Here is a 144,179-nt window from a genome sequence, read left to right on the forward strand (position 1 = left end):
ACTGGGGAGAGGGAGAAAAATGTGTTGGGTCAATATTCATCTCTCCATGCTTTTAGTGAAAACATGTGAGTTAAAGATAGTGTAATGCTGAGAGAAATTCCAGAAAAATTGTTCAGCCACATTTAACAGTGCTCTAAAGATTGCTAATCTCCCACAAAAATGGGTAATAAATGTCCATTGAACTGTGAAAGAAAAAAAGGTGATATTTTAACATTTATTTTGTTAAAGTCATCAATTATGAACAAATATAGCACTTTGCACTTTAAAGTAAAATTGAAAAACAAGGATTTTACTTTAACTACAATCAAGTACTAGTTACCCTTCCTCACCAGTGGTTGTTGCCTCACATTCCTCCTGTAGTGTGTATTGGTGCTGAAGCTTGCTTCAAGTCAAATGGTTGATGTTCAGGTGGATTGTGCTCTTTCAGCGCACCTGATTGACCATTGAGTTGATCTTGTTCTGTGTAAAGAGCAAAGTAAGCATGTGTATCCATTTGGGTACTGTACTGTGCAGCAGATCAGGTCTCCAGTTGTCAGTTGTCTTGGGTAATCCTTGCCACTGGACCAAGCCTGTGTGGTGGCTGGTGTGAAACGGCCACCACATGTTAAAAAAAATCCACGCACAGGTAGCTTCCACATTTGAGGATGTAGTTCGGGCTCTTCATTTGAAACACCTGTGAATTCATCCTTTTTTTGGTGTGGAAGCAAGTCATCCTTGTTTCGGGGGACTGCCTATGATGATGATGATGATGGTTGCCGTTACATGCACTATTATATCCTTGTGCACAATTAGCATGAATGCATATGTTAGTGTCACAAATCCTTCAAGACACAGATTGGCTCAGTTGGTAGCACTTTTGCCTCTCAGTCAGATGGCTGTGAGTTAACTGTCACTTCAGGACTTGCATAGATAATGTTGACTGAGGGAGCATTGAGGGAGCACTAAACTGGTGGAGGCACTGAGGATCATTTTCAACTTTGCCATCTGCACGGTTATCTGACGGACCAATTGCCCACCTTTTGTAGAACCCATCCAATTTTCATAAAAACATAGAAAATAGGTGCAGGAGTAGGCCATTCGGCCCTTCGAGCCTGCACCGCCATTCAATGAGTTCATGGCTGAACATGCAACTTCAGTACCCCATTCCTGCTTTCTCGCCATACCCCTTGATCCCCCTAGTAGTAAGAACTTCATCTAACTCCTTTTTGAATATATTTAGTGAATTGGCCTCAACTACTTTCTGTGGTAGAGAATTCCACAGGTTCACCACTCTCTGGGTGAAGAAGTTTCTCTTCATCTCAGTCCTAAATGGCTTACCCCTTATCCTTAGACTGTGACCCCTGGTTCTGGACTTCCCCAACATTGGGAACATTCTTCCTGCATCTAACCTGTCTAAACCCATCAGAATTTTAAACGTTTCGATGAGATCCCCTCTCATTCTTCTAAACTCCAGTGAATACAAGCCCAGTTGATCCAGTCTTTCTTGATATGTCAGTCCCGCCATCCCGGGAATCAGTCTGGGTGAACCTTCGCTGCACTCCCTCAATAGCAAGAATGTCCTTCCTCAAGTTCGGAGACCAAAACTGTACACAATACTCCAGGTGTGGCCTCACCAAGGCCCTGTACAACTGTAGTAACACCTCCCTGCCCCTGTACTCAAATCCTCTCGCTATGAAAGCCAACATGCCATTTGCTTTCTTAACCGCCTGCTGTACCTGCATGCCAACCTTCAATGACTGATGTACCATGACACCCAGGTCTCGTTGCACCTCCCCTTTTCCTAATCTGTCACCATTCAAATAATAGTCTGTCTCTCTGTTTTTACCACCAAAGTGGATAACCTCACATTTATCCACATTATACTTCATCTGCCATGCATTTGCCCACTCACCTAACCTATCCAAATCACTCTGCAGCCTCATAGCATCCTCCTCGCAGCTCACACTGCCACCCAACTTAATGTCATCCGCAAATTTGGAGATATTACATTTAATCCCCTCGTCTAAATCATTAATGTACAATGTAAACAGCTGGGGCCCCAGCACAGAACCTTACGGTACCACACTAGTCATTCTCAAATTGACTGTCTTACAGATGGGACGTTAATTTGAGGCCCCTTCTCCCTGTTTAGGTGGATATAAACAATCCCATACTAGTCAAAAAAGAGCAGGGAGTTCTCTTGGTGTCTTGGTGAACATTTCTTCTTCAACCAATATGACCAACAAAAACAGGTCCTTCATCTCATTTACTGTTTGCGGGACTTTGCTATCTCATTTATTGTTTATGGGATCTTCCTCTGTGCAAATTGGCTGCCATGTTTGCAGACATAAAAACAGTGACTGCACTTCAACAGTAATTCAGATTTGTAGACACTTCCAATCACAAAAGTCCCAATACCTTCCAGAGCTTTCCTCCTGCATAAATCAACTGATGGCTTCTGGTATGGAGGGAGTTGTTTCAGATGTTTTACATTCATCTTTAATAATTATTTTCCTTCTTGCCCTGCACTGCATTTTTAAATCTCTCTAAGTCTCGCCCCTACTTTATCTGAATGGGCTTCTCGGGCTCGATTCCCAGCTCACGTCCCCTGCTCCTCTGACACTGGATTACTGTCCATTCCCAATTCCCTGCACTCCACCTTGGAAGCTAATCTATCAGCCACAACACAACTTCTCTTTAGAACTCTGCCTTTCTTGAAAAGCTTCAACAAAAATGTATCTCTTTGATCAAGCTTCCGGTTTCCCCTTAATCTTCTTTCCGTGGGCTAGAACCTCTATTTTTTTTGCTGTTTAATGCCCACTTAACACCCATTTTACTGTTAAAATGACATATAACGCCCAGATAGCCCCCATTTTGGCACAAAATGGACACTGATGAGCTTTTTTAGGAGATTTATCGGCGAACGTTATTTTCCCAATGGGCTTTATGGCGAGAAAAAATATTACTGCCCGCTCACTTTTTTGGGGCGGAATCAGCAGGACGGGCGAATTCAATGTCCATAATATCGCCCAGCGTTACTTTCCACACGGAATTAACGGCAAGATTCAATATTAGCGCCCACCAACTGTTTTTTGTCGGAAAGAGCAGCTTTACCCAAACTAACAGCCATGGAGATCGCCCATCATCAATTTCACCACCTCGCACACATATCGGCCACAATATCGCTCGCTCAAAAAACCGCCCACAAAAGTGGAACTAACGTGAACAAATCACAGCGTTATGGACGCCATGTTGTAGATCACATGTCGCGTCCTTTAAAAGGCTGCTGTGCTTCAACCTCGGCGGAGTTCGGATGTACTCTGCAGGTCGTTGGAGTTGATGTGAACATCTCTGAAAACATCTTGACCACATTGGAATTGAAGAGGTGTGCTCTTCGGGACACTCCTTGTTTGTGTGCAATCGGTGGCAAACAGAGAGCTACTGCAATGGGACGTGTTCGTTCTCACCCTCTCTTGGTGACCAAATACATGCAGCAGAGTCAACATCGCCGAAAGAATGCTGCACTCCATTATGTGCCCAATGATCAATGAGCAGGACCAGACATTACACCTCCTGCAAGTACAAGGAGAAGCATTCTTACCTCGACTTGCCTGATACCACCTGCCTTCGGAGACTGCGTTTCCACAAAGAGGTTCTCACTGTGGTATGCCAGCTGATAAGGGCAGATCTGCAGCCTGCCAGCACCTTCAGAACTGCACTCTCCGTCGAGGTTAAAGTCACTGTGGCACTGTCGATCTATGCCTCGGGATCTTTTCAGGCCACAGCTGGAGACATTTGCAGACTTTCTCAGCATGCCACACATCGTTGCATTAGACAGGTCACTGAAACCCTGTACGTACGCAGGAGAGACTTGATCAACTTCCCTATGACCAGGGAGGCATAGAGTGAGAGGGCTTTAGGTTTCTCCAGAATTGCAAACCTCCCCAAGGTGCAGGGAGCAATAGACTGTACTCACATTGCAATACGGGCACCTTTTCAGGATGCTAAGGTTTTCAGGAACCGCAAGGGATTTCACTCCCTGAATGTCCAGCTGGATGTCGATCACCAGCAAATTATACTGGCAGTGAATGCTCAATTTCCTGGCAGCATCCTGCGTGAGAGCACTGTATCTGACTTGCTTAACAGTGAGCCACAAGGTCAATGCTTTGTGACAAAGGATATGGCCATCTGGCTGATGATCCCCCTGCGTAACACCCACACCGAGGCAGAGAGGCAATAAACGAGGGCCACAGAGCAACTCGCAATATTGTGGAGAAAACCATTGGAGTGCTGAAGCAGCACTTCAGATGCCTGGACCACTCAGGAGGCAAGCTCCAATACCAACCTGAGCAGGTAGCTCAATTCGTGGTGGTGTGCTCCATGCTACATAACTTGGCTATCAGGAGGGGACAAGAATTACCTGATGCGTCTGACAGTCCACCTCACCAGAGAGAGGAAGAGAAGAACATCGGCCCAGGCAATCAGGCTGATGCTGAAGCCATGCCCCCGCCCCGCTGTAGACCACATGAAAAGGCCCATGGTGGCATGATAGCTGCAAAAGCCTTACGTCAGGAGCTCATCAATGATCGCTTTGCCTGAAAGAACGTTGGTGTTATTTCCATGGCTGACACACTGCTCGGTGTGCAGGTCATATATCAATGGTGGGCATCACTTTAGTGACAGTGAAAGTTTATGTTGATTGAAGTTAAGTGTGATTATACCCTTTGATGTTAAGGAATCACCAGCGTGTAATGGTGCAGCTATCTCAGTCAATGTGCTCCAAGGTTTTGTTAAGTAAAAAACATTTAAAGTGAACATTAGTCCAAAATCATGTATTTCTGTACAAGCCAACCCTTCCCCCTCCCCCTGCTTCTCCTCCCCACTTCTACCCCTTCCCCTCCTGACTCCAAGCCGCCTGGCCGGGAAAGTCCTCAGGCGATGCTTCATTGGGGGTTGGGGAGGTGGATGACGGCCGAAGCGCTGCTTGGGCGGATACGGGAGAGGATGGTCCCAAGTTGGGAACGTGCTGCGAGTCATAAGCAAGATGTTGCTGCTGGCTCTCATGGTTGGCAATGGGTGTGCAGCACCTTGGGGTGCAGTGCGGTACTCCGGGACCACTGGGAGCCCTCTGCCACCAGTGTTCCTGGCTACCAGCTCCAGGCCCTCCTACATCCCTTCCATTTTATATGTTATTTGTTGGACAAAACCTCGGTGCCAACTAGGTTCTTGGTGTTTAGTGGGCTTTTTGCTGCTGGGGATTCTCCGTCGTTCCTCCCACAACAGCCAGACAAGCACACACCACAGCCACACACGCTTTCAGTGTCTCTGAGCTCCCTCTCTCTCTGTCCCCACTTCTGCGCATGTCATAGTGACCCTTGACCTCCTGAATCACGGGAATCGAGCGTCGCCATGCTGTTGCTAAGGACGGCCACACTTTACGGCAGAAGGTCAGGAAAATTTAACATTACCACCCATTTCATATCGCTCACGGTAACGCTCATTTTCAAAAATGTAAACTAGGTGTTTTGAGAATGGGCGAGAAGCCTGCGTTCTGAAAACCCTTTTTATTACCACCCACGCTGGAAATAATGCCCATTTTTGGGCGATAAGCACAAAAGTGGGGCTTCTAGCCCCATGTCTCCTGCTTGGCATCCTCCTCTCCCCTAGTAAAGCTCTCCAAGACTCCCCTAACTCTCAGAGTGCTATACTATAGTAATCCTCAATTGTGTTTCTCTTTCAGTCGTGCAATTTCTTTTAGACCCCTAGCCAGTTCTGCTCAGTAGCTGACATTGCACTTACTCTTTGGGAGTAATTTTAATTTTGAGTGTTAGTGTAAAACGAGTGATATCAAAGTAACCGCCCATTAAACACCATGCTCTATTTTCCTTGCCATTGAAGTCAATCGGATGGGGTGTATAATGGGCAGCCAATTTGATATCAACCAATTTACACTATCGCCTATAGTTAAAATTAACTCCACTGAGTGACATATTGCACTGCTTAGCACTTCCTTTGCATATTTGAAGATTGTCCTTCCATTCTTGCCAACTGCTTGTGTTTTTCTGCAGTGGAAGTTAACAGCAGTGCAGCATTTGGTTGTTAGACTAATTAAAATTGCATTCTTAATTCTTTTAAGGAATATTGATCCAAATTTTTTTTTGAAATTTACAAACTAAAATTTTGCCCAATTGCATTGGTTCATGGCAGATTTTATCATTTGGCGAGGTCTCACCATGGCAGCTGGAGAATTTAAATTTAGTTAATTAAATAAATCTGGAATTAAAAGCTAATGTCAGTCATGGTGACCAAGAAACTACCGGATTGTCGTAAAAAACTATCTGGTTCACTAATGTCCTTTAGGGAAGGAAATCTGTGGTCCTTTCTTGGTCTGACCTATATGTGACTCCAGACCCACAGCAATGTGATTGATGCTTAACTGCCCTCCGAAATGGCCTCACAAGTCACTCAGTTGTACCAAACCGCTCCAAAGACTATAGTGGTTCAAGAAGGTGGCTCACCACCACCTTCTCAAGGAGAATTAGGGAAGGGCCCTAAATGTTGACCTTGCCAGCGACACCCACATCCTGTGACGTGTGAGCTGCGAGGCAGATGCTATGAGGCTGCAGAGTGACTTGGATAGGTTAGGTGAGTGGGCAAATGCATGGCAGATGAAATATAATGTGGATAAATGTGAGGTTATCCACTTTGGTGGTAAAAACAGAGAGACAGACTATTATTTGAATGGTGACAGATTAGGAAAAGGGGAGGTGCAACGAGACCTGGGTGTCATGGTACATCAGTCATTGAAGGTTGGCATGCAGGTACAGCAGGCGGTTAAGAAAGCAAATGGCATGTTGGCCTTCATAGCGAGGGGATTTGAGTATAGGGACAGGGAGGTGTTACTACAGTTGTACAGGGCCTTAGTGAGGCCACACCTGGAGTATTGTATACAGTTTTGGTCTCCGAACTTGAGGAAGGACATTCTTGCTATTGAGGAAGTGCAGCGAAGGTTCACCAGACTGATTCCCGGGATGGCGGGACTGACATATCAAGAAAGGCTGGATCAACTGGGCTTGTATTCACTGGAGTTCAGAAGAATGAGAGGGGATCTCATAGAAACGTTTAAAATTCTGATGGGTTTGGACAAGTTCAATACAGGAAGAATGTTCCCAATGTTGGGGAAGTCCAGAACCAGGGGTCACAGTCTAAGGATAAGGGGTAAGCCATTTAGGATCGAGATGAGGAGAAACTTCTTCACCCAGAGAGTGGTGAACCTGTGGAATTCTCTACCACAGAAAGTAGTTGAGGCTAATTCACTAAATATATTCAAAAAGGAATTAAATGAAGTCCTTACTACTAGGGGGATCAAGGGGTATGGCGAGAAAGCAGGAATGGGGTACTGAAGTTGCATGTTCAGCCATGAACTCATTGAATGGTGGTGCAGGCTCGGAGGGCCGAATGGCCTACTCCTGCACCTATTTTCTATGTTTCTATGTTTCTATGTGAACAAATTTTTTAAAATATGGAAATGAGTTTGAGCGGAAACTTGAATAATAAAAACTAGCGCAAGTTATGCTTGGATCGCCAATTGCGCCCAAAGCGGAAACTCTTGGCTCCCATGTTTTGCTTTAAGAGGAAAATCTGACCTTTGACTGCTCCATTGCCCGCTGGTTCAACTCGACCAGAGTGAACTGATAGCAAAGTCCCAGTTAAAGCATGCTCCAAATTAGGCTTACGGCCAAAACTAATCACAGAGGGCAACCCAAAATATATTTCCATTTCTCACAGTTGGTTTGTAGACATAATCTCATCTGTAGAAAACACAAATGATAAGGCCCATTAAGTAATCCATTTCATGAAGGGCATACTCAGTCATTGAGCTGTCCACAAGATAAACCTGGTGCCCATTTGTATAACTATAGATGTTGGATAAATGTTGATTTCAAAATTTTCATTCTTGTGTTCAAATCCCTCCATGGCCTCACCCATCCTTATCTCTGTAATCTCCTTCAGCCCCACAAGCCCCCGAGATATCTGTGTTCCTCAAATTCAGCCCTCTTGGACACAACCATCGGTGCCGTGCCTTCAGCTGCCTAGGTCCTAAGCATTGGAATTCGCTCCCTAAACCTCTGCACCTCTGTACCTCTCTTTCCTCCTTTAAGACATTTCTTAAAACCTACCTCTTTGACCAAGCTTTTGGTCAACTGCCCTAATTTCTTCTTATGTGTCTCGATGTAAAATTTTTGTCTTTTAACACTCCTGTTAAACACCTAGGTATGTTTTACTACATTAAAGACGCTATAAAAATACAAATTGTTGTTGTTTGCTTGTTGTTGTAATGTTAGAGTCTCCAAACTCTTAACATTGGAAAAATAACGAGGAAATACACAACAGGTTTGTCAGTATCTGAAAGAGAAATAGTTTAATGTTTCTCTTTCAGATCACAGTTAAACAACAACAACTTTCATTTACCATGTGCTTTTAACATCGTAAAACGTCCCAAAGCGCTTTACAGGAACATAATCAGACAAAATGAATGACACCGAACCAAAGGAGACATAGGACAGGTGATAAAAAGCTTGGTCATAGAGCTAGGTTGTAAACAACGTCTTAAATGAGGAGAGAGGTGAATATCCTGAGGTCATGAAAGGCACAAAATAAATTAAAGTTCTTTCTTTCTTTCTCTTGGGTGCTATGTGCTGTTCTCTGATCTCCCACCTTGTTTTATAAAGGGTGCTCTCCATTCTGACCATGTCAATTTTGATGAGGAGGTTATGTTATAAAATATGAAACTGTCTTTCTCTCTTTCAGGTGCTGATTGACACCTGTTTTTATATCAGATTTAGAGCACCTGTGGGTTGTTTTCCCCTTATAGCTTCAAATTGTGCCTATGTGCAGCTCATCAATCTATTCCCATGACAGGAAGCATTCTTTCGGAACTGTCAGCATATTGAGATGGAGATTTGTCAGCAACATAAGTGACACAAAGTGCAAATGCATTTAAAGAGCCATTTTCAGAATTAGATAGAATAAAGCAGGTTAGATTTTCTCAATGAACGACTGCCTTTTCCCTTTTCCTTTCCTGAAGATGCTAACACTTGCTGGGGTAGTGTTTGTGAGGGCCTCCAGTAACCCAGTCAAGTTACCACTCTTCGTGTGATACCATTCCAGTACTCACTATTTTACTGTGGACGGTAACACAGCTATATCCAATCCTGTCCTCGCCAGTGGAGGTGATGTCCTTGCTGTCTGTGGTAACATTGTTGTTGGATTTTTCCTTCTTTATCCTTTTTTATAACATATTCTAAAAGCTAGAAACCGTAGTATGTCTGACAATTAATTTCAGTTATTATTTCAAAACATTGATCTATTGGGCTGGATTTGGGGCTTTTTGAATTTTGGGGTGTTAATCTCGGCGGGATGTTAAAGTTCGCGTCTCCGGCTGCAAGTTTTGGTGAAAATGTAAATTGGAGGAGTGTTGGCGTTAAGTCAGGTGATACACAATGGACTTTATGCTCCCGAGCCAAAACTTGCAGTGGTAAAGAAGTTTAATTCTTGTTTATTGCCCTGCAACATAACGCTGTATATTGTATGGTTTTATTTTGGTTGGGGTGTTTTTGTGACCTTGTTGCAGTAGAATTTATGACATCATTTGCCATTGGTGTCTTGTGCATCATTCCAACGTTCACCGGAGATGTGCCTTTATGGGGCCACATAGCGTGTCCAGTTTTAGCTCCATCCCTCAGTTTCCTCCATTCAGGAGAGCTGGTCCATTACGAGTTGGTGATGTGCAATCTCCATGCTGCCTTCGCCGTGCATGGGGTGGCTATCCAATGGGGGTCTCGCCAGGCTCCTCTTTGTCATCCTCCCCTTCCTGAGGTCGGCATGCAACAACCACTGGCAATGCCTGGCTCCTCATGATGGCCAAGCTGTGCAATATAAAGCGCAACACAATGAATTCAGATACCTGTTGAGTGGAGTATTGAAGGCTGCCTCCAGAGTGGTGCAGGTATCGGTCTGCTTGTAGGCGATGGCATATCTTTGTCAGCACTTCCTTTTTGAAGCACAGCCTTCTCACCAACTGCTCCTCAGAGAGCTGGAGGTCTGAGCTTTGTTGCCTGTAAACCCGTGGGGGTAAGCCCTCCTCCCTGGATGTCTTCGACCTCTCATCATCCGTGGGCCGACATGACCAAGAGTCCTTCCTCTAGCTTGACACTGCCTGGCAATAGCATGGAGCATGATATGCTGGCGAACGAGTAATGCCCCCATTAAATTCTCTCCCTGAAGTTGTAAGAGCACTGTAATGGCAGATAAAAGTGAAGTTTGCAAGTTGGAGCTTCACACATGGTTATGCGCACAACCGTTGTAGTCAATATGACCTGCGATGTAGGATCCTCATCCCTCCATTTAAAAATGCTGCCAATACTGTTGTGTATGTATAACATACTCCCTGTGCACTCAATGTACAGTTACATAAGACTACTGGATGTACCTTCACACTGTACACACTATGCTTGTACCACCAGAGGGTGCAACTGGTGGAGACCGAGTCCCGCAATCCTGAGTTCGCCACATGGGGCCAACCGGCTAACCCCATGCTGGCGCTGTGGAGGAAATCACAGGACCCACCAGTGCCGCTATAAAGACTATACATGCAAAGGCTGTAACATGAAGGGCCACCTCCAGCGAATAGGCAAGAGAAATCGTACTCGCCGAGTCGATGAAGAATTGACCGATCATCCGGACTCCAGCGACGATGAAGAGAGAATCCATGAGACAGCTCTGCCCCACGATGAGGTGTACGGAATGTTTGCCTGCACTACCATGAGTTCCCCGTTGAAAATGGAAATCGAAATCAATGGTGTTCCAGTCATGATGGAGGTGGACACAGGAGCGAGCCAGTCACTGATGAATCAGGAGGCTGTTGAGAAACTCTGGGACAATCCAGTCGAATGACCTAAAATGATCCCGATCCAAGTGAAGCTACTCACCTATACAAATGACACCATCCCAGTCATTGGCAGCGTGGATGTCCAGATGGCCCATGATGACATGATGCACAAGTTACCTTTGTGGATCGTTGGTCCAACGCTATTAGGAAGAAGATGGATAAAAAAGATTCGTTGGAGCTGGGAAAACCTCCAACATCCAGCGATCGATGTCCTCCGTGGCCCCGAAGTTGGATCCAGCACAGCACCTGAGAAACCAGCCGCACAACTCGACTGCGTGGAGATGACCCAGACAGCTCAACCCGACTGCGCGACGATCCAGCCAAGGTGACCCGACCGCACCTTCCAGGCTCCAGTGGCAGGACTCCGGAGGAAGAAAATCGGCACAGAAGGCAACTGCCCTGCTTCCGTGGCAGAACCTGGAGAGAAAAGGATCACTGCAGCCTACCTTGTGGAGAGAAAGAAGATGGTGCCCGAACCACGAGGTGAAGTGCCTGAAGTAAAGATGGCAGCGACCAGACCACGAGGGGCAGCGTTGATGGAGCAACACGTGATGCCGAGCAGCGAACCGGATTGGGGTAAAGATTGCAAGGCCCTCTTAAGGAGACCGGCAACCCATCACAATTAAAGGAACAGTTGCACTCTTTATACAGCGATGCCGGTGATACATATAGAAACATAGAAACATAGAAAAAGATATGTAAAAGATGTAATTGACAATTTCAAGTTTGTAAATCTAACTAACCATGATAAGTGGGACTGTTGCGGTCGGACCCAATGCATTGTGAGAGTAAACGAAGTGATGATGTGCGATGCCGGGCTCTACATGTATGCCGACAAAATCAAGGTCAACCTCCCGTCGGAAGCACCCAGGTCCAGCGGGCTACCCGACCATGTAGCCTGCGCCTCCGGGACTAATGTTATGCCCCAGGGAGCGTGGCCACATACAGAGAGAGCATACCAGCTGCAGGGCCAGCGATCAGCGGACGGCAAAGGCATCACTACCGGTACCCTGCCCCTGATCGGCCCTATCTCTCTGGCCATCAGGGCCAGTACCGGGAGCAAGAGGCTAGCACCCTCCAGCTTTCCCAATGGGACCTGGGATAACCAGGCTCCCACTATCGCTGAAGGGCAGCAAAGAGACACCGCAGCCCTCAAAGGAGGACAGTGAGGCCACACACTCCTGTGACTCTGCCCACCACTAGGCAACGGCAAAGGCCCTGAGACTCAGCCAGGTGAGCGATCCGAGCCCACCCAGCGGGCAGGGGACGCAACGCTGCCATCAGACAACCTGGACACAGTCCGGCCATTCTGAAACTAGCGTTCTCACCCACCTGCACCCATACAACCCAGGGGCAAGACTGTGATACCACATATGTACCTTATCTGTAAAATGTATTTGTTCCACTACTGCAGAACCCAAATAGTGATGTAATTAATCCGATGTTTTTTTTTGTTCTATCTTTCTGTACATGTATGCACAGGCAGGTGTTGAGCCACACACATCGTCTATGTATGCAGGGCGGGGAATGGATGTATGTAGCCATGGACACAAATGGATCACACCCAGAACCCACTCAATCCCCACTGCAACCTCAAACCGTCCACTGCTGACCATTTCCCAATGTTGTGGCAATAAGGACTTGGGGGTCAACAGGGAGAGAGCCAAGCCAAAGCATAGACAAGGTGCAAGGGCTTTGGGCATTCAAGTCGAGGGCCAGAGCACATAATGCAAAGGCCAGTGGCACAAGACTTAGGGGAGAGTGATGTTGTGTATGTGTAACATAAGTATACTCTCTGTACACTCAATGTACAGTTACATAAGACTACTGGATGTACCTTCACACTGTATACACTATGCCTGTGCCACCAGAGGGTGTAACTGGTGGAGACCTAGGGGTCACCTGTACACGACAGGTAACCAGGTATAAAAGGGAGCTCACCATGCTGTACCCTCACTTAGGTGTTGCAATAAATGGACTAAGGTCACCACAGTTCAAGTACAACACCCTGCCTCGTGCAGTCATTACTAGAGTGCTTATAGACATAATAAATGCCACCTGCTGCACCCTGGGACCGCCTGTTTCTCACAGATGTTTCCAGGGGCGGGCATTAAATGAGGTGTTAAGGCCGAATGTTTCATCTGAGGTGCTAGCGCAGCATTGCATGGCGATTGACGTCATCATCATGCTAAAAAAGGAAGGCGGGGCGGCAAGTTTTATGGCCGGCGCAAACCAAGAGCCAAATCTTCCTCCTCAGGCGGTAAATCCTGGACACCCAGCATAACGCTCAAAAACAGCATTTAACGCCCCACCTGGGCGCTAACGAAGCGCAAGTGAGCCAAAAATCCAACCCCAAGACTATCCAGGGCAGTGCTCACTAGCCCTACATCTAAAACTTGCCGATAAATAACTTAATCAAAGTTCCTACTCAGTAAATCCCTGGTCCGTATTTTGCGATAGAAATATTGATAAGTCTATCAGCGCTCACCGTTATGATGGAGTAAATTGGACAGCAACTTCTGAACATGCTCAATTACATGCCGACATCCGGAAGTTGCTGTCTGAGATACGACGCTCCTCCACAGGATGCATTGTAACAGTCTTCGCCGATAGAATGGCACTGAAATCAATGCAATAGTGTGAATTTGGGGTACTTGCCCACTGGATCCCCACTAAAGATGCCCAAAAAAGTGAATTTCTAACAGCATACTAAGTGATAATTACTTGCCATCATCAAATCTCCCACCATCAACGAGGAGCAGGAGGAAGACACCTGCTTTGACTTCATGCAGGACGCTGAGCCATCGGAGAGCGGGGCCAGCAGTACTGCTGACCAAGGGGTGTTGGGGGAGGCGGAGGTGGGTGACCCAGTGGCCTCCAGCAATGCCATGGGGGAGGGGAAGTCCGGGGGATAGCTCCCTGGAGGGTAAGTGCACACCTGAGTGATGTTCAGCAGCCCGAATTGAGGTTGTCGCTTGACAATCCCTGCAATTGTACAGCGATCTGTTGGGTGCAATCGCTAGGGTGCCACATAGTCTTGATGCACTAGCTGTGAGGATCGAGGAGTCCAGTTCAACTGTTGCTCATGCCTCTCAGCAGTCCATTGAACCCATCCTTGGTAGCTACCAATGGATGCTGGATGCAAATAGTGATCACGGGGTCCCAGGCATGGTGACACAGGCTATGCCTGATGTTGCAGTGGCCATTGAGCACCAGGCTGATGCTATTGTAGGCCTCCATACTCAAATATCATCAGTGCTTGGTGTCCTGAGTCAGCTCAGATATTCTTGCAGTTGCAGACACTCTTGATGCAGAGGCAAATCAATTCAACGGACGCACTGACCGCTGCCATCCGGTCTGAGACCTCATCAGTTCAACGGGGACCTAACTTTGCCGAACCAGTGCAGGATTCTGATCTCACCCAGATTTCTGATGATGACAATGCTCTGCCCCAGGGGAATATCAGCCTGTTGGGCCAATTGGACCGTGATGTCCTTTCTCAGTACGACATCATTCCGCCTTCGCAGCTGCCGCTCTCCGCACCTCATCCACTACAGAGTGCTTCCAGCCATGCTGAGGTAATGCAGTCCGCAGCCGGGTCTTTCAGGGCTCAAGCAGGTCATGGACGTCCTGCTAGGCCATCATGTGAGGCTGAAGATCGAAATCAGCAACCGACTACCAGCCTTGCTGAAGGCCCTGAGACCCCATTGCGGAGGAGCAGTAGGCGTGGGAGGGGGAGAAGGGAAGGGGGCATAAAGCCCTCTTTAATCCAAGGTAAAGACCCTTGACAGGTGGCCACACATATGCTGGCCTTGTGAAGATATGAGCTTTTAACATTAGTTGCACTTGTATGACGCTTGGTTCACAGTCAACAGTTGCGGCTAGCCGGTTGCACTGTGAGCTCATGTAAATTGTTGCACTTCGATGAGCAATCTGACAATTGTTTGGTACTCGCCAGAGATAACTACCTTGTTACAAAATGAACTGGTGTCAGTATGTCCATTTGGATGTCTATGAGAATGTTTGAAGGGGTTTTGTGCATATGTGGATGTGTTGGGGATGAAATTGTTGTCTTGTGGATGTTTCAGATCCATCTGAGTAGTTTTCCACTTGTCAGCATCTCATAAGTCCCGCCAGACTCCTCATGGCAGTTAAAGCTGCTGAAACACCTTTTAGCGGCAGCGCGCACTGGCGTGATTTAGAGTGGGTGGCAGTGGGAGTAGCAAACTCCAAAAATAGATGAGCTGACGTCAACTATGGGGATCAAGGGGTATGGAGAGAAAGCAGGAAAGGGGTGCTGAAGGAATGATCAGCCATGATCTTATTGAATGGCGGTGCAGGCTCGAAGGGCCAAATGGCCTACTCCTGCACCTATTTTCTATGTTTCTATGTTTCTAACTAAGTGTTGCACGCCGATTGATGTCATGCTCCAAATCATTAAAATACTTTTGCCGATCGCAAGCAACGACAGCGCTGCCGGCCAACTGAAAATGGCGGCCGCCACAGGACCCACCACTAGCTGGCGGAAGAGCGCCTGCCACTGTTTGTTCGCCATTTCATGACAGTAACGGATGGTGCAAACCACTCAAATTTCTAGACCATCGTCCTTTAATGTACCAAAGCATCTCTCGTCAGGATCCAACAATCCAAGGGATCAGATTGAGAAAGCCTTGAGATGGGGCTTCCTAGACCTCAATGCTGTCCAGCTGTCTGCTGTTGCAGAGCTTACTGGACATGTTGAGCGTTTTTCCATGGCACGGTACAGATCAGCAAGGCTCCGTAGTTGCTTTCTTGCCTCTGAGCCAAAACCTGTGGTTCACTGCCTGGTCCAGAACTTAATCTAGTCAATGCATTAGTGCTGCATTCTCAGAGATGTCTTCCAGATGAAGTTGGACTGTTTCAGTGACTGTAAAAATTATGTTTTGTTTAGCTAGTTACATGCATTCTTGTGTAATTTAATTGTGTATTTGTTGCAATGTATTCAAGTTTCCAGGAAATACACAGATGAAAGTTCTGACTGGAAAACAGTGCAAAAAATGGGCATATTTAACAGACACAGAGGAATTTTACCCCTTGTTATGGTATGGCGTCTTTCATGATCTCAGCATGTCCCAAAGCGTTTTACAGCCAATGCAGAATTTTGAACTGTAGTCACTGTTGTAATGTAGGAAACGTGGCATCAAAATTACACACAGCAAGGTTCCACACATAACAATTTGAGAGTGAAGGAACCCCTATCACGGCTCAACAAGTTAAGACCCGGACCAGCCAGGACCAGATTTTATCGGTGATGAAGAGTTGCATCCTCAAAGGTGATTGGTCTGCCATACCCAAGCAAATGTGCGAGGAGACCAAACCTTACATTCGTCACAAAGACAAACTGTCTATTCAGTTGGATTGTATACTGTGGGGCAATTGTGTTGTTATGCCCAAGAAAGGGAGAGAGAAATTTGTACATGAGCTACATAGCACACATCCCGGCATTGTAATGATGAAAGCCATCACCAGGTCTCATATATGGTGGCCGGGAATTGACTCTGAGCTGGAATTATGTGTGCATCAGTGCAACACTTGCATGCAGCTCAGCAAAGCACCAGCGGAATCGCCGCTGAGTCTGTGGTCCAGAATCCACATAGACTTTGCAGGTCCCTTCCTGGGAAAGATGATCTTAGTTGTGGTGGATACTTATTCCAAGTGGATAGGGTGTACAATCATGTCATCCAGCACATCCATAGCTACCATTGAGAATCTCAGTGTCATGTTCGCGACACGTGGTCTGCCTGACATCGTCGTTAGCGACAACGGATTGTGCTTCACCAGTCAGGAGTTTCAAGAGTTCATGAAACTCAATGGTATCAAACATGTATGGTCAACACTGTTCAAACCTGCATCCAATGGGCAAGCAGAACATGGGCAAGCAGAACATGCAAATCATAAAGCAGAGTATGAAGCGAGTAACCCAAGGGTCACTGCAGACCCACCTGGCATGCATAGTGCTTAGTTGCAGGAGAAGACCACACACGCTTACCGGAGTCTCGCCTGCTGAACTAATGATGAAGAGAGGTCTTAAGATCAAGTTATCTATTGCACACCTGACTTGAATAATCATGTTGAATAGAGAAGAGAAAGTTAGCAAGGGTATCACGATCGCGCAGCTGTGTCATGCGATATTTCTGTAAATTATCCTGTATATGTTCTGAATTATGGTCAGGGTCCCAAGTGGATCGCTGGTACTGTCATGGCCAAGAGGGCAACAGAGTATTTATTGTCAAGCTCAAAAATGGGCAAACATGCAGGAAACATATGGATCAGACAAAGCTGCGACACACAGACGAACTGGAACAGTCAGAGGAAGAGACAGTCGATGATCTACCAACCTACCCCCAGTCATCAGAGGACTCAGTGGTCATCAGTGAATCGGGACTTTCAATCACTGACATGCTCAATGAAAATGGACTTTCAATCCCTGACATGGCCATTGCCACTCCCATCAGGTCAGTCACTCAGCCACCAGTCACAACAGACTCTGAACACTCACCCAAGGCTGGAATTGAACTGAGATGGTCAACCTGGGAGTGTAAAACACCGGACCGTCTCAATTTGTAAAAGACTGTGTTAATATCTCGAGGAGGGTATTGTCATGTATGTACTTTTGGGATCACTAGCCACTAGATGATGTCACTGTTGGAGGCTATTGGGCTGCACGCACGTGTGTGCAGCCCAAATCTAAAAGGCCAGCCATTTTGTATATTAGTCACTTTGGGCCTTAATAAAACAGAGCCCAGGTCATACCTCTTGGAGTTAAACAGTACTCAGTCTAACAGTTATTGCATACACAACAAGGCCAGATAGATAAGGTGGTTAAGAAAGCATACGGAACACTTGCCTTTATTAGCCGAGGCATAGAATACAAGAGCAAGGAGTTTATGCTTGAACTGTATAAAACACCAGTTAGGCCACAGCTAGAGTACTGCATGCAGTTCTGGTCACCACATTACAGGAAAGATGTGATAGCACTGGAGAGGGTACAGAGGAGATTTATGAGGCTGTTGCCTGGACTGGAGAATTTTAGCTATCAGGAACGATCGGATAGGCTGGGTTTGTTTTCTTTGGAACAGAGGAGGTTGAGGGGAAACCTTATTGAAGTGTATAAAATTATGAAGGGCCTAGATATAATGGATAGGAAAGAGCTATTTCCTTTAGCAGATGGGGTCAACAACCAGGGGGCATAGATTTAAAGTAAAGAGAAATGTTTTCACCCAGACGGTGGTGGGAGTCTGGAACTCACTGCATGAAAGGGTGGTAGAGGCAGAAACCCTCACCACTTTTAATAAGTCCTTGGATATGCAATTGAACTGACGTAACCTGCAAGGCTACGGACCAAGAGCTGGAAAGTGGGATTAGGCTGGATAGCTCTTTGTCGGTCGGCGCGAACACGATGGGCCGAAATGGTCTCCTTCCGTGCTGTAAATTTCTATGATTCTGTGATAACCCAATGGGATTGCAACAGTCTTGTTAAGATTACTTCAGTGATATAATTTTAAAAAATAAGCATTTTGAGTGTATACATGCCTGTCAAGATGATGAATGACAGTACTGGGAAACTAGGCATTTTCTCTATACTGTGCTGCACCAAGCACTCCAAGGTTAGACAGTAGGGCAGTGGTCAGGTGCAATCTACAGATCTGCTTTTGCAGCCTTAACCAAGCACCTCTAAAGAATACACTACTCCACAGCACTGTGCTGCTTCTGCTCTTGTGGACCATCTGACCCAGATAAGTGAATGAATGTAATTTCTTAAAGTTAAACATCTCCTAGAATAATTTGGTTTTTAAGATTCTAATGGTACTGATCTGAACTAAAGTTTGAATTTGTGGACGGTGGGGGTGTGGGGTGTGGGGTGGGGCTGTGGAAGTGAGGCAGGGGGAGAGTGATAATGGTGTGGGAGTAGATGCTATTTTCAGCCTTCTCACCATATCCCTCGCTCTACTTTCCAGAAGTACATCTAATTATCTCTTGAACCAACTTGTACTGTCCCCTTCTTTGGGAAATTATTGAACAATCCTTGGGGTGAAAAAACACCACCTGACTTCCCTTAACTCTAATTTTCCCAATTGTACCTTGGATCCCAGTTTGCCAGAGTGAATGATTTATCTGGATCGATTTGTCAACTCACTTTATCATTTTAAAGACCTCAATTAGGCTATCTTAAAGTCATTACTTATCAAAGGTAAACAGGTTAACTTCCTTAATCCCTCATTTTAACTTACATTTTTAATAGCTGGAATTACCCTGTTGCCAGCTCTCTCTGTATTCGCTCACAAACAATAATATTCTTGCTATAATGAGCTGCTAGGAACTACATACAGTACTCCAGATGGAGTCTTATCATTGCCAACAACAAAGCCCTTTTGATTTATATTTTATCCCTTGCTAATACAAGCCAGTACATTAGTTGCATTTTTACTGCTACTGCTTTTGTGCAAATAGTTTCATCAACTTATCCTGTATGGCCTTGGATTTAAAAACATAAGAACATAAGAAATAGGAGCAGGAGTAGGCCATACGACCCCCCGATCCTGCTCCCCCATTCAATAAGATCATGGCTGATCATCGACCTCAACAATTTCTTTCCTGATCAGCATAGTGATACATTTAATGGTAGGTTTGTTAATTCTGGTTGGATGTATTCCTGGAGGTTTGATAAAGTGACATTTTGTAAGGGGTTCTGGGGAGAAACATAGAAACATAGAAAATAGGTGCAGGAGCAGGCCATTCAGCCCTTCTAGCCTGCACCGCCATTCAATGAGTTCATGGCTGAACATGAAACTTCAGTACCCCCTTCCTGCTTTCAAGCCATACCCCTTGATCCCCCGAGTAGTAAGGACTTCATCTAACTCCCTTTTGAATATATTTAGTGAATTGGCCTCAACTACTTTCTGTGGTAGAGAATTCCACAGGTTCACCACTCTCTGGGTGAAGAAGTTTCTCCTCATCTCGGTCCTAAATGGCTTACCCCTTATCCTTCGACTGTGACCCCTGGTTCTGGACTTCCCCAACATTGGGAACATTCTTCCTGCAACTAACCTGTCTAAACCCATCAGAATTTTAAACGTTTCTATGAGGTCCCCTCTCATTCTTCTGAACTCCAGTGAATACAAGCCCAGTTGATCCAGTCTTTCTTGATAGGTCAGTCCCACCATCCCGGGAATCAGTCTGGTGAATCTTCGCTGCACTCCCTCAATAGCAAGAATGTCCTTCCTCAAGTTAGGAGACCAAAACTGTACACAATACTCCAGGTGTGGCCTCACCAAGGCCCTGTACAACTGTAGCAACACCTCCCTGCCCCTGTACTCAAATCCCCTCGCTATGAAGGCCAACATGCCATTTGCTTTCTTAACCGCCTGCTGTACCTGCATGCCAACCTTCAATGACTGATGTACCATGACACCCAGGTCTCGTTGCACCTTCCCTTTTCCTAATCTGTCACCATTCAGATAATAGTCTGTCTCTCTGTTTTTACCACCAAAGTGGATAACCTCACATTTATCCACATTATACTTCATCTGCCATTCATTTGCCCACTCACCTAACCTATCCAAGTCACTCTGCAGCCTCATAGCATCCTCCTCGCAGCTCACACTGCCACCCAACTTAGTGTCATCCGCAAATTTGGAGATACTACATTTAATCCCCTCGTCTAAATCATTAATGTACAATGTAAACAGCTGGGGCCCCAGCACAGAACCTTGCGGTACCCCACTAGTCACTGCCTGCCATTCTGAAAAGTACCCATTTACTCCTACTCTTTGCTTCCTGTCTGACAACCAGTTCTTAATCCACGTCAGCACACTACCCCCAATCACATGTGCTTTAACTTTGCACATTAATCTCTTGTGTGGGACCTTGTCGAAAGCCTTCTGAAAGTCCAAATATACCACATCAACTGGTTCTCCTTTGTCCACTTTACTGGAAACATCCTCAAAAAATTCCAGAAGATTTGTCAAGCATGATTTCCCTTTCACAAATCCATGCTGACTTGGACCTATCATGTCACCATTTTCCAAATGCGCTGCTATGACATCCTTAATAATTGAGTTGTGCCCTGGGTGTCTCTCTCTGGGCTTCTGCCCTTACAGCTTATGCCTGGCCTATGAGGTACCCTGAGTGCTGCAAGAGCACTCCTGGAGGGATTGTGTCCACAGCTTATGAAGGGGGTTTTAAGACTCGTGCATCCCCACAGCTTATGACTAGCCTGTGAGGCACCTGTGAGTGTCAAACACTCCTAACCCCTTTCTTCCCTAGCCTGTGGTACACAGTTGAGCGTTTTTGAGGCGCTCCTGCCTTCCCTTACACTGTTCTGACCCAAGACTCATGATCAGGAGATGCAATACAACAGAACTGAGATGAGGCGATTCCAAGAGGAACGTTAAGCTTCCAATTTATTTGACAAGGTGTAATTCAACAAACAGCAATACACCAACAAAACAATCCCCCTAAATCCCACTAAACGGACACAACGAATATTTTTACACAAGTTTGACAGCAGTGCAATGCCCAACCTCCCACCTTCCTGACTTAACTGAGTTGGGAGTTCTGGGGACCAGAGATTATACTCACCACAGCCTTTACAGTCTTTCCAGGTCAAAACGCAGTTTGAGGGTTCTCTTTTTGCTATCTTCAGGATCTTGAAGTTACTTTTTCGGTTGTGATTTTCTTGGAAACTTGGTTGTTGTTGCGTCTTCTTGTTGCTGTGGATCTACCTGAGTCCAGCTCTCAGGGGAAGATCCTTGTGGAAAAAGAAAAGGTTCAGTCTCCAGTAGCGAAAGGAGGCTGAACTGATGCCGTCTCAGGGTGGTGGTTTGCTTCTTCTGTCTTCGGTGTCTTCGGACACTGGTCTTCCTTCTGTGTCGAAAGGCTGACTGCTTGCTGTAACACGAGAACGGAACAACTTGTCGGGGCAGAAACCCCTTCTTAGATCCAGTTTTCCAGCCAGACTTTCGTACTGAAATAAATCCTTCCCATTGGTGGGCTTGTGATTTTTGAAAAATGCAGCAGTGTTGGATTTCGCGGAGGGTTTTTCCACTGGCCATCCCTGATGTTAACCTAATCAAGGGTTGAGTAGGTGTTAATTGTGTTGGCAGGACGTGGGCCTCCTGTAGCCATTGTGTCGGCCCTTGGTTTGTTTTTGGTTCCCTAGTTTTCTTAAGGCCTACATAATATCCCTCCATAGTGTAAACGTGGGGGAGACAATAGCCCGATATCGGTGATGAGTCAGTCCCGAGTTTTCGAGCAAGGGCACTTCCATTGGCTTGGAGTCCCTTGCTTCGGGCTGACTCTGTCTCACCATTGGCCCTCCGGTGTCCTCCCCCATCCAATCACTGCCCTGCCATGGCCACACCATCTCGGTTTCAATCTACATCTGGTTCTGGGTTCCATGTTCCTTCCAGGACACTGGCCTGCTGTTTTATTGCAGCACGGACAGATCCCACAGCTCTTTTACGTCTGGGTAAAATGAGGGGCTTTCGTCCTCCCCTACAATTTTGATATGTGACATTTTATCACATATATTATGAAATCGATCAATTCATCAGAGTGTAAGAATACTGGTCGGCCGAGAATGCAGGACACAGGGAACAATCCCAATGCCGGAACAGGTAAGGGCCTATCCGATATTGGGCCTCAGGCTTCATTTAAATGAGGCTGGTGAGCTGTGGGCAACTACTGGGTGTCCTGAAGCAGATCACCAGCGAATCGCCATTGGATTTCTGAGCATTACATTGCCGTCAGTGGCCCTCTGGTGGGTCCTAGCGGGGGGGATATGGGGTGGGGAGGGGAGGGGAGAAGCGATTGGGAGTGAGGGAGCAACTGAGAGCAATGAGTAATTAGGAAGGAGTGGTTGGGAGGGGTGCATTCAGGAGGGAGGAATGAGATCGGTAGGAGGGGGGGATTGAAGAAAGGGGAGTGAGCAGTTCCTCCCAGCACCACATTCAGGTCAGTATTTTTTAATAAACTTACCCTTTTGGTGGTCTTTTTAATGATGGCTGGGTAGGCCGCATGTAAACCATGTTTTCCTGAATGCAGCTGGCTGGGCACCGTCTGTGTTCAGGGCAGAGTAATTTTGCAAATAGGGCCTCAATCTGGCGTTATTTCCCCTTATTCGCATATGCAAAGGGCCTAGCACCTGTTTCAGATATGGGCCTAGGATGACTATTTTTCTTCCTTTATCAACGTGGCGGGCTGTGCACTTAGAGCATGGAATGTGCGCTCGCAGCCAGTCCTCTATATTAGATGCTTTTGCACCTGTTTAACACCTGTAAAACGAGTATGGTGTCAACCAATTTTAGGCCCTCATTTCAGAGTGAGGAGCACTTTGGAAAAAAAACACAATGGTGTTGTTTTTTGGGTGTTGACAAATTGTTACTCCTTTGGGGATGGAGAACAACATTTTCCAACATCTGCCACGTGATCACTTTTTGCAAGTGTTATTGCATTTACCTTTGCTGGGTGTCTCAGTATCACCAAGGGCAAATAAAATATTTCTTTCTTTTTGTTTCGTACAATGTAAATAGCCCAGTGAGATGAATTACAGCATAATTTATAAATCAAAGCAAAAATGCAAAAGAATAGAAAGATTTAAGGGTATATAATGTTTAAATAAAAATGACTCCTGTCATGTTTCTACATGACAATGAAAAACACCGAGTAAATTCCACTGTTCTACCATAAACATTGTAAGTAAGTAACTTCTAATTTACAATACACAGCAACTTATACAACTAATAATTAAAACTGAAACCAAAACTAATTCAATTCACTGACTCTCATTCCTCACCGTGGAATCCCAGCTTCAGGTCGCTGAAGCTCAGTCCTCCAGGAAAAGCACCAAAGCTGCTTGATTCCGATAAGGGAACACATTAGGCCAGATTTTGCAGTTGTAATGATACTGAAACTGTCGGCATTCGCTGTCATTGCTCTGTGAAACTGACAGCAACTTCTGGTGTCCTGACGCGAGTTAAACGGGGAAATCCAGAAGTTGCTGCTAGTGATTCCCTACTCCTCCACATTTATCTTGTAGTTGTCGCGCCGTGAAGATCATGTCCGTTGTCCCCGTAGCAGACGGAATCTGTACTGTGACTCCGGAAGGAGCTCCTCAACCACAGGGAAAAGACGGTTGAGGAAGATTCTAGCGATGACTTTCCCAGTGGCCGACAACAGGGAGATCCCTCTGTAGTTGCCGCAGTCGGACTTGTCCCCTTTTTTAAGATGGTCATGATTATGGCACCTCTGCGATCTCCAGGCATGCTCTCCTCCTTCCAGATGAGAGAGATGAGGTCATGCATTTGAGCCAATAGTGTCTCTCCATTATAATTTAGTGCCTCAGTGGGGATTCCATCTGCACCTGATGCCTTGTTGTTCATAAGCTGATGGATGGCCTTTTCTACCTCGTGTTGGGTTGGGGTTTTGTTAGAGAAATGCAGGGAACAGCACTAACCCTTGTACATGTTTTTTTTTGACCTCACAAAGGCCATTGACACTGTTAACCGCGAGGGTCTATGGAGCGTCCTCCCCCGTTTCGGCTGCCCCCAAATGTTCGTCGCCATCCTCCGCCTGCTCCACAACAACATGCAAGCTGTGATCCTGACCAATGGATCCACCACAGACCCAATTCACGTCTGGACCGGGGTCAAGCAGAGCTGTGTCTTCGTGCCAACCCTTTTCTCGATCTTCCTCGCTGCAATGCTCCAGCTCACGGTCAACAAGCTCCCCACTGAAGTAGAACTAAACTATAGAACCAGTGGGAACCTGTTCAACCGTTGAGAGCATGCAGAAACCAAGCGCAGGTAGTGGAAGGAGCAGTCAACAAACCAGACTCCTCACCCACCCTTTCCTTCAACCTGTGACCCACCTGTGACAGAGACTGTAATTCCCGTATTGGACTGTACAGTCACCTGAGAACTCACTTTTAGAGTAGAATGCTTATGATGATGACTCCTCCACAGGATTCGATGTTGAGGTCCCACAGATGGAAATTTGATGTAAACTTCCATGCTGTAACCTCATTTCCTACATTACAACAGTGACTACATTTCCACTTCATTGGCTGTAAAGTGCTATGAGACGTCCTGAGGTTGAGAAAAGCACTATATAAATGCAAGTCTTTACTCTGTCTTCGTTCTAAAACCCCAGAAAAAGTTAAGCGTTGTTGAATGAGGTGTAACTGGGTTTTTGACAATGTACTAAGTCATAGCTACTACTGAACAACCACTCTGTCCCTGAAAACAAATTTTATGTTTAAGGAATGTCAAATTTCTCCATCATGATAAAATTCCATAGGTTTTTAATACAATAAACATTAATATTTTTGAAAGTTTGTTTATGATATTTCAGCTTCTACCTTAATCCCATATGTATTTCCCAAGCTTTATTTTGCTCTCTGCAAAATGATTAAAAAGCAGTTTACTTCATAGTTTGCTGTTTATGAGAGTTCGTCAATGTGATTGGCTGCTTGTAACTGTTGCTGGATGCTAGAGATCCCCTATAGGTGACGCCAGAATGTAATTAACATCGGAAAGGAGAAATCCATGCAACAGAGATAGCTAGATCTTTGTGGACAGCTTTAGCGCAGGCCGACATGAACTGTATCTCTGCTGGTGGCTCCTCTCCCTCCTTCAGTCACTGGAGACAGGATCATATTGAAGAACATAACACAATAAGAACATAAGAAATAGGAGCAGGAATAGGCCATTTGGCCCCTCGAGCCTGTTCCACCACTTAATAAGATCATGGTTGCTCCCCATAACCCTTCACTCCTTTCTCACTGAAAATTCTGTCTATCTCCTTCTTAAATATATTCAATGACCCAGCCTCCACAGCTCTCTGGGGCAGAGAATTACAACCTTCTGAGAGAAGAAATTCCTCCTCATCTCAGTTTAAGCAGTATCGTCCACTTCCCCTCATTCCGCGCTCACAGAATCCAATGTCGATCCCGATCCTAATCCAAATCTAGCAGGCTGGTTAGTAAACAGAGTGCAGAGTTGAAATTCTCAGTATTGAAATCAGGCAGGTTATTTTCTTTGTGGCTTTTCCCACTTCACAATCTGGAGAGGCAGATGGTAGCCATAAATGGAAAAGTATCAGGCTGGAAAGAGGTATGGGTTGGAAATGCGCTTTGAGATGGGGATACTGCCAAGGCGTTACCTTTAGTGCTGGGCGCTGTCTACCATCTCAAAGTGCGATATTCAGTTGTATCACCCCAAGAGGAGAGTGGAGGCTAAAAGAAGCGTTCTGCACTCCTCTTAGGGCACCATCGGAATGATAGCGCAGGAGGCCTACTCAAGCTGAAAGAAAATCCTTGTGAAAATGTCAATAAACTTCACCCACAGTTCCCCACTACTATAACAAATAAATAGAAGTTGAAAAACTGAAATTTCACCACTCACTTTGCACTCCGGACGATATCGCCCTGGGATCGAATGCTGTACCGACTGCTTTCCCCTGCCAGTGTCAGCGCCAGGCGCCACCACAGGCAAAAAAGTTGCATTTGTAAACGCGTGACTACAGAGGCGTTGCACACTCGGTGATGTCACCGAGTAGGCGGCGCTAGCGAGCGCAGCGTAAACCATCAGCGCTGCTGCTCAACCTTCAATTTGCGGTAGGAGCTGACAGCACGGCACTCGGGCGATAGGTGTTTAGCGGTGCTTGAGCGCCACTCTCTGACGCTAATGGTGGCGCTAAACAACTGAATTTCTAGCCCGAGGAGTTTATCTTTGGCGGAAGTTACAGTGACAGGGGTTACGGGGTGGGACCAGCTACGAAGAAATTCCTGTTTTTTGAAATGGGATGTGTAGCATGTCTGAGAGAGAAGACAGACAGTCCTCTTGAGAGCTGGTATGATAGTAGGGGAGGGAGTTGTGTGTCGAGGCGTCTGAGGCATGAAAGAATGATATGTTGACGGTATTTGATGAAGTAGGGTGGGAGGAGTCTTTTGTGGAGCATAAACACCTGCATTGAACCGAATGGCTTAATCCTGTGCTGTAAATACTCTGTAATACTATGTAATCTATTGGTCCAGTTACTGGAAACAACTAAATCCGTCTGAATCGGTTTGTATTGTTCTTTTTTATTTTCTCTGCCTCCATTTTTGGACAATTTGCATATTTTGCTCTGCTGCCCTGATCCAAGTCATTAATAGATAATCAAAATAGAAAGGTTCTGCTTATAATCTCTATCCAGCCTGCGAACATTTCTATTTATGGCTACACTCTGCTTCTCCAGATTGCCAGAGATAGCTCATTTGCATAAACTGCTCGCGAGATCAAAGACACACATTCTATTAAAATTCCTTCCAAAATGTCTTGATCCTAGCTGAAGTCCATCATTTTGAATCTAGTCCAAATCCAGAAACTAGTTGACATGTACCTTGTTAAATGCCATTTATTATTACATAGCTCGGCAAACTTTAATATAGAGCAAATGGTCAACAGAGAGGAATTGCCGTCCTTTTAAAGTGTTTCTTTTCGAGAGAGGAATTGATTAAATTAATCATTTGTATAACTGAAGCTTTAATTGTGAAGAATTCTGAATTGGGATCTGAAATGTACATAACCTGCAATGAAGGGATTTATCAAAATAGAAACACTGGGGCCGATTTAAACTTGGCAAAAATCGGCATCAATGGCCTCAGAATGGGGTCTATAGACTTAGCGCCTGTTTAATGCCAACCCTCCAACATCTCCATTATTAAAGGGCCCTACTATTGGGTGACTGAAGCATTGGCCTGTTTCAGCCAGTAGGAGTGGGATAAAAGCAACTCCCGAGACCAGCGCGATGGCAGCAGTGGATAGAAGCAGCGTCCGAGATCAGCCTGAGAGCAATGTGGGATAAAAGCAGCTACCTCGGAGCAGCGCAAACGGAGCTGTGAGGGAAAAATAAATCAAAGTGTGATGTCACAGGAAAGCAGGTGAGAATTTCTCTATTTTTCTCTTTTTTTCTAAACTTGGGCATTGGTTTAAATTAAGAGCCATGCTACAGATTAAAAACTATACATAGATAATTTGATATTTCAAAACTTAATAATCCAATTAGTTAAATAAAATACAATAGTGATGGCAGGGCAGGCGATGTGTTGCAGCTGCAGCATGTGGGAGCTGGTGGATACCAGTGTGATCCATGGTGACCACATCTGCAGTAAGTGTTGGCGGCTCGAGGAACTTTGGCTCAGAGTTTATGAACTGGAGTCTGAGCTTCAGACACTGCGATACGTCAGGGAGGGGGCGAGTTACCTGAGCACTGTGTTCCAGGAAGCATCCCTTAGGTTAAATACTTCAAATTTGCTCCGTGGTCAGGGACAGGAGGGTGGGACTATGAGTGAGGCAGATATGGGGATCCAGAAGGTAGCAGTGAAGGAGCGTCAGCCCTTGCTCTTGTCCAACAGGTATGAGGTTCTTATTCCCTGTGTGGACGAGAGCAGGGACAGCAGGGAAGATGAGCAAACTGACCACAAACTGTGCATGAAACTTAAAAAGTGAGTATGCAGGTACAGCAAGTAATCAGGAAGGCTTTTAGTGCAAGGAGATTGAGTAAAAAAGCAGGGAAGTCCTGCTACAACTGTACAGGGTATTGGTGAGACCACACTGAGAGTACTGCATACAGTTTTGGTCTCCTTATTGTAGATGGAATATACGTGCATTGGAGGCAGTTCAGAGAAGATTCACTAGGTTGATTCCTGAGATGAATGGGTTGACTTAGGAAAAAAAGTTCAGCAGGTTGGGCCTATACACATTGGAGTTCAGAAGAATGAGAGATGATCTTATTGAAACATATAAGATAATGAGGGGGCTCGACAAGGTGGATGCAGAGAGGATGTTTCCACTTGTGGGGGAATCTAGAACTAGGGGGCATAGTTTCAGAATAAGGGGTCGCCCATTTAGAACTGAGATGAGGAGGAATTTCTTCTCTCAGAGGGTCATAAATCTCTGGAATTCTCTACCTCAGAGAATTGTGGAGGCTGGGTCATTGAATATCTTTAAGGTGGGGACAGACAAATTTTTGAATGATAAGAGAGTGACGGGTTATGGGGAATGGGCGGGGAAGTAGAACTGAGCCCAAGATCAGATCAGCCATGATCTTATTAAATGGTGGAGCAGGCTCAAGGGCCTAAATGGCTTGCTCCTGCTCCTATTTCTTATGTTCTAATGACCACAGCACCATGGTACAGGGGGGCCATTCAATTTGGGGAGTAAAGAGAAATGTAGTAGTGGTAGGGGACAGTATAGTTAGGGGGATAGATACTGTTCTCTGCAGCCGAGAGCATGAGTCCCGAAGGCTGTTTTGCCTGCCTGGTGCTAGGGTTAAGGACATCTCCTCTGGGCTGGAGAGGAACTTGGGGGGGGAGGGGAAAGATCCAGTTCTCGTGGTCCTCGTAGATACCACGACATAGGTAGGACAAAGAAAGAGGTTCTGCTGAGGGAGTATGAGCAGCTAGGGACTAAATTAAAAAGCAGAACCACAAAGGTAATGATCTCTGGATTACTACCTGAGCCAAGAGCCAATTGGCATCGGGTAAATACAATCAGAGACATGAATGCGTGGCTCAAATATTGGTGTGGGAGAAATGGGTTTCGATTCATGGGGCCCTGGCACCAGTACTGGGGAAAGAGGGGGCTATTCTGAGGGGATGGGCTTCACTTGAACCATCCAGGGACCAGTGTCCTGGCGAATCGAATAACTAGGGCTGTAGCTAGGGATTTAAACTAAATAGTGGGGGAAGGGTTCAGGTAAGGGGAAATTATAAATGTCAAATAGAAAGGAGAAGGCAATATTCAGGTGTATTTGATATTTTGAAAGGATAGGCAGAAAGGAAAAGGAGATGGGGTAGCTCTGTTAATAAAGGATAAGGTCAGTGCAGTAGTGAGAAATGATATTGGCTCAGAAGATCAAGATGGAGAATCAGTTTGGGTGGAGAAAATAAATAATAAGGGAATTAAGTGGATCTATCCCCTCCCACTGGTGGGAGTAGTCTATCGGGCCCCTAACACGAGCTACACTGTATGACAGAGTATAAACCAAGAAATAATGGAGGCTTATAAGAAAGCAATAATCATAGGCGATTTTATTTTCATATAGATTAAACAAATCAAATTGGCAAAGGTAGCCTTGAGGACGAGTTCATAGAGTACATTCGGGATGATTTCTTGAACAATATGTTTGGAACCAAACAGGGAGCAGGCTATTTTAGATCTGGTAATGTGTAATGAGGTAGATTAATTAATGATCTAATAGTAAAGGATCCTCTAGGGATGAGTGATCATGGCATGTTAGAATTTAAAATTCAGTTTGAGGTTGAGAAACTTGGGTCTCAAACTAGTGTCCTGAACTTAAATAAAGGCAATTACAAAGGTATGAAAACAGAGTTGGCTAAAGTGGACTGAGAAAATAAATTAAAGGGTAAAATAGTAGAAAAGCAGTGACAGATATTTCAGGAGATAGTTCATAGCTCTCAGCAAAGATATATTCCAGTGAGAAACAAAGACTCTAAGAGAAGGTTGAAACATATGTGGCTAACTAAGGAAGTTGAGGATGGTACCAAATTGAAAATAAAGGCAGACAAAGGCATAATAAAGGCAAAGAATAGTGGTAGGCCAGAGGATTGGTAATTTATTAGAAACCAGCAAAAGATGACAAAAAAATAATAAAAGTGCGTGAAGATAGATTATGAGAGGAAACTAGCAAGACGTAAAAAAAACAGACAGTAAGAGCTTAAAAAGGAAGAGCGTAGCTAAAGTAAACATTGACCCCTTAGAGGTTGAGACTCGGGAAGTAATAATGGGAAACAGGGAAATGGCAGAGATTTTGAACAAATATTTTGTATCGGTCTTCACAGTAGAAGACACTAAAAGCATCCCAATAATAGATAGGGAGGGGGGAACTTAAAACATTCACTAACACGAGAGAAAACGTATTAGGTAAACTAATGGGACTAAAGAATATTTGACAAATTTGCTGGAATTCTTTGAGGATGTAACGAACAGCGTGGATAAAGGGGAACCAGTGGATGTGATGTATTTGGACTTCCAGAAGGCATTTGACAAGGTGCCACATAAAAGGTTACTGCATAAGATAAAAGTTCACGGGGTTGGAGGCAATATATTAGCATGGATAGAGGATTGGCTAACTAACAGAAAACAGAGAGTCGGGATAAATGGTTCATTCTCGGGTTGGCAACCAGTAACGAGTGGGTTGCCACAGGGATCAGTGCTGGGACCCCATATATTTACAATCTATATTAATGACTTGGAAGAAGGGACTGAGTGTAACGTAGCTAAGTTTGCTGACGATACAAAGATGGGAGGAAAAGCAATGTGTGAGGAGGACACCAAAAATCTGCAAAAGGACATGGACAGGTTAAGTGAGTGACAAAAATTTGGCAGATGGAGTATAATGTTGGAAAGTGTGAGGTCATGCGCTTTGACAGAAAAATTCAAAGAGCAAGTTATTATTTAAATGGAGAAAGATTGCAAAGTGCTGCAGTACAGTGGGATCTGGGGGTACTTGTGCATGAAACGCAAAAGGATAGTATGCAGCACAGCATGTGATCAGGACCGTCAATGGTATCTTGGCCTTTATAGCAAAGGGGATGGAGTATAAAAGCAGGGAAGTCTTGCTACAGCTGTACAGGATATTGGTGAGGCCACACCTGGAATACTGCATGCAGTTTTGGTTTTCATATTTACAAAAGGATATACCTGCTTTGGAGACAGTTCAGAGAAGGTTCACTAGGTTGATTCCGGAGTTGAGGGGGTTGACTTATGAAGAAAGGTTGAGTTAATTGAATAAATTTAAGACACAAATAGACAGTTTCTTAAATGTTATGGGGAGCAGGCGGGGAAGTGGAGCTGAGTCCATGATCAGATCAGCCACGATCTTATTGAATGGCGGAGCAGGCTTGAGGGGCCATATAGTCTACTCCTGTTACTATTTCTTATGTTCTTATGACCTTATGTTCTTATGTAAAGGGAGGAGAGTGACCATAACATGATAGAATACTTTATTAAGATGGAGAGTGACACAGTTAATTCAGAAACTAGGGTCCTGAACTTAAGGAAAGGTAACTTCGATGGTTTGAGGCATGAATTGGCTAGAATAGACTGGCAAATGATACTTAAAGGGTTGATGGTGGATAGGCAATGGCAAACATTTAAAGATCACATGGATGAACTTCAACAATTGTACATCCCTGTCTGGAGTGAAAATAAAACGGGGAAGGTGGCTCAACCGTGGATAACAAGGGAAATTAAGGATAGTGTTAAATCCAAGGAAGAGGCATATAAATTGGCTAGAAAAAGCAACAAACCTGAGGATTGGGAGAAATTTAGAATCCAGCAGAGGAGGACAAAGGGTTTAATTAAGAAGGGGAAAATAGAGTATGAGAAGAAGCTTGCCGGGAACATAAAAACTGACTGCAAAAGCTTCTATAGATATGTGAAGAGAAAAAGATTAGTGAAGACAAATGTAGGTCCCTTGCAGTCGGATTCAGGTCAATTTATAATGGGGAACAAAGAAATGGCAGACCAATTGAACAAATACTTTGGTTCCATCTTCATGAAGGAAGACACAAATAACCTTCCGGATGTACTAGGGGACCGAGGGTCTAGTGAGAAGGAGGAACTGAAGGATATCCTTATTAGGTGGGAAATTGTGTTCGGGAAATTGATGGGATTGAAGGCCGATAAATCCCCGGGGCCTGATAACCTGCATCCCAGAGTACTTAAGGAAGTGGCCCTAGAAATAGTGGATGTATTGGTGATCATTTTCCAACAGTCTATCGACTCTGGATCAGTTCCTATGGACTGGAGGGTAGCTAATGTAACACCACTTTTTCAAAAGGGAGGGAGAGAGAAAGCGGGTTATTGTAGACTGGTTAGCCTGACATCAGTCGTGGGGAAAATGTTGGAATCAATTATTAAGGATGAAATAGCAGCGCATTTGGAAAGCAGTCACAGGATCAGTCCAAGTCAACGTGGATTTATGAAGGGGAAATCATGCTTGACAAATCTTCTGGAATTGTTTGAGGATATAACTAGTAGAGTGGACAAGGGAGAACAAGTGGATGTGGTGTATTTGGACTTTCAAAAGGCTTTTGACAAGGTCCCAAACAAGAGATTGGTGTGCAAAATCAAAGCACATGGTATTGGGGGCAATATACTGACATGGATAGAGAACTGGTTGGCAGACAGGAAGCAGAGAGTCGGGATAAACGGGTCCTTTTCAGAATGGCAGGCAGTGACTAGTGGAGTACCGCAGGGTTCAGTGCTGGGACCCCAGCTCATTACAATATACAGCAATGATTTGGATGAAGGAATTGAGTGTAATATCTCCAAGTTTGCAGATGACACTAAACTGGGTGGTGGTGTGAGCTGTGAGGTGGACACTAGGAGGCTGCAGGCTGATTTGGACAGGTTAGGTGAGTGGGCAAAAGCATGGCAGATGCAGTATAATGTGGATAAATGTGAGGTTATCCACTTCGGGGGCAAAAACACAAAGACAGAATATTATCTGAATGGCGGCAGATTAGGAAAAGGGGAAGTGCAACGAGACTTGGTTATCATGGTTCATCAGTCATTGAAAGTTGGCAGACAGGTACAGCAGGCGGTGAAGGAGGCAAATGGTGTATTGGCCTTCATAGCTAGGGGATTTGAGTATAGGAGTAGGGAGGTCTTACTGCAGCTGTACAGGGCCTTGATGAGGCCTCACCTGGAATATTGTGTTCAGTTTTGGTCTCCTAATCTGAGGAAGGACGTTCTTGCTATTGAGGGAGTGCAGCAAAGGTTCACCAGACTGATTCCCGGGATGGCAGGACTGACATATGAGGAGAGAGTGGATCAACTGGGCCTTTATACATTGGAGTTTCGAAGAATAAGAGGGGATCTCAAAGAAACATATAAAATTCTGACGGGACGGGACAGGTTAGATGCGGGAAAAATATTCCCGATGTTGGGGAAGTCCAGAACCAGGGGCACAGTCTTAGGATAAGGGGTAGGCCATTTAGGACTGAGATGAGGAGAAACTTCTTCACTCAGAGAGTTGTTAACCTGTGGAATTCCCTGCCGCAGAGAGTTGTTGATGGCAGTTCATTGGATATAATCAAGAGGGAGTTAGATATGGCCCTTACAGCTAAGGTGATCAAGGGGTATGGAGAGAAAGCTGGAAAGGGGTACTGAGGGAATGATCAGCTATGATCTTATTGAATGGTGGTGCAGGCTCCAAGGGCCGAATGGCCTACTCCTGCAACTATTTTCTATGTTTCTATGTTTCTATGGGACACGTCCCCTGGACCCAATGGCCTGCATCCTAGGGTCTTAAAATAAGTCGTTATAGCGACAGTGGATGCATTGGTTGTAATCTACCAAAATTCCCAGAGTTCTCGAGAGTTTCCAGGTGTTTGGAAAACCACAAATGTAAAGCTCTTATTCAGGAAAGGAGGGAAACAGAAAGCAGAAAGCTATAGACCAGTTAGCCTAACATCTATCATTGGGAAAATGCTGGAGTCCATTATTAAGGAAGAAGTAGCAGGACATTTAGAAAATCATAATATAATCAAGCAGAGTCAGCATGGTTTTATGAAAGGGCAATTATGTTTGACAAATTTGCTTGTGATCTTTGAGGATGTGTAGAGTTGAAAAATTAATGGGAGAACCCCCCCAGTGTTTGGACTCATTGGAAAGGAAATTTAATTATGAACTATCTACCAAAAGTTTGGGATCCTAAAATGCTTATGGAAGAAATCTACGAGTTTTAACCAAGTTTGGGATTCTTAAAAGGTGAATGTTGGATCTGCAAGAAAAGGGGTGGGGTCAATCTCTAAAAGGCCAGTTTGCACATTGGAGCTTATCAAATTGTCTGGGAACTGTTTACGCCCAAAACCTGCCCCTAGAAAACATTAGCATTTAAACAATCAACCACGGAAGAAACATTATCACCCCACCCAGAGGACCCAAATGTCACATACATATTCCAACACCTTTTCAACAGGCATAGAAATATCTGGCTCAGGCCAGACTTCCGGAAGCAAAAAAACAGCGCGATCACAATAGACAAGAGCTCATCAACTCAGAAAAGTCTATCATTGCCAGATTAAAACTTAATCAAGTTTCAGTTAGCTGGGCTGCAAAACCTAAACAAAGAACCATGGTTGATTTGGGGACAGATAAGGAAGTCTCTCAAAGCATAATTAAGGCCTGTTTTTACAGCCAGGACTGCACTTGGCTTCTACACCAGCTTCGTATGCTTCAGACCTGGCAGACTTCAAGACCAGCACACCAGCTTCGTTAACCTGGTTCTTCAGAACATCAACCAAGGTAGCATCACAAACGACCAGGACACCAAACATGCCACGGCAGCAAAAGGTTCACAAAGTAACCACCAGGATATTACTAGCGACCAAATTGGTAATATTGAACCACCGCGACCAATGATTTCCAAACCAAAGTCAACTCGACGAAAATCCGAAGATTCGCAAGATGTTTCCATTCTACAAGCTATCCCTGAGCTACCAACGGTAAAACATTACCTAAAAGAACTTTAAAACCTACTGCTGAAGGAAGAAAGTGGGTACTTGCCCCATAAATCCAATATGCGTCCTACTGCATCAGCAGACACCACCCAACTGAGGAACACGCAGCAAGAAGTCTTCTACGACATTTGGGGTACGGCTAGCAGAATAGACACAATCCAACGCATCCCGAAACCGTGAATCATTACCGACTGTCAAGGAAGGACTGGTGAGCATGGTCCCTGAAGCCCCAGAGCATACCCTAGTTATATAGGGGGAATTGGGAGGTAGGAGGTGTTGTACTGCTGTGTATTCTCTTGTGTTTGAGTAAAGGATTCCCCATTAGAGTGATAAGTTTTCACTCATTTAAAGTGATAAGTTTTCTCTCATCTAAAGTGATAAGTTTTCTCAGTTTTAATAAAAGGTGTATTCATTCTTCTTGAATAAAATCCATACATTTCTTTGAACAAAACAGTTGTCTGCTGCACATTATCACATCCTGATTAATAAATCCAGGCTTGAGAACCAGGGAGTGGGAGCGACTCACAACCGCTCTGGGTCAGCGAAGGCAAGCTGACCCCACTGACACCACCCCCTACAGAATGGCGAGCCAGGTAGGAGCTTAGTCAAAAGGGTCTGATGCAATAGACACTGTTTTTGAGCAAAGAACCAAAATGGAAGAGAGGATTTCCTCCTATGTGTAAAAGAAAGTGAATGTAACTAAGGAATGGGTGCTTAGTCTATTGCGCGCTGAGCGTCCGGCTGACGCTGCAGCCCAGTGGACAGCAAGTAAAGATCACAAAGAAGCAGTAGAGAAAGCAATTTGGTTGGTCTGCCTAAAGCGACAGGTCCAACTGCTAGACAGAATGAATGAATCATTACAGGCAGAGTTATGGGAATGCGCAGAGAACTATCAGGAAAGGGTTAGACCAGAAGAAAGATTATCAGGAGAACTCTGTAAGCTAAAACAGGAAAGGACCCAAATAATGGAAAAGTTTAAAAACAGTCAGGACTATTTTCAATGTCAGGTTACCGAGGCCAAAAGTAATGAAAAGTCACTGAGGGAGGAAAGCACTCGCCTCACCCTACAAGTAAAAGAGCTCCAGGAAAGATTAAAAGATGTGCAAGCAGCGTATAAAGTAGTGAGCACTAATGGGTTTGAATCGGGTGACCAGGGTCCCTGCCAGCAACAAATTAAAAGTTTAAACCTTGTTCTGTCCAAGGCAAAAGGCATGGTATGTCTAATAAGCCCGGGTATGCACCAGGTAAACCTGGAAGAGAAGGAAGAAACTACCTGGCCACTACCTGTGGCACCGGTGACTACACCGGTTCAGCAGCAGGAGGGGCAAATCAGTTGCGGGGCGGACAGAGATAGTGAAACACCACCACCTGTAGCACCAAGTTTCAGCTCGGCTTGGCCGCAGGGAAGAGAGGGAGGCAAGCCAGAATAGGGAGAGCCAGAACCAGGGCCAATGTGACCGGTCCGGCAACAGATGTTTGGCCCGCCCACCCTGAACGGGGGTCCAGGGCCACTGGAAAGTCAGTTTGTGTTCCCCCACACTCCCCACCAGCTTAGGGCTATGATAAGCCACCTGGGAAAGCTAACTCCAAAAGGAGACCCCTCGGTTCACTTTGTGGAAGTGGAACAGGCAGGGGATATTAATGGGTGCGATGATGCAGAAATGGCAAAGATGCTTCGCCTATCTCTCGACAGCAAACTGTACCAGTCCCTCTCCACTGAGAGCAAAAGAGGACAGAAAACACTTGCTGCCATCCAGAAAGACATTTTAGAAGCTATGGGCTTCAATGACGGGAGTCCCTTCTCGAGAGTAGAGAAAACGGTGCAGCTCACAGGAGAAACCCCACAGGCTTTCGCAGACCGACTGTGGCCGGTGTACAAAAGCGCTTGTAGTGTGGACATAGATAGAGATCACTTAAACCCGGATGAATTAGCACACTGGCTCCGAAGCCTAGTAGCTAATAGTTTACCCAGAATAAGCTGAGGCCTGGTTCGACCCCAGAGATCCCCAAGCCACAGTACAGGGAGTGCTTAGACAGCTGACCCTAGCTTACAGAAACGGCAGAGGGACAGAAGAGCACCCACAAAAGGGAAGGATTCACGAAATCCGACCAAACCAAGGCAAGAGGAAATGGCGCCACGAGGGGGGCAACTCCTCCGATACAAAACGTACCTGCTTTGGGTGCGGAAAGAGTGGGCACTGAAGAAAGTATTGTAAAAATCCGTGCAAGAATAATGCAGGAAAGAATTCTCCAGCCCCTGCCCAAAAGACCGAGACAGATAAGCTAGTCCCTCCCCACTCATTTGAGACCTTTTTAACTGCACTCCGAGCCATGTTAGATGGCCCAGGGAAGGTAGCCACTGCCACCGATACCGAAATCCAATCTGCCCCCTCCCAACCAAAACCGTGACTAGAACAGGCACATCCTGTCCACCTGTGTGCCCTCGAGTATGATGTGTGGGGGAGACCGACCGTACAGATGAAAGTAGAAAAGGTGAAAGGGACTTACCTGCTGGACACCGGTGCCTCAAGCACCCTTGTCTATGTAGCTAACCCCGCCGTCTAACCTCTGTCTAACGGGGTCCCCTACAGCTTGGTGGGTTTCACAGGCGCGGAACAGACTGGCTCATTCTCCGTTCCGCTCTCCATTCATTTAGGTACACTCCACACTAAGTGGACTTGTGTCCTGATGAAGTGGGAGCAGGAAGGGAGAGGGATCCTGGAGGCTGACTACATCCTAGGCCACGGGATTCTAGTGGATTCAAGAAACCACTGTCTTTGGAGGTCAGTCTGTACGGGACAGGAGAGTGAGGTGCTGGTTATCCCAGGAAATCAGGGACAAGGGACGGTGTGCACCATGAAACCAAAGGAGAATCACTGGTCAGTAACACCCCTGTAGAATATCAAGAATATGTGAGGAAAAACCTTGCAGCTTTTGCCACTCACAAACACAACTGTGGGAGAATAAACAGGGTTGAGGTTAGCATAGATGGGGACCCCATGACCCGACCACAGAAACAGGGAGGCGGAGGCAGACATGGAAACAGCCTTGGGTTCGCTGGTTAAACAGGGGGTATTGAGACCAATAGCTACCCATGTGAACTCTCCATTGTGTCCGGTTAAGAAACCGGACAACTCCTGGAGAGCCACGCTGGACTAGCGAGTACTCAACTGTAACATCCCCGCCTGTGCAACCACTGTTGCTGCTGTCGCCAACCTCATTGGAAGTATCCCAGCCTCCGCGATCACCTTCACGGTGCTGGATATTTCCAACGGGTTCTGGTCCATACCTTTAAGAAGGGAAGATCAGTACAAGTTTGCTTTTATCTTTAAAAGACAGCAATATACTTGGAACTGCCTCCCTCAAGGCTTCCACAACAGCCCCAGTATTTTCCATCAGTGTATGGCCAACTGTTTAAAGAGTTTCAGCAGACCCCAGCAATTAGTACAGTATGTAGATGACCTGCTACTGTTCACCGATAAGTGGGAGGAGCATGGCCCACTGCTGGCTGAGCTGCTGGAGCTGCTGAAAGAAGAAGGATTTAAAGTAAACCCCAAGAAGGCACAGATCGGCCTGAAGGGAGTAAAATTCCTGGGACTGGCTGTGCGCGCTGGGGAAAGAGCCATAGAAAAAGCTAGAAGGGAAACAGTGCAGAAGTTACCCGCCCCCAACACAGTGACAGGAGTAAGATCTTTTCTAGGGCTAACCGGGTACTGCAGAGACTTCATTGAGGATTATGCAGCCACAGCAGCCCCTCTGCTTCGACTCCTACACAAGGGAGCGGAGTGGGAATGGGACAAAGGTTGCGAGGCAGCATTTATCCAACTCAAGAAAGACCTGCAGACCGCGCCAGCTCTAGGGGCCATAGAGGGTGGTGAAGAGTTTTTCCTGGAGGTAGCAGCCAGTGGGGACAGCCTGAGCGCAGTACTGCTCCAAGAGCGGCACGGCTGGCTGAGACTAGTGGTCTACTCTTCCAGGATACTCACGGACATGGAGAAGAGATACTCCAACTGTGAGCGGCACCTCCTTGCCACTCACTGGGCTGTGAAAAGATCACTGATCTCCACAGTGGGGTCCCCTATCACACTCTTTACCCACCATATGCCCACCCAAATGCTCCTGGATGGGAGAATCAAGGACGGGACAGTGAGCAGTGCCCGCATTGCTCGCTGGACCCTACTCCTCTCTCAAATGGACCTAAGGGTAAAGGGTCTCTGCAAGCCTAGACTCGCAGCCAACATGATTTATCAGGGACAGCCCACCGGTGTTCCGTAGAAGGGGGTATGGGAAATTAACATAGGCTTTCGGGCTGGGTTACAATCCACAGGCCGAGAGATCTATGTGGACAGTACAAGCACAGTATCTGCAGGTGAACGACTCACAGGCTGCGGAGTTTATGTCCCCGAGACAGGCATTGCCCTGGCGATTAAACTCCCCAGCACAATGAGCGCCCAGCACGCTGAACTGTCTGCGGTGGTGTATGTAGTCACACACCCCGAAGAATTCCCTACTCCATACATGATTTGCTCGGACAGTATGTGTCATGTATTCAACCAGCATTGTAACCCATGTGTAATCTGACCTAAGTTGTACACTGTGAGAACACTGACCACTAGGTGGTGAACTTGTGGGAGACACTCCTAACCTAGACCTTCAGATATAAAAGGGGAAGCTCCACCCACTTCCATCACTTGAGTGCTATGGAATAAAGGACAGGTCACAGACTGACCTTCTCTCAAGCATGGGCCTCGTGTGCATTTATACTGTATAGTAAGGACGTATCAGTATGTTCTCATGCAATTCGTGTATGGATACACATCCGCAGACGGGAGACCCCTGGCAATTAAGCCCCTACTGGAAAAGATCATGAAAGCGATAGGGAAGGAAGGAAATATCTATATACATAAGGTGAAGGCACATTCCACAACAGAACCCCATAGCGAGGGAAACCAGCAGGCTGACATGTTAGCCAAGCAAGGTGCCCGCACGGGCAAGCTCTGGGATCTGTACAACCCAGGACCCATCACAGCAGTCAGGGGCAGGATAGGGATGGCAGGCAAGGCAGCGATAGCTTTATCCCCGGACATAAAAATGGTCCAGAACCAAGACCCTGTCCTCAAAACTGTCCTGAACATGCTAGCAAAAGGGGAAAGGGTAGACGGTCCGTACAGCACCGCAGCAATTGCCATTAAAGAAGGCATGCTGTTCAGGGGGGAGCAATGGGTAGTACCGCAACAACACCGGAGAGAATTCCTCCAGCTGGCCCACGAGGGTCCAGGAACAGGACACCCTGGACCTGAGACCATTTGGCAACAAGTGAAACAGTAGGGTGGTGGCCAGGACTCAGGAAAGATGTCCGCGAGTTCTGCGCTAGCTGTCTGGTGTGCGCGGCCAACAACCCCGACCCACAGAAAAGAAAGGTGTCTATGGGACATATCAGGAGGGTAGAGGGACTCTGGCAGTCGATCCAACTCGATTACTTTGGGCCCTTACCCACTGCCCAGGGAGGTTACAAGTACTGCCTAGTATTAGTGGATGTATTCACCAAATGGGTGGAAGCCTTCCCATGCCGAACAGCCACTGCCCTGGGAACAGCCAGGATCCTGGTCAGAGAAGCGTTCCCTCGATGGGACTACCACAATACGTGGAGTCCGACCAAGGCAGTCATTTCACCGGGCAAGTGATGCAGGAGACCCTTAAGGTACTCGGCATCAAAGGGAAATGGCATGTCGCCCACAACCCGCAGTCATCCGATCCTGTGGAGCGTTTAAACCGCACCACCAAAGAAAGGTTGCGCAAAGAGACAGGGGACTCAACCAAAGGGTGGGTAGAGGTCCTATCACTAGTCCTCATGGGGATCCGGGCCAGCCAGTCCATACGAGCTCATGACTGGCAGAACCATGCAAACCCCCACCCATGTGTTAGCCCCAGGACTCATGGCAGGTCAGCTTAGGGAAGCGAACCGGGACAGCTTTGTCAGGAATCTGTTTGAACACCTTAAACAGATTCACTGGCAGGCTGCTAATAGCATGGGAAAACAGCATCGGAGCAACCGACTGCTGCTAGAACCCCGCAAGCATCACGAGTGGGAGATAGGGGACCAGTATATGGTAAAGAACTACGCTAGAGTAGGGGTCTTTGAGGCACTGTACATGGGACCGTACCACATTGTCGACAAGGCAAGCCCCATGGTCTATGCCATAAAATTGCCCCGCCGTACAAAGTGGTTTCACATAAATCAGTGCAAACTTTACAACCCAGGGGCAGCCGCAAAACGTAAGGGACAGCCAAAAACTGTAAACCGCACAAAAGTCTGGGAGCCCCCAGCCAATAGACCTGACTGTGGAAATCCCACAGGGGACCTGGCAGACCCACAGACTGTACCTAGAGGAGCGTGAACTGTGTTCCTGGAGGAGCTGTCCCCGCAATCATTTGGAACTCGGACACACCCCCAGCAGCCGGAGCCTTAAGAAGGACTCCCTGCATGCCACAGCCACAGACACCGTGGTCACCAGTGCTCCAATTTGAATGGTTCAGCTCCGGGAGAGGGACCAGCCGCAAAAGTGCACCTAAGGTCAGAAACCAGCCCGTGAGCAGGGACACCCAGCCGGTAGCCTCAGGCAACAAGGGACCCCCAGAAGAGATAGCGGTGGAACAGCCACCAATTGCGAGTCCGCAGCTCATAGCTCTCAGCCAGGCAGAACCCCCAGGTGAAGAAACGAACCAGGCAGTCACCCCCAAAGGAGTGGTGTGCTGCAGCACCGGAGGGGATGTTCCCCCGATAGTGTGGGACTCAAACCCACGTCCGGTCAGGGTGCTTAGGGTTAGACGGTGCAGTCTGACCTATCACCTACCTCGCTGGACACCCAGCGGAAGAAGAAGAAAGTGAGAAGGCAGGAATTAACTTGGCCCGGAGACGGGTGGCAGATGTACATATATAGCGATGTGAATTTAAGTATGTTTAGTGAATAAATTTAGAATAGTGTAAGATTTATCTGTGTAATGATAAGTATATATGTATTAGTTAACAGGGGTAAGTAAAAGAATCTACCTGTGCAGCTGGTAAAAGAAGCACAGGCCAGGTAACACCCGGGAGTAAGAAGAATCTACCGGTATGGCTATTAAGGAAGCACCGGTATGATAACAAGCAGAACGACTGTGAGATAAAAGTAAAAGCAGACATCAGTCCACAAGGATCTGAATAAGACAGCCAGTCAATTAAAGACTATGAGCCCAATTTGGAACTCGGTCACCTTTGTCAAGCCAGAGAACTTTCTCAGGACTAGACAATCTGTTTTATGTGCCCCTACAGGAAAGAGGATGGCATGAGAAGGATCCAGTTCCTGCTTGCCCTGATAAGGATGAGCAGCAGCGAACGAGAAGACGTGGAAGAATCCCTCATTTACGGGTGTTCAGGAGAAAGAGCACCGATTGTAACCGCCGGGCTGGTCCCAGAGACGTGGAAGAACTCGTCGTTTATGCCCACGAGAGAAGATGGCCAGGGTGGCTGGGATCTCATTCTACCCGCTACTCCAGCCAGGAAAGCTTTACCTATGGGGAGGCCTCAGTTCCATGCCCCCAGATACGGATCATCGCTGCCCGAGTCAGTGTTACAGAGGGAAAACGTGTGTGTTTGACTTGCAAAGGGAACATTCCCCTGTGAAGATGGTGGTGGCTCAGAAAACTCAGCAAGGATGCATGGGACCAGGAATCGGACTGGGAAAGACTCGGTAATGATACATACCGCACCATCACGGGGACACGGGGAGGAGTAACAGTGTGTTGGGACAAATGGTGGGAATCCGAACAAGGAATTTATGTTTGCATGTGGGGATCAGAGAGTATTTGTCCTGCAGGCATATCGATCGTCTTCGCCAGGCAATGGCAAGATGAAGGGGAAGGGACAGGGTGGGATTCTAGCCTACACGGGTGCGCGGTCCCACACTCCCCACTCCCAATTAACACCACCGAACTGAGAGCACACATTAAGAAACCCCTACCCACAACCCCGCCAATACGCACAGTAATAGAAAGGTGTCCTACCACCACCAAGGTTAGTATTGGTACCGACCGAAAAGGTGTTATATCAGGGGGTACATTATGCAGTAGCTTCAGTAATATTAAACCTTACCGAGGTACACCTGCCTGCATGATGTCTGAAGGAAACAGAGCTGCTATACCAGGTCCTACTTAGAGACATGTTCAAGAAATTTTATGAGTTAGACTTTGGAAATGTAGACAAATGTATACACCCTAAACGCTAGGGACACCATTGGCTCAGGGAGACCTAGAAGGGGAATCATAAATGACGTTTTCACTACCTACAATACAGCGTCCTCTGCAATAAATAGCCTAGATGACATAGAGCTGCAAACACAGATAAACAGTTTAAAGACCCAATTGAGAAAAATCCTGAAACAGGAGAATACCATAGTAGGATCAGAACTACACGAGGACCAGGCTATGACTGTCCATTTAAAAGAAATAGTGGCTGAGCTGGAAAAACATGCACAGACAGTGAATGCACTTTTACGGGAGGATAGAAACGCTTCTGACCAGGCTGCACAGAACGAGGTGTGCATAATATAAGGGGCATGGTTGTTGGGCGAGGGGCGCAACAACCTGGAAGATTTAAAACAAGGTGTAGTCCTCTCTTGGATCAGGAACAAGCACCTCGCAGCCCTCCACCCCTACAGCAATTCACTAAGCCCGTGCTAGCTCCGCCTAGCCTCTGAAGCCTACCCTGTCCCAGTAGACTGTGGGAAATCTAACCACACCATTATGGGGATAGTATTAAGGATGCCGGTCTTGGGTGGGTCAGCCCGACCCACACCGGTATACCAGGTGGAGAACATTGGAGTTATTCAGGGAGGTGCACACATTCGTTTCGCAGCAGTCCCACCCTATGTCATAAAGTGGGAACACGCTGTAACGGGTACTGACCTCTCCGGGTGCCGGAGCCGGGGTGCACACGTAATACTGTGTCCCCAGTACTTAAGTGCCCATTCAAAATCACAGTGTGGGTTTAAAGCTGCTGGTGCACAGCCTATTAACTGCACCATGGAGTTAATGGCACAGGACCATGTCCCTCCACAGGTAACATACATAGCGGGTGGGACATATTGTGTCACCACCAGTGCACCCCACTACCAACATGGACACTTCTGGTGCCTGGTGGGTGACAGCAGTTTTTGCTTCAAACTTGAGGCATCAGTTCAAGTGGCCCAGGAACGGATTGTCCCCATTCCTGAACCCTCCACTGTCCATCTCACTGTGAAGGAAAACATTACAAACCTGCAGGATTATGTTGTACATTTTGGCTATGCAATTCCCCCTCTACCCGAACATCTTACTGCTAAAAGCTGTAATTATCTCACAAAAACACTTCTATACTCTGGAACAGAAAACCATTGAGATAGGGAAAAAGATTCTTGAGATCACCATTCCGCCTTGGTGGGACTTTTTCAGAAATATAGAGGTCCCAGTCTGGATCCAAATCGCTTCCCGCACTTTAGTTATTTGTCAACTCGCGATTATACTTTACTTATGGTGTCTCACTTGCCGAGTGAAACGCAGAGGCCATCAGGTCAGGCACCAAAGGGTGCTGTACGCTCCTTGACCGAACTTGGGAATCGCGCAGGGAGGGGTGACACCATACTACCATGTTTAATTTGTGTTTGATTTTACCTGCTGTAAATCGCAACATCGTGAATGTTGTAAGAGTGTTACTTAAATGTTTTGACTATGTACCTTTATTTTACTGAACTTAAAACGTGTTTGACTATGGACCTTTTATGCGATTTGAGAATGTATTACTATGTGGTTTTTATTTTACTTTACTTAAAGTTGTGTATGACTGTATACCATCATTTTATTGTGAAGACCGAGTAAAAGCGGGACATCATACCCCCTCTATGCTATAACTGAATTGTAATGACTGCAGTCACCTGTATATTGTATTGCATTTCAACGGGGGATGCAGGGTAATGTTTAGCTAGTATAAATGCAGGGAAGGTTGACTCTTGGGAGCAGGAATTTTGCTTACCTTGACTGACATTCAAGGAGTATAGTGTGTCAACAGGGGGGACTGCAGAGAGCAAAATTCACCAGAGCACCCCCCCCTCTGTTTGGGCTCATTCGGAAGGAAATTTAATTTGGGACTATCTACCAAAAAGTTTCGAACTCTAAAGTGCTTATGGAAGAAACTACGAACTTTAATAGAATTATGAACTTTTACAAGACAAATTCAAGCCTGTGGGCAGACCTCGGGAACAAAAGAAGCCCACTTGATCTTTGGAACTGTCTGGGTATCAGGACTGAGTTAACCTGTCTGGAAGAATGAGTATTCGGAAATCTTCCTCCACAAGAGTATCACCCAAAGATGGCTCCCCATCAACATGGGTCTGGACAAACCATTTCAGCATATACAGCACAAAGAGGCCCAATGCAGCCTGTATGCGAAAGACTAAGCACCAAAGGACATTGCAATTACCAAACTAATATTTCCATCAGGAAACAGTTTTGAACATCAACCCACCCAAGACATATCAACTTTAACGAGCCCGACAAAATATTACAAAAAAGAACCAAGCCCGCCAAAATTATACAAAGGATTGTGAACAGATTGAGCGGCAAGATTAGAACACTGACATCGTATAACTGGCCACTGGTTTCAACAGAGGTTAGACGAGAAGAGGGGGAGGACAAAGAGAGTGAGAGAGGGGAGAGAGATGGTTGCTTTTACCTCATAAAGACAAGGAGAGAAACCAACACGACAGTTGTAAAACTAACTTCTCCAGCCTCGAAGTCTTGAAGTCCTGAAAGAAGGAAGAACATCACCATCTACCATTAACTATCAAAAGGATTGGTAAGCATCAGTCCCTGCCTGCCCAGGAGTCTAACCTAGCTAGAATTATGTATTGGGAGATGGGAGTTATAATTTTACTGCAACCCCTTTTGTAGTGTACGGTACTTTATTAGAGTGATTATAAGTTTGACCTTGTACCTTTCCTTGTATTGTTCTTTATTAGAGTGATTGTAAGTCTGGCCGTGTATTTTCTTACTGGAGTAATAAGCCTGTATTACCTTGACTGTAATAAAACCAAAGTTCTTTGCATCAAACCAGTGTCCTCTGCACTTTTGTCACACCCCTCAAATAAAATCCAGAGTACAGAACCCAAGGGAGAGGGAGCGATTCGAAACCGCTCAAGTTGGTCAGAAGGGAACCTGACCAACTAGAGGCCACACAACACAGCCTCCCCCCCGCCCCCCACTTACAGATGAAACAAGCAGGGTGAATAAAGGGGAACCAGTAGATGTAGTGTATTTGGATTTCCAGAAGGCATTCGATAAGTTGCCACATAAAAGGTTACTGCACAAGATAAGAGCTCACGGGGTTGGGGGTAATATATTAGCATGGATAGAGGAAAACAGAGTCGGGATAATTGGGTTAATTTCAGGTTGGCAAACGGTAACGAGTGGGGTGCCATGAGGATTTGTGCTGGGGCCTGAACTATTTACAATCTATATTAATGAATTGGATGAAGAGACCGAGTGTATTGGAGTCAAATTTGCTGATGATACAAAGATAGATGAGGAAATAAGTTGTGAAGAGGACACAAAAAATCTGCAAAGGGATATAGATAGGTTAAGCGAGTGGGCAAAAATGTTGCAGATGGAGCATAATGTGGAAAAATGTAAGTTTATCCACTTTGGTAGAAAGGATAAAAAAGCAAATTATTATTTAAATAGAGAGAGGCTACAAAATGCTGCGGTACAGAGGGATCTCGGGATCTTATGGAACGCAAAAAGTTAGCATGCAGGTACAGCAAGTAATTAGGAAGGCAAATGGAATGTTGGCCTTTATTGCAAGGAGATGGAGTATAAAAGTAGGGAAGTCTTGCTATAACTGTACTGTATAATTGGCCAGACCACACCTGGAGTATTGCGTACAGTTTTGGTCTCCTTCTTTAAAGAGGGATATACATGCATTGGAGGCAGTTCAGAGAAGGTTTAATAGGTTGGATGAAGGGGTTGACTTATGAAGAAAGGTTGAGCAGGTTGGGCCTATACCCATTGGAGTTTAAAAGAATGAGAGGTGAACTTATTGAAACATATAATATTCTGAGATGAATCTAGAACTAAGGGGTACATAGTTTCAGAATAAATGGTCGCACATTTAAAACGAAGATGAGGAGGAATTTCTTATCTCAGAGGGTCTTGAATCTTTGGCATGCTCTACTTCAGAGAGCGGTAGAGGCTGGGTCATTGAATATATTTAAGGCCGTGATAGACAGATTTTTGAATGATAGTGGAGTCAAGCATTATGGAGAGCGGGCATGAAAGTGGAGTTGAGGCCAAGATCAGATCAGCAGTGATCTTACTGAATGGCAGAGCAGGCTCAGGGGGCCAAATGACCTACTCCTTATTTCTCCTATTTCTTACGATCTTATGTTCTGAATATACTAATCGGGGTCCTATGACATACAAAGGATCCCAATTGCCATTTGTAGGAATGCTTCACCATGCCCCACAAAAATAATTTGGACAACTACTGCCCAGGCTCCACCGTCACCACCCCCTCCCCCATGATGGTGAATTCCCCCCCCCACCGCCCTCCCCACCACTGCCCTCCCCACCGCTGCACTGCCCGATATTGTGCTGACTTGAATCTGGCAAGCTGCATTGGGAGGTTCATTTGGGGCGGGCAACTCACCAATTTTATTTAAAGGAGGCCAAAGTCTCGAAATGGCTCTGGCCCCTTCGCTCACTTTGCTGGCCATCACCTGAAAGTTAAAACCTGCCGCGCTATTTATTATTTTTAGTTTTTTTCTGCAGATCAAAGTAAAGGGTATGGCTATTCACCCCATTGAACAATCCAAGCATCAGCATCGAGCAGTCCAAGTCAATAGAGAATAACATTTTGTTTACTCTGCTACATCAGTGGGCCTCAACTCCAATCTCAAATATTATTAGTAGATAATGAAAATAGCAAGGGTCTAACTCATAACCTTTTTCTAACCTGAAAGATTTCTGTTCACGGCTACACTCTGCTGCTTCACATCGTCAGAGACAGCAAATGCACATATCTATCTGGACTGTCGCTATCCCGCACCAGTCAAGATCTAGCTTCTTTGAGTGAGACTGCCAATTTGGTGACAAATAGGAATATTAGAGTGCTCTTGCAACTTCCTCTGCTCAAACATATTTTATGTCGAAGTTCCAGGATAACGTCAACAGATTGAAATTCCCGGGACCTGCTCCTTATTATCCTCCACCAGTTCTGTGAATTTTCCACTGGAACTGACAGAGGACACACAATGCGACTATTCAAATGTGGACATGCAGTAATGAGATTCGAGTGATGGAAATGCATCATGAAGGTCATGGGGTCATCTGAGGGAGCACGTAGGACGATGTGGATGCAGTCAATGAAGACCTGGACTTTGGGAAATCCTGTGCAAACCCCAGAGCCTTATCCTGCTGCTTCTGGATGTCCATGGGAAATGTGATGGAAATTGTTTTAGCAAATGTGGCATCAGTCACCTGCATAATGCAGAAGTGGACTGCAGGCACTGATATTACTAATATCCCATGTAGCAGCCTGGAAAGAGCCAGAGGCAAAAAAGCCAAGAACTGAAGTGACCATTTGACTACTTCAGTTGAGCTAACTGTTGCAGTTGGTTGCAGTTCTTGTTACAGGAGGTGGTACAACTCTGTGACAACTTCTAGAGAAGCGCAGTCCCTTTGAGCACTGCTCCGCATTGAAGGAAAAGCATATTGTTCTCTGTTGGAAGGGACAGGATTCCTGTGACCACACCTCCTTCTATTTGCTCTCCCTCCAGCTGCTGCTGTTTGCTCTTTCCTCCGGCTCCTCCTCCCCCTCCTACCAAAGTGGAATTGCTGGAAGGATCCCCGATGGTGTAAAGCGTGCATTGCCAGAAGCCCCATAAGGGCTCAGAATGTTCTACAGCACTAACATTTCTCCCAAAACTTGACATTATTTTAGCTAAGAGCAGCCCTTTAAATACAGCTGGAAAGAGCCACGTCCCAACTTGTATGGCCCTTGGTTTGTGGGCGGATTGTGGAACTGGCAGGTACAAGAACAATACAGGTACAGACCAAGATGGTGTTGGGATTCTAACAACATCATTTAACCCTGATTTACATATCAGACTACATCTTCTTCTTCCGTATGGTAGTAGCAAAGCAAATCAAATGTCAATATCTAAGTCAGATATCCAGACCAAAGCTTCCGGTGTAACAGCATGGATTTCTTGCAGGCTGCCTGCGAATTTCCTCTGAGGGCAGTGCTCAATGACGTGCTCCAGGGTCTGATAAGGAGCTCCACAGTCGCATGATGGGGATGCTTTAATCTTCCATCTATGGAGAAGGTGGCAGCATCTACCAACCGGTTCTGAGGTGGTTGATGATTGTCCACTGTTTGCGAGGAAGGTTTGATCCTTCAGGTTGTACTGTGGGGTCCTTTAGAAGGAATCCATTTCGTATGTCACAGTTTTTCAAAACATTAAGCCATCGGTTATCAAGGCTGAGAGGAGATCTCATTGAGGTGTATAAAAGTTTGAGGGGCCTGGATATAGTGGATAGCAAGGGCCTATTTCCCTTGGTGGAGGGTCAATTACGAGGGGGCATATATTTAAAGTGATAGGTGGAAGGTTTAGTGTTGATTTGAGGGGAAGCATCTTCATGCAGAAAGTTGTGGGGGTCTGGAACTCACTGCCTGGAAGAGTGGTAGAGGCAGAAACCCTCACCACATTTAAAAGGTGCTTGGATGGACACTTGAAGTGCCGTAACCTGTAGGGTTATGGACCTAGAGTTGGTAAGTGGGATCAGACTGGATAACATCTTGTTGGCTGGCGCAAATGCGATAGTAAATACTTCAGAGAATCGAATACGGCCAGAGTGATCTCCTGGCCTAGGATTGATCACCAGGATGGGTCGAAGAGGAATTTCCCCAGATTTTTTTTCCCAATTGGCCTGGGATTTTACCTGTTTTTTTGCCTCTCCCAGGAGGTTGCATGGCTCCAGTTGAGGTGGAGTGTAAAATGTTGCAGTGCAAGAGGTGTCACAGTTGTGTGAGGCGGACTAGTTGGGCTGAGTGTTCTTTACCTGTCCGCCGTTGTTCATTGTTCATAGGTTTATATGTAACCTTCAGGGCTGCTGACCGAGGGCCATGTAGCTCTTTTTCGGCCAGCACGGACACGATGGACTGAAATGGTCTCCTTCTGTAGATTTTCTATGATTCTATGTTTCTGTCGCTGAAGGGTTTCAGTGACAGTCTAAAATGGTGTTCTGGATTTGAGACGGGTTGGTGGTAAGGTTGTTCAAGTGGGTGGATGATGACAGCCTTCTCGCGGCCACCCTGTTACGTGATCTTAGATCACAACTAATGTCATCATCATCATAGGCAGTCCCTCAAAATCGAGGAAGGCTTGCTTCCACTCTGAAAATGAGTCCTTAGGTGCCTGAACAGTCCAATACGAGAACCACAGTCCCTGTCACAGGTGGGACAGATAGTCGTTGAGGGAAAGGGTGGGTGGGACTAGTTTGCCGTACGCTCTTTCCACTGCATGCGCTTGTTTTCTGCATGCTTTCGGCGTTGAGGTGCTCAGTGCCCTCCCAGATGCACTTCCTCCACTTAGGGCGGTCTTTGGTCAGGTTCTCCCAGGTGTCAGTGGGGATGTTGCACTTTTTCAGGGAGGCTTTGAGGGTGTCCCTGTAACATTTCCTCTGTCCACCTTTGGTTCATTTGCCGAGAAGGAGCTCCAAGTAGAGCGCTTGCTTTGGGAGTCTCGTGTCTGGCATGTGAACAATGTGGCCTGCCCAGCGGAGCTGGTCGAGTGTGGTCAGTGCTTCGATACTGGGGATGTTGGCCTGGTTGAGGACGCTAATGTTGGTGCGTCTGTCCTCCCAGGGGATTTGTAGGATCTTGCAGAGGCATCGTTGGTGGTATTTCTCCAGTGGTGGTATATCGTCTCAAAGGGCACCTAACTTGTCGTTAAATTGACCTCCCGGTGACAGTTGCAAACCAAGCAAATCAGACCCTTGCTTGTTTCTGTCTGGAGCATTGACCACCTAAATTTGAAGAATGCCCACAAATTTAAATGGGAGGAGTCAGCAACGTTTTAACAAAAAAACATATTGTTTTTTTTACATTTGACCTGAATAAGCCAAATCCTGTTTTTATCACAAGGGATTCTAAGAGTTATATGGGTGATTTGGTGCTCGTGATCCATCTAATTTTATTTACATCATCAAGGTCTTTTTACTTGTTGGCAGAGAGGAAGGCAGATTTTATACATTTGCATTCCTGCTGCGGCACATGGCCTGTTAGAACCACAAATTTGTTAAGTTTCTCAGCTATATTAGCTATCTGGTCCCAAGAAATCAGGACAATAGGGATAGCAAAGGGAAAAATGGAATAACAACCTACCCTTGAATTTACAATAATGGGTGAAGTATAAAGCTGTAATTACAACCAATGATGCACATAATTTAACTTGTCAAATGCACACAACTACATGTATTTTTTTTATTGATGTCATAGAAAGTAATGGCTTCCCCTTTATAATTGGCCTGTTCTCCTCTCACAAACTAGCATCCCAGACTAGCAACATCTAATTATTTTTCTTGCAGGGTAAATGATCCACGAATGATCTTTTGTTTATTGATAATGGTGCCCTAATGACAACAACGGCTGCAAATGTGTAGAGAAATCTCACACAGTAATGACAATGTCCTCGACTGTAATTAACTTTTATTGGCATTAGAGAACCACCATTCTTAGGGGGAAGGGCACATTTGCTTCATCTACAGTGGGTAACAGATAACTAATGATCTCTTCTCAATGTGCTTCATTCTACCCCTCCATGTTCATCAGTTTTAGTGCCCTCCTGAGAGGGGCCTATTGTCCTTAACTGCATAGAAGGAATGAAAATAATCGTTTCGATAGAAAGAAGGCTTGAATATTCCAATACTTGCATAACTACTGCAGGCACAAAGTCAGGACCACTGTTGGGGGTTGGACCCTTTTCAAATGACACTCCCTTGATCCTCTCAATGTTTAAATAAACTGTGTATTGTGTACAGTGCATCAAGAAGAAAGCTGCGGACTGCAGGAAGATATCAATCAACTGGTCAGGTGGGCAGAACAGTGGCAAATGGAATTTAATCCAGAGAAGTATGAGGTAATGCATTTTGGGAGGGCTAACAAAGAAAGGGAATGCACATTAAATGGTAAGATATTGAGAAGTGTAGGGGAACAAAGAGACCTGGGAGTGCATGTTCACAGATCTCTGAAAGTAGCAGTTGAGGTAGATAAGGTGGTTAAGAAGGCATACGGAATGCTCGCCTTTATTAGCCAATGCATAGAATACAAGAGCAGGGGGTTATGCTTGAACTGTATAAAACACTGGTTAGGCCACAGCTGGAGTACTGCATGCAGTTCTGGTCACCACATTACAGGAATGACATGATTGCACTGGAGAGGGTACAGAGGAGACTTACGAGGATGTTGCCGGGATTGGAGAATCTAAGCTATGAGGCCAGATTAGATACGGTGGATTTGTTTTCATTGGAACAGAGGAGGTTGAGGGGAGACCTCATTGAGGTGTATAAAATTATGAGGGGCCTAGATATAGTGGATAGAAAGGGCCTATTTTCCTTAGCAGAGGGGTCAACAATCAGGGGGCATAAATTTAAAGTAATTGGTAGACGATTTAGAGGGGATGTGACGGGAAATTAGTTCACGCAGATAGTTGTGGTGTCTGGAACTCACTGCTTGAAAGGTTGGTAGAGACAGAAACTCTCACCACATTTTAAAAGTACTTGGATGTACACTTGAAGTGCTGTAACCTGCAGGGTTATGGACCTAGAGCTCAATGTTGCCTGGTTATTTGCGCCATTTTTTGGCGCACGCCGTTTTTTTCTGGCGCATTTATTTTTTTTCAAGTTTCCCCCTGCGATCTGCACCGGCGTAACTGACCCAGTTACGATTTTTCTAGGCCAGTTTTATTTCACCTCAAAGGGGGGGTTCCCTCATGTCTGCGCCATTTTTTTCAATTGTTCGCAGTTTGGCCAACATTTTTTTCTCTTAGGTCGGCGTATCTGGCCACTCCCGAAAAACCTTCTGGTGCATTAAGAAAACCAGTGCACATTCACAAATCTGCGCTGAAAGACGCCATTGTTTTTAAATCGAAGATTTTGGAGGGAGTCAAGAACACTGTCAAAATCAATAATAAAGTTCAACGTTTTTTAACCTGTCAAAGTAGAAATGTAAATTTGTTGGTTTTCAGAAATTTTCTCATTTTTTTACTCACTCACATGCCACCAGTGAACCTCTTGAAGCAGGGCTGGAGGGTCGTAGGTTTGGCCGGCAGAATTGGCCCCATGCCCGGACACAGGGGCTCGGGGTTCGGCTACAAAACAAGCCGTGGGGGGGCGGGGGGGGAGGGGAGAGCGAGGTGCCGATTGGAAGGCTTGGAGCCCGGGGAGGGAGAGGGAGAGAGAGAAGTCACAAGACTACGAATAGTAAAGGCTGGGGAGATGGTGGGGTGAGGGGGTGCGTAAGAGGAGAGGAGAGCGTGAAAGAGAGAGGCTCGGAGCTCGGGGAGGGGGAGAGAGAGAAGTCACAAGACTTAAGGGGGGACGGTGGGGGGTGGAGAGAGGAGAAATCACAAGACCTTTGGGTGTGGTCCATCCATATGGACCTGCAAAGATACAACTGCGAACCTGTGCTGCCTGCTTTCCTGCCATTTTGAGCTTCTTTCAAAGATTAAATTTAAGTATTGGGGCAATACTGACAATGCCATACCTTGTGCGAGCCTTCTGCGTCATGGTGCTACTTAGGAGACAATTGATTCGACTTCATCGCATCAGGAATATCAGAGCCCGTAGGGTGCTGAGCAGGAGGCCTTACCCACCTCGGGTATATCGAGACAGGCATTCGTACCTCCACTTGAGTGATGCAGACTGTGTCAGAGGCTGCGTTTCTGCTAAAAAAAGTTGTAAGTGAGATCTGTGAGTTGGTCTGATACGTCCTTACTATACAGTATAAATGCACACGAAGCCCATGCTTGAGAGAAGGTCAGTCTGTGACCTGTCCTTTATTCCTTAGCACTCAAGTGATGAAGGTGGGTGGAGCTTCCCCTTTTATACCTGAAGGTCCAGGTTAGGAGTGTCTCCCACCTAGTGGTCAGTGTTCTCACGGTGTGCAACTTAGTTTATACATGGGTTACAATGCTGGTTGAATACATGACATCACCTCCCCCCCGCAAAGTCTTATTGGGATCACAGGTTAAGTCTCTCTGGTGGTTTACGCTCCCTTGTAGAGCGCCTTAGTTGGGGCTCCGGTTGTTGGGCGTTGGCCTGAGTGTCTGCTGTTTGCGGTGCCTCAGGCCTGTCCAGACTGCCCACAGTGACTGGGCTCTCCTCCCTTTGGTTCCAGTGTTCGGTCACCTGTGGTGGAGTGAACTCTATATTGTGTTCTTCCTCTGCTTCTTCTATGGGGTTGCTGAACCTCCTTTTTGTTTGATCCACATGTTTGCGGCAGATTTGTCCATTGGTAAGTTTAACTACCAGAATCCTATTTCCTTCTTTGGCAACCACAGTGCCTACGAGCCATTTGGGCCCTGCAGCGTAGTTAAGGACAAAAACAGGAACATTTACATCAATACATCGCGCCCTCGCATTCCTGTCATGGTAGTCATATTGTGACTGGCGCCTGCTCTCGACAATTTCTTTCATGTTGGGGTGTATAAGGGATAACCGTTTTTTGAGCATCCTTTTCATTAGTAGCTCTGCGGGTGGAACCCCTGTGAGCGAGTGTGGTTGGGATCTATAGGCCAACAGGAGGCATGATAAGCGCGTTTGTAGGGAACCCCCTTGGATTCTGAGCATCCCCTGTTTGATTATCTGCACTGCTCGTTCTGCCTGGCCGTTTAAGGCCGGCTTGAACGGTGCCGTTCTAACATGGTTAATTCCATTGCCTGCCATGAAGTCCTGGAATTCAGTGCTTGTGAAGCACGGGCCATTGTCGCTGACCAAGATGTCTGGTAGACCGTGGGTGGCGAACATTGCCCGTAGACTTTCGACCGTGGCAGAGGATGTGCTTGAATTTGAAATGTCACACTTGATCCATTTGGAGTAGGCGTCTACGACAACCAAAAGCATTTTCCCCATGAAAGGACCTGCATAGTCCACATGGATGCGTGACCAAGGCTTGGCAGGCCATAGCCAGGGGCTAAGGGGGGCTTCCCTGGGCGCATTGCCCAGCTGGGCACACGTGTTGCACCTGCGAACACAAAGTTCCAGATCTGCGTCTATCCCTGGCCACGAAACGTGTGACCTGGCAATTGCCTTCATCGTGATAATGCCCGGGTGCCCATTGTGGAGTTCTCTGATGAACACCTCTCTGCCCATCTGGGGCATGACTACGCGGTTTCCCCACAGTAGGCAATCGGCCTGAATCGAGAGTTCATCCTTGCGCCTGTGAAATGGTTTAAATTTCTCAGGGTATGTCCTGTACGTGGCTGCCCAGTCCCCATTCAGGACACATTTCTTGACTAGAGACAATAGCGGGTCTCTATTTGTCCAGACTTTAATCTGACGGGCTGTCACGGGTGAGCCTTCGCTTCCGAAAGCTTCAACAGCCATGACCATCTCAGCAGCATGCTCGGTAGCCCCCTCAGTGGTGACTAGTGGGAGCCTGCTGAGTGCATCGGCGCAGTTTTCGGTGTCCGGTCTGTGCCGAATTGTGTAGTCATAAGCGGCTAACGTGAGTGCCCACCTCTGTATGCGGGCCGATGCATTTGAATTTATGGCCTTGTTGTCGGCCAAAAGGGACGTTAGGGGTTTGTGATCTGTCTCCAGCTCAAATTTCCTGCCAAACAGGTACTGGTGCATTTTCTTTACAGCAAATACACATGCGAGCGCCTCCTTTTCTACCATCCCGTAGCCCCTTTCTGCCTGGGACAGACTTCTGGAGGCATAAGCTACCGGCTGTAACTGACCCTTGGCATTGACATGCTGCAACACACACCCGACACCATAGGACGACGCATCGCACGTTAACACAAGTTTCTTACATGGGTCATATAGTGTTAACAGATTGTTGGAACATAACAAATTGCGTGCTCTATTAAAAGCCCTTTCCTGGCTGTCCCCCAGACCCATTCGCGACCTTTGCGTAGGAGCACGTGTAGCAGCTCTAGCAGCGTGATCAATTTGGGAAGAAAGTTACCAAAATAGTTCAGGAGCCCCAGGAATGAACGCAGCTCTGTCGTGTTACGGGGTCTGGGTGCTCTCTGGATCGCTTCCGTTTTGGACGCAGTAGGGCTGATCCCGTCTGCTGCTACCCTCATCCCCAGGAATTCTACCTCTGGAGCTAGGAAGATGCACTTCGCCTTTTTCAGTCGCAGACCTACCCGGTCCAGTCTGCGTAGCACCTACTCCAGGTTGTGGAGGTGTTCTTCAGTATCGTAACCTGTAATGAGGATGTCGTCCTGAAAAACCACTGTCCCTGGAATCGACTTGAGGAGGCTTTCCATATTTCGTTGGAAGATCGCGGCGGCCGAGCGAATCCCGAACGGACATCTGTTGTACTCAAACAACCCCTTGTGTGTCGTGATGGTGGTCAGCTTCTTCGACTCACTTGCCAGCTCCTGGGTCATGTAAGCTGAGGTCAGGTCCAATTTTGAAAAAAGTTTGCCACCTGATAGCGTCGCAAAGAGATCCTCCGCTCTCAGTAGTGGGTACTGGTCTTGGAGTGACACCTGATTGATGGTGGCCTTGTAATCGCCACATATCCTGACCGACCCATCCGCCTTGAGCACCGGCACAATCGGGCTCGCCCAGTCACTGAATTCGACTGGCGAGATGATGCCTTCCCTCAGCAGGCGGTCCAATTCGCCTTCTATCTTTTCCCGCATCACGTAAGCACCGCTCTGGCCTTGTGGTGTACTGGCCTGGTGTCCGGGTTTATGTGAATCACTACCTTGGCCCCCATGAAAGTGCCAATGCCGGGTTGAAATAATGAGTCAAATTTGTCCAGGATCTGTGAGCATGATACTCGCTCCACAGAGGAAATTGCATTGACATCGCCCCATTTCCAGTTCATGACAGCAAGCCAACTCCTCCCCAGTAGTGCGGGACCATCCCCTGGGACAACCCAGAGTGGCAGTCTGTTCTCCGAATCTTTGTGGGTCACGACTACCGTGGCGCTGCCTAGCACCGGAATGATCTGCTTTGTGTAAGTCCGTAGCTGTGCGTCAATCGGCGATAATTTTGGCCTCCTGGCCTTGGATGCGCACAACTTTTCGAACTGTTTGATACCCATCAGGGACTGGCTAGCACCCGTGTCTAACTCCATTGATACTGGGATGCCATTGAGGAGCACTTTCATCATTATCGGTGGTGTCCTGGTGAATGAACTGTATACGTGCTCCACACGAACTCGCTGAACTTCAGCTTCCAGCGATTTCCCCCAGTATCCATTTCTACAATTTCTGCAGGTATTTTGCTCATCTCTGCAAACTCCGGCTGAATGTGTGCCTCCACACCTCCAGCATGAGTTGCGGTTTGAAACAAAAGGTCCCTTGCCAGTCGATCGTCCCTGACTGCCCCTGTTATTGTCCTTGAGTGCACCATTAACAGGTGTTGATGGCCCCATTACTGGCCGCATTGTCCCTTGCAATGGCGTGAATCGCTGTTCAGCTTGCCATTGTCTCTGTCGAACTCCCCCTCTGGGTTCGACTACATGTTGGGGCATGCCCGACTGACCTTGTCTGCCTGGAGAACTGTGTGCTGCTTTAACAATGTTGAATCTCTGTCCCAACCATTCCTTAACACAGTACCTCTTGTCTGTTCTGCTAGTGGCCATGCTCACGTGGTTTAAATCCCAGTTTCTTGTCGCCATTGATACGTCCTTACTATACATTATAAATGCACACGAGGCCCATGCTTGAGAGAAGGTCAGTCTGTGACCTGTCCTTTATTCCTTAGCACTCAAGTGATGAAGGTGGGTGGAGCTTCCCCTTTTATACCTGAAGGTCCAGGTTAGGAGTGTCTCCCACCTCGTGGTCAGTATTCTCACGGTGTACAACTTAGGTCAGTTTATACATGGGTTACAATGCTGGTTGAATACATGACATGGTCAAAGCAGACCTGCAACCTAGAAGCATCAGGAGGACTGCTTTGTCAGTTGAAGTGAAAGTTACAGCTGTACTTTCATTCTATGCTTCTGGATCATTTCAAGCTATAACTCAGGATATGTGCATCATCTCTCAACATGAAACACATGTCTGCATTCGCCAGGTGACGGCTGCACTGTACGCGTGTAACTTCATAAAGTTCCCCATGACCGCCCAAGCAATCCGTGACAGGGTTGTGCGTTTCTCCAGGATTGCTGGCTTCCCAAAGGTACAGGGCTGCATTGACTGTACCCACATCGCCTTACGAGCATATTTGAAGGATTCCGAGATGTACAGGAACAGAAAAGGCTTCCACTCCATTAATGTACAGCTCCTGTGTGACGACATGCATCATATAATGTCAGTCGATGCAAGATACCCTGGCAGCACCCATGATGTGTTCATCCTATGTGACAGCGTTATAGCTGCCATGTTTCATCAGCAGCAGCCAGAAGGGCACAGCTGCCTACTGGGGGACAAAGGGTACGGCCTCACCACCTGGCACATGACGCCCTTACGCGTAACCCAGACAGAAGCTGACCGTCAATACAACATGTCGCACATTGCGACATGCAGCATCATTGAGAGGACCATTGGCATCTTGAAACAACGTTTCGATGCCTGGACTATTCCGGAAGCTACTTGCTATACTCCCCTGAGATTGTCGGTCAGTTCACTGTTGTGTGCTGCATGCTGCAAAACTTAGCCATCATGAGGCAGCAGCACCTGGTAATGGAAGACGCACTTGCGGTGAAAGTGGCTGATGATAATGATATGGAAGCTGTAGGTGACGAGCAGGAGGAGGAGGAGGAGGATGATGAGGATGAGGAAGCCATGCAAGTGCCTGAGGCCGAAGCAGGGCGGTGGAGGAGGGCGGGCCATCGTGCTCCTTTAACGATTGCTGGAGCCTTGCGCCAGCAGCTCATCCATGAATACTTACCTGATGCCTGAGGGCTCAGCAACAACTGTTCCACATGGACATGTTTACTGTTTGAAGTTGTTCTGCAATTTTGTGTTGTGTTAATGGAACATGATTCAATTTTAATGTAAAATATATTTTATTCAAAAGTTTACAATGTACTTGACTTAACTTTAATAAAATTATTCTTGTATCAAACTTTACTTTAATATCACTCTTTAAGGTCACTTAAAAGCTTTAAGATCATTTATAAACTTTTAATTTACATAACTTACAAAAAACTTTTAATTTGAGAACAGTTACAACAGTAACAATAATAATAACAACAGCAGTAAATAAAGTCTGCACCCATTTCTCATTCCCCTTATTCTAAGACCGCCTGCTGCGCTTGGTCTTGGCGGTGGCGCAGTGTTTCTGGGCTTGATACCAAGCTTATTCTTTCTCACATCTCGGGTACTGCGCAACTCTTGAGGGTGAGGGGCGTCAGCGTCAGGCGGCAAGTTGGAGGGCCCTGGCGGCAAGTTGGAGGGCCCGGCTTTGGGCACTTCAGAGGCTGGTGTGGGGATTGGAGTGGGAGTGACAGTTGATTCTGTCAATGGACGCAGTCTGGGCGTGTTCCCTTATTGCAGCAACTAACTCCAACATGCCGACCCTCATGCGCCCTGACAGTGTCTCAACTACCTGCAACATTCCTTCCCTCATGGTCAGTGACGCGGTTTGCACAAACTCTGACATTCCCCCCCTCACGGCCACTATTCCCTCACTGATGGTCCTGGATATCATTCCCATTTCTCGTGTCATTGCTGTTACTTCTCCCGAAAGTCCCGCTATCTCATCACTCACCCCACTGATGGCATCCAGGAGTGATCGGGTAAGGTCAATGCTCTCTGCACTCAATGACATCATCTGAACCACATCTGTTAGATCCTGCACCTCGGGAGAGCATGGTCGAACTCTCCTTCCCCTCCTCCCAATGGGTGTGGCTCACACCCCAACACTGGGACCCACAGCCTGAGACAGTGAGGCCCTGGTTGTGCCTCGCTGCACCACACCACTGGGACCCGCAGCCTCGGAACCATGGAATGGCTCATCAACACTCAAACCACTAGTCACGGAAGGGGCTGTCATCTCCATGAGCGGCACCTCCTCCAAAGTCAGTACAACAGTGGGAGCTTCATCCAGCTCCATCCCCTCCCCCTCACCCCTATGGATGGATTGGAAGATGTTCTCCTCTTCAGGCTCGCCGCGTCTGAATCTTCTTCTGCATCGTCAGGGTTGGCCTCAAGTTCTGCAAAATGTAACAGAATAGTCAAATGGTTAGCAGCAGAGGAGGGGGCAGGATGGGTGGCATGAGTAGGCTCACACATCGCAAGCCAGGCAGCAGTATGATTTGAAGAGTCATGCTGAATTTGCAGGACTTACCCTCTCCCTCTAGTGTGGGCCCAGCTTGTGCAGTACTGATTGCTTTTTTTCCAGGCAGGACCCATCAAAGCAACGACCCTCTCTTACAAGGGTGTCGGTGGGTGTAGATTTGCCATGCCTCCTCCTGTTCGAGTTCTTTCCCTTTTATTATCTGACACCTTCCTCTGCAAATGCAACCTTTTAAAGAGGTGTCTTTCTGTTGGGTGGTACATATACAGATGGTCACATTTACAGTTACATTGAATAAATAAAAATATAACTTACACTATCTACTTGACCAAGGTCCTGCCATTTCTTTTTACTCTGGCCTCCAGATCTCATGGTGGTCACCACTGCGCAGTAATCTTCTGCAACTTGGTTCCAACATTTCTTCATTTCTTTTGGTGGAACTTTTATGTGACCTCTGCTGGTGTCCAGCTCCTGCCATCTGTTCTCAATCACAGTAACTAGTGCCTCCACTTCCTGTAAGAAATTCTTTGTCCTTGCACCGTGTTGCATCTTGTATTGCTATAGCTGTGATTTTTCCAATGCTCTCGCAGCATTCCTTCTCTCATACACAACTGGCTCTTTAAAAATGGCTGATTGCCAAATCCGAGTTGTACTGAGCATGCGCGTCCATTGGAACAATGTCAAAAACGTAACTTTTTTTCCCTACACATGCGCAGAAGGCGCGGCTTCATTTTTTGGCGCAGACAGCAGACTCCACCCCCCTGAGGCAACTGGACACGCTGCACTGCGTCAAATTCAAATTATACATCAGGGAAACTTTGGCAAAATATTTCTGTCGCATTTCTGGCCTAGAAAAATGGGCGTAACTCTGGCAATACACCTAGCCCTTAGAGCTGGAAAGTAGGATTACGCTGGATAGTCTCTTGTTGGCCAGCATGGACACGATGGACTGGAATGACCTCCTTCCGTGCTGTAAACCTCTATGATTTGATGATTCTATGATTCAGGTTCGGTCCATTAGTTAACTAATCACAGCTACTAGAGTTGCTAGAACTAGCCTCAGTGCTCGCAAAAGAACAAAAATAGCCAGGGTTTATCGTCCCTATAGCAATCCAATGATGCTAGCTGCAAAACATATGCGGTGGTTATTGCGAGAGAACCAGCTTGGGCTTGACCAAAATGTTCCCTCCTCATTGAACTGCCTGCCTTCACTCACGTTCACTTTGGTACTGCATTTGTGGAACTGTACCCCAGCATGTCAGTGCTTACAGGAGAGGGGCTGTGTGAGAGAGACGCATTATTGTGTTCAATATATCCATTGCGCAATAACAAGGACATAGAAACATAGAAACATAGAAAATAGGTGCAGGAGTAGGCCATTCGGCCCTTCTAGCCTGCACCGCCATTCAATGAGTTCATGGCTGAACATTCAACTTCAGTACCCCATTCCTGCTTTCTCGCCATACCCCCTTGATCCCCCTAGCAGTAAGGACCTCATCTAACTCCTTTTTGAATATATTTAGTGAATTGGCCTCAACAACTTTCTGTGGTAGAGAATTCCACAGGTTCACCACTCTCTGGGTGAAGAAGTTCCTCCGCATCTCGGTCCTAAATGGCTTACCCCTTATCCTTAGACTGTGACCCCTGGTTCTGGACTTCCCCAACATTGGGAACATTCTTCCTGCATCTAACCTGTCTAACCCCGTCAGAATTTTATATGTTTCTATGAGGTCCCCTCTCATTCTTCTGAACTCCAGTGAATACAAGCCCAGTTGATCCAGTCTTTCTTGATAGGTCAGTCCCGCCATCCGGGAATCAGTCTGGTGAACCTTCGCTGCACTCCCTCAATAGCAAGAATGTCCTTCCTCAGGTTAGGAGACCAAAACTGTACACAATACTCCAGGTGTGGCCTCACCAATGCCCTGTACAACTGTAGCAACACCTCCCTGCCCCTGTACTCAAATCCCCTTGCTATGAAGGCCAACATGCCATTTGCTTTCTTAACCGCCTGCTGCACCTGCACGCCAACCTTCAATGACTGATGTACCATGACACCCAGGTCTCTTTGCACCTCCCCTTTTCCTGATCTGTCACCATTAAGATAATAGTCTGTCTCTCTGTTTTTACCACCAAAGTGGATAACCTCACATTTATCCACATTATACTTCATCTGCCATGCATTTGCCCACTCACCTAACCTATCCAAGTCGCTCTGCAGCCTCACAGCATCCTCCTCGCAGCTCACACTGCCACCCAACATAGTGTCATCCGCAAATTTGGAGATACTACATTTAATCCCCTCATCTAAATCATTAATGTACAGTGTAAACAGCTGGGGCCCCAGCACAGAACCTTGCGGTACCCCACTAGTCACTGCCTGCCATTCTGAAAAGTACCCATTTACTCCTACTCTTTGCTTCCTGTCTGACAACCAGTTCTCAATCCATGTCAGTACACTACCCCCACTCCCATGTGCTCTAACTTTGCACATCAATCTCTTGTGTGGGACCTTGTCGAACGCCTTCTGAAAGTCCAAATATACCACATCAACTGGTTCTCCCTTATCCACTCTTCTTTCTTCCTTCTTCGTTTGTAGATATGAATCCATCCATTTTACAAAAGTGTATGAACTGGAACAGCACAGAGATATCCTTCACAGCATTTGTGTGATGTAGTTACAGCACTGAGACTAAAAGTAGCTTTGGGATCAGAGACTTGGTGCAAATAACATAGTTTTACATAGTATTTAAAGCACAGAAACAGACCATTCAGCCCGACAGGACCATGCTAGTGTTTATGTTCCACACAAGCCTCTACTCACCCTTCTTCATCTAACCCCATCAACATATCCTCCTATTCCTTTCAGCATCATGTGTTTATCTAGCTTCCCATTAAATGCATCTATGCTAGCCATTCAATTACTTCTTGTGGAAGTGAGTCCATGTTCGAACCAATCTCTACTTTTAGCTGTGGCTCATTGGGTAGCACACTTTCCTCTGAGTCAGAAAATTGTGGGTTCAAGCCCCACTCCAGGGACTTGAGTGCAGCAATCTAGGCTGACACTACAGTGCAGTACTGAGGGAGTGGACTGTTGCAGGTGCTGTCTTTCGGATGCGACATTAAACTGAGGCCCCATCTGTTCCCTCAGGTGGATGTAAAAGATCCCATGGCATTATTACAAAGAAGAGCTGGGGAGTTTTCGCCAGTGTCCTGATCAATATTTATCCCTCACTCAACATAACAAAAAAAGATTATTTGGTCATTATCACATTGCTGTTTGTGGGAGCTTGCTTGTGCTTAAATTGGCTGCTGCGTTTCCCACATATTAAAACAGTAACTATACTTCAAAAGTACTTCATTGGCTGTAAAGCACTTTGAGACATCCACTGGCCGTGAAAGGCACGATATAAATGCATGTCTTTCTTTGTTTTTCTTTTCTTTTAATGATTTGTGTATCTGTACCTCCAGTTTCCTGTGCTCCTCTACTCTTTTAAGACACTTATTTTCCAAGGTGTATGTGGCCTCCCTGTTCTTCCGACCAAAATGTATCACCTCATGCTTATAGAAGTTCATTTGCCAATTACACGCCCATTCTGCAAGTTTATCAATGTCTTCCTGTATTTTGTTGCAGTCTTCCTCTGTATTAACGATACCCCACAATTTGGTGTAATTGTAAGATATTCCCTAACCTCTCACCAACAGTTCTTGACTTCAGGATTTATAAGAATAAAATACACACAGAACAGGGTTTTAGTTCAACCTTCAACTTTTATGTTTATTGAACTTGCGCTATTCCCCTGTACACAACTTCCTTGAGATTCGACCGGAATAAAGCAGAACCCACAATAAACTTAACGGAAATATCTCAGTTTAAAACCTTTCCGTGATTCGACTGTGATTACAAAACTACTCAACCAAATTCCTCTATGATTTGACTGAAACTTACAATCACCCACACAGCTGGTTGTTACAAAAAAACATAAGAAATAGGAACTGGATTAGGCCATAAAGCCCCTCGAGCCTGCTCCGCCATTCAATAAGATCATAGCTCATCTGATCATGGACTCAGTTCCACTTCCCCGCCCATCCCCATAACCCCTTATCCCCTTATCATTTAAGAAATTGTCTATTTCTGTCTTAAATGTATTCAATGTCCCAGCTTCCACAGCTCTCTGAGGCAGCGAATTCCACAGATTTACAACCCTCAGAGAAGAAATTTCTCATCTCTGTTTTAAATGGGTGGCCCCTTATTATAAGATCATGCCCTCTAGTTCTAGTCTCCCCATCAGTGGAAACATCCTCTCTGCATCCGCCTTGTCAAACCCCCTCACAATCTTGTATATTTCGATAAGATCACCTCTCACTCTTCTGAACTCCAATGAGTAGAGGCCCAATCTACTTAACCTTTCCTCATAAGTCAACTCCCTCATCCCCGGAATCAACCGAGTGAACCTTCTCTGAACTGCCTCCTTTCGTAAATATTGAAACCAAAACTGCACACAGTATTCCAAGTGTGGCCTCAACAATATCCTATACAACTGTAGCAAGACTTCCCTGCTTTTATACTCCATCCCCTTTGCAATAAAGGCCAAGATACCATTGGCCTTCCTGATCACTTGCTGTACCTGCATACTAACCTTTTGTGTTTCATGCACATGTACCCCCAGGTCCCACTGTACTGCAGCATTTTGCAATCTTTCTCCATTTAAATAATAACTTGCTCTCTGATTTTTGCTGGCAAAGTGCATGACCTCACACTTTCCAACATTGAACTCCATCTGCCAAATTTTTGCCCACTCACTTAGTCTGTCTATGTCCTTTTGCAGATTTTGTGTGACCTCCTCACACATTGCTTTTCCTCCCATCTTTGTATCATCAGCAAACTTGGCTACGTTACACTCAGTCCCTTCCTCCAAGTCGTTAATATAGATTGTAAATATTTGGGTTCCCAGCACTGATCCCTGCGGCACCCCACTAGTTACTGATTGCCAATCCGAGAATGAACCATTTATACCTACTCTGTTTTCTGTTCATTAGCCAATCCTGTATCCATGCTAATAAATTACCCCCAACCCCGTGAACTTTTATCTTGTGCAGTAACCTTTTATGTGGCACCTTGTCAAATGCATTCTGGAAGTCCAAATACACCACAGCCACGGGTTCCCCTTTATCCACCCTGTTCATTACATCCTCAAAGAATTCTAGCAACTTTGTCAAACATGACTTCCCCTTCACAAATCCATTCTGACTCTGCCTGACCGAATTTTGTTTTTCCAAATATCCTGCTACTGCTTCTTTAATAATGGACTCCAACATCTTCCCAACCACAGATGTTAGGCTAACTGGTCTATAGTTTCCTGCTTTTTGTCTGCCTCCTTTTTTAAATAGACGTGTTACATTTTGCAATTTTTCAATCTGCTGAGACCTCTCCAGAATCCAGAGAATTCTGATAAATTACAACTAATACATCCACTATCCCTGCCGTTATTTCGCTTAAGACCCGAGGATGCAAGTCATCAGGTCCAGGGGATTTATCCACCTTTAGTCCCATTATCTTACTGAGTACCACCTTAGTGATTGTGATTGTGTTAAGTTCCTCCTCTCGCTCGCTCTCCTGTTTACTCGTCCGACGGTTAACACCTTTTGATTATCAGTTTTTTCCATGCCCTGGTCCAGACAAGACTGAGCGGACATGATCAGTTCTCCTGCTGTGTAGCAAAATGCAAACCTTCCATGGTAACAACATGATCAGTTCTCCTGCTGTGTTCTCCTCCTGGTAACAGATAGCTGGCTCCAAAGTTGCTGAATGTGTGAATGTCCCTCTTCCTTCTTGACATGGAACATTGAAGGTGTGAATGTCGCTCTTCTGGTGCAATTGTCTGTGTTGATTAGATCGATGGCAGGTATCCTGTATCACTGTTGTTATGTATCTGGATTTGTATATACTCTGTACAGCCACCAGAGGGCTCATTCCCCAGAGTCCCAAGGGATTTCTCCATACACTACAACTGGCGATGAGATACAGATAGCGAACCCAAAGATGCAGAGAACTGGGCATCCTGGAGAAATTCTCGGAGGGAGATGATTGGGAATCTTTTGTGGAGCGACTCGACCAATACTTTGTGGCCAACAAGCTAGATGGGGAAGAGAGTGCTGCCAAACATAGAGCGATCCTCCTCACTGTCTGTGGGGCACCAATGTATGACCTCATGAAGAATCTGCTCACTCCAGCGAAACCCACGGAGAAATCGTACAATGATTTGTGCACACTGGTCCGAGAGCATTTGAACCCTAAGGAAAGCGTTCTGATGGCGAGGAACCGGTTCTACACCTACAAAAGATCTGAAGGCCAGGAAGTAGCGAGTTATGTCACCGACATTGCGAATTTGAAGGACATTTGGAGCACATACTCAGAGACTTTTTTGTACTTGGCATTGGCCACGAAACCATACTTCACAAACTTTTGACTGTAGAGACCCCAACCTTGAGTAAGGCCATAGCGATAGCCCAGGCGTTCATTGCCACCAGTGACAATACTAAGCAAATCTCTCAGCACACAAGTGCTGCTGCAAGTACTGTGAACAAAGTGATGTTGTTTTTGAATTGTAACGGACAGGGCAGGTCACACATACCTGCAGCAACACGCCCGCAGATGTCTCAGAGTCCACCATCAAGGGTGATGAATGCAAGGCCATTGACATCTTGTTGGCATTGCAGGGGTGATCATCGTTTCCATTCATGCCTATTCAAAGGATACATTTGCAAGGGCTGTGGAACAATGGAACACCTCCAACGAGTGTGCAGGTAAGCTGCAAAGCATGCTAAACCTGCAAACCACCACGTTGCAGAGGAGGACAGATCCATGGAGTATCACGACAAAATAGTACTTCTGATAGAGGAGGCAGAAGTACGTGGGGTGCACACGTTCACCATGAATTGTCCCCCGATAATACTGAAGGTTGAACTAAATGGACTCCTGGTGTCAATGGAGCTGGACACGGATGTGAGCCAGTCCATCATGGGGAAAAAGACTTTCGAAAGGTTATGGTGCAACAAGGCCTCAAGGCCAGTCTTAACTCCAATTCGCACAAAACTAAGAACTTACACTAAAGAACTGATTCCTGTAATTGGCAGTGCTACCGTAAAGGTCTCTTATGATGGAGCGGTGCACAAGCTACCACTCTGGGTGGTACCGGGCGATGGTCCCACGCTGTTCAGCAGGAGCTGGCTAGGAAAGATACGCTAGAACTGGGACAATATCCGAACGCTATCGCCCGCTGACGACACTTCGCGTGCACAGATCTTAAATAAATTTCCTTCGCTGTTCGAACCAGGCATCAGGAAATTCCAAGGAGCAAAAGTGCAGATCCACCTAATTCAGGGGGCGCGACGCATCCATCACAAGGCGAGAGCAGTACCGTACATGATGAGAGAAAGGGTAGAAATCGAGCTCGACCGGCTACAAAGAGAGGGCATCATCTCACCGATCGAGTTCAACGAGTGGGTCAGCCCTATTGTCTCAGTCCTCAAGGGAGATGGCACCGTCAGAATCTGTGGCGATTATAAAGTAACTATCAATCGTTTCTCCCTGCAGGACCAATACCCACTTCCAAAAGCCGACAACCTCTTTGCAACGCTGGTGGGAGGAAAGACGTTCACGAAGCTGGATCTGACCTTAGCCTACAGGAACTGGAGGAATCATCGAAGGCCCTTATCTGCATCAACATGCAGCGATATTCCAGAGAAACATGAAAAGTTTACTGAAGTCGGTCCCGCACACCGTGGTCTTCCAGGACGACATCTTGGTCACAGGTTGGAACACAGTCGAGCATCTGCAGAACATGGAGGAGGTTCTTAATCAGCTCAACCGCATGAGGCTCAGGTTAAAATGCTCGAAGTGCGTTTTCCTGGCGCCTGAAGTGGAGTTCCTGGGAAGGAGGATTGTGGCGGACAGCAGCAGGACCACAAACGCGAAGACGGAGGCAATCGAGAACGCACCTAGGCCACAGAACGTGACGGAACTGCAGGTCGTTCCTGGGACTCTTGAACTACTTTGGTAACACCTTACTGGGTCTCAGCACCCTGCTAGTACCATTACATGTCTTGCTACGAAAAGGGGGCGAATGGGTTTTGTAAAAGCGAGAAAATTGTTATGCTCAAACAAATTGCTTGTGTTGTATGATCCATGTAAGCGTTTGGTACTAGTATGTGATGCGTCGTCATATGGGGCCGGGTGTGTATTGCAACAAGCTAATGATTTCGGGAAATTGCATCCAGTTGCTTATGCATCCAGGAGTCTGTCTAAGGCCGAGAGAGCATACAGCATGATTGAGAAAGAAGCGTTAGCGTGTGTCTATTGGGTAAAAAAATGCATCAATACCTGCTTGGGCTAAAATTTGAATTGGAAACTGACCATAAGCCACTTATATCCCTGTTTTCTGAGAGCAAAGGGATAAATACCAACGCACCGGCCCGCATCCAGAGATGGGCGCTCACATTGTCCGCATACAACTACGCCATCCGCTACAGGCCAGGCACAGAAAGCTACGCCAATGATCTCAGTAGGCTGCCATTGCCCACCACGGGGTGGAAATGGCGCACACCGCAGATCTAGCCATGGTTATGGAAGCATTTGAGAGTGAGCAATCACCCGTCACTGCCCGGCAGATCAAAACCTGGACAAGCCAGGATGCCTTATTATCTCTAGTCAAAAGCTGTGTGCTTCACGGGAGCTGGTCCAGTGTCCAAGTGGAAATGCAGGAAGAGATAAAGCCGTTCTAGCGGCACAAAGATGAAATGTCTATACAGGCATTCTGCCTTCTGTGGGGCAATTGAGTAGTGGTCCCCAAGAAGGGCAGAGACACCTTCATCAATGACCTCCACAATACCCACCCAGGCATCGCAATGATGAAAGCGATAGCCAGATCCCATGTGTGATGGCCCGGCATTGATGCGGACTTAGAGTCCTGCGTTGACAGATGTAATACATGCTCGCAGTTAAGCAATGTACCCAGGGAGGCGCAACTAAGTTTATGGTCTTGGCCCTCCAAACCATAGTCGAGGGTACACATCGACTATACAGGCCCGTTCTTGGGTAAAATGTTCCTTGTGGTTGTAGACGCGTACTCCAAGTGGACTGAATGTGAGATAATGTCGGCTAGCACGTCCGCTACCACCACTGAAAGCTTGCGGGCCATGTTTGCCACGCATGGCTTACCCGATGTCCTGGTGAGCGATAACGGGCCATGTTTTACCAGTGCTGAGATCAAAGAATTTATGACCCGTAACGGGATCAAACATGTCACACCTGCCCCATTTAAACCAGCGTCCAATGGTCAGGCAGAGAGACCAGTGCAAACCATCAAGCAAGGATTGAAGAGGGTAACTGAAGGCTCACTGCAAACTCGCCTATCCCGAGTCCTGCTTAGCTACCGCACGAGACCACTGGGATCCCACCTGCTGAACTGCTCATGAAAAGGGCACTTAAGACAAGGCTCTCGTCAGTTCACCCTGATCTACATGAACAGGTAGAGAGCAGGTGGCTTCAACAAAGTGCATACCACGATAGCGCAAATGTATCACGTGAGCTTGAAGTCAATGATCCTGTATTTGTATTAAATTATGGGCAAGGTCCCAAGTGGCTTCCCGGCACTGTCATGGCCAAAGAGGGGAGCAGGTTGTTTCGGATCAAACTTTCAAATGGACTCATTCACCGGAAACACTTGGACTAAATCAAACTCAGATTCACGGACTACCCTGAGCAACCCACCTTGGACCCTACCTTTTTTGATCCCCCAACACACACACCAGTGGAAACCGACACCATGGTTGACCACGAAACAGAACCTATCATCCACAGTAGCCCTGCAGGGCCCAACACACCAGGCAGCCCAGCAGGGCCAGCTGCACAGCAGCCCAGCGAGGGCCCAACAAATGGCTCAACAACACCAGCCTTCACACTGAGACGATCAACCAGGGCAAGAAGGGCCCCAGATCGACTCACATTGTAAATAGTTACACTATTGACTTTAGAGAGGAATGTTGTTATGTATCTAGACTTGTGTATACTCTGTACAGCCACCAGAGGGCTCATTCCCCGGAGTCCCAAGGGATTTCATTATCCCTTGGGAGCACAGGTATTTAAGAGTGTTTCACAGATTGGAGAGGCACTCTGGCAACCTGCAATAAAAGACTAAGGTCACACTTTACTTTGAGCTCACAGTGTTCAGTCTGACACTTTCTCGATACAATACAACTGTCTCTGATGATGTCCTTCCAGTCTCTCAATGAGTCATAGTTTCACTGCAACGTTTGAATTAACCCCTTACTGTACAGCTCACCTCTGGGTGTTTGTACTGTGGTTTGGTTTTTATTAAACAGTCCCACTATGTCCGTGTGTTTTTATATTCCATTTTACAGTTGGGGAAGCATATCCTACATCATCCTCATATGTTGAAATTGTACCTCCGATTCCCGAGTCCAAGTCATCAATGTAAATCGTCAACAACAATGCTTTCAGTACTGATCCTTGTGGAACTCCACTTTCCACCTTTGCCAGTCTGAGTAATTACTTTTAACCCCTACTCTCTATTTTGTAGTCAGTTTACTATGGCCTCTCCTCTCAGCCCCTTCTCCAGTGCTTTTTGGCATGGGAGAAGTGGATGAGAGAATGGTTGTTGCAAGCACCTTCAGAAACAGCAGCCACGCAGCAGCTAATGTAAAATCTACCTCCAACCATTTCTTATAAGCAGGATACTATTGCTGAGCCTACCCATAATGTGCACCTGTGATGTTTTCCCATCCACCAATTCCATCCCCACTTTAGCCACTGTCTCAGGCTGACCCAGACTGATTGCGACCTTACTGTCCTATTTCACCCCTTATCCTCTCCCTCACAAAGACCACCTACTTCCATTTCTGTAACACTGGCCTTCTCAACAATCTGCTGCTGGAACCATTAGCATGCTTTTGTTAGCTTCAGACTGGACTATTCCAATATGTTCTTCGCTGGCCTCCCATATCTCGCCATGCATAAACCTGAGCTCATCTTAAACTCTGCTGCTCATATCTGGACCTGCACCAAATTCCATTCACCCTATGCTCACTGACCTACATTAGCTCCTGGTCTCGCAACACCTCCAATTTAAAATTCTCATCCTCCTGTTCAAATCCCTTCATGGCCTAGTCTGACCCTATCTCTGTAACCTCCTCAAGCCCAATATCCCTCTGAGAAATCTATGTTCCTCGAAGTCTGGCCTCTTGCTCATTCCCCACTTCCTTTGCCCCACCATTGACAGCCATGCACTCAACCTTCTAGGACCTAAGTTCAGGACTTCCGTCCCTGGACATCTCCACCTTTCCCTCTCTCTCTCCTTTTTTAAGACTCTCCTTGAAAACTACCTCTTCGACCAAACATTTAGTCAACTGTCCTGTTATCCTTCTCATAAAATTCATATACACTACATCATATACACTTCTCAGTGTCAACTTTTGTCTGATTATGCTCCTATGAAGTGCCATGGGACATGATACTAAAGGTAATATATAAATGCAAATTGTTATCGTTCAAGAAAGAGGAAATAGCAGAGGCTCAGATCATCATTTTCCAGTCCTCTCTGCCTACAGGTGTGGTGCCAGAGATCTGAAGGACTGTTAATGTTGTACCTTTGTTTAAAAAGGGAGAAAGGGATAGGCTGAGTAATTACAGATCAACCTCAGTGGTGGGAAAATTATTGGAAAAAGTCCTGAGGTACAGGATAAATCTTCATTTGGAAAGACATGGATTAATCAAGGACAGTCAGCATGGATTTGTTAACGGAAGGTCATGTCTGACTAACTTTAGTGAATTTTTCAAGGAGGTAACCAGAAAGGTCGATGAGGGCAGCGTATATGATGCAGTGTATATAAATTTTATTAAAGCTTTTGATAAGGTCCCACATGGCAGACTGGTCATGAAAGTAAAAGCCCATGTGATCCAGAGCAAAATGGAAAGTTGGATCCAAAATTGGCTCAGAGGCAGGAAGCAAAGGTTAATAAGAACATAAGAACATAAGAAATAGGAACAGGAGTAGGCCATTTGACCCCTCGAGCCTGCTCCGCCATTTAATCAGTGACTGATCTGATCATGGACTCAACTCCACTTCCCTGCCCGCTCCCCATAACCCTTTATTCCCTTATCGCTCAAAAATCTGTTTATCTCTGCCTTAAATATATTCAATGACCCAGCCTCCACAGCTCTCTGGGTCAGAGAATTCCACAGAATTACAACCCGCTGAGAGAAGAAATTCCTCTTCATCTCAGTTTTAAATGGGCGGCCCCTTATTCTGAGATTATGCCCCCTAGTTTTATTTTCCCCTATGAGTGGAAATATCTTCTCTGCATCCATCTTGTCGAGCCCCCTCATTATGTTATATTTTTCGATACGATCACCTCTCATTCTTCTGAACTCCAATGAGTATAGGCCCAACCTACTCAACCTATCTTCATACATCAACCCCCTCATCTCCTAGTGAATCTTCTCTGACCAGCCTCCAATGCAAGTATATCCTTCCTTAAATACGGAGACCAAAACTGTATGCAGTGCTCTAGGTGTGGACTCACCCTGTACTGTTGTAACAGAACTTCTCTGCTTTTACATTCTATCCCCTTTGCAATAAAGGCCAACATTCCATTTGCCTTCTTGATTACTTGCTGTACCTGCATACTAACTTTTTGTGTTTCATGCACAAGGACCCCCAGATCCCTCTGTACTGTAGCACTTTGCAATTTTTCTCCATTTAAATTATAATTTGCTTTTCTATTTTTCTCTCAAAGTGGATAACCTCACATTTTCCGACGTTATACTCCATCTGCCAAATGTTTGCCCACTCACTTAGCCTGTCCATATCCCTTTGCATATTTTTTGTGTCCTCCTCACAATTTGCTTTCCCACCCATCTTTGTATCATCAGCAAACTTGGCTACATTAGACTCAGTACTTTCATCCAAGTCATTAATATAGATTGTAAATGGTTGATGGGTGTTTATGTGACTGTAAGGCTGTATCCAGTGTGGTTCCTCAGGGCTCAGTGCTGGGTCCCTTGCTTTTTGTGATATATATCAATGACTAAGACTTGAATGTTGGGGGTATGATTAAGAAGTTTGCAGATGACACTAAAATAGGCTGTGTGGTTGATAATGAAGAAGAAAGCTGTGGATTGCAGGAAGCTATCAATGGACTGGTCAGGTGGACGGAACAGTGGCAAATGGAATTCAATCCGAATAAGTGTGAGGTAATGCATTTGGGGAGGTCTAACAAGGCAAGGGAATACACATTAAATGGTATGACACTGAAAAGTGTCGAGGAACAAAGGAACCTTAGAGTGCAGGTCCACAGATCCCTAAATATAGCAGGCAGGTAGATAAGGTGGTTAAGAAGGCATGTGGAATACTTGCCTTTATTATTGAGGCATGGAATACAAGAGCAAGGAGATTATGCTTGAACTGTATAAAACACTGGTTAGGCCACAGCTGGATTACTGTGTGCAGTTCTGGTCACCACATTACAGGAAAGATGTGATTGCACTGGAAAGGTGCAGAGCAGATTTACAAGAATGTTTCCTGGACTGGAGAATTTTGGCCAAGAGGAAAGATTGGAGATGCTGGGTCCATTTTCTTTGGGACAGAGGAGGCTGAAGGAAGACCTGACTGAGGTGTATAAAATTATGAGGAGCACAGATAGAGTGAATAGGAGGGACCTGTTTCCCTTGGCAGAGGGGTCAACAACCTGGGGACATCGATTCAAAGTAACTGGGGGAGGTTTAGAGGAGATATATGGGGAAATCTCTAAACTCAGAGGATAGTGAGGGTCTGGAACTAACTGACTAAAAGGGTGGTAGAGGCAGAAACACTCACCACATTTAAAAAATACTTCGATGTGCACTTAAAGTGTCATAAGCTACAGGCCTACAGACCAAGAACTGGAAAGTGGGATTCGGCTATATAGCCTCTTGGTCGACCAGCGCAGACACAATGGGCCGAAATGGCCTCTTTCCGTGCTGCAAATTTCAGATGTTTGGGGAGCGTTGTGCCGCTCATGCCATGCTCCGCGATTTCCACCCCAGGCTAGTGTATGCACGGCAATGACGTCATCGCCGTGCGCACCAACCCCTCACCACCCCGCGCCAACCCATTCGCACCGCGCGGGAGGAATTACCACACGAGTGGCGAGGATAGCACTGACCAATGTCACTGCCAGCTTCGCGGGTTGCGCTGCCGGGGCGCCACTTAAATGGTAGGCCATTTGTGCCGTGGGCCACCATATTGTTCTGTCGGCTGACTCTTCTGTCGCCCGACAAAGGGAGCCCTCATCTTGACTGGGCTGCCACCCTGCAGCCCGTCACTCTATCATGGGTGCCGGGCTGTTGGCCAAGTTGAGGGCGTCCCTAGTGGCCCAGTGGCGGCCGCCAAAAGGACCGCAGGGTGTGCAGTTGCCCTTCACTTTAATTGAAGGGGAGGGGTGGTCTGCTATGTCAACGCTGCGTGGAGCATTCGTGTAACGCTGACATTGCCAGCTGGGTGCTGGGCTCCGGAGTGCAGTGCTGGACTCAGTGCTGCGTTATCGCTGCAGGATCGCCCCTCCACGGACGCCTTTCATAGCGCTCCATCTCCATTGAGGGGCAGAAGGGCTGAATTCCATGCTAGGCTAAGTGATAAATGTCCCGGCCCCGGAAGGTTACTGCCTCCAAATGGGGCGCGGGGCAATTTTGCCCCCACTGTTTCTACGCTATAAACTCTCTTAACATTTTTAACGCCTCAATTAAATTATTCTCTTCGCAACTCAAAGGAATACCAACCAAGTTCATGCATCCTTTCTTCTTAATTTCATCCTTTAAGCCCTGATATAATTCTGGAGAATCTGCTCTGTGCCCTCTGCAAGGTCAATATATCTTTCCTGAGGTTTGGCGCCCAAGATTGAATGCAATACTCCAGCTGGGGTCTGACCAAGGCTCTGTCCAACTGAAGCATCACTTCCTCACATTTGTATTCCAACCTCCTTGAGATAAAGGCCAACTTTCCATTCGCCTTTGTGATTATGCTTTGTACATGTGCACCAGCTTTTAGTGATCTGCGCACACGAACAACAATAATCCCTTTGTTCAGACACAGGTGCTAGCTTCTCAACATGTGGAAAATATTTTGATTTGTCTATCTTGAATCCGAAGTGGATGACATCATACTTTCACACATTGAACTCCAATTACCATATTTTTGCCTACTCACTCACTATCCATCCGACTACAATGTACACAACTTACTGTGCTCCCTAACTTTGTGTCAGCTGCAAATTTAGATACACAATTCTCTATTCCTTCATTCAAGTTATTTATATATGTGGTTAACAGCTTAGGGATTTCACAGAATTCCTGGTGGGAATTTAAATAGTGAACAAGGAATTCAGGTAAACAGGTAATAAATGCATTCAAATAAAGAATAGAAGATTTTCACAAAATTAGGCAACCACTGCAAATCCTCTACTCCCTAAAATTCTCAGATTACATATCTGATACCTGATACTGTCTGAAGTCAGAAGTATGGGGCCCAAGTTTCGGGCCGCACCTAAAATGGTGCAGCCCGGACCTGGACGCCCGTTTTTCACGCCACAAAGTGCGCCTAAAAAAAACTCACCTATTCTCCGGCTCACTGCAGCTCCTCTGGAGCTGGGCGCGGTGCAGCACGAGCTGAGCGGGGCGGAGCCAGGTCCCTGCACTGAAAACAGTGCCGGGACCTCTGCACATGCACGCTACAGTGGGCACGCATGTGCAGTAGCTCCAGGCGCCCAAAACTGTGGGAGGAGCCCGAAGCACGCAGCCCCTAGCCCTGGCCAAATGGCCTCACTGGGGCTGCGTGAATAAGGCTCCTCCCACCCGACCGGACACGACCCAACCCCCGCTCTCCCCCCGCCGGCGACCCGACCTCCGCCTCCCTCCACCCCCCCGGCGACCCGACCTCCGCCCCCCGTCCACCCCCCGGCGACTTGACCTCTGCTTCCCCCCACCCCCCACCCCCCGTCGACTCGACCTCCACTCCCCCCCCTATACCCGACCCGACCTCCGCGCCCCCACCCCCGACCTCCGCGACTCTCTTCCCTCCCCCCCGGACCTCTGCGATTCTTCCCCCCCCCCCGGACCTCCGCGACTCCCCCCCTCCGCGACTCCCCCACCCCCCCCCGGACCTCCGCGACTATCCCCCCCCTCCCCCCTCTCACCTCCCGGACTTCCGCGACTCTCCCCCCCCCCCCGGACCTCCACGACTCTCGCCCCCCCCACCCGAGACATGACACCACCCACCTGTAAATCCAGCCCGAAGTCTTGGGCCCGGCCGTTCAGCCTCCTTCTCTCCCTTCCCTCCCCCACCTCCTCTCTCTCCCCCCCTCTCCTCTCTCCCCCCTCCCCCTCCTCTCTCCCCCCCATCCCTCTCCCCCCCTCTCTAATCCCCTCCCTCCTCTCTCTCCCTCCCTCCTCTCTCTCCCTCCCCCCCTCTCTCCTTCCCACCCCCCTCTCCTTCCCTCCCTCCCTCCTCTCTCCTTCCATCCCTCCCTCCCTCCTCTCTCCTTCCCTCCCTCCCTCCCTCCATTCCCTCTCACTTCTCCCCCTCCCCCCTTCTGCCCCTCGCCCCCCTTCTCACCCTCCACCGCTTCTCCCCCCCTTCTGCCCCTCCACCCTTCTCCCCTCCCCCTTCTCCCCCTTCTCCTCGCCCCTCCTCTCCTCCTCCCACCCCCCCAGCCCCCTCCTCCCACCCCACCCCCCTCTACCTCCCTCCTCCTTCCTCCCCCTCTCCCCCCATCCCCTTCTCCCCCTCCACCCCCCTTCTCCCCCCTACCCCCTTCTCCCCCCCATCCCCCTTCTCCCCCCCACCCACCTTCTCTCCCCACCCCCCTTCTCACCCTCCCCCCCCACCCCCTTCCCCCCCTCCCCCTCCCCTCACTGTCAGAAACACAGACACTGACAGACAGAGAGTGAGAGACACACACACAGACAGACAGAGAGATAGAGACACTGACAGAGACACACTGTGGGGGGACATCCCAGCACACTGTTGGAGGACTCCCGGTGCTGCAGTCGGTAAGTAGAAAATGTTTTGTTTTATTGATTTTTTAAATTTTTTTTATTTTTTATTAATTTTTTTTGATTGATTTATTGGTTAATTAATTGATGTATTTTTCATTTATTATTGATGATGGCTCTTTATTTGTAAAACTGAAGTGTTTAATGTTTGTAAACTTCCCTTTAAACCCCCCCCCCCTCACCCCATTCCCTACGCCTAATTTGTAACCTACGCCTGATTTTCTAAAGAGTAGACAAGGTGTTTTCGAACGTACAAAGATCTTCACTTACTCCATTCTAAGTTAGTTTGGAGTAAGTTTTCACTGCCTAAACTTTGAAAACAGGCGTAAGTGGCCGGACACGCACCCTTTTGAAAAAAAAATTCTGTTCCAAAGTGAAACTGTTCTCACTGACTAGAACTGGAGCAAACTAAATGCCGAGAATTCAAATTTCTAAGATACTTCATTCTAAACCAGTTGCTCAAAAAAAACAGGAGCAACTCAGGCCGAAACTTGGCCCCATGGTCTCCACATGACTTCCCTGAATTGGAGAATAGAATGTAGAGCTCTGTGAATTCAAAATAAACAACTGTATTATTTAAAGAGACACCATCTTCCAAAAAAATTCTTCAGAAAATGTTTTTTTTTAATTTGTCCACAAGACACAGAACATGATGACTTAATGCAGGCGGGAACACGGCCTAGCAAGCAGCCAGCCTGTCCGGGATCTATAGCAGGGAGGCTTGGCCAATTGTATCAGCTTCCGTTAAATTTTAAATTTGAGCATGCCGCCTTCTTGACCAAAACTACAAGCAAGCCAACGGCAAGTGACTGACCAGCCATCAAAATCGGGTGGCTCGGAGGCCGGTGTCGGGGAACTCCGGTAAGGGTCCTCGGCACAAGGTAATCGATAGGATGGACTTGGCAGGGAAAACCCAGAGAAGGGGAGGCTCAAGGCCAGTTCGAGAACTTCGCACAACTCAGTGTAGACTGAGGATCAAGCCTGTGACCTCCGAATCTGTATGTCTCAGTAGCAAATTGAGAATTGCATTTAACTATTCAACCATCAGGGGAGCTATAACTGAATCAATTCAATCCAGGATTGATGCTGGATCCTTGAAGTTGGCCAAGCTGCTCCTCATGGATGCCAACACTCAAGTTTCATTGGACATTAATCAATAGAACAGATCAACATTATTTCAGCCTCCTATTGTTTCACTTCCATAGAACCAGATGAAGCTTAGGGTGATTCATGTTCACCTTTAACCCAGGTTCAATCTTAAATACATTAAAGACAGATGGCATTTGCTGTGACAATGGTTCGGATGAAGAATATTATTAATCACTTACCTCCATGACAAGCTTATTATTACTCTTTTTGGGTCAAAGGGAAGTGGGTAAAATACCATCTAGTTTTTGTTGAACATGGAGGTTTTTCTGGTAATAAATTGGAATCTGTCTTTTTGTCTAATGATGTCCCTGGAGACAGCATTCCATTGCCTTGTGCTACTTCAGCCAATTTAAAGATGAACCTTATTCTTCAAGGCTGTCCTGTGTGACTTTTGTTGAAACATTATTAAGACTCAGAATCAATAATTCCACTGATAGTCTCATTTTTCATCATCAGTTGAGAAACAGGTTTGGAGTAAAACTTCAAAGCAATAAGATTGATAACCAACTAAATAAGGAGTTGTCAATTTGAGGCAATGCAAGATACTTCATTAGGCAGAGACAAAAGTAATACTTTTACTGTCTATGTTTGGATAATATAACTTTATTTTTACTGTGACTTGTAAGGATCGGCTCCTACATAATATCTGCCAATATGTCTGCTATTGACATTGAAAACAGCCCAACTGAATCGCATTGTTGAATACCATTTGGCAAAGTAATTCACACCAAAAAGTAAATCATAGGCATAAACTGAGACCTTAACTATTAAAATATCACAGGTATTGAAAGTTCAAATGTGAAAAGGAGGGGCAGTTAGGACAATATTCATAAGAAAGTATGCCATGCGTAGATGAAGAGTAAAGTATTTCAACAGGGTTCCCCAATCTCCTGCATAAACTTTGCTGGTAGATCAGTGGAAACTCCAGAGAAAAGTTATGGAATTGCCCATTTACAAAGTTTCTTTGGAGTTTCCCCAGTCCTCCACCAAAATTATGTTGTGAGATCTGACGCTCCCTCGCAGAACTTGCTGGCATTTATTATCAAATGCGGTGTGGTAGTGTATTGGTTATGATACTAAATTTGTATTCTAATGGTTGTGGGTTCTAAATCCCACCATAACAAGTTGTAAAATTGAATTCAATAAATCTGATAATGAAAAATTGTCCATGAAAGCTGCTGGATTTTCATAAATATTCACCTGATTTAGTAATGTTCTTCAGGAAAGATACTCTTACCCCGACTAGTCCACACTACATGCTTGACTCTTACTGTCCTCAAAAGTAGTCTGACGAACCATTCAGTTATCCAAACAGGGCAACTAGGTATGGGCAGTAAATTCAGCATTGTCAACATTGCAATTACAGGCAAAGTTATCCGACTGCTTTGTGCAGGTTCTTGTCACTGTTGTAAGTTATTTACAACCCATGTGGAAAGAACATGGCAGATTAAAAAAAGAAAGACTTGCATTTATATAGTGCCTTTCACAACCACCGGACATCTCAAAGCATTTTATAGCCAATGAAGTACTTTTTGAAGTGTCGAACTGTTGTAATAGAGGAAATGTAGTATATGCAAGCACTCTAATAATTACTCCAAGAGGTAAGGGTATAATACTTGAACTGCAGTGACCGTAATCCTTTATTGCAGCTCCTAGAGTGAGGACAGCAAGAGGTGAACTACCTTTTATACTTGGTTACCTGCAGTGTACAGGTGATCCTTAGGTCTCCAGCAGCAGCACCCTCTGGTGGTGCAGGTATAGTGTATACAGGGTGATGGTACATTCAGTGGTCTAGTGTTACAGTACATGCATTAACATGCACACATAACAACACTCCCCCCTAAGCCTTTCCCAAGTCCTTATTGCCATGACATGGGGAGGTGATCAGTAGTGGACGGTGGGAGGTTGTGATGAGGGTTGTGCGGGTGCCAGGTGTGATCCATGTGGTCATGGCTGCACACATCCATGTCCCCCCCCCACCATACATAGACCATGTGGGTATGTTACTGTTGGAGGATTCCGCAATGGTGGAGCAAGTACATGTTGTTATGGGTAAGGTACATACATTGTTGAATGGGTAGGTGATGGCGTTTAATGGTGGGCAGGGCCACAGGGTGGTGTGGCCTCTTTGTCCTCCATTGGTGGTGGAAGTCTGGTCATCCTAGGTTCCGCCGGGAAAGCTTGAGGGTACTGGCCTCTTGCTCCCAGTGCTGGCCCTGGTGGCCAGTGGGGGTAGGGCCGATCTGGGGTAGGTTACCAGTGGTGGCGGCTGTGCTGCCCATACACTGCTGTCCCTGCAGTGGGTCTGCTCTCACTGGGTGTGTGTGAACCCTTCCTGGGGCATCATATTGGTCCCGGAAGCGCAGGCTAATGATCAGTTAGTCCACTGGACCTGGGTGTTTCCCACGGGAGGTTACATTTGGCATTGTCAGTATACATGTAGAACCTGGTATCATTTCTCATTCTATCATCAGCATACATGATACATTGGCTCTGACCGCAACTAGCCGACTCAACATTGTTATATCTCTTTACACTTTCACATTTGTCACTTACAACACTTTCTTGTGTGCTATTAGTTCCTGTGGACTGGAGGGTAGCTAATGTAACACCACTTTTTAAAAAAGGAGGGAGAGAGAAAACGGGGAATTATAGACCGGTTAGCCTGACATCAGTAGTGGGGAAAATGTTGGAATCAATTATTAAAGATGAAATAGCAGCAAATTTGGAAAGCAGTGACAGGATCGGTCCAAGTCAGCATGGATTTATGAAAGGGAATTCATGCTTGACAAATCTTCTGGAATTTTTTGAGGATGTAACTAGTAGAATGACAAGGCCCCACACAAGAGACTAGTGTGCAAAATTAAAGCACATGGTATCGAGGGTAATGTATTGACGTGGATAGAGAACTGGTTGGCAGACAGGAAGCAGAGAGTCGGGATAAACGGGTCCTTTTCAGAATGGCAGGCAGTGACTAGTGGGGTGGCGCAGGGTTCCGTGCTGGGCACCAGCTATTTATAATGTACGTCAATGATTTAGATGAAGGAATTGAGTGTAATATCTCCAAGTTTGCAGACACTAAGCTGGGTGGTGGTGTGAGCTGTGAAGAGGATGCTAAGAGGCTGTAGGGTGACTTGGACAGGTTAGGTGAGTGGGCTATTGCATGGCAGATGCAGTATAATGTGGATAAATGTGAGGTTATCCACTTTGGTGGCAAAAACAAGAAGGCAGAATATTATCTAAATGGCGACAGATTAGGAAAAGGGGAGGTGCAACGAGACCTGGGTGTCATGGTACATCAGTCATTGAAAGTTGGCATGCAGGTACAACAGGCGGTGAAGAAGGCAAATGGCACGTTGGCCTTCATAGCTAAGGGATTTGAGTATAGGAGCAGGGAGGTCTTACTATAGTTGTACAGGGCCTTAGTGAGGCCTCACCTGGAATATTGAGTTGAGTTTTGGTGTCCTAATCTGAGGAAGGACGTTCTTGCTATTGAGGTAGTGCAGCGAAGGTTCACCAGACTGATTCCCGGGATGGCAGGACTGACATATGAGGAGACACTGGATCGACTGGGCCTGTATTCACTGGAGTTTAGAAGAATGAGAGGGGATCTCATAGAAACATATAAAATTCTGACGGGATTGGACAGGTTAGAGGCAGGAAGAATGTTCCCAAAACTGGGGAAGTCCAGAACCAGGGGTCACAGTCTAAGGTAAGCCATTTAGGACCGAGATGAGGATAAACTTCTTCACTCAGAGAGTTGTTAACCTGGAATTCCCAACCGCAGAAAGTTGTTGATGCCAGTTCGTTAGCTATATTCAAGAGGGAGTTAGATATGGCCCTTATGGCTAAAGGGATCAAGGGGTGTGGAGAGAAAGCAGGAAAGGGATACTGAGGTGAATGATCAGCCATGTGGTGTGGGCGCCATCTTCTTTCTCGCCACGAGGTAGGCTGCGGTGATCCTTTTCTCCCCAGGTTCTGCCACGGATGCCAGGAATCTACCTTCTGCCTTTGGAGTCCTTCACTGGCATCGGAAGGTGAGGTCTGGTCATTCAGATTGGATCATCTCGCTGTTGAGTTGTGCAGCCTGTGTCGTCGCCGCGAAGTCGAGTCAGACAGTAGAATTTTCAGACGCTGCGATGGATCCAAATTTGGGGCCACGTTGGATGTCGATCGCCGACAGATTTGGACTTGCTTCATCCATCTACAAGGGAAGCTTGTTCATCGTGCCGCCATGGGACACCTGGACCTCCATGCTTCCAACGACTGGGATGGTGCCTTTTTTGTAGGTGAGCAGCTTTGCCTGGATTGGGGACATTTTGGGTTGTTTGGCGGGGTTGTCCCAGAGTTTCTCAAAGCCCATCTGATTCATGAATGACTGGCTCGCCCCTGTGTCGATCTCCATCGAGACTGGAACCCTGTTGATTTCTACTTCCATTTCCCATGGGGAACTCTTGGTGGAGCAGGTATATATTCCGTACTCCTCTTCCAGAGGCTGAGCCGCTTTGTCTTCATCAGCACTGGAGCCCGGGTGATTGGCCAACTCTTCAGCGACTCAGTGAGTAAAACTTCTTCTGCACATTCCCTGAAGGTGACCTTTAGTGTTGCAGCCTTTGTAGGTATAGTCTTTGTATTGGCACTGGTGGGTCTTGTGGTTTCCTCCACAGCGCCAGCACGGGGCTAGCCGGTTGGCCCCATGTGGTGGACTCAGGGTTGCGGGACTCGGGGCAGCATTCTTGCCTCTGAAAGGCACCATTCGGGTTCACTGTACTCATCAGGTTAGAGTCTTGGGTGTGAGTCATCATCCTTTTGGAGTCGCAGACCGAAATCATGAATACCTGGCTCACTTTAATTGCCTTCTGCAGGGAGACCATAGTGTCCACAGAGAGCAGCTTTTGGAGGAGGCCCTCGTGGCCGATTCCAATAACAAAGATGTCCCTTAGTGCTTCAGTGAGGTGGTCACTAAAATCACACGGTGTGGCCAATTTCTCAGATCTGCAGCATATTTAGCAATTTCTTGGTCTTCGAGCCACCAGTGGGTGTAGAACCGGTGTCTTGCTGTGAGGGTAATCTCTTTAGGTTTGAGTTGTTTTTGTATTAAAGTTATGAGCTCCGCATAGGTCTTAGTTGTCATCTTCGCTGGGACTAGCAGGTCCCTGATGAGGCCGTGGACATTGGGCCCACAACTGCCGAGCACAATGGCTCTGTGCTTGTATGCTAGCGAGGTCGGTGAGTCCCCAGCCAGGTCGCTCATGACGAAAAAGTGTTCTAGCCTTTCCACAAAGGCATCCGAATCTTCCCCATCAGCGAATTGTTGGAAGTTGCTTAGGTTAGACATGTTGTGCGTGGAAATTCGTAACCTCATCACCAGTTGTAGTATATGCAAGCACTCTAATAACGACTCCATGAGGTAAGGGTATAGTACTTGAACTGTAGTGACCGTAGTCCTTTATTGCAGCTCCTAGAGTGAGGGCACCACGAGGTGAGCTCCCTTTTATACTTAGTTACCTGCTGTGTACAGGTGACCCTTAGGTTTCCAGCAGCAGCACCCTCTGGTGGTACAGGTATAGTGTATACAGGGTGAAGGTGTATTCAGGTCTAATGTTAGAGTACATACATTAACATGCATACATAACAGGAAACATGGCAGCCAATTTGTCACACAGCAAACAACCACAATCAGCGTCATCATCATTATAGGCAGTCCCTCTAAATCGAGGAAGAGTTGCTTCCACTCTAAAAGTGAGTTCTTAAGTGACTGATCAGTCCAATATGGGAATCACAGTCTCTGTCACAAGTGGGACAGACAGTCGTTGAAGCAAAGGGTGGGTGGGACTGGTTTGCCGCACGCTCCTTCTGCTGCCTGCGCTTGGTTTCTGCATGCTTTCATCAATGAGACTCGAGGTGCTGAGCTCCCTCATGGATGCACTTCCTCCACTTAGGGCGGTCTTTGGCCAGGGACGCCCAGGTATTTGGTGGGGATGTTGCATTTTATCAAGGAGAGTGTCCTTGAAACATTTCCTCTGCCTACCTTGTGCTCGCTTGCCGTCTAGGAGTTCTGAGTTGAGCGCTTGCTTTGGGAGTCTTGTGCCACAAACAGCAAAGTGATAATGATCAGATAATCTGTTTTTTTTGTTATGTTGATTCAGGGATAAATATTGGCCAGGATACCGGGGATAACTCTCCTGCTCTTATCGAAATACTGCTATGGGATCCTTTATGTCCACCTGAGAGAGAGCCTCAGTTTCATGTCTCTGACGAGTAGCACCTCCAACAGTGTAGCACTCCCTCAGTTCTATACTGGAGTGTCAGCCTAGATGTTTGTGTGCAAGCCTCTGGAGTGGAACTTGAATCCACAACCTTCTGACTCAGAGGCGAGAGTGCTACCAATTGAGCCACTGGCTGACAATCTAATGTGGAGAAATGTGAAGTTATCCACTTTGGTAGAAAAAATAGAAAAGCAGAGTATTTTTTAAATGGTGAGAGGCTGGGAAATGTTGTTATTCAGAGGGACCTGGGTGTCCTTGTTCATGAATCATTGAAAGTTGGCATGCAGATACAGCAAGCAATTAGGAAAGAAAATGGTATGTTAGCCTTTATTACAAAAGGATTGGAGTATAAAAGTAAAGAGAAGTCATACTGTAGTTATACAGGGCCTTGGTGAGACCACACCTGGAGTATTATGTACTGTTTTGGTCTTATCTAAGGAGGGAGTGCAATGCAGGTTCATCAGACTGATTCCGAAGATGGGGGAGGGATTATCATTTTTACATTGAGGATACTAGGCCTATATTCCCTAGAATTTAGAAGAATGTGCAGTAATCTCATTGACACATATAAAATGATTACAGGGCTTGACAGGGTATATTCAAGACAGAGATCAATAGATTTTTGGATATTAAAGGAATTCAGGATAGTGTGGGAAGGTGGAGTAGAGGTCAAAGATCAGCCATGATCTTATTGAATGGTACGGTAGGTTCGATGAGCCAAATAGCCTGCTCCTGTTCCTAGTTCTCATGTTCTTATGTTCTTAATTGTTAAACGCCATCCAGCCAATCCTTTCAAACCATCCAGGTCCCTCATTCTTGAACAAATAGTTTTGCATTCACTGTCCTATGTTGCACTAAATCTTGTTCACCCATCACCCCTGTTGGCTCCCCGTCTGGCAACGCTTTGATTTTAAAATTCTCATCCTTGTTTTTAAATCCATCCATGGCCTCGTCCCTCCCTATCTCTGTAATCTCCTCCAGCCCTACAACCCCCCAAGATCTCTGCGCTCCTCCAATTCTGCCATCTTGCGCATCCCCGATTTTCATCGCTCCACCATTGGCGGCCGTGCCTCCAGCTCCCAAAGCTCTGGAATTCCCTCCCTAAACCTCTTTTGTCTCTACCTCTCCTTCTTTAAGACACTCCTTAAAACCTAGTTCTTTGAACAAGCTTTTTATCATTGTCCTAATGTCTCATTATGTGGCTTGATGTCAAATTCTGTTTGATAACGCTCCCGTAAAGCCCCTTGCGATATGTGTGCGCACTAGGTCCGTGCAGCAGAGCTGGTCTCCAGTCATCTTGGATGATCCTTGCCACTGGATCAAGACCTAGCTCTGTCAAGCTCGTGTGGTGGCTGGTGTGCAACGACCACCACACGTTAAAAAAATCCACGCACAGGCATCTTCCACCCTTGAGGATGTAATTCGGGTCCTTCATTGAAACACCTGTGAACTCATCCTTTTTTGGCGTGGAAGCAAGTCATCCTCATTTCGAGGGACTGCCTATGATGATGATGATGAAAGCCCCTTGGAATGTTTTAGTAAGTAAAAGTTGTTACATCCCCTCCCTGGTAATCTATTCCACAATTTATCACCGTCTTATTAAAACATTTTGCCTTCAGTTCTTATTTTCCTTTGACACCTTTAACCTTTAACAGTGCCTCCTCATCCTCGAACCGTGTGCCTGACAAAAAAACTTTACTGGATCCAGGCTTTAAGAAATGAGTTCTTAGGAGAACAGCTAAAGGCAACCAAAGCTGCTGTCACAGCAGCCAAAAGAAAATTGGAGAGAAAGATAATGGATAGCTGCGGTAATAATAGCAAAGTCTTTTGCGGTTATATTAGGAGTCAGAGAGCCATACAGGATTGTATAGGGCTGTTGAAGGATTCTTCAGGGCAGATTCAGATGGACTCCCAGGATATGGCAGAAGTTTGAATGGCTACTTTACAACAATCTTCACAACAAAAGATACCGCCGAGTTACCAATAATATATCACATGGTTAATGCTACAGCTAAAAGTGTGAAAGTGAATGTGATATCGTCTTAGGTAAAATAAGGGGTCTCAAAACAGATTAAGCGGTATTCTCCCAGAGGTGCTCAAAGAAATGGGACATATGCACTAATGGCTCTTATTAGCGGGAGAGATAATTGAGGTGTTCAAAATGATGAAGGTTTTTGACATCCTATCTTGACTAATGTTGTTCTAACTCCTGGCATTACCATTTCAATTTGGGCCATCATCCTTTTCGTCTCTCTAATCTCTCCCGTCTTCCAACCTATCACAGACCTTTCCCTTTTGTTCTTTCTTCTCTTCCCCCGTTCAGAGCTTAAGAATCTGTTCTTTCCGAACACCCTCCAGATCTGACGAAGGGTCATCGACCCAAAACATTAACTCTGCTTCCTCTCCACAGGTGCTGCCTGACCTGCTGAGATTTCCAGCATTTTCTGTTTTTATTCCAGATTCCAGCATCCGCAGTATTTTGCTTTTGGATAAGAAGAAATTATTTTCAATGACAGGAAGGTCATTAATCAGAGGACACAGATTTAAGATAATTGCCAAAAGAACCAGACGGGAGGAGATGATTTTTTTAATGACACAAGCTGCTGTGATCTGGACTGTGCTGCCTGAAAGGCTGGTGGAAGCAGATTCAGTCATAACTTTCAAAAGGGAATTTGATATATACTTGAAAAGGAATAAATTGCAGGGCTACAGGGAAAGAGCAGCAGAGTGGGACTAATTGGATAGTTATTTCAAAGAGTCGGCAAAGCCATGGTGGGCTGAATGGCCTCCTTCTATGCTCTATGATTCTATGATTAATAAATGGTGCCACTGCCTTCTGTAGAAAACTATTATGAAAATGCCAGTGAAAAGCACTATATACTCATAACATCCAACACTGTCTTATCTCTCATCCTGAAGGGATTTTATTGTTCTCTGCTACTTTACCAGCCATGAACATTACATCAGTTCATCGATACCAAATCTAAATGTTCTTTTCAGTTATATTTTTGCCCTGATTGTCAGTCTACATCTTTTTAAATGGTTTTCATTGAAGTGTTTTTTTGTAGTTTAAGGCTAATATTTCAGTAAAGGTACCCTTGATATTTGATGTCAGTTTTTGTTTCTGGAATGAACTAGCTGAACATGTGGTGGGTATGGATTTGCTGCAGTCCTTGTAAAGGGAACTTGACAGGTTACTGAGTGAAGGGGACAGTTATAGAAGCTAATTTGCTAATTGGCTGGGCTTTGAGGAGTTATAGACTATTGCAGTATACTGGCAGATGGAGAAGAGTTTTCCAGGAATATTCTTGAAATGGCCACAGGATTTTTCTGTTTCTTTGCCTCTCCCAGGAGATATACATGGCTAGGGAGTGGGAAGTGATGTATGAAGGTGTACCTCTGAACAGGGCAGGCTTTACTGGTCTCAGGATCCTTTCTTCCCTTTCTTTTCATACATCCATATGCTTACAAAATTAGTTGGCACAGGGAGACAGCCATTTTTCTCGGCTGGAGGTTAAGTCATCTCTTTCATCATAATGGCTATAATTTTATTGTGTTTTTCATTCATCTCCATTTTCCTCTCCTCTCCACTTCTGGTTTAAATATTTCTAAACTGAAATCATTTATTGGTCTTTGCCATTAGTGCGAAATGGGTCATAACGAATCGGCAGCCTATTAAAAACCACGCCTGATTTTCTTTTCCGTTGATGTAAATGTACGCACTGCTAGACACACAGTATGGTTAACTGATGGGATTTCTGGAAGAGCTTGGCATCCTGTCAATCCCATCCCCCAACAGTAATATAATGACAGAGGGACAGGGAAAAGTAGCTCCAACAACTCCCCCGTTTACTTCACCCCATCAGAATTTATCGATGGGGACAGAAGGTCTGAGTTCCTTGGGGTTCAAGGGCTAGATTGCCACAGCTCAGTAATTGTATGTGACCCATGGAGGCAGTTTCAACACCTCTGTTTTAGAGCTCAACAGTTGACTCTATCTTAAAATCTATCTCAATTTGAATTCTGCAAGTATTCCATTCCTTTCTCTCTGCACTATTTTTCCAAATTAGCACTGATGCCAATTATTATAGCCAAACATTCCATCATCCCATGACAGTGCTTTTGAAGATCTTTCAAGTTAGTAATCCATATCCTTAAACTTAGTTGCTAACTCTCCAATTACGCACTAACTGGTCATTGATCCCAAACATTACAACAATTGCAAACTGCTTTCCAGTCTCTTTATAAGCACAGCCAATTATCTCCATAATGCCATATACTTCAGTCCCTTTAAAGATAAAACCTCACATTTAACGTAGCTTCTCTTTTCATGTACCCAATTACATAATAAATTAGGGCAATGGCACAGGGTAGTTTTTAATCTCATAATACTCTATGGAGTGCCTCGGGACATTTCACTACATTAAAGATGCTGTTGTTGTTGTTGTTGTTGTACAGCTTGAAGAACATAAGAACATAAGAAATAGGAGCAGGAGTAGACCGTATGGCCCCTCGAGCCTGCTCCGCTATTTAATACGATCATGGCTGATCTGATCATGGACTCAGCTCCACTTCCTTGCCCGCTCCCCATAACCCCTTATTCCCTTATCAGTTAAGAAACTGTTTATCTCTGTGTTAAATTTATTCAATGTTCCAGCTTCCACAGCTCTCTGAGGCAGCGAATTCCACAGATTTACAACCCTCTGAGAGAAGAAATTCCTCCTCATCTCAGTTTTAAATGGGTGGCACCTTATTCTAAGATTATGCCCTCTAGTTTAATCTCCCCTATCAGTGGAAACATCCTCTCTGCATCCACCTTGTCAAGCCCCCTCATAATCTTATACATTTCGATAAGATCACCTCTCATTCTTTTGAATTCCAATGAGTAGAGGCCCAAACTTCTCAACCTTTCCTCATAAGTCAACCCCCTCATCTCCGGAATCAACCTAGTGAACCTTCTCTGAACTGCCTCTAAAGCAAGTATATCCTTTCTTAAATATGGAAACCAAAACTGTACGCAGTTTTGCAGGTGTGGCCTCACCAATACCCTGTAGAACTGTAGCAAGACCTCCCTGCTTTTATACTCCATCCCCTTTGCAAGAAAGGCCAAGATTCTATTGGCCTTCCTATCACTTGCTGTACCTGCATACTAACCTTTTGTGTTTCATGTACCAGGACTCCCAGGTCCCGCTGTACTGCAGAACTTTGCAATTTTTCTCCATTTAAATAATAACTTGCTCTTCAATTTTTTTCTGCCAAAGTGGTGACCTCACACTATTCAACATTTTACTCCATCTGACAAATTTTTGTGCACTCACTTAGCCTGTCTATGTCCTTTTGAAGGTTTTTTGTGTCGTCCTCACACATTGCTTTTCTTCCCATCTTTGTAATGTCAGCAAACTTGGCCACATTACACTTGGTCCCTTCATCCAAGCCGTTAATATAGATTGTAAATAGTCGGGGTCCCAGCACTGATGCCTGTAGCACCCCACTAGTTACTGATTGCCAACATGAGAATGAACCATTTATCCCAACTCTGTTTTTCTGTTAGTTAGCCAATCATCTATCCATGCTAATATATCACCCCCAACCTTGTGAACTTTATCTTGTGCAGTAACCTTTTATGTGGCACCTTGTCAAATGCCTTCTGGAAGTCCAAATACACCACATCCACTGGTTCCCCTTTATCCACCCTGTTCATTATATCCTCAAAGCATTCCAGCAAATTTGTCAAACCTGTCTTCCCCTTCATAAATCCATGCTGACTCTGCCTGACTGAATTACGATTTTTCAAATGTCCCGCTACTGCTTCTTTAATAATGGACTCCAACATTTTCCCAACCACAGATGTTAGGCTAACTGCTTTTTGTTTGCCTCCATGAAGTTGCTTACTTACTCATACTAGGTAGGGTATGGTTCGGGTATGATTGGGCATCCTCTGGTGTATTATCCAAAATGGCCAATCTTCATTTGTGAGATAAAACCAGTGAGTACCGCTACTAACTTCCCTTTCATCGGCTCAGCAGTGACGATTGGGCTGACTGAATACACTCTAATGGTATTGGTTCTCACCTAGCCTGGCCACTTCAGTCATTTGTATCCCTTTCTGAGATAACTCACTCTTGTTTTGCCTATCCAGTGCTTGGTCTTCCTCAGCTTCTTGTTGCATGTATCTCTGTATGCAGGGCCATGAAACGTATTCTACCTGTTTCCATTCTTGAAAATGCCCAAGGCAGCACAGTTGTCTTTCTAGGATCTTCAAGGAATTTACATAGAAGTTATAGCAAAGAAAGAGACCATTCGGCCTATGCTGGTGTTTATGCTCCATACAAGCCTCCTCCCACTGTACTTACTTCATTTTGCCCTATTAATATATCCTTCTATTCTTTTCTCCCTCATGTACTTATCTATTTCCCCCTTAAATGCATCTATGCTATTCGCCTCAACCACTCCGTGTAGTAGCGAGTTCCACATTCTCACCACTCTAATATGAACATACAAACATAAGAAATAGGAGCAGGACTAGGTCATATGGCCCGTCGAGCCTGCTCTGCTATTTAATAAGATTGTGTTCGACCTCAATTCTCCTTTTCCACCTGATCCTCATATCCCTTAGAGTCCAAACATTTATCGATCTCAGCCTTGAATATACTCAACAACTGAGCATCCACAGTCCTCCGTAGAGAATTCCAAAGACTCACAACTCTCTGAGTGAAGAAATTTCTCCTCATCTCAGTCCTAAATGGCCGACCTCTTACCCTGAGACTATGGGCCAGAATTTCGGCTTCATTGTCGGCAATTTTCTCAGCATCACAGCTGGTTTTTCGCCCGGCGAGAGTTTCCACGTAAGTTTTTGAACGTTAGCGCCCACATCTGAAGTCGCCCGCCAGGACCAAACCGCCCATGTGCAACGCCAAGAACAACTGCCAAGGCATAAGTTTGGTCTCAACCACCGATGTCCAGATCACCGAGAGACCCACCCCGTAAAAGCTGCTTTTACAGGACGGTAAGGGGATACCCTGCAAACAAAGGTAAGTTAAAGGTTTTTTTTATTTCTTTTTTTATTGTAACACGACGATTATCGTTAAAAGTGTCTTGGGAGTGCTTTGTACATGTTTTTTTTTAATGAATTTTTAAAAACGTTTTCCCCGTTCCCCAGGCCCAACCGCAGCCTCAGACTAAATTTTACTACTTACTATCCATTCCGGTAACGCCCGCCCATTTGGCTAACTTTGCACTTACCCGCCGAGAAAACCACTCTCGCCGGGCGATTAGTTTTAATTACTTTTACCTTTAAAATGCAAATTCTCGCCAGCTTTTTTCGCCGAACGTTAGCGGTGCATCTCAGTGGGCAATCGGGCATTGAGAGCCTTTTGAGAAAGTCTGATGCTCTGTCCCCTAGTTTTAGACTCTCCGGCCAGGGGAAACAGCCTCTCAGCATCTATCCTGTCAAACCCTCTCAGAATCTTGTATGTTTCAATGAGATCACCTCTTAATCTTCTAAACTCCAGAGAGTATGGGCCCATTCTGCTCAATGTCTCCTCATAGGACAACCCTCTCATCCCAGGAATCAATCTACTCTGCTTAAATCACTCTCTGATTAAATAATTATTCTTGATTATTGACCCTGGATACTCTTAGTATTCTTCTCAACCAACTTATCTCTGCTGTTAGTATCTTTTGCTCATCAACTTTTCTTATGTTCCAACATTCATTTACATATAATAATATGGGAAAACCATCACCTCATAAACTATCTGGTTAACTAGTTGTATTTCGTCCTCATATTAGAATCTGCTTTTATGCTTACCTTAAGTTTTCTTCATTTTTCACTCAATGTTAGGACTTTTCCCATTATCCGTTTATGTTTTTTAATAGTGATTATAGGACACAATACTTGTTCTGCAGTTCTTAATCGTCTATTTTTGAGTATTGTCAGATTATTCAATTGTAGGTATATCATAACTTGTCCTCACACCACCAGTCACAGACACTTTCTAATAGGAATCAGCTTCAGCAACCCAAATAATTCCATTTCCTTCCATAGTCCATGGGTATGAAGGACAATTGTAATGCACTTATTAGTGCCCTAGCTGTGATCAGGTAAATGAACACAGACAGAATGGAAGCTGAAACCTTACTGCTATGGCTCAGGCCGATACTAGGAAGTGCAGTTACAAACCGAGCCTTCAGAGAAGTTCATACTGGATGTTTGTAATATTTGGTATCCTGGCTTGGATTGTTTAGTCTCCATGGTGGAGTCACACTAGCCAGTGTCAGCTGTGGCTTAGTGGGTAGCACTCTCGTCTCCAAGTTAGAAGTTTGTGGGTTCAAGTCCCACTCCAGGGGCAAAAAAATCTAGACTGATACTCCAGTGTAGTCTTGAGGGGGCACTGCAATGTTGGAGGGGCTGTCTTTCAGATGAGATGTTAGACTAAGGCTCCGTCTGCTCTCTCAAGTTGACGTAAAAGATCCTATGGCACTATTTTGAAGAAGCGCAGGGGAGTTATCCCTGGTATCCTGGCCAATATTTATTCCTCAATCAACATAACAAAAACAGATTATCTGATCATTATCACATTGCTGTTTGTGGGAGCTTGCTTGTGTGCAAATAGGTTATTGCGTTTTCTACCTTACAACAGTGACTACATTCCAAAAGTACTCCATTGGCTGTAAAGCGCTTTGAGACGGTGGTTGTGAAAGTGCTATATAAATCTAAATCTTTCTTTCATTCTTTTTGCCCAGCTGCTAAAGAGAGTACTATGTAGCAGTGGTACGTTCTGTCTCAGGAAAGGGTGAGATGGGGAACTGGAAAAGACCCTCAAAAAACATGCACTGCTCCACAGATGCACACTTCCTGTCAATTGATTTTGCATCAATGCTGATGTGCTGTAGTTCTGGACAACTCAATGGGCCAAAGTTTCGGCATCTGGAGAAAACGGCGCCCCTCCGAGACTTATGTGACCTGCCTGGACTCGAAGGTGCGCAGCAATTCTTCGGTCCTCCTGGACCATGGCGTGGAGTGCCGTGGTGCAGTGTAGTCTCCCTGGGGAGGAGACTGCCTGCAGGGGGGCGGGGCTAGGGATCATGCCTTCTTCTCAGAGACGGCAGCGTTGTGCAGGCGCGCTGGAGCATGCGCGCCTGTGCAATGGCTCGGGAGAGCGTGGGTACCGGTGCAGCAGGGGGAGCGTGGGTACCGGGGGGGGGGGGAGAGCGTGGGTACCGGGGGGGGGGGAGGGGGGAGTGTGACAACCGAAGGGGGGAGGGGGGGAACGTGGCAACAGGGATGGAGGGGGGAGCGCGGGCAACAGGGATGGAGGGGGGTGCGTGGCAAGGGATGGAGGGGGGAGCTTGGCAACAGGGATGGAGGGGGGAGCGTGGCAACAGGGATGGAGGGGGGAGCATGGCAACAGGGATGGAGGCGGGAGCGTGGCAAGGGATGGAGGAGCGTGGGTTGGGGGGCACTCAATGATCGAAGGGTCGGAGGAGAGAGCAGGGGTGCCTCCTTCCAGCCTCTCCCCCACACCCCCCACACCCCCACATCCTCCCCCCCACACACACACCCCCAGCCCCCACCCCCCCAACACACCCCCCCACAAACACACACCCCCACCACCAACACACACCCCACCCCCACACACACCCCACCCCCCACACCTCTCACACACACACACACCCACACACACACCCACACACACACCCTCTCCCACCCCCCACACACACACACACACACCCCTCCCACCCCTCCACACACACCCTCTCCCATCCCCCCCACACACACACACCCCTCCCACCCCTCCACACACACCCCTCCCACCGCCCCCCACACACACACCCCTCCCACCCACTCCCACACACACCCCCCTCCCATCCCCCCACACACACCACCTCACCACACACACCCCCCCCACCCCCCCACACACACACACACTCTCCCACCCCACCCCCACCCCACACACACACACACCCCACCCCTCCCACACACACCCCCACCACTCCCACACATACACACACACAGACACACACCACACACACCCCCCCCCACCGCACCCCTCACTGTTAGTTACAGAGAGAGACACTACAGAGAGAGACACTGACAGAGACACCTTCCCTTCACATAAAGGTAGGACTTCTATTTTTTATTGATTGATTACTTATTACTTTGGTCTTGGTGCATTAGGTGCAGGGTTCCTTCTATTTTTTATTAATTAATTGCTTATTACTTTTTGTGCTTTGTTTAGTGCTTGGTGCTTTAAATGTACTTTGCTTCTTTAATGTTGTTGTGAAGGTGTTTATGGAAAATCCTCTAACTTCCCTTCCCCCCGCTGTTGTGATGTTGATGTGTCCTTTGTGTTTAATGCTTCCCACCCGCCGTCTCTGGCTGTGCCTGCACTAAACTTAACTCGAGGTAAGGTTTTTCAGAACTTACAAAAGTGGACACTTACTCCATCCTAAGTTAGTTTGTAGTAAGTTTTCACTGCCGAAACTTGCAAAACAGGCCTGAGTGGCTGGCCACACCCCCTTTTGAAAAAAAAGTACCTTACATAAAGCCAACCTAAACTAACTCACTAGAACTGGAGCAAACTAATATCCGAGAATTGCAATTTCTAACATACTCCAAACTAAACTAGTTGCTCCAAAAAACTAGGAGCAACTCCACCCGAAACTTGGGCCCAATCTCTCAGTAGAAGAATGAGGAAAAGTAGCGAAAGGCAACAGGGTGAGACTAACTCTGATAGAGGAGGAAAAAGAAGAAAATACTTGTAATAAATTGACAAAAACTTTCAAAATCCTTTTGAAATGGATGACGCAAGTTTGATTGTTAATTCATTCCATCCAGTCCACGTAGATTTTGCAATTCCCATCTAACCTAGATCAGAAAGTCTTTTTAACACTTGACTGCGCATATCTCTCTCAAAGCAATAACTAACCCTTGTTGAAATACACCGAGCACCAGCTGCACAAGCATGCTTTTTATGAAGAGAATTCATTTTAGGATCTGAAATGAACAGTGGATTTGGGGAAAAAAATATTAATGGTTTTCTTGAGGTTTTGTTTTTATTAGTTTCCTATAAAACACAAGCTATAGACTGTCTAATCCAGGTTTAAATGAATACTTTAAACCCTCAACCCAGTGGCATTGAAAATAAAAGATGTTTTTTTTCCAAAAGGCCTCCAGTAAAATCATGATTTTTATGAAAGGTCGATTGTTATCTTGACATTCCCATCACTGAGGGATCAATTTTGTTGTTTGATCACGTTTGCCATCCAGAGTGTCCCATTCTATGAGAAATTCAAAACCACGACATTGGAGCTTTCAAGGAGCAGGATTTTCCAATTACATTTTTTTGAGGGCGTGTCAAATTTACCCTATCTCATATTTACGGTTATTGCACTGTAAGCCTGTTTAGGAATTTATAATATTTTAAAATCACACACGTTCAAGGATGCTGGATTTTATAGGGTCGTGTTATTTTACACCGCTGCAATGTTTCACAGCTAGAGAAGAGAATTAGGAACTTTTCACAGTTCAGTAAAAGCACTCGAGCTTTGGTCCTGTGCCGAATTGTTAGATTTTGCATCTTGGTTCCTGGAGTGACCAGGTCCCTGGAGTTGGCCAGCCCAACCCACTGTAATGATACCAATTGTTACTGTCAGAGTTCAAAAGGACACAGCAACCATTAGACTACTGTATTTACATTGCTAGCACAGGCATTAGTCAGAGGCACTTAGAACCACTCTTGGGGATAGTGTAAAATGGCCGATCTCAGATCAGCCGCCTGTTCCATACCTCACCCGATTTAAAGGAAAATAGAGAGACATGTATAACGGCTGATCTGAGAGCATCCATTTTACACGATCGCTAAAAGTTTCAATACTTTACTGTAAATGTCTTTGTCCCTGGTAAACTGAAAACCGTGCGCCATGTACCCGCAATATCCTAATATATTCAGCAGGTGGACGAGGCTCCTTGATGGTAATGTGCATTCATAAAATCAGCCTTAATATCTTATGTTGCCTTTGCTAGTACTGAATGTTCTGTAATCACAGCTGTCATCACAGATATAGTTCAATTAGTCCAATTGGGTACAGTAGTGTAGTAGTTATGTTACTGGACTAGTAATCCAGAGGCCTGGTCTAATAATCTAGAGAATGTAAATTCAAATCCCACTATGGCAGTTTGAGAATTTGAATTAAATTTAAAAAAAAACCTGAAAGTATAAAAAGAAAAGCTAGTGTCAGAAGATGTTGCATTGCTGTAAAAACCCATCTAGTTCACTAATGTCCTTTAGGGAAGGAAACCTGCCGTCCTTACCTGGCCTTGCCTGTATGTGACTCCAGTCTTACATCAACATGGTTGACTTAACTGCTCTCTGAAGGGCAAGTGACTTACAATAAATGCCAGCCTTGCCAACGACAATGACATCCCAAAAATGAATTAAAAAAGCATCAGCTGTGGGCAAACTCATGTATCATGCAAAATAATCGGTGAGCATTTGAAAAGGCGTGGATTAATTAAGGACAGTCAGCATAGATTTATTAAAGACAAATCAAACAGAACGTTTTGAACAAGTGATCAAGGGAATGGAGTAGATGTAGTGTATATGAATTTTGAGAAGATATTTTTAGAAAATCCCCTGAACCTAATGGCCTACATCCTAGGGTTTTGAAAGATGTGGCTATAGAGATAGTGGATGCATTGGTTGTCATCTTCCAAAATTCCATAGATTCTAGAATGGCTCACGCAGATTGGAAGGTAGCTATTTAAGAAAGGAGGGAGAGAGAAAACGGGGAACTCCAGACCAGTTAGCCTGACATCAGTAGTAGGGAAAATGCTAGAATCTATTTCTAAGGATGTGGTAACAGAAACTTAGAAAATAATAATAGGATTGGGTGAAGTCAACATGGATTTATGAAAGGGAAATCATGTTTGACAAATCTGTGAGAGTTTTTTGAGCTTGTAACTAGTAGAACAGATAAGGGGGGAACCAGTGGATGTGGTGTATTTGGATTTTCAGAATGCATTCAATAAGCTGCCACACAAGCAGTTACTGAACAAATTTAGGGCTCCTGGAATTGGAGGTAATATACTAGCATGCATTGAGAATTGGCTAATGGACAGATGACAGAGAGTAGAAATAAATGGGTTATTTTCGGGTTTGCAGACTGTAACTAGTGGGGTGCAATAAGGATCGGTTCTTGGGCCCCAGCTATTCACAATCATCAATGATTTGGATGAGGAGACCAAATGTAATATATCCAAGTTTGCTGATAATACAAAGCTAGGTGGGAATGTAAGTTGTGAAGAGGATGCAAAGAGACTTCAGTGGGATATAGACTGAGTAAGTGAGTGGGCAAGAACATGGCAAATTAAATATAATGTGGAGAAATGTGAAGTTATCCACTTTGGTAGGAAAAATAGAAACGCAGAGTATTTTTTAAATGATGAGAGATTGGGAAATGTTGGTGTTCAAAGGGACCTAGGTGTCCTTGTACACGAATCACTGAAAGTTCCCATGCAGGTACAGCAAGCAATTAAGAAAGCAAATGGAATGTTGGCCTTTATTACAAGAGGATTTGTGTATAAGAATAAAGACGTCTTACTGCAATTATATTCTTTCTTTCTTTCTTTCTTTCTTAGGCGGTCCCCCCTATCAAGGATGACGTGCTTCCACACCAAAAATGGATGAGTTCACAAGTGTTTCGATGAAGGACCTGATATTCCCAGTCCTGAACTACATGGTAAAGGGTAGAAGATGCCTGTGCACATCAGCCTCCACATGGGCTTGACACCAGTGGCAAGGATTAACCAAGACGACTGGAGACCAGCTCTGCTGCACAGACCTAGTGCACACACATATCGCCGTATGGGCTGGCCCATGCTGCCCCTGGGCCTGCACCTCTGCTGGATCCCAAACTCACGCCTCTCCTGGGCCCCGATCACGTCGCTCCATCATCACTCGCCGCTCCTTCGCCCCGACCTAGCCGCTCCTTCGCCCCACCTTGCCGCTCCTGCTGTACCTGCCCACGCTCCAATCACCGATCTGGACCTTGGTGATGTTCAAGCCAGTCACCTTCTTCATTGCCGTCATGCTCTTGCACCAGCTCCTGCTGCTCCCTGAAGTGGTATGCTGCCACGTTGTTCCAGGTGTCGCTCGCCGCTCGCCTTTTATGGCCCTGACCTGCCGCTGGTGTTTCTTCACAGGTCAGGGCCGCTGGCTGCTCCAGGGGCTGCTCCAGGGGCTGCAATTATATAGAGCCCTGGTGAGACCGCATCTGGAGTATTGTGTACAGTTTTGGTCTCCTTACCTAAGGAAGGATATACTTGCTATTGAGGGAGTGCAACGAAGGTTAACCATACTGATACCTGGGATGGGGGGATTGTCCTATGAGAAGAGATTGAGTAGACTAGGCCTATATTCTCTAGAGTTTAGAAGAATGAGGTGATCTCACTGTAACATACAAAATTCTTTCAGGGTTTGATAGGGTAGATGCAGGGAGGATGTTTCCTCTGACTAGAGAGTCTAAAACCAGGGGTTGCAGTTTCAGAATAAGTGGTCGGCCGTTTAGGACTGAGATGAGGAAAAACCTCTTCACTCAGAGGGTGGTGAATCTTTGGAATTCTCTAACCCAGAGGGCTGTGGAGACTCAGTCTTTGGGTATCTTCAAGACAGAGATAGATAGATTCTGGATATTAAGGGAATCAAGGGATATGGAAATAGTGCAGGAAAGTGGAGTTGATGTAGACGATTAACCATGATCTCATTGAATGGCAGAACAGACTCGAGGGGCCAAATGGTCCTGCTCCAAATTCTTATGTTCACATGTATAAGGGAAAATGTAGAAACGTGGATAGAAGGTTGTCTGACAGGCTGAAAATTAAGATATAAGGTAAATTGCTTGGATTGGAGAAGGTTTGAAAGATATGGCCAATGCTGGGTCCACTTTTCTTTTTGGTATACATAGATGACTTGGACTGAGCTTGAAAAGTACAAATTAAAATTTGCTGATGACACACTAGGGGGTTTGATTTGACATGCACCGAGTAGAGCCATAAGATGCTTCAGGAGGACCTAGATAGATGAGCAGAATGGACAGATGGTAGATGCAATTTTAGGTGGGGAAGTCGGATGGAAAACAAAAATCATGAGTGCAAACTGAATGGAAAAACTCCAAAAGTTGGCATAGAACTAGTGGTATAAGCCAAGTGCTGGGGACATGTGCCAGCTGATCTGACAGAAAATTCAAGAAAATATAAAAATTAGGCCACCCTCCAGAAGCTTATTTCCTTATAGCAGCTGATTGCTTTGTGACCAGCTGCTGAAAGGAAACTAGCCTTTCAGAATCTTGTGGCCCCCATTTCTTTCTCCTTGAAAGTACTGTATGCCTTTTCCCGCAGGGTGGGGTGGGAGTGGGAATTGGTGAGAAATCCAGCAGATGGCATCAACTCACCAGTATCACCACCTTCCGTACGTCAGTTTAAAGAGAGCTTGCCACAAGAACCGCACGCCCCAGCCCTCTGGAATTTGGCATTGACATATGGAGAACCAGTGAAACCAGGCCCTGCACCAGGATCTGCCTCCAGTTGCTTCCAGTGTGCCCCAGGTTCCTGAAGAAACGATGGTTTTCCAGGCCCAATACGCATGGATTATGATGTCTAGGCCTGTAATTTAATGCAGCATATTTCACCTTGATAGAGAATTCAAGCTCTGCAGCCTGGCTGCAGTTTTGAGAAAACACAGACCACATTGCATTAAGTCATCAATCAACTTGACATTTTAGGACCTTGGGTAGCGAGCCAATTAAAGCTTAACAGACTATCAATTGAGCCAATAAGGTGAAAGAAGGCGAGTTCTTTTCTGTAAATTGAACCAGGTATAAGTACAGCCATTTTGGCCATGTGGTCTCAGAAGGACAAAGGCCTGGCTTAAAGCCAAGAGCTTGTTGCTGCTGCCAGAATAAAGTTACATTAAAACTACAATCGGAGTTCGTATTTCATTGGAAATTAAGAGATCTAACAATTTTGGCGTCACGAACAGGATCGCTGAGGAAAGAAACTGAATTTTGGACATCGACCTACATACTGAGGTAAGGACTCCTCTTTATAAAAGTCCTCGGTCAAAAGTCCAAATTCGCCTCTCCTTCTACGCAATTCCGAAAGTCTCCGGTTTGCGAACCCTCCGGTTGGTAGTCGGCTCAAGGTCCCATAGACGTCTAACTTCGGCGGTGTGTTAGTTAATTAATCACCGACCTACTGATCAGCTGGAAAGCCTACGACTTGAGACCCCGGTGAAGAAATCAGTATTATGGCAGCAGGGGATAAAAGCAAAGAATTGCCTACAACTGTTAAAGGCGGGTGGGCACCACCTGAGGTTTCGATAGATGAAATCCTCCAACAGTTGAAAGAATACATAGAGCAACAATTCAACTTATCTAAAACCTGTATTAAGATCGAACAAAGTATGGAACCTCCAAAGGACAATGGTCCTTGGACGAGATTAAAAGGGTCTCGGGAAAAACGACCCGTATGAAAAATAAAGAGCGAACTCGATGGTCCAAAGCTGTTATGGGGCAGATCCGAAAGTGGAATGAAATTATAATGCGTTCCCAACATGATCGACAACTGACCAGTACAAAGGACCAATTGCAAGTTGTTTGTGCACAGCTGCGACAGAAAAGATTTGAACTTGAAAAGTCGGAAGCGGAAGTTAAAGATCTTAAAGGTGAAATTAAAGAATGGAAAAAATTATTAGGTTAAGAGACAGTAATAGGAAAAGGAAAATGTATCGGTCAATTCCCAGGGTACGCATGTTTGGATAAATTAAAAGCACAAACCCGAAGACATGACCGAGGAATAGATACGGATTCTGAATCCTCCGACGAAACAGGGTTGGAGGATGAAGAATTAGGGGTGCGCTTTGCCCCGTTTAAAAAAAGACGAGTTGTAGTCAAATCAGAAGAGACTGCGGATGAGGGTGGAACCAAAAAAACGAAGAAAAGGCTGTGTGTAGAATATTTAGTTCATGATCCGGCAGACCCAGAGAAAATTGATAAATGGTCCAAGGAGTTGCCCAATCAAAAAAAAGGGGGAGTGAAAACGTGGGACCAATTGGACCGCTTAAGAAATATATATCAACTTCATCCCTGGGACGGAGTGCAAATTTTGACCACAATGGTGCCAAAAACACAAGGAAGAAAATTGCACGACAAGGTAGAATAAGCTTTGGGGCAGGATGAGCAAGAATTAGACGCAGGGTGGGAGGCGATTAAACACTGGCTGCAAGCCTTCAGTCCAGCCAAGACAGACTGGGAAAAAATTGCAGCCTGCCAACAGAAAGGAACAGAGGAGGTCCTGGAGTATGACAAGCGGTTTAGATGCACGTGACTAGAACATTCGGGTGTGAATAATACGGATGAGGAAATGGATGAACAAGTGTTTGGACCCCTGAAAGCAGCTTTCATGGCAGGTCTAAAGCCAGAACTGTCCAAAATGCTTAAGGTAGTGTTACCGGACTGGGAAGGTAGAGGAATTACCTTTGCAGCATTGGTGGATCGATGTAACCAATTAGATTGGGATATGGGAGCTAAAGTCCGAGCCCTGCAGGCTGTGGGATGGAAATCCCAGGATTCCGATAAACAGTTATTACCCGGAAAATGTGGGAAAATTGTGGGAAAAAAGATCATTGGGCCAAGATGTGCAGGGCAAACCAACAAGGTCGTGGCCGGGGAAGAGGACGCAGCCAGGGATACATTTCAGCCAACAAACCAGGCTTGTCACAAGATATCGACCTCATAGAAGCATTGGAGCAACTGACAATACAACAACAGAAGGAGTTACTTGGGATAGCAAAAAACGATTAGAGCCCACCCTGGCACCCCCCTCGCACTAGTACAACAGAGGGGAGATGGGCTATATATAACTGTGAGGGTGGGCGATAAGGATGTGGACTGTCTTTTAGACACAGGGGCGGAATTAACATGCTTACCCCTACAATATGGAGACTTTTTGCCATTGGATGGTAGGGCACGTACAGCCTATGGAGTTGGGGGCCATAAATTGGAAATTAAAAGGACAACACCGGTACTTATAGGCTGGGTGCACATGAACTAACCACGCCGGTCTGGATAGGCCCAGTAGATCAACCCCTTTTGGGGATGGACGTTCTAATCCAAGTAGATTCATCGTTGCATTTTGAGGATGGTCGGGTGACATGGTCAATTAGAACTTTGAAGCAAGAAGAATTGAAGGAACACCTGATATGGGCGAAAGATAAGAATGATTGTGGCCTACTCCAGATGGAGCCTGCGTCATTTACCGGGACCAAGCCTCCATGCACTAAACAGTATCCCATCAGTCCAACTGCCACCGCGGGAATCTTACCGGTTATTCAGCAATTGGAGAAACAAGGGGTGCTTATTAAAATGCATAGTTCCTCCAATAGCCCCGTGTGGCCGGTACAGAAATCTAATGAGACTTGGCGTTTGACTGTCGATTATAGGAAAGCTAACCAGTGTATTGATCAAAGAACTCCTTTGGTCGCAGATCCCTCCACCATTTTTAATGCCCTCAAACCGGAACATAAATATTTCTCGGTTATAGATATGGCCAACGGATTTTGGTCGGTGCCTCTGGCACCGGAGGTTTGACAGTGGTTTGCTTTCACAGTCCAAGGACAACAGTATACTTGGACCCGGTTATCGCAGGGTTTCCACAACAGCCCCACGGTATTCCACATGGCTTTACAAAGCCAATTGCGAGAATTACCTCCCCTGTCATCCAAAGTCATCCAATATGTAGACGATATCCTGCTAGCTTCAAACACGGAAGAACAGCATGAACAAGATTTACGAGCTTTGCTGGACCACCTTTGGCTGAAAGGACATAAAGCCAGCATCGACAAAGCACAAATATCCCAAGAAGAGATTGTATACCTGGGACAAAAGATTTCACAAGGAAAGAGAGAACTGACCCAGGATAGAACTGCAGCCATTTGGGCTGCTAAAAAACCCCACCACTATTCAGGAACTAAAGTCCTTTTTGGGATTGTGTAACTTTAACAGAAATTGGATTGACTCCTTCACACAGCTTGCTCAGCCACTGAATGATATTTTAAAGGGGAAACGTGCTTCTAAAGAAGCCATCACCCTCACTAAGGAACAGCAAGAGGCCTTCCTGAATTTGAAAAAGGCTTTGTGTTCGGCACCGGCTCTGGGAATCCCCGACAGTGGTAAGCCATTTACCCTGTTTGTCCATGAGAAAGAAGGATATATGACAGCTATACTGACATGAACATGGGGATCGGCAAAGACCTATTGGCTATTATTTGGCAAAACTGGATGCGGTAGCCCTCGGATGGGGAAGTTGCCTCAGGTCCATTGAAACTACATGTCGAGCGGTAATGATCACTGCGGGTCTAGTCCTCGACCAAAAAGTTGATTGTCAAGTGTCCCCACACCGTACACGCTTTGCTTTCTTTGAAAAGAATGTCTCAGGTGACGGCAGCTAGATGGACGCGCTGGACAGCAGTTTTGGAAGCTCCTAATCTCTATATCGTCCGGGCCAGCCCGGTTAATCCCGCAACTATGCTCCCGATGTCAGAATCGAGGGAGCACGAGGGGGGAGAATGTGAACAGCATGACTGCGTGGAGATTTTAAAAGAAACAGAAGAAGCAGCCTTAGCAGCAGAGGAGCCTCTGCACAATCCAGACCTCATCCTGTTTATAGATGGTTCCTCCTTTGTTGATAATGGTACCAATAAAGCAGGATGGGTAGTTACAACCTTATATGAGGTAGTGACAAAAGGATGTTTACCCTCAGGAACGTCAGCACAACAGGCCGAGTTACGGGCCCTGTCAGAAGCATGTCGAATAGCAGAAGGACAGACAGCTAATGTCTACACAGATTCGCGTTATGCTTTTGGAGTCGCTCACGACTTTGGTCTGTTATGGCGGAAAAGAGGATTCCTCACTGCTGCTGGTACACCTATCCAAAATGGAAAAGAAGTCCGAGACTTACTAGAGGCCATACAATTACCTCAGGAAGTGTCCATCCTGAAGTGTAAGGCCCATACCAAGAAAAATACCACAGAAGCACAGGGAAATGCCCTAGCCGATCAGGCAGCTAAAGATGCCGCCTCACAGGCCGTTCCCCCAGAAGAACCAACACAGATGTGCAGATTGAAAGCACTCAGGACTCTGACACGAGACCTTCAAACAATGCAAGGCGAGTGCTCCCGAGAGGAAAAATGGACATGGATTGAGGCAGGAATTAAGCTGTGTGAAGATGGTGTCTGGAGACAAAGAGTTACCGACAAGCCAGTCGCGCCACAAGCGCTTATGCCTTTTTTAACCCAACAGATCCACTCGTGAGGACACTTGTCCTCACAACAGATGACGGCATGGTTCCAGAAAAGCTGGTGGGGTCGGGGATTTAAAAAACATGCCCAGCTGGTAGCAGACTGCTGTGTGGTCTGCCAGAAAAATAATTCTGGACCCATCACGGTAATGCCCCAACTGAGGCCCCCTGCCCCTGTCGGACCATTCCAGCATCTGCAGGTTGATTATATATCTCTTCCTTCATGCCAAGGATACACTAACATTCTTGTCATGGTCGACAGATTCTCTAGATGGGTAGAAGCTGTCCCAACTAAAAGAGCCACAGCCAATCACACTGCAAAGGTCTTGTGTAAGGATTACATTCCCCGATGGGGAGTCCCAAGTAGCATTGACTCAGATCAGGGAACACACTTCACAGGTGCTGTCTGCCAAGAAGTCTGTAGGTTACTGAACATTACGTGGGATTTACACTGTCCTTATCATCCACAATCATCAGGACAAGTAGAGCGAATGAATCAAACTCTGAAACAACAGCTTGCCAAATATCACCAAGAAGGAACACCATGGCCCCAGGCACTACCAATAGTGCTATGTAGTATTAGGGCAACCCCAAACAGAACTACAGGTCTAAGCCCATTTGAAATTATAACAGGAAGACCCATGTTGCTGCCAGGAACTATTGATTTAAGGAAAGCTGATGTTCACTTAATGAGTGACACTTTGTTATCATACTGTCAGAACCTAACCAATGCTATTAGTTCTGTTTCCCAACAGGTATCGGCAGCTTGGGGTAATCCACCCGAAGGAGGACATGTCATCATCCCGGGAGTCTGGGTGTATGTGAAAAATTTGCATAAAGAACCTTTGGGTGCCAAGTGGGAGGGACCTTATCAAGTTTTATTGACCACCCAGGCAGCTGTTAAAGTCCAAGGAAAGAAAGCCTGGATCCACGCTTCACACATTAAACGAGCACCCGTAATTGAAGCTGAAATCTAATAAGGACAATTACTTTTTGCCAAAATATATAAATTTACTGTATTACTGATTGTTGGTATTCTAGGCATTTGCCTACTTCTTACTAGCCGACCGTCTGCACCAAAGGGAAATAGTAGGGTAGTAAGGGAATTACATGTAAATACCTTTTTATATATGTCATACATTTATGCCAAACAAGGTAACATTTCTAGTTGTTGGGTGTGTGCGCATATTCCTATTCACTCAAAGGGAGGGATTACCTTGTGGCCAGTTCCCTTGAATATCTCGGAAATGGCTGAGTGGATAATTAATCAAAACAAAATAGGCAATGTGTTTCAGGATACGGAAAACTGGGCACGTAAATGGAAATCAGCAGGTTACAATCTGACTACCTTTGAAGGGGGATACCAACCGTGCTAAAATAATTCCAAATGGCCCCCATTTTTTGTTATCACTAATACAATGGGAATAGGAAGACCGGGGGAATCGGTCTGTCTGATTAGAAACATCAAAGGAGGCCAAAATATGAGGTATAGTAACTGCTCCCGGAACTATAATATAATCAAGCCACGGAACCGTTCAAACTGGGCCGATGTGGGAATTTTTAACGTAACGGGGATTCTGAATAAAACAGATGGAAAAGCCTGGACAGGCCCGGAGTGATGCTGACAAAGAAACAGCTAACCTTCATTGCCTATAATGGCACCTATTGGGTGTGTGGCCACAAGGCCTACCCTTGGCTGCCCCAGAATTGGACGGGATCCTGCTATTTAGCCTACATTGTGCCTTATATGTATCATATAAAGTCACTGTCGGAACATTTATACCGTCCTAAGAGAGCTATCACAGAAACAGAGAGGTTCTTTGCCATTCTGATCCCCAGGTATGGGACCGCCAGACTGGCAAGGGAATCCATTAACATGGCATCCGTTGTGGAATGGGTAGCCAATGATACCTCAGAGGCCCTAGTTAAAATCAATGCAGAAATGGTAGCAATCCGCACAATAGTCCTACAGAATAGACTGGCCCTTGATTACATCCTGGCTGAAAAGGGAGGTACTTGCGCCCTGCTCGGAACTGAGTGTTGCACATATATCCCAGAAACCTCCGAAGAAATTACCCACTTAGCGGAGCATATCCAAAAGGAGGAAGAAAAACTTAAGCAAACCCCATCATTCACTTTGTGGAGCGGAGCCATTGAATGGCTAGGTTCAATAGGAACTTCATTGGTGGAAGGTTTAATTCTATTTGTTGTAATTGTTTTAATTTTATATTGTTTGTTTATGTTGATTAAATGTTGTTGCAACCAGGCGGCTGTAGCTGCTGTCCCGCATGTGAGACACCTTGCGAGAGATGGGCGCCAGAGAGACTGGAGTGCATTGTCACCCCGGCAACCAAATTTTAATTTGACTTTATATGTTTTAAGGGTTAATTGGTTTTAATTGCCGGGTTTTTAGTGTCCCCCTCCCCTTTTATAGGGGGCACTTGTAAAAATTTATGATTTTATTGCCCCCCAAAAAATCACAAAAAAACCCAAAAAGAAAAGTAAAAAAAAAACACAAAAAAAAATAGAGGGCAGGTATAAGTGTCTGAAGTGTCCCCCAGATCGGGGGGCACTCGATCTAATGTTTGTTTTGTACTCCCTAAAAGAGTTGTAGAGCTGTGGCACTTGTAAATTATGGTTTTAGAGCCCCCCAAAAAAACACAAAAAAACCCTACAAAAATACAAAAAAAAAGAGCCTTGGAAAATGTTTGGAGTGTCCCCCAGATTGGGGGGCACTTGATCTAATGTTTATTTTGTTTACTCTAAAAAAGTTGTGAGACACCTTGCAGGTCCCAGCAGACCGTCTGTACGTGGCACAGGGGCATGTTATGCTTCAGGGAAGGTTGTTTACTGGTTAAATTAAGATATTGATTTGGATTAAATTGGAATAAGGTTAATTAACCTACTAAAACCAGACTTCCATTGTGGCCATGATGGAATTCGGGTTGGTGTAAATTTGTGTGGAAGCTACTAGTCCGGACATGTGGCGAAACACATCAACAAATTTGAGAAGGAAACTCTATTAACATGTATGAAATTATTTTGCAGAATGTTTAACCAGTGATACCTGATGTTTTATGATTCAGTTTGTGAAAGAATCAATGGGGGATTGATAGAGAATTCAAGCTCTGCAGCCTGGCTGCAGTTTTGAGAAAACACAGACCACATTGCATTAAATCATCAATCAACTTGACATTTTAGGACCTTGGGTAGCGAGCCAATTAAAGGTTAACAGACTATCAATTGAACCAATAAGATCAAAGAAGGCGAGTTCTTTTCTGTAAATTGAACCAGGTATAAGTACAGCCACTTTGGCCATGTGGTCTCAGAAGGTCAAAGGCCTGGCTTAAAGCCAAGGGCTTGTTGCTGCTGCCAGAATAAAGTTACATTAAAACTACAATCGGAGTTCGTATTTCATTAGAAATTAAGAGATCTAACACACCTATTTGTTCATTTCTACTTGAGGAGCAGGTTAACCTGAATAACTACAGTAACATCTGCTGTTGAATACATTTGTTTGGTAGTTAAAGTTTAAGTCACAATCTAATGGAGTGTTCATTTTGCATTGAAATAAAGGGAGATCAGGTGAGTGCATACAATAGAGGCCGTGAGTTGAAGTAAAATAAGGTTCCTTTGTTCCACCCTTGAGAATTCTACAAATTACCCAGCTATTTAGTCAAGTAAAAGTACTCTCTTAGACATGGGTCACAAGACATCAGCTATGAGAGCTGTCTGGGATGTTGAAACCTAAAATAATATCTAGCATAAAACCAAAGCTGAAAATATATAACAGCTTTTCGACAGACTAAATTAGTTGCAAATTCTGCACTAAACTATAATATGCATAATATATGCCCCTAGCAATGCTAGATGCTCATTTCACATGGGCATCCTTTAGAAATGATGTCCTGCAAGCTTCAGGCAATGGCATGAAGGCAGCCTTGCCCTCAAATGGCTATTTAAATGAAGTGCCTCCCTGCCTTCCCACCCACAGAAACTATGCTGTGGCATAAGGCGGATGGCATTCCTGCCCATTTTCTACTGCTGGCCACCCGACTTATACCACCGCAGCCTGTGGCTGACAGTGGGAATCTAGGCTTGCCCATTATTTGACGCACACAAACAATTGGCATATGCATGGGTGAGGGCTGCAAGCTTTTGTGAGAAGGCATTCCAATCTAAGTCATTGCTGTCCTGGAGTGGAGAAAATTTTAGATGGGGAGGGGTGGAAAGTGAGGGGGTTGGGTAGGAAAGAAGAGACAGATCTTGGAGCGCAAAAGTATACTGACTGACCAGTGGTGAGCTCAGATCATTTGACAAACAACAAAAATTGAGGACCCAAGCAGACTGCAAAATGACTGAATGACAGATGACGACTATACGCTGGCTACTGGCCAAGATATCCATTTTAGGGTTGTGAGGTTTGATTGATTAAATTATTTTATTTGACCAGTCCACACGGTAGAATAATGAGCAGGACTTTCAGGAAGCAAGGGTGAACAATAACTGAATTCTCATTCTCTAGTGACATTTATTAATTCATTACTCCTCATAGGTATTGATATATCTACCGTTAGTATTATTTTTACCAGACAAGGGCTGAAAAAGTGTGACGTAATTTCTGCTGACACTTTGTCACTGCTATCAATCCCTTGTTATTGCTGAATATAATGTGGAAATCAATATGTGTTATACATTGTGTCTGGTCAAGTGGATATATTTCTATTCGTGTGAGTGCCCTGGTGATTAGAACTGATTATGCAGTGAAGGTAATGTTTATGGTCACAGATAAGGGGAGGAGGTGATCACAGAAGAGTGGTCAATGTCCAGCAGATCCCTCAATAATTATAAGGGACGATTTTCCGGCTATGCACAGTGGACATGTAAATTCCCGGCTAGCTGGTAAGGGCTCCTGCTCACGACGAATGCTCGGAGAAGTCCTGTAATTCTCTACCTAACAGGAATGTGGGAGAATCTTCACCACACAGACTGTAACGGTTCAAGAAGAAGGCCCATCACCACTTCTCAAGGGGAACTATGGTCAAACAATAGATTTATGCCTTGCCAGCAATGCCCACATCCCGAGAATTTATTTTTAAAAATCAGTTCCGTGGTGTAATCGATAGTGTCTATAAGACAAAAACAAGCAGACACAATAATGTTATTCACTAAAATATGAATGGAAAATATTGGAAATGCCTTGTGTCTGAAAGAAGAAAATAGATTTCTGTTTTGGGTGAGATCCTTAATCAGACATGGTTGGTCAAGCTGGGAGGGAGACTTTCTTTATAGAACAGACAAGGACAAAAAGAGGAGGGGCAACAGTGATAGCGCTCAAATAAGCTACTTGTGAAAATGGATGGTAATAGTTTATTAATAAATATCAACAATATGGGATAGAGATGTAAAGTGTTGTTTATGCACAAAGGATATCTCAGACATTGGACAAAGTGCGAGTGAACAAAATATGTGGCGGGTGGAACCAGATAGATAGAAGAGAAAGCAGACTCTTAGTAACAGCAACTGTGAGGCACCAGCAGGAACAGTGGTGAGACAGCTAAGATCTGAGTTGTTGAAGTCAGACTAGGGAGCTGCAGAGTGCACAGGAGGAAGATAAGATATTCCTGAAATTTGTTTTGAACCTGGTAGAAGCAGTGTAGGAGACCAAAGAGGTCAGATTCAATCTTATTGCTATTCAATCACCAGCAACATTCACAGTGATATACCAAGCTAAAAGGCTTGGATTTATACAGTACCCTATCATATAATTTAGAAATACCTCAAAACACTTCCTATACAATTAATTACGTTGAGTGAGAGTTGTTTTGCGGGCGAGCCAATACGCACACATCAAGGTCCCACAAACAGGAATCAGACGAATAACCAGTTAATCTGTTTCTTTTTGATAGTGGTGGTTAAACGAGTAATGTTGGCCTGGACACATTGAGAATGCCCTGCTCTTCTTTGAACAGTGCCATGGAATATTTAATGGCCACCTGAAAAGACAAGAGAGGCTGAGTTCTGATGAAAGGTCATCAACCTGAAGTATTTCTCTCTCCACAGATGACCTGCTGAGTATTTCCAGCATTTTCTGTTTTGATTTAAGACAGGATAACCCTTGGTTTAATGACTCATCAGGAGGATGGCATGACACATAATGGAGTGCTCCCTAACTATGGCCTGAGCTTGAAGGAGAGTATATACAAAATTCATCTGGTGGGATGGGGGAAAGACCGATCCACTCTCAGGAGGTAGGTTTATTGGTAACAACTTTTAAGGAGACTGCGTGCCTCCATTTTAAAAAGCCTGTTATTTTTAATCATTTCGGACAGATTTCCCAGGCCTCGGGAAACTTGGCGAGTAAGTGAGATGGGCCGAATCCATAAGGCAACATAAGAACATAAGAACATAAGAATTAGGAACAGGAGTAGGCCATCTAGCCCCTCGAGCCTGCTCCGCCATTCAACAAGATCATGGCTGATCTGACCGTGGACTCAGCTCCACTTACCCACCCGCTCCCCATAACCCTTAATTCCCTTATTGGTTAAAAATCTATCTATCTGTGATTTGAATACATTCAATGAGCTAGCCTCAACTGCTTCTTGGGCAGAGAATTCCACAGATTCACAACCCTCTGGGAGAAGAAATTCCTTCTCAACTCGGTTTTAAATTGGCTCCCCCCTATTTTGAGGCTGTGCCCCCTAGTTCTAGTCTCCCCGACCAGTGGAAACAACCTCTCTGCCTCTATCTTGTCTATCCATTTCATTATTTTAAATGTTTCTATAAGATCACCCCTCATCCTTCTGAACTCCAATGAGTAAAGACCCAATCTACTCAATCTATCATCATAAGGTAACCCCCTCATCTCCGGTATCAGCCTAGTGAATCGTCTCTGTACCCACTCCAAAGCTAGTATAGCCTTCCTTAAGTAAGGTGACCAAAACTGCACACAGTACTCCAGGTGCGGCCTCACCAATACCCTGTACAGGGCAAGTGCCCTTTACAGCACTGCTTGTGGGCCAGGATGAGTACAGTTGCTTCCTCTACCTCAACAAGCTTACCTGCACCCAGCTACATGACCACTGACTCCCCGCAACCTCCCCCCCACCTCTGTGTTCTCTCTCCCTCCCCATGATCTCTGTCCCCCATGGCCATGATCTCTTTCCCACTGCCCTCTCCAGCGATCTCTCAGTGCCAACCACCAACTGCACACCCGAGCACAATCTCTCACCCCCGACCATCACGTGCAAATCCCCCCTCCGACCATGATCTCTCACCCCTATCCACTATCTTCACCCGCCAAACATGATCTCTCACCCCTGACCACCATCACTCCTCTGATCACAATCTCTCATCCCTGACCACCATCTGCCCCCTCCGCCTGACCACAATCTCTCACCCTTGACCACCATCCCCCCCACCACAATCTCTCACCTTGACCAGCATCTACCCCCTCCCTGACCATAATCTCTCCCGCCTGACCACCATCTGTGCCTGCCCCCTCCCCAACCGAACACCATCTCCCAACTCAACCACCAACTACCTCCCCTTCCCCCACCGATCAGCTACCAGACCACAATCCCCCCATCACCATGAGACCCCTCCCAATTGTGATCGCTCCCTGCTCCCTACCTGCACTTTGCTGATTGGCTGGTTCCTTGTACTGTGGGCTTTCCCACCCGACAGGCAGCCAAGCCTGCCAATCAGGATGGCTTCAGGCGGGAAACTGTCAAATAAATTCAAAGACATTCCTGCAGTTAATATCTGCAGGACATCCAATAACCTATAGTCCCGAGTTTCCCATCTAGAACTCCTACCTTGGCTCCGAATGCATGCCCCTGTAAATATCAGGGCTAATATTTCAGCGGTGAGTTGTCATAGAAACAGAGAAAATAGGTGCAGGAGTAGGCCATTCGGCTCTTCGAGCCTGCATCACCATTCAATATGATCATAGCTGATCATTTTTGCAACTTTAGTACCCCATTCCTGTTTTCTCTCCATATCCCTTGATCCCTTTAGGCTTAAGGGCCACATCTAACTCCCTTTTGAATATATCTAATGAACTGGCCTCAACAACTTTTTGTGGTAAAGAATTCCACAGGTTCATAATTCTCTGAGTGAAGAAATTCTCCTCATCTCGGTCCTAAATGACTTACCCCTTATCCTTAGACTGTGACGCCTGGTTCTGGGCTTCTCCAACATTGGGAACATTCTTCCTGCATCTAACCTGTCCAATCCCATCAGAATTTTATATGTTTCTATGAGATCCCCTCTCATTCTTCTAAATTCCAGTGAATATAAACCTAGTCGATCCAGTCTTTCTTCATATGTCAGTCCAGCCATCCCGTCAATCTGGTGAAACTTCGCTGCACTCCATCCATAGCAAGAATGTCCTTCCTCAGATTAGGAGACCAAAACTGTACACAATATTCAAGGTGTGGCCTCCACCAAGGCCCTGTACAACTGTGGTAAGACTTCCCTGCTCCTCTACTCAAATCTTCTCGCTATGAAGGCCAACATGCCATTTGTCTTCTTCACTGCCTGCTGTACCTGCATGCCAACTTTCAATGACTGATGTACCATGACACCCATGTCACATTGCACCTCCTCTTTTCCTAATCTGTCACCATTCAGATCGTATTCTGCCTTCCTGCTTTTGCCACCAAAATGGATAACCTCACATTTATCTACATTATACTGCATCTGCCATGCATTTGCCCACTCACCTAACCTGTCCAAGTCACTCTGCAGCCTCTTAGCATCCTCCTCACAGCTCACACTGCCATCCAGCTTAATGTCATCTGCAAACTTGGAGATATTACATTCAATTTCTTTGTCTAAATCATTGATGTATATTGTAAATAGCTGGGGTCCCAGCACTGAACTTTGCGGTACCCCACTAGTCACTGCCTGCCATTCTGAAAAGGACCCAGTTATTCCTACTCTTTGCTTCCTGTCTGCCAACCAGTTCTCTATCCATGTCAATTCATTACCCCCAATACCATGTGCTTTAATTTTGCACACCAATCTCTTATGTGGGACCTTGTCAAAAGCCTTTTGAAAGTCCAAATACACCACATTCACTGGTTCTCCCTTATCCACTCTACTGGTTACATCCTCAAAAAATTCCAGAAGATTTGTCAAGCATGATTTCCCTTTCACAAATCCATGCTGACTTGGACCGATCCTGTCACTGCTTTCCAAATGCGTTGCTATTACTTTTATAATAATTGATTCCAACATTTTCACCACTATCAATGTCAGGCTAACCGGTCTATAATTCCATGTTTTCTCTCTCCCTCCTTTTTTAAAAAGTGGGGTTACATTCGCTTCCCTCCAATCCACAGGAACTGATCCAGAGTCTATAGAATGTTGAAAAATGACCACCAAAACATCCACTATTTTTATGGACACTTCCTTAAGTACTCTGGGATGCAGACTATCAGGCCCTGGGGATTTATCGGCCTTCAGTCCCTTCAATTTCCCTAACACCATTTGCTGACTAATAAGGATTTCCTTCAGTTCTTCCTTCTCGTTAGATCCTCGGTCCCCTAGTATTTCCGGAATGTTATTTGTGTCTTCCTTCGTGAAGACAGAACCAAAGTACTTGTTTAACTGGTCCGCCATTTCTTTGTTCCCCATTATAAATTCACCTGAATCTGACTGCAAGGGACCTACATTTGTCTTCACTAATCTTTTTTCTCTTCACATATCTATAGAAGCTTTTGCAGTCAGTTTTTATGTTCCCTGCAAGCTTACTCTCATACACTATTTTCCCCCTCCTAATTAAACCCTTTGTCCTCCTCTGCTAAATTCTAAACTTCTCCCAGTCCTCAGGTTTGCTGCTTTTTCTGGCCAATTTATATGCCTCTTCCTTGGATTTAACACTATCCCTAATTTCACTTGTTAGCCACGGTTGAGCCACCTTCCCCGTTTTATTTTTATGCCAGAAAGGGATGTACAATTGTTGAAGTTCATCCATGTGATCTTTAAATGTCTGCGTTTATGGAGATGGTGTAAACAGTTGGTATTGATTCATTTAAATGCAAATTAGATAGATATCTTTCAGAAAATATAATTTTGGAATACAGTTACTGAGTAATTTGAGACATGAAATGATGCTGAGCATGTTCCCATGTTCTTACTGCATTGCTCAAGTATTAGTGATTGAGAAAAGTCATATCTTTTTTTCTCCAAACTGTAATCTGGCTGTTGGTTGGAGATGAAAGTCTCCTCTCACTCTCTTTTATTGCTCGTGGCAAAATTAGTCCGGAAGAGATTCAAACCTTCTTTCCATCCTGTACGCGTGCTACTTTGTGCATTTTTTCAGTTATCATCACATTTGCCATTCCTCACTCGAAATTGGTGTCATCAGCAAATTTCAGTATTGTTCCCTATTACTTGGTAGAACCGGTTTATATATATATAGTAAATAAGTGCACTGTGTCCCACACAGACCCTGTGGAATATGATCTGAGCACATCTTTCCATTCCGCGAAGCTTCCTTTACTTCTACTGATTGCTTTCTTCCCTCCAAACCATCTCTTTCTCCAAGTTCCTTTCAATTCAATGTACCATTCCTGTTAATATGAGTTACCATCAGCTGCATAGCAATTGAATAGTGCGGACTTGTAGAACTTCAGTGGAGAGTTACAGAGTGGAAGTTTGGAAGGATGTCTGAGAAACACCTCCATGAAATGCTGCATAGGTAAAAACAAGCTAGGTTCAGGCTATGTAACCACAACTTGCTGGTACTTAATAATTATATCTGCTCCATTGGATCTTTGAAGTCCAGGACACCGAATGCTGAAGCACCCTGTAGGCTCAGTGCAGCATCTGTCTGCAATAATCTGCCAAATGCTGGACTGTTTTCTGAGCTGGGAGCACTGCTAATCAGAGCAGACTCTATCGAGGACCTAGCTCCTTCAATCATGATAGAAGCTTCGTCGGACTTGCTTGAGTTATAATAAAGCAATATGTGAATAAGATATGCCAATCCACGGTAAAGAGAAAGAGACAGGAAATTTATAGAAAAGTCTGGAAAAGGTGTACAATTCCTCAGTGAAAGGAAGTTAACAAAAAGTTTAGCTATTACTTTAAGGGGTAGACAATGACCAAATTGGAGCTAGCTCTGAACGTGATGGCCCGGGTTTTCTGAGGCCTATGACCACATACACGGTGCGTATGTGGCCGTAAGTGCCCAGCAAAATCCGGGTTTCCATGTGTGATGCTTGACAGATGCTCCCGGGAAAAGGACATTTGCTGGTGGAGAGTTGGGCTATTTGCCCAACACCTGCCCAGTGAATGCCCGTGAAACTCTTACATCAAATAAAAGCAGGCGTAGGGCCTTCCTTCACCAGTGTAAGAGTTTAAATAAATATTAAAATAATTCTAAAAAAATTATTTAAACATAAAATAACTTTAAAATTAATTATAGGTTATGTTAGCTCCTTTAAAATGTTTAAATTTATTTTTCAAAACATTACATTTTTGTTTTAAATGTTTAATTTAATTATACTTTAATTAATTTTGAACATTTAATGATTTTGTTTTATTTAACTAGTGTGTAATTGTGTTTTCTGGGGGATTACGATTCATGCTTCTGAGGATTCTGTTTGTAAATGGAATCCCCATAAGCATAATACGGATCCCCTTTTTGATTGGTTGGCCTGGCCCACGTGATCCCAGGGGTGTTTGCGAACCGCCTGCGCCCTGGGATACATGATCCTTTACGCATGCGTACACATAGATGCCCAGGAGGGCAAGTGTTCGAACCTCTGGACATCAGGTAGGTTCGTTCTTTTCTTGCGGTTCAGCGGCATTTGCCCGCGCGAAGCCTCCGACCATAAATTCAGGCCCATCAATTCATGGCATTCAGTGTAGCAGGGAAGGTTAAGATGAGATTTAATAGATTTTTAAATAAAATATGAAAGGTCTGATAGAGTGAATAGAGAAATGTTAGCTCCTGTGGTTGGGAAGTCAGTGACAAAGGATTATCAATTAAAAATGATTGCTAAAGCCGTGAGGAGAGAGGTTAGGAGACATGTTCCTACACAGCGGAGTGGTCTGAGCTTGCAATGCTTTATGGTTGAGGCAGAAACCATTGGGAAAATTAGATAAATATTTGAGGTAGAAAACAATACAGGACTATAAGAAGGAAACAGGTTAGTTGGATTAGTTCTGAATTGCATCCGTAAAGAGCTGGCATAGCTAAGATGGGCCGAATGGCTTCTTTCTGTATTGTAAACTTCTATTGTTATAAAGCACCAATGAAGGAAGAATCTTGATCAAATGTACAGACTGTAATGATATTGCTTCTGTAAATCATATGTCAAGCCTTATGGAGAGGTGGATATTTTTATTATTGAAAAAAGCTGGTTGAAGTCTCAAGGCTAAAAAGAATAAGAAGGAAGGTTGAAATAAATCAGAAACGAGTGATTAGGTGATGTCAAGCTTAGGTTTTCAAATTCTGTTATGCTGTGTAGACAACTGCAAAATGATTTCAGGACTATCTAACAGTGACAAACTCTTTCAAACAGCGTTATTCCCGACAGTGCCCAAATTCCTCATGTATCACAGATCAAAATCACAACCCACACCCACTTGCCCCCACCATCCATTTATAAATGTCAGGTAAATGCAAAAAAAACCAATTCTTTTGAATTTTAATTATTATTAATATATAACTATGTTTAAGAAAGGTCTTAAAATAATCACAAAGGCCCTGGGAGTCATTCCCTTGCGTATAGTTCGTAGGTTTATAACCCATCATTGTGTACACAATCAATGAAGGCAATCCACTCTGAGTAGTCCTCTTAGGATCAGTAGCTGGTGTCGTGCCAATGGTATATCTCAGGTTCCCACACATGCTGTTCAGATAATAATCATCGGGGGTGTCATGATCACTCACCCAACCAATCGTTAACCACTATTTCCACGTATAGTCAGTCTTTATATTTTTTCTAATGTCTTTGAAATTCTGCTATAGAAATTGAAAACTATTAAACCAAGGAAACATCATTTTCTAAATTAGTTCATATCTTACGAGCAATGGGTAGTGTATCATTGCAGAATGCTGTTATTTTTATTCAGAGTCTGTGCACTAAGAAAACTAAGAAACATGGGTTGAAGAACCTCTCTTAGAGACTTATTGAGGTTCCTGAGTGAAATCAGTTTGATTAATTGCTGTCCACTTTTCTCATTAAAAGGGTCCACACTACAATCATATTTGAAGAGCCTTCTCAGTAGAATCATAGGCCGTAATTTTGCCTACCTGGGCGGGTCTGCTGCAGTCGGTGTTGTAGCGGGTCGTGAACCCATTGCTGGCTCCAATCTGCTGTTGAAATGGGAGCCATTAAGCCCGCCCAGCGCATTACCCATCCAAATGAGATGGAGCAGGTCTGTTGACGTCATTCATGATGTGTTTTTAGCCGGGATCCTTAAAGGCACCATGGCCACCTTACATTTGAAGTTTAATATAACTAGTGCTGTCAGTGCACTACATCATTGGAGTGTTGTAAACACTGACAATGACTGCACAGAGGCAGAGGGCTGCACCCAGGTTCTCTTATGGAGTGAGTCAGAGCATGCAGGGAGGTCCTCTTCCATTCCGATGCGCGGAAGACACCTCTCCAGGACACCAAAACAGCCTGGTTGCAGATTGCAGAGGATGTGGTCAGGAGGACCTGGGTGCAATGCCGCAAATGTTTCAATGATCTCAATAGGTCTGCATTCCAGAGTACGTAAGGAGGTGTCCTTGGAAATAGCGGATGCATTGACAGTCATTTTCCAACATTCCATAGATTCTGGATCAGTTCCTATGGAGTGGAGGGTAGCCAATGTAACCCCACTTTTTAAAAAAGGAGGGAGAGAGAAAACAGGGAATTATAGACCGGTCAGCCGGACATCGGTAGTGGGTAAAATGATGGAATCAATTATTAAGGGTGTCATAGCAGCGCATTTCGAAAGAGGTGACATGATAGGTCCAAGTCAGCACGGATTTGTGAAAGGGAAATCATGCTTGACAAATCTTCTGGAATTTTTTGAGGATGTTTCCAGTGGAGTGGACAAGGGAGAACCAGTTGATGTGGTGTATTTGGACTTCCAGAAGGCTTTCGACAAGGTCCCACACAAGAGATTAATGTGCAAAGTTAAAGCACATGGGAATGGGGGTAGTGTGCTGACGTGGATTGAGAACTGGTTGGCAGACAGGAAATAAAGAGTAGGAGTAAATGGGTACATTTCAAAATGGCAGGCAGTGACTAGTGGGATACCACAAGGTTCTGTGCTGGGGCCCCAGCTGTTTACATTGTACATTAATGATTTAGACGAGGGGATTAAATGTAGTATCTCCAAATTTGCGGATGACACTAAGTTGGGTGGCATTGTGAGCTGCGAGGAGGATGCTATGAGCCTGCAGAGTGATTTGGATAGGTTAGGTGAGTGGGCAAATGCATGGCAGATGAAGTATAATGTAGATAAATGTGAGGTTATCCATTTGGTGATAAAAACAGAGAGACAGACTATTATCTGAATGGTGACAGATTAGGAAAAGGGGAGGTGCAACGAGACCTGGGTGTCATGGTACATCAGTCATTGAAGGTTGGCATGCAGGTACAGCAAGCGGTTAAGAAAGCAAATGGCCTTCATAGCGAGGGGATTTGAGTACAGTGGCAGGGAGGTGTTACTACAGTTGTACAGGGCCTTGGTGAGGCCACACCTGGAGTATTGTGTACAGTTTTTGTCTCGTAACTTGAGGAAGGACATTCTTGCTATTGAGGGAGTGCAGCGAAGGTTTACCAGACTGATTCCCGGGATGGCGGGACTGACATATCAAGAAAGACTGGATCAACTGGGCTTGTATTCACTGGAGTTCAGAAGAGTGAGAGGGGATCTCAAAGAAATGTTTAAAATTATGATGGGTTTAGACAGGTTAGATGCAGGAAGAATGTTCCCAATGTTAGGGAAGTCCAGAACCAGGGGTCATAGTCTAAGGATAAGGGGTAAGCCATTTAGGATCGAGATGAGGAGAAACTTCTTCACCCAGAGAGTGGTGAATCTGTGGAATTCTCTACCACAGAAAGTTGTTGAGGCCAATTCACGAAAAAGGAGTTAGATGTAGTCCTTACTACTAGGGGGATCAAGGGGTATGGCGAGAAAGCAGGAATGGGGTACTGAAGTTGCATGTTCAGCCATGAACTCATTGAATGGCGGTGCAGGTTCGAAGTGCCGAATGGCCTACTCCTGCACCTATTTTCTATGTTTCTAAGTTTCTATTAGATCTGGAAATGTTAGTGCAAAGCCTTACTCAACTTCATCCTGGTGTACCTCTCACCACATCCCCCAACACTCTGCCTTTGCAAGCATATCCCTGCACATCCTTACTCATTCCAACATACCTTGTACCTCCACCCATCCCTCTCATTCTATTTACATAATCACATCCCCATCTCACTAGCCACCCCTCACACTCACCCTCATCCGTGCAATCATACCAACTAACAACACACAAGGGTAGCCACTTGGGTGTGTTACCCAAAGTTTATTTAAAGTTTCATACCAACTAACAACACACAGAAAGTGTTGAAAATAATGTTTTTAATTTTGACACCACATTAACAGAAACTTTAAATAAACTTTGGATAACACACCCAAGTGGCTACCCTTGTGTGTTGTTAGTTGGTATGATTGCACGGATGAGGGTGAGTGTGAGGGGTGGCTAGTGAGATGGGGATGTGATTATGTAAATAGAATGAGAGGGATGGGTGGAGGTACAAGGTATGTTGGAATGAGTAAGGATGTGCAGGGATATGCTTGCAAAGGCAGAGTGTTGGGGGATGTGGTGAGAGGTACACCAGGATGAAGTTGAGTAAGGCTTTGCACTAACATTTCCAGATCTAATAGAAACTTAGAAACATAGAAAATAGGTGCAGGAGTAGGCCATTCGGCACTTCGAACCTGTACCGCCATTCAATGAGTTCATGGCTGAACATGCAACTTCAGTACCCCATTCCTGTTTTCTCGCCATACCCCTTGATCCCCCTAGTAGTAAGGACTACATCTAACTCCTTTTTAGTGAATTGGCCTCAACAACTTTCTGTGGTAGAGAATTCCACAGATTCACCACTCTCTGGGTGAAGAAGTTTCTCCTCATCTCGGTCTTAAATGGCTTACCCCTTATCCTTAGACTATGACCCCTGGTTCTGGACTTCCCCAACATTGGGAACATTCTTCCTGCATCTAACCTGTCTAAACCCATCAGAATTTTAAACATTTCTATGAGATCCCCTCTCACTCTTCTGAACTCCAGTGAATACAAGCCCAGTTGGACAGAAATGGTGATCAGTGTGAAAGGAATGGCTTGTTTATTGTCGGGATGCTTTATGGTGTTGATGTGGGGTGGTTCCAACCTGGTGCATCATGTGGCATCCATATGGGTGTATAGAGTAAAGTTAACTAAATCTAGCTATGGTGAGGCCATCCCTGGCCTCCCGGGCAGCAATGTTGATCCCTGTGTTCTGTGCATCATCAGATGATTGCGGAGAAGGTTGGTGTTTCCTTTGGTGTTGCTGGTGTTGGGCTCATCGTGGTCTGATTCTGAGGGCCAAGGTGAGACAGTATAAACGATACCCCTGTTGATGGACTAGATGTCCGGGGAAGTACAGATGGCAGTAGAATTCTGTCAATTGTGAGAAAGTTCTTCCAATAAGGTGATGCTGGATGGAGACTTTGCTGGAAACACTAGCAGCCTGCAGAATGTGTGCTGGAAATGGACTGAACAACTGTTTCTGCCTGAGGAAAGTGATCATCTGTCAGATGGGAGATTTCACTGAACATATCATGTTGTCAAGTAATCAGCTGAAGCAATGGCCATGGAACTCCTGCCTCAGGTTGATAGATGTGGTTCCCGAGCTGGTGAATCCTGCAGGAAATTTAAGGAGTAAGTGACGAAAGGCTCTTAAGTGTCTGTAAACTACCTAATAATAATCCAAAGTTGGTCAGCTCTGCGATGACCGATGCGGGGGAAAAGGAGTGTGGGAGCGAGATGACAGCGGGTTCCTGACCGGCTATCAAATATAATAACTTTCCCACCTGACCCGCCACCGATTGCACCCGCTACCTATATACCTATATTCTGGCCTATATACAAACTAACAGTACAGAAGGAGGCCATTCGACCAGTCATGGTCCCATACCTCTTCAAGTACATGTCCAAATGCCTTTTGAAAGTTCCTATGGAATCTGATTCCACCATCCTTTCAGATAGTTCCAGATCTTAACAACCTACTGTGTGAAAATATTTCTCCTCATTTCCCCTCTAGTCCTTTTGGCAATTATTTTAAATCTGTGACCTTTGGTACCAACCCACTCACCAGAAGAAGCTGTTTCTCCCTTTTTGCTCTATCAAAGCCTCTGATAATTTTGAATACCTCTATTAGGGCTTCCCTTAACCTTCATTGCTCTAAGGAGTGCAATCCCATCTTTTCCAATCTCTCCACAAAACTGAAGCCCCTCATTCCTGGTGTCATCCTGGTAAACCTCATCTGTTACTGTACAAGATAAAAGTTCACGGGGTTAGGGGTAATATATTAGCATGGATAGAGGATTGGCTAATCACAGAAAACAGAGTGTTGGGATAAATGGGTCATTTTCTGGTTAGCAAACAGTGACTAGTGGGGTGCTGCAGGGATCGGTGCTGGGGCCTCAACTATTTACAATCTATATTAATGACTTGGATGAAGGGACCCAGTGTAATGTAAACAAGTTTGCATATGATACAAAGATGGGTGGGAAAGCAAATTGTGAGGAGGACACAAACAATCTGGAAAGGGATGTAGACAGGCTAAGTGAGTGGCAAAAATTTGGCAGATGGAGTATAATGTGGGAAAATGTGAGGTTATCCATTTTGGCAGAAATAATAGAAAAGCAAATTATAATTTAAATGGAGAAAAATTGCAAAGTGCTGCAGTAAAAGGAGCCTGGGAGTCTTTGTGCATGAAACACAAAAGGTGAGTATGCAGGTACAGCAAGTAATCAGGAAGGCAAATGTAATGTTGGCCTTTATTGCAAGGGGAATAGAATATAAAATGAGCACGGTCCTGCTACAACTGTACAGGGTAATGGTGAGGCCACAGCTGGAGTACTGCGTACAGTTTTGTTCTCCGTATTTAAGAAAGGATATACTTGCATTGGAGGCTGTTCAAAGAAGGTTCACTAGGTTGATTCCTGAGATGAGTGGGTTGACTTATGAAGATAGGTTGAGTAGGTTGGGCCGATACTCATTTGAGTTCAGAAGAATGAGAGCTGATCTTATCGAAAAAATAGATAATGAGGGGGCTCGACAAGGTGGATGCTGGGAGGCTAGTTCCATTCATTAGGGAAACTAAAATTAGGGGACAGAGGGCCCAAACTTGGTCAATGCTAAGGGCTGCCGAAGTGCTGCCCATAGGACCGCTGAGAGACCTGGCAGTACTTTGACAGGGAAATTCCTCAAAAAGATCTGCAAAGACCACCCAGCAGCAAAAAAAAAGTGGCGGCAATGGGCGGGAGCTCCCAATCTTGGCGGCAAATGCAATCCTCACCAAAGTGCCGTCGAGGATTGAGTCAGTCCCAGGGAGCTGGTGTAAGCATCGAATCCCCAAGGATTGGATGGACATTATCTGGACATTGCATTTCAATCCCCAAGGATTTGTTGGACATAGTTTTCTCACCGCAGAAAAAAGCTGGAAGCTGTTTGTGGGAGGGGGCCAGGTACTTCTCCATGTTGGACTTAGAATGACGGGAGTCTGGGAAGACAATGGCCAAAATAAGGCAATTCATCGCAGGTGATGGACAAATGAAGAGTCCATTGTTAAGCAATGTGAGCTCATCAAAAGTAGATCAGGTGACCTGATCAGTGATCGAGCCATTACCTGGATGAGATACCAGAACAATAGAAAGCCGGTCGGAAGCGAAAACATGTCACTGGACTCAAAACAGGTAGCCTCGAAAACAAGGATAAAACTTTATTGGGCCAAAAGAAGACACACCCACAGGAAGCCTTGAAGCAATAACAAACTTTATTCAGCCTGAAAAGGCGAACAGGACGGGGGTATAAAAGTGGCTATGCGGCCACAGCGCACTCTCTTGCTCTCGCTCGCTTCGCCTCTACAAGGACTAAGCCCTCCGTATGGGACGGAGAGAAGAAACCAGAAGAACACGTTTTCATCAGGAGAAGCAGCGAGTAAGCCAACGAATCGGTGAGCATCATCTCTGCATGCACATCTTTTAAGATCACAGCCACGATGTGAGGGGGTATCGTGCATTCCCCCAACCAATATCTTCGGGTTTTTTCAGGGGAGGTTTTAGATGTGGGTACTTTGCGATAGGGGCCTGTTTAGATGGGTCAGATTATGTATTGTATTGCATTTGGCTGTTTTACACACCAGCATTTGTGTGGTTTTCCTGGGTGCAGGTGTGTGTTTTAACTTTAATAAAAGCATTGCCGGTTGAGACCAAGGTACTCATTCCTGACACATTCATCTGTTCAGTACAGTAATCACTCCCAGTTCTAGAATTGTTGTAAAGCAGGGGTGCTTTGAAAACATCTAAGGGAAACCACTTACAGGAGGTAACATATAAAAATAAAAATTTACACAAAAGAAACCCACTGGAAAACCTTCAGGGGACCCCATTCACCTGAATCGCTGTAAAAAAAAGTAAAAGGAGTTTACTAACTTTTTTTTGCAGGTCTTCATACATACCATTGGGGTTAGACCTGCCTCCACGTGGCGGTCATTCCCCCTGCTGCCGCCAACTCCCGCCCAGAGCAAACTGGCAGTTCGGCAGGCGGGAGGACACTTATGCGCCATGCATGCTAGCGGACGTCAGCGGGCGGTTCCCAGCGGTTCTCTCCTTCTGCCGGTGGAAGGCCCAGAGGAAGCTGGTACCAAGGGGAGACCACCCAAAAAACTCGGTGGCAGTTGGCGGCAGCAGGCAGTGAGTGCACCAAGTTCGGGACCAGAGTCTCACAATAAGAAGATAAGAACATAAGAAATGGGGGCAGGTGTAAGCCATACGGCCCCTCGAGCCTGCTCCGCCATTCAATACAATCATGGCTGATCCGATCATGCACTCAGGTCCACTTCCATGCCCGCTCCCCAGAACCCCTTATTCCCTTATCATTTAAGAGTCTATTTGTGTCTTAAATTTATTCAATGTACCAACTTCCACAGCTCTCTGAGGCAGAGAATTCCACAGATTTACAACCATCTGAGACAAGAAATTTCTCCTCAGTTTTAAAAGGTCGGCACCTTATTCTAAGATTATGCCCTCTAGTTCTAGTCTCCCCTATCAGTGGAAACATTCTCTCTGCATCCACCTTGTCAAATCCCCTCATAATCTTATACGTTTCGATAAAATCACATTCTTTTGAATTCCAATGAGTAGAATTCCAACCTACTCAACCTTTCCTCATGTCAACCCCTCATCTCCGCAATCAACCTCGTGCACATTCTCTGAACTGCCTCCAAAGCAAGTATATCCTTTCATAAATATGGAAACCAAAACTGCATGCAGTATTCCAGGGGGGCCTCACCAATACCCTGTATAACTGCAAGACTTCCCTGCTTTTATATTCCATCCCCTTTGCAATAAAGGCCAAGATACCATTGGCCTTCCTGATCACTTGCTGTATCTGCATACTATCCTTTTGTATTTCATGCACAAGTACCCCCAGGTCCCGCTGTACTGCGGCACTTTGCAATCTTTTTCCATTTAAATAATAACTTGCTCTTTGATTTTTTTTCTGCCAAAGTGCATGACCTCACACTTCCCAACATTATACTCCATCTGCCAAATTTTTGCTCACTCACTTAGCCTGTCTATGTCCTTTTGCAGATTTTTTGTGTCCTCCTCACACATTGCTTTTCCTCCCATCTTTGTATCATCAGCAAACTTGTCTACATTACACTCGGTCCCTTCTTTCAACATGTTAATATAGATTGTAAGTAGTTGAGATCCCAGCACTGATCCCTGCGGAACCCCACTAGTTACTGATTGCCAACCTGAGAATGAACCCGACTCTCTGTTTTCTGTTCGTTAGCCAAACCTCTATCCATGCTAATATATTACCCCCAACCCCGTGAACTTTTATCTTGTGCAGTAACCTCTGCCTGGTTCTGTTTATTATTAACACTGCACTTGCAGTACACAATACATCCACAGCCACAGTCTGGAGCTACAAACATTACAAGCATACAGACATTACACTTCTCCCTCCTTAATGAAGAAGTTATTATAACAAACATCATATATAACTTTCATGCTTATACATAACACAGGATAGAAACTTTTTTTTTTCCATATTTACTAATTTAACTTTACCACTTGTTTTCTGTTTCGAAGAGGATACCTTCGCTCTCGAACAGAATCTTCCAAACATGGTGTTGATTTCACACTCATTCGAGGCTCATCATGAGGAATGTTTTCCTCCACGGAATTTCTTTGATTTTCATTTGAACTCACTCTAACTTCAGGCTCTTTGTTTTCCTGACTCGGACTCAGGCTTTCATTCTGATTCTCTCATGGATTTGTTTCCAGTACATTGGATTTAGGATTTGCTACTGGTATATCAAAACTATCTGATGAGTCAGAAATAATTGAATCATTTCCACCTTCAACTCCTTCCATGTCTGTAGGTAAAATATGATCAATATGAACAAACCTAACCTGTCCATTATCAAACATCTTTACCAAATATGTGCGAGGACCACATATCTTCACCACTCTTCCTGGTAACCACTTTAACTATTTATGGTGATGGTTCTTCACTCTCACCTTCTGGTTCAATTTCACACTTTTTTCTTTTACTCTACCTCGATCATGATTCTCGTTCTGTCTTAATTGTGTCTCTTCTATGGACTGTGCCAAATTTGGCACAACAATGAGAATCTGGTTTGTGGCTGCCGTTTGAGAAACAACTCTGCTGGTGTTCTACCAGTAGTTGTATGAGGAGTATTTCGATATGTAATCAAAAAATTAGCCAATTTGTGATCCAATGATAACTATGTTTCCTTGGATTTGGATCTAACATTTGTTTTATGAGGGCATGTTTTACAATTTGTACAGTGCGCTCTGCTGCACCATTTGGAGCAGAATGGTATGGTGGAACCTTGGTATGTTTCACACCATTTTTGCTCGTGAATTGTGCAAATTCTTCTGAATGAAATTGTGGTCCATCATCCGAAACAATCTCTTCAGGGAGGCCAAATGAAGTAAATAATTTTCGCAAAAGGTCCAATGTTTTACTTGTTATTCTCCACATTGGAAACACCTCAACCCACTTCGAATGGCTATCAATCATAATGAACAATTGTTGTCCATATAAGTTAGCAAAATCAATATGTAGCCTTTGCCACATCCTGGGAGGCCATTTCCATGGCTGTAATGGTACTGGTGGTAGTTGCTTGCTTACCGACTGACATGTCGTACACTGACTCACGATGTATTCAAAATCTTTATCAAGACCTGGCCACCATAATTAACTCTGTGACAAACTCTTGGTCAAACACATTACCAGGTGCTGGTCATGGAGGTCTCCTAATAATTTGGACCTGAATTTATTTGTTATAACCACTCTTGCACCCCACATGATACAATCTTTATCGATTGATAATTCGTTCCTACGTATGAAGAATGGATGTGTATCTTTGTCTGTTACCTGGTTTGGTCATCCTTTTGCAATGTACTCATACACCTTTGACATCACTGGGTCACGTTTGGTTGCTCTACCAATCTCTTCAGCTGTGACTGGCAGTTCATCAATGCATGAAAAATAAAACACTTCTTCCCTATCGGGTGTAACTTGTGATGGGGAAGGCAATCTAGACATTGCATCAGCATTACTGTGATCAGCTGATCGTCTGTATTCAATATCATATGTATATGCTGATTTCTGATAAGCCAATTTCTGCATTCGGGCTGCAGCTAATGTTGAACTGGGGACTTTGGATGGAGCATTGCTGTTAGGGGCTTATGGTCCGTAATGATGGTAAACTTATGACCATACAAATATTTGTGAAACTTCTTGACCCCAAAAATTAATGCCAAAGCTTCCCTTTCAATTTGCGCATAATTACTCTCACTGACACTGAGAGTGCGTGAAGCAAAAGCAATTAGGTTTCTCCTCTCCACTACTTAATACATGAGAGATTACTGCCCCAACTCCATACGGAGAAGCATCACATGCTAGCTTAATCTCCTTAGATATGTCATAGTGAACTAACATGGTGCTCTCTACCAATTTGCTTTTACACTCCTTGAATGCTGTATTGCATTCTTTTGACCACTTCCAATAGACCTGTTTTTTCAAAAGTTCATTCAGTGGATGTAATACTGTAGCCAAATTTGGTAGGAACTTCCCATAATAGTTCAAAAGACGCAAGAATGAACGAAGTTCAGTAACATTCCTGGGAGTGGGTGCATTTCTGATCGCTTCCAATTTTTCCATGTTTGGATGTAAACCATCTTTGTCTACTCTGTAACCTAAGTACTCCACTGAGTTTTTAAATAACTCACACTTACGAGCAGACACTCGTACTCTGTACTTCTCTAGCTGTTTGAGGACTTCATTCAATATGTTATTATGAATTTGCCTATTTGGTGCTGAAATTAGTATGTCATCCAAATAACATACTACCCCTTCAATACCTTGCAAAATCTGATTCATCACCTCTTGGAATATAGCAGGGGTAGAAGACACTCTAAACGGTAGCCTATTAAATTGATATAGGTTGAGATGAGTATTTATCGTCAAACATGAATTGGATTCCTCATCTAGTTCAAGCTGTAAGTAGGCATTCGTAAGATCCAGTTTTGAGAAGATCTGACCACCTGTCAGTGTTGTGAACAAATCTTCTATATTCGGCAATGTATTGGGGACATTACCCTCTAGAACCTGGTTTACGGTTATTTTATAATCACCACACAATCTTACCTTACCATCGGACTTAGGTACAACAACAATGGGTGTAGCCCAATTACATCGATCTATCTTACAAATAATGTTCTCAGTCTCTGGTCTTTTGAATTCTTGCTCAACTTTCTCCTTGAGTGCATATGGTACGGAACGTGGCTTGTAGTAAACTGATCGAACGTCCTTCTGTACTCTGACACTCGCCTTGAAGCCTTGGATTGGACTGCCCATTTCACAGAACACCTTCGGATACTTCTTGATAACCTCATCTGTTGATGAAAATCTCACTTCACACAGAAAGTCTTACTCCAATCCAGCTTCAGTGAGCTCAACCAATTTCTTCCTTGTAAGGCAGACTTGTCTCCATTCACTACTATTAGAGGCAAGTTCTGAAATTGATCTTTATATTTCACCGGTACGGTGATACGACCTACCACAGGAATTTTCTCTCCCGAGTAGCCTCGCAGCTCTATCTTGGATTTCTCCAGTTGAAAATCACGCAATTTGTCGCGGTATAGTGACTCCGGTACTACACTCATGGATGCACCCATGTCAATTTCCATTGGTATCTTGAATCCCGCAACATCTATGTGGATTTTGATGCTTTCCGAATCGCTGTCCGTTAACCTCGTGGTCCTGATGACGTGTAACTCTAACATCTCCTCGTCCTGTTGTTGTTCTTCCATGCTATATAGTCCCTTGGGATTTCTAGTCATAGCTTTGAACGCTGGACTGATAGCTTTAAAAACTCTATCCATGCTAATATATTACCCCCAACCCCGTGAACTTCAATCGGCATGCCTTTGCAAGATGCCTGGTCTTTCTGCAGAAGACGTTTGAGCAATAGGTTGTCCCAGACACCTATAGCACGACTTCGACGCTCTGTTAGAATTTCCAGTTTCTGAGACTTTGGGCGCCCACCATCTTTTACTTTGAACCTGCAGGTGATTTACCTCGGTTGACTGACGACCGTAATCATTATTTAATTCTCGGGAATATTGTTCGGCCATGCCCATCGACCTCGCTGTCTGACAAGCAATCTCAAAAGTCAAGTCATCCATCGTCAATAACTTCCTTCTGATCGCATCACTTTTCACCCCACAAACAAAGCAATCCCGTAATGCTCAGTTTTGAAAGTTTCCAAAATTACAGTGCATCGATAGCTTTTTTAATGCTATGGTGTAATCACTGATACATTCATCAGTCTTTTGATTTCGAATCCCGAAACAATAGCTTTCAGCAAATTCTAATGGTTTGGGGTTATAGTGCTGCTCCAGCTTTGTTAAAATCTCTTTAAGCGTTGTGTCCTTTGGCTCGTCAGGCACAAGCAGATTTACAAGGGTTTTGTACAATGCCGTACCCGCTCCGATTAGAAGATCGGTGTCTTACGTTCCAACACAGCCGGTTCTGGACTGCATTGTCTGGAACTTTGATTATGTTATTTGCAGTAAAATACATTTCTAGCCGATCCACATACGCTTTAAAATGTTCCCGGTCATGTCTATATTCACCCAAATGTCTGATTACACCTGCCATTATAATCTCTAGCTGTTCACACCGTGTGCTGTATTTTACCTTGGATTTTGTAGCTTTTTTCCAAAGGCAGAAACTTCCAAAGTCTCTCTGTTGGCTGGCTGAATCCTTCCCCAACAAAATTTAAGCTTTAAATCATCCGGAAAAATCCCATCTCACCGCCAAATGTGATATATTCACAGAGCACAAGCACACACAGCTTCCAACATGACAGGCAGCTCTCTCGGAAGCCTCTGGAAATCTGCCTGGTTCTGCTTATTATTAACCCTGCACTTGCAGTACACAACACGTCTACATCCACATTGTGGAGCTACAAACATTACAAGCTTACAGAATTACAGTCGCACTTTGTCAAATGCCTTCTGGAAGTCCAAATACACCACATCCATTGGTTCCCCTTTATCCACCCTCAAATTTGTCAAACATGACTTCCCCTTCATAAATCCATGCTGACTCTGCCTGACCGAATTTTGCTTTTCCAAATGTCCTGCTACTGCTTCTTTAATAATGGACTCCAACATTTTCCCAACCACAGATGTGAGGCTAACTGGTCTATAGTTTCCTGCTTTTCGTCTGTCTCCTGTGTTAAATAAGGGCATTACATTTGCAGTTTTACAATCTGCTGAGATCTCCCCAGAATCCAGGTAATGTTGGTAAATTACAATCAATGCAGCCACAATCCCTGCCGCTAGGATGCAAGCCAGCAGGTCCAGGGGATTTATTTGCCTTTAGTGCCATTATCTAACTGAGTACCACCTCCATTTAAAAATGAGATGAGGAGGAATTTCTTCTCTCAGAGGGCTGTAAATCTATGGAATTCTCTGCCCCAGAGCTGTTGAGGCTGGGTCATTGAATATATTTAAGGCAGAGATAGACAGATTTTTGAGCGATAAAGGAATAATGGTTTATGGGGAGCGGGCAGGGAAGTGGAGCTGAGTCCATGATCAGATCAGTCATGATCTTATTAAATGGCGGAGCAGGCTTGAGGGGCCTGGTGGCCTACTCCTGCTCCTATTTCTTATGTTCTGATGTACCCTTTCCGATGCTTCTCCATCATGGCATTGATCTGTGAGTAGGTCAACTGAAACAATTAACACTTTTGAGGCTCAGTTAAATGAATAGCTGTGTGTCTCAGTCACTCTCTTGTGTTACTCTTTTGAATGAGTAACTTGCTGTGGCATTATGAATGGTAGATTGTCAGTAATGATCTCCATTCATGATGTGACATTTGGAGGAATGTTACACAAAATGGGTTGAAATTACCTGACAGTATCAGTTAGTGTTCCTGTGAAATTCCCCTGTCTGCTATCTTCACAAAGATGTTAAGCAATTTAGTTTAAACAGAATAACAAGGTTGTTAAAATAGCACAGTGAAATTTCATATGAAGGTGAAGACGTTGGTTACTAATATTGTACCTTTTAACTTCAACTCAATAAATGTGTGCACCAAAGTTGTCTTTATTTAGTAGCTGCACAAGTAGCTTCCCTTTAGAACATTCAGGATTATTGAGGCAACTCAGTACACTATACAGTTCCCCTTTAAATAAGCATATCAATAACCTATACCTCCCCTTTAAATGAGTCAGTTGAATAAACTTTCTCCTTTAAATAAGATTTACAATGGTCTATATCTCCTTTTTTGATTGTAATTTTTCTTTAATTAATGATAGCCCTAATCTTCCAGCATATTTTAAGGATTAACTCAACAGTCTGATGACAAAAGAAAAACCATTTGGTAGCTATATTTTGAGAACACACATCTGGGGCAGACTGCACGCAATCTCAATTCATTGTTATTGCTCGTGTAATTTATTTTTCATTCATTGAAGCAACAGTAATAGCAGTAGTTGCTCTTCTTACAACCAATAATTAGGCAATCCCCTCCTCCAGAAAACTGTTCAGCAATATTTTCTCCAGGGAGCCCCATGTTGCCTCCAATAAAATTAGTCAATTGGAATGCCGCTGCTATTGAATTACATTCGAGTGAATGCAGTGGAAATCTGATCGGATAATATTGTTAGACAAGATCTAATTCTGCCTTATGGCTAATGTGCTAAAAAGTGAAAATGTTGTTTGCATCCTCCCCCTCCACCAACCCCGCAATTTTGCTCCCTTCTGCCTAATGAAGCTGACATATGCTGAGGTACCAGTCACTCTCTAATAACCCTGAGGTACAGCTCCATAGGCGCTGAGTACCCTTCAACATGTCAACCTGAGGTAAAAGTCCTACAGTTGCTGGCTACCCTCTAGTCTGTCATTCAGGGAATATGCAGGATCTTGCGGAGACAGTGTTGGTGGTATTTCTCCAGCGATTTGAGGGGTCTAGTGTATATGGTCCATGCCTCTGAGCTATATAGGAGGGCGGGTATCACTACAGCCCTGTAGACCATAAGCTTGGTGTCAGATTTGAGGTCCTGGTCTTCGAACACTCTCTTCCTCAGGCATATACAGTAGACACCTCAAATCACTGGGGAAATACCACCAAAGCTTTCTCCACAAGATCCTGCTAATCCTCTGGGAGAATAGATGCCCCAACATCAGTGTTCTTGATCAGGCCAACATCCCCAACATCCTCCGCATGCCCGACACAAGACTCCCAAAGCAAGTGCTCTATTCGGAACTCCTACACGGCATGCAATCCCCAGGTGGGCAAAGGAAATGTTTCAAGGACACCCTCAAAGCCTCCTTGATAAAATGCAACATCCCCACCGACACATGGGAGTCCCTGGCCAAAGACCGCCCGAAGTGGAGAAAGAGCATCTGGGAGGGCATTGAGCACCTCGAGTCTTGTCGCCAAGAGCATGCAGAAAACAAGTACAGGCAGCGGAAGGAGCGTGCGTCAAACCAGGCTCCCCACCCACCCTTTCCTCCAACGACTGTCTGTCCCACCTGTGACAGAGACTGTAATTCCTGTATTGGACTGTACAGTCACCTGAGAACTCACTTTTAGAAGAAAGTCTTCCTCGATTTCGAGGGACTGCCTCTGATGATCTGATGAGCATGACATCCAGGGGCAATGTTTCACAGGCGCTTTGCACCATTTAGCATGTCATCCTGGTGTATAGCTCCACAGGTTAAAGGTGGTGCATGAACAGAGAGACTTGGGAGATCAGATTCACAAATATTTGAAGGTGGGTGGACTCATTTTTTTTAACAGAAATTTACAGAAGGAGGCCATTTGACCTGTTTGTGCTGGCCAAAAAAGAACTATCCAGCATAATCCCACCTTCCAACTCATGGTACGTAGCCTTGTAGGTTACGAAACTTTAAGTGCATATCCAGGGCCCGCTGGAAGGAGCACTTCGAAGATCTCAATAGACTCTGCCTTTGACTCAAGTGCTCTCGATTCCACCCCGCAGCATGCTACCCGCCACCACCTCAGAAAGACCCCAACATTACACGAGGTAGAAAAAGCCATAAGACAGCTGAAAACCAACAAGGCTACGGGTGCGGATGGAATCCCTGCTGAGGCATTGAAGTATGGCGGAGACGCACTGCTGGCGCGAATACATGACCTCATCTCTCATCTGGAGGGAGGAGAGCATGCCGGGGATCTCAGAGATGCAGTAATCGTGACCATCTTTAAAAAAGGGGACAAGTCCGACTGCGGCAACGACAGAGCAATCTCCCTGCTATCAGCCACTGGGAAAGTCGTCGCTAGAGTCATCCTCAACCATTTTCTTCCATGGCCGAGGAACTTTTTCCAGAGTCACAATGCTGATTTCATCCCCTATGGCGCACAACGGACATGATTTTTGCAGCGCAACAGCTGCAGGAAAAATGCAGGGAACTGCGCCAGCCCTTATACATGGCCTTCTTCGAACTTACAAAGGCCTTTGAAACTGCCAACCGCGAGGGTCTATGGAGCGTCCTCCTCCGTTTTGGATGCCCCAAAATTTCGGCACCATCCTCTGTCTGCTCCATGACAGCATGCAGGCCGTGATCCTTACCAACGGATTCTTCACAGACCCAATCCACATCCGGACCGGGGTCAAACAGGGCCGAATCATCGCCCAACCCTCTTCTCAATCTTTCTCGTCGTCATGCTCCACCTCACAGTCAACAAGCTCCCCGCTGGAGTGGAACTAAACTACAGAACGAGTGGGAACCTGTTCAACCTGCGCCGTCTCCAGGCCAGGTCCAAGACCACCCCAACCTCTGTCGTCAAACTACAGTACACGGACGACGCCTGTATCTGCGCACATACAGAGGCTGAACTCCAGGACATAACAACATAAGAAATAGGAGCAGAAGAAGGCCATATGGCCTTAATAAGATCATGGCTGCTCTGATCACGGACTCAGCTCCACTTCCCTGCCCGCTCCCCATAACCCCTTCTCCCCTTATCGTTTAAGAAACTGTCTATTTCTGACTTAAATTTATTCAATGTCCCAGCTTCCACAGCTTTGTGAGGCAGCGAATTCCACAGATTAACAACCCTTTGAGAGAAGAAATTTCTCCTCATCTCAGTTTTAAATGGGTGGCCCCTTATTCTAAGATCATGCCATCTAGTTCTAGTCTTCCCCATCAGTGCAAACATCCTCTCTGCACCCACCTTGTCAAGCCCCCTCGTAATCTTATACGTTTTGATAAGATCATCCCTCATTCTTCTGACTTCCAATGAGTAGAGGCCCAACCTACTCAACCTTTCCTTATAAGTCAACCCCCTCATCTCCAGAATCAACCTAGTGAACCTTCTCTGAACTGCCTCCACAGCAAGTATATCCTTTCATAAATATGGAAACCAAAACTGCACGCAGTATTCCAGGTGTGGCCTCACCAATACCTTATATAGCAGTAGCAAGACTTCGCTGCTTTTATACTCCATCCCCTTTGCAATAAAGGCCAAGATACCAATGCCTTCCTGATCACTCGCTGTACCTGCATACTATCCTTTTGTGTTTCATGCACAAGTAGCTCCCAGGTCCCGCTGTACTACGGCACTTTGCAATCTTTCTCCAATTAAATAACAACTTGCTCTTTGATTTTTTTCTGCCGAAGTGCATGACCTCACACTTTCCAACATTATACTCCATCTGCCAAATTTTTGCCCACTCACTTAGCCTATCTATGTCCTTTTGCAGATTTACTGTGTCCTCTTCACACATTGCTTTTCCTCCCATCTTTGTATCATCAGCAAACTTGGCTACGTTACACACAGTCCCTTCTTCCAAGTCGTTGATGTAGATTGTAAATAGTTGGGGTCCCAGCATTAATCCCTGCGGCACAGCACTAGTTACTGGTTACCAACCAGAGAATGAACCATTTATCCTGATTCTCTGTTTTAAGCATAGAAACATACAAGATAGGTGCAGGAGTAGGCCATTCAGCCCTTCGAGCCTGCACCACATCAATAAGATCACGGCTGATCATCACCTCAGTACCCCTTTCCCGCTTTCTCACCATACCTCTTGATCCCTTTAGCCGTAAGGGCCATGTCTCACTCTCTCTTGAATATATCCAACGAGCTGGCATCAACAGCTCTCTGCAGTAGAGAATTCTACGAGTTAACAACTCTCTGAGTGAAGAAGTTTCTCCTCATCTCAGTCCTAATGGCTTACCCCTTATCCTTTGACTGTGTCCCATGGTTTTGGACTTCTCCAACATCAGGAACATGCTTCCTGCATCTAATCTGTCCAGTCCCATCAGTATTTACACGTTTCTATGAGATCCCCTCACATTCTTCTAAACTCCAGTGAATACAGGCCCAGTCGATCCAATCTTTTCTCATATGTCAGTCCTGCCATCCCTGGAATCAGTCTGGTGAACCTTCGCTGTACTCCCTCAATAGCAAGAATGTCTTTCCTCAGATTAGGAGACCAAAACTGAACACAATATTCCAGGTGAGGCCTCACCAAGGCCTTGTACAACTGCAGTAAGACCTTCCTGCTTCTATACGCAAATCCACTCGCTATGAAGGCCAACATTCCATTTGCCTTCTTCACCGCCTGCTGTACCTGCATGCCAACTTTCAATGACTGATGTAGCATGACACCCAGATCTCGTTGCACCTCCCCTTTTCCCAATCTGCCGTCATTCAGATACTATTCTGCCTCCGTGTTTTTGCCCCCAAAGTGGATAACCTCACATTTATCCACATTATACTGCATCTGCCATGCATTTTCCCACTCACCTAGCTTGTCCAAGCCACCCTGCAGCCTCTTAACATCCTCCTCACATCACACCGTCACCCAGCTTAATGTCATCTGCATCATTGATGTATATTGTAAATAGCTGGGGTCCCAGCACTAAGCCCTGCGGCACCCCAATAGTCACTGCCTGCCATATTGCAACTCTCTCCTTCCTGTCTGCTAACCAGTTCTCTATCCACGTCAATACATTACCCCCAATACCATGTGCTTTGATTTTGCACACCAATCTCTTGTGTAGGACCTTGTCAAAAGCCTTTTGAAAGTCCAAATACACCACATCCACTGGTTCTCCCCTGTCGACTCAATAGTTACATTCTCAAAAAATTCTAGAAGACTTGTCAAGCATGATTACCCTTTCATAAATCCATGCTGACTTGGACCGATCCTGTCACTGCTTTCCAAATGCGATGCTATTTCATCTTCAATAATTGATTCCAACATTTTCCCCACCATTGCTGTCAGGCTAACCGGTCTATAATTCCCTGTTTTCTTGCTCCCTCCTTTCTTAAAAAGTGGTGTTACATTAGCTACCCTCCAGTCCATAGGAACTGATGCAGAGTCGATAGACTGTTGGAAAATGATCACCAATGCATCCACTATTTCCAAGGCCACTTCCTTAAGTACTCTGGGATGCAGACTATCAGACCCTGGGGATTTATCAATCTTCAATCCCATAAATTTTCTGTTAGTTAGCCAATCCATGCTAATATATTACCCCCAACCCCGTGAACTTTTATCTTGTGCAGTAACCTTTTATGTGGCACCTTGTCAAATGCCTTCTGGAAGTCCAAATACACCACATCCACTATTTCCCCTTGATCCACCCTGTTCGTTGCATACTTAAAGAACTCCAGCAAATTTGTCAAACATGACTTCCCCTTCATAAATCCATGCTGACTCTGCCTGACTAAATTTTGCTTTACCAAAATGTCCTGCTACTGCTTCTTTAATAATGGACTCCAACATCTTCCCAACCACAGATGTTAGGCTAACTGGTCTATCGTTTCCTCCTTTTTGTCTGCCTCCTTTTTTAAATAGGGGCGTTACAGTTGCAGTTTTCCAATCTGCTGGGACCTCCCCAGAATCCAAGGAATTTTGTTAAATTACAACCAACGTATACACAATCCCTACTTCTCTTAAGACCCTAGGATGCAAGCCATGAGGTCCAGGGGATTTATCTGCCTTTAGTCAAATTATCTTACCGAATACCACCTCCTTAGCGATTGTGATTGTGTTAAGTTCCTCCACCCTATAGCCTTTAGACTATTCACTGTTGGAATATTGTTAGTGTCCTCCATCGTAAAGACTGATACAAAATATTTGTTCAGAGTTTCTGCCATCTCCATGTTCCCCCTTACTAATTCCCCGGTCACGTCTTCTAAGGGACCAACATTTTTTTTAGCCACCCTTTTCCTTTTTATATACCTCGTATTTACTGAGGCGTACGAGAGCACGGGCATTACGCTAAACATCCGTAAGACAAAGTCCTCCACCAGCCTGTCCTCGCCGCACAGCACTGCCCCACAGTCATCAAGATTCACAGCGCGGCCCTGGACATGGTGAACCACTTCCCATATCTCAGTAGTCCCCTATCAACAAGAGCAGGCATCGACGACGAGATCCAACACTGCCTCCAGTGCGCCAGTGCAGTCTTCGGCCACCTGAGAAAAAGAGTGTTTGAAGACCAGGCCCTCAAAACTGCCACCAAGCTCATGGTCTACAGGGCTGTAGTAATACCTGCCCTCCTGTATGGCTCAGAGACATGCACCATGTACAGTAGACACCTCAAGTCGCTGGAGAAATATCACCAACGATGTCTCCGCAATGTCCTACAAATCACCTGGGAGGACAGGCGCACCAACATCAGAGTCCTCATTCAGGCTAACGTCCCCAGCATTGAAGTACCGACCACACTTGATCAGCTCCGCTGGGCAGGCCACATAGTTCATATGCCAGACATGAGACTCCGAAAGCAAGTGCTCTATATGAAGCTCCTTCACGGCAAACGAACCAAAGGTGGGCATCGGAAACATTACAAGGACACCCTCAAATCCTACCTGATAAAGTGCGACATCCCCACTAACACCTGGGAGTCCCTGGCCAAAGACCACCCTAAGTGGAGAAAGTGCATCCGAGAGGGTGCTGAGCAACTTGAGTCTCAACGCTGAGAGCGTGCAGAAATCAAGCGCAGGCAGCAGAAAGAGCATGCCGCAAAGCAGTCCCACCCACCCCTTCCCTCAACAACGATCTGTCCGACCTGTGACAGAGTCTGTGGTTCTCGTATTGGACTGTTCAGCCACTAAAGAACTCACTTCAGGAGTGGAAGCAAGTCTTCATCGATTCCGAGGTACTGCCTATGATGATGATGCATATCCAAGTACTTTTTAAATGCGATGAGGAATTTTGCCTCTACCATCCTTTCAAGCAGTGAGTTTCAGACCCTCTGGGTGAAAAAAAAGGTTCTCCTCAACTCCCCTCTAATCCTACTACCAATGACTTTATGGGCCCAAGTTTCCACATGATTTGCGCCTGATTTTTAGGAGCAACTGGTGGAGAACGGACTATCTTAGAAATCGCAATTCTCCACATTTTTTTTTCTGCAGTTCTAGTCAGGTAGAACAGTTCCACTTTGGAACAGAATTTTTTCTTCAAAAGGGGGCGTGTCCGGCCACTGACGCCTGATTTCAAAGTTTCCACAGTGAAAACGTACTCCAAACTAACTTAGAATGGAGCAAGTGAAGATTTTTGTAGAACTGAAAAAACCTTGTCTACACATTAAAAAATCAGGTGCGGGGGGGAGGGGGGGGGGGGAAGGGAAGTCATTAAATTCTATAATAAATCCTTATTTATACTTATACAAATATTATACAAATAAATCCAACCTGAATAAAAATTTATAAGCAAAGAAAAGATTAAATAAACCATCTTCCTACCTGTGAGAAAGTGCTTCAGCCAGGGAGAATGCTGCGGGGGGGGGGAAGGAGGCAGCCGTTCGTTCCCGTGGGGGGGGGGGGGAAGCAGCCATTTGTTCCCGCGGGGGGGGGGGGGGAAGCAGCCATTTGTTCCCGTGGGGGGGGGGGGGAAGCAGCCATTTGTTCCCGTGGGGGGGGGGGGGAAGCAGCCATTTGTTCCCGTGGGGGGGGGGGGGAAGCAGCCATTTGTTCCCGTGGGGGGGGGGGGGAAGCAGCCATTTGTTCCCGTGGGGGGGGGGGGGGAAGCAGCCATTTGTTCCCGTGGGGGGGGGGGGGAAGCAGCCATTTGTTCCCGCGGGGGGGGGAAGCAGCCATTTGTTCCCGTGGGGGGGGGGGGGAAGCAGCCGTTTGTTCCCATGGGGGGGAGGGGGAAGCAGCCATTTGTTCCCGTGGGGGGGGGAAGCAGCCATTTGTTCCCGTGGGGGGGGGGGAAGCAGCCATTTGTTCCCGCGGGGGGGGGAAGCAGCCATTTGTTCCCGCGGGGGGGAGGGGGAAGCAGCCATTTGTTCCCATGGGGGGGAGGGGGAAGCAGCCATTTGTTCCCGTGGGGGGGGGAAGCAGCCATTTGTTCCCGCGGGGGGGAGGGGGAAGCAGCCATTTGTTCCCGTGGGGGGGGGGAAGCAGCCATTTGTTCCCGCGGGGGGGAGGGGGAAGCAGCCATTTGTTCCCATGGGGGGGAGGGGGAAGCAGCCATTTGTTCCCGTGGGGGGGGGAAGCAGCCATTTGTTCCCGCGGGGGGGAGGGGGAAGCAGCCATTTGTTCCCATGGGGGGGAGGGGGAAGCAGCCATTTGTTCCCGTGGGGGGGGGAAGCAGCCATTTGTTCCCGCGGAGGGCGGGGGGGGAATCAGCCGTTCGTTCCCGTGGGGGGGGGAGGAGGAAGCCTTCGTTCCCGCAGGGGGGGGGGAAGCAGCCATTTGTTCCCGCGGGGGGGGGGGGAAGCCGTTCGTTCCCGCGGCGGGGGGAGGAGGAAGCCGTTCGTTCCCGGGCGGGGATGGGGAGGGAAACGGCTGCCTCAACTTTCTGAGGCTTCCTGCACCTTCTCACTGCTGCAAGAAGCCTCAGTGCTGATGTGCTGATGGCAATGTGCTTTTAATAAAAAATGTTCAAAAATTAAACAGCTACAAAGAACTACAAAAATGGCCGAGTGCCAATGTTTCCTTCACACTGCGCGTGCACGAACGCTCCAACGCGCACGCGCAGCGTTGCCGGCAGGAAAAAAACTAATTTAAATGATACCCGCCCTCTCCCACTTACAAAATCGGCGCGAGTGTAGGCTCCACCGCGCCAAGCAGACATGGAGCTGCAGGGCGCTCTAGAGTCGCGCGTTTTATTTCCGGCGCCGTTTTTGGCGCAAAAAACAGGCGCCCAGCTCGGAGGGGCACCCGTTTTTTATTGTGTGGAAACTTGGGCCCATAATCTCTACCCGCTGGTTACTGACCTCTCTGCTCGGGGAAATAGGTCCTTCCTATCCACTGTGTCTAGGCCCCTCAAAATTTTATACACCTCAATCAAGTCTCCCCTCAGCCTCCTCTGATCCAAAGAAAACAATTCCAGCTTATCTAATCTTTTCTCATAGCTAAAATTCTCCAGTCCTGCAAACACCTTCATAAATCTTCTCTATACCCTCTCTATTGCAATCATATTTTTCCTGTAATGTGGTAACCAGAAGTGTACGCAGTACTTCAGCTCAAGCATAACCTCCCTGCTCTTATACTTTATGCCTCAGTTAATAAAGGAAAGTATCCCGTATGCCTTCTTAATCACCTTATCTACCTGTCCTGTTACCTTCAGGGATCTGTGAGTTTACACTCCAAGGTCCCTCTGTTCCTCTACACATTGCAGTGTCCTACCATTTATTGCATATTCCCTCTCCTTGTTAGCCCTCCCCAAATGCATTACCTCACACTTCTCCAGATTGAATTCCATTTGCCACTTTTCTACCCATCTGACCAGTCCATCAATATCTTCCTGCAATCTACAGCTTTCTTTTTCACTATCAACCGGCCAATTTTTGTATCATCTGCAAACTGCTTAATCATTCCCCCTACATTGAAATCTAAATCATGATGTATACCACAAAAATCAAGGGAACTAGTACAGAACCCTGCTGAACCCACTGGCTTTTCAGTCACAAAAACATCTGTCGAACATTACTCTTCTTCTTGCCATGGAGCAATTTTGGATCCAACTTGCCACTTTGCCTTGGATCCCATGGGCTTCTACTTTTCTGACCCGTCTGCCATGTGGACCTTATCAAAAGCCTTTCTAAAGTCCATGTAAGCTGCATCAAAGGCATTACCCTCATCAACCTTTCTTGTTTCAGCTGTGGCTCAGTGGGTAGCACACTCGCCTCTGAGGCAGAGGATTATGGGTTCAACTCCAGGGACTTGAGTGCATAAATCTAGGCTGATGCTCGTGTGCAGTGCTGAGGGAGTGCTGCACTGTGTGAAGTGCCACCTTTTGGTTGACAGGTTATACCAAGGCCCTGTTGGCTCTCTCAGGTGGACGTAAAAGATTTCATGGCACTATTTTGAAGAAGAGCAGGGGAGTTATCCCCGGTCAATAATTATCCCTTAATCAACATTACAAAACAGATTATCTGAGCATTATCACATTGCTATTTGTGGGAGCTTGCGGAGATATCGTTGGTGGTATTTAGCACCAACAATGTCTCCTCAAGATCCTACAAATCCTCTGGGAGGACAGACGCACCAACGTTTGCATCCTCAAACAGGCCAACATCCCCAGCATCGAAGCACTGACCACACTCGACCAGCTCCGTTGGGCAGGCCACATTGTTCGCATGCCTGACACAACACTCCCAAAGCAAGCGCTCTACTCGGAATTCCAACACAGCAAGCAAGCCCCAGGTGGGCAGAGGAAATGTTTCAAGGACACCCTCAAAGCCTCCTTGATAAAATGCAACATCCACACTGACACCTGGGAGTCCCTGGCCAAAGACCGCCCTAAGTGGAGGAAGAACATATGGGAGGGCCTGAGCACCACGAGAGCGTGCAGAAAACAAGCGTAGACAGCGGAAGGAGCGAGCAGCAAACCAGTCCCATCCACCCTTTCCTTCACGGCCTGTCTGCCCCACCTGTGACAGAGACTATAATTCCCGTATTGGACTGTTCAGTCTCCTATGAACTCACTTTTAGAGTGGAAGAATGTCTTCCTCGATTTCGAGGGACTGCCTATGATGATGATGTGGGAGCTTGCTGTGTGCAAATTGGCTGCTGCGTTTCACACATTACAACTGTGGCTACACTCCAAAGCACTTCATTGGCTGTAAAGCTCTTTGAGACGTCCAGTGGTTGTGAAATGCAAGTCTTTCTTTCTTTATCTCCTCAAAAAATTCAATCAAGTTTGTCAGGCACGACCTTACCTTTAGAAACCCATGCTGACTGTCCTTGATTAATGCGTACCTTTCTAAATGACAATTATTACTGTCCCTCAGAAGTTATTCTAATACTTTGCCTATCACCGACGTTCTGCTGACTGGCCTGTAATTACTCGGTCTATCCCTTTCTCTCTTTTTAAACAATGGTACAACTTTAACAGTCCTCCAGTCCCCCGGCACCACACCTGTAGCCAGAGAGGATTTGAAAATGATGGTCAGAGCCTCCACTATTTCCTCCCTTGCTTCTCTTAACAGCCTGGGATACATTTCATTTGAGCCTGGCGATTTA

The sequence above is a fragment of the Pristiophorus japonicus genome, chromosome 1 (genome assembly GCF_044704955.1).
Source record: "Pristiophorus japonicus isolate sPriJap1 chromosome 1, sPriJap1.hap1, whole genome shotgun sequence".
NCBI classification, from domain to species: domain Eukaryota; kingdom Metazoa; phylum Chordata; class Chondrichthyes; family Pristiophoridae; genus Pristiophorus; species Pristiophorus japonicus.